At 39.1% G+C, this 113559-nt stretch overlaps 2 protein-coding genes across 4 annotated transcripts in view; one reads left to right on the forward strand and one right to left on the reverse strand.

Annotated features, from left to right (window-relative positions):
• The first annotated feature begins 21157 nt into the window (after positions 1-21157).
• Positions 21158-90656, forward strand: PTPRO (protein tyrosine phosphatase, receptor type O). Of its 3 annotated transcripts, XR_003249021.1 has the most exons (28): positions 21158-21176; positions 29387-29660; positions 38127-38285; positions 39819-39971; positions 41660-42106; positions 43108-43269; positions 45072-45271; positions 47219-47339; positions 49718-49911; positions 53244-53355; positions 58383-58534; positions 61098-61218; positions 65204-65343; positions 68081-68213; positions 69253-69373; positions 70841-70909; positions 72949-73032; positions 76431-76466; positions 77525-77606; positions 78610-78700; positions 79137-79213; positions 80764-80898; positions 81761-81883; positions 83703-83857; positions 85952-86087; positions 88420-88537; positions 89130-89201; positions 89283-90656. XR_003249021.1 is itself a non-coding variant. In XM_026037127.1 (27 exons), exons 1-26 carry the CDS (start codon positions 21171-21173, stop codon positions 88522-88524), a joined length of 3588 nt encoding a protein of 1195 aa, XP_025892912.1. In that variant the 5' UTR covers positions 21158-21170; the 3' UTR covers positions 88525-88537; positions 89283-90656. The 3 variants fall into 3 exon arrangements, 2 of the variants coding, with proteins under 2 accessions (XP_025892912.1, XP_025892911.1); XM_026037127.1 differs by lacking the exon at positions 89130-89201; XM_026037126.1 differs by lacking the exon at positions 89130-89201 and having other exon boundaries at positions 88420-88542; positions 89283-90655.
• Positions 90657-95470: 4814 nt separating this feature from the next.
• EPS8 (epidermal growth factor receptor pathway substrate 8) overlaps positions 95471-113559 on the reverse strand; it is a 96595-nt gene continuing 78506 nt past the window's right edge. The window contains exons 18-22 of the mRNA XM_026037113.1: positions 111793-111936; positions 103660-103897; positions 100233-100413; positions 99770-99899; positions 95471-96455 (exon numbers count right to left, since the gene is read on the reverse strand). Coding sequence (XP_025892898.1) covers positions 96342-96455; positions 99770-99899; positions 100233-100413; positions 103660-103897; positions 111793-111936 — 807 coding nt within the window. The 3' untranslated portion in view covers positions 95471-96341. The remainder of the gene's footprint in view (positions 96456-99769; positions 99900-100232; positions 100414-103659; positions 103898-111792; positions 111937-113559) is intronic.

Consider the following 113559-nt stretch of genomic DNA (forward strand, 5'->3'; position numbering starts at 1 on the left):
TTTTTTTTTTTTTTTTTTTTTTTTTTTTTTAAGTAGTATAAGCCCCCACAGTCTTAGTCATGTAGGTTGTGTTTAAAGCTGGACAGTTCAATGGTGAAAATTCCATCCAGAATCCTCTCGTGGCCATAAATATACAGATTGTCATTTGTCGCTGGAAAGGGCTAAATCTGCAGGGACTACATGTCACATTTAGACAACATTAACTACTTTTCAGTGGCAACTACAGCCAGAGATTTAAATTCAAGTGGCTTCTTTTCAGTTTAGGAAAAGAGTTTCCATAGTCCTGAAATTTAGAAAGCTAACTCCCCTCTATAGAGAATTCCAGGAGACAGACCTGGGAAATTCTGAGAGGGCCTTTACTTGTCTCAGGAAGGGATTTCCAGAGGAGCTGGGGAGATGTAGCTCAGCAAACCTGGGGAGCTGTAGCCACCTGAGACCCATAGACCTCAGGCCTCCTTGACATGTTGGATCTCACTTCATGGTCCGGAGTAGAGAGGTTGGCAACACTCTTCAGATTTAAAACAGTGGGTCAAGGTCAGAGCTGAGATAAGTCTCCTCTGAAGTTGTGAGAAGTTCGAATTTGGCGCACCTATGTTAACTATTCATAGTAGTTACATTACGGGCCTTTTTGTCACGGCACTTTATCCATCTGGGGAATGAACGTGCGTTCTGGCATTGTGCTGCTGGCTCTTGGCTGCTGCCCATTGCTTAACTGTCTAAAATACTGTAATAGAGCTAATTTCATATGTAATTTTTGTTTTCTGGACACCTTCCAAAGGAAGGCTAGCTTTTTTCAGTCTCAGTGGAACCAAGATTGATGCTGCAGCTCACAGTAAAGGTCACTCCTGTTCCTATGGAGCATGTGAAATCTAGAAATGTTGAAATTCATCCTTCTTCTGTTATTGGGCAAATCAGATAATCTGACTACTTTCCTTTTATTTGGATGTAGATTTTTAGGGCCTCCAGCTCCAGAGTCTTCTCTACTTTTTTTTATTGGGGGTGTGTGTATATATATATGTGTATATATATATTTTTTTTTCATTTATGAGTTCTATTCCTGGATCTATCATTAGCCCTCCTGGTCACATGTCCCTTTTGCACCTTAATTTGTGGAACAAGATAATGCTACTTTCTTCCTTTGTAAAACCCTTGGGGAGTTGTAGATAAAAAGAAAGCTCAGCATTGTTGCATTTTTTTTTTTTTTTTTTTTACTTTTCCTGAAGAAAACATCTTTCCTGTATTGAAAGTGACAGAAGTAATAACATTCACTCTTCATTAATTTAAATTACAGATTGAAAATCAGTAGCTGCTCCTCTGCAGAGCCAGTGACAGCACCACAGCCCCGAAGGGCAGCACGCCAAGTCAGACCCTTGGCCGACACAGCTCAGCGTGTCCCACTGAAAGTAATGAAGCTGTGATTTACAGCAGATAAGCATCTACGATATTTCTAAAAGCCCTCTCTGCAATCTGTCACTTCCATTGTAGGCTCAGCAAGCAGGATGAGATAATAGTCAAGATAAGGAGTTACGGAAGGGCTTCCTTTCTGCTAGCACACAGCAACTCTAACCGCAGGGAGAGGGTAGCTCCAGCTTATGTTTTCCACCCGTGGTGTCCAAATCCTTCCCCTCCCAGCTCCAGGATTGGAGCGAGACCCGCTTTGCCATGCCCCTGGGTCCTGCTCCATCCAGGCATGCTGGCAGCTGCAGCCAGGGCAGAAGCGGCTCTGCCTTGGCCGGGAGCATCCTGCAACTCCCTTTGCTCTTTGCCCAGTTGGAGCGATACAAGCTGAGCAGATGGCGTTAAATAACTTGGCCCGTGCTATTTTCATTATTCATTCCATTGTGCAGCTTTTGCACAAAATCTGCTCCCTTTGGCATTTGCTGTGGGTTTTAAAAGGAATAATATGTGTGTACTTAAAAAAAAAATCCAAAATATTATAAAATTGACTTTTCTGTATTTCTTGTTCCTCTTGGAGTTGAGGTGTACTTTTAACTGGAGTTTTCAAATTTTTTTTTGTTTATATTTAAATTTACCCTGTATGTTTTACGACTGAGATCAACAATTGGTAGCTTTTCGGGAGTTTTTTTGTTTTGTTTTCTTTTCTTTTCTCTTTGAATCAAAGAAAGTCTCACAAACAAATAACATATTTTAATGCCAAGTCTTTTTTTTTTTTTCTTCCAAGGTCACTCACCTTGCACAGTGACTATGGAAAGCTGGTGGATATTTGCCTATATTGTCTGATATGTATTAGATAAAGCTGATAAGAAGGTGGCATTCCCTTTTCAGTGGGCTTCAAATAGACACTTTGTGATTCTAATCTAACACCTTGTCTAGCTAAATTTTGTTGAGACACATATTGCTTTAATTCAAACTATAAAAATACCACAGTTTTTTTGTGTGTCTGTTCCTTTGAATATCCTGTGCAGGTGACAGATCTCAATTTTATATAATTAGTGAGGAAATAAAAATCTGTGGATTTCAGATCTTTTTCTTTAGGGAACTATCTCCTGGGCTATGAAGAAAGAACTGAAAATGATGTATTGCCTGCAAAGGCTAATTAGACTAATTTAGAGAAATTCTATAATGAAATAGAATTTTGAGTTAGTGTACAAAAAAAACAGCCATTTCCTTGGACATGCTTTATGTCCTTTAATGCATGGAGACATCTTCACAGCATGTTCTGAATTACTATTATGTGGAAACTACAGTCGTGTCATTATCTTCTTTCTAAGGTCCCATAGCTAGGGCTGAGCCAAGAAGTCTGCAGGAAAAAAACCATCCTCTTCAATCCTCCAAATAAACCTTTTTCCAATTAAAAAAAAAAAAAATCCTCTTCAATCCCCCAAATAAACCTTTTTCCAATTAAAAACATGATTTTTTTTTCAATTTTTTTTAATGAATACCTTGTTTTCCATGTCTGGTGTCCATTCAGGACAAGAAGGGGAAAAGATATAACAGGAAATCTGGATAAGGATTCATAATTGTAGAAAAAATATCTCAGAATAGCAGCTGAAGATTCATATTTAACCACCTTAAATTCAAGACGGCATAAATTCAAACATGGATTTTGATTTCAAGCCTACTTCAGATGTGCAGAAACATGGCTTAATAGAAACTGTAAGGGACTGTGGACTGTGCTATATATGAGTGACATCATCATATATGAAAATTTATGCTTTTCTTTTCCTGAATTGCAAGTGAGATTGACCATAAGTCCTTTTTTTTCTGATCTTGACACAAAAGAAGAAGTTCATTTTCTATTACATCATCTTGAGCTATGTATTGAAGAAAATCATATTCTATGGACGTTAAAACTGTTAACAAGATGCACAGAATCACAGGATGGTTAAGGTTGGAAGGAAGCTCTGGAGATTCATTTAGCCAACTCTTTTGCTCAAGCAGAGTCACCTAGTGCATGTAGTACAGGACCTTGTCCTGTGCATATCTCCAAGGATGGAAAGGCTACAACCTTTATGGGCAGCCTGCTTAGTCACTCTCATATTCGAGAAGTTTCCCCTCATGTTCAGACAGAATTTTCTGTACTTCAGTTTGTGCCCATTGCCTCTCATTCTACCACTGGGCACCACTGAGAAGACTTTGGCCCCATCCTCTTTACACCCTGTCTTCCTTCAGGTACATATATATAGTGATAAAATCCCCCCCCCCCCCTCTGTCTTCTATTCTGCAGGATGAACAGGCCCAGCGCTCTCAGCCTTTCCTCATGAGAGGAGGTCCAGTCTCCTAATCATCTTCGTAGCTCTATCCTGGACTCTCTCCAGTAGCTCCATGCCCCTCTTCCATTGGTGAGCCCAGGACTGGACACAGTGCTGCAGATGTGGCCTTACCAGGGCTGAGTAGAGGAGAAGAGTCAGTTCCCTTGACCTGCTAGCAATGCTCTTCTTCCTCATGCAGCCCAAGATCCCATTGGCCGTCTTGGCAACGAGGTCACATGGTTGCCTCATGGTCAGTCTGCTGTCCAGCAGGACTCCTGGGCCCTTTTCTGAAGACTTGCTTTCCAACATGTCAACCCCAGCCTGTTCTGGTAATATAGGCTTATTCCTCCCTAGGTTAAGGTCTTTGCACTTCTTATATTGAATTTCATGGGCTCTTTTCTGCCCGTCTCTCCAGCCCATTGAAGTCACGCTGAATGGCAGCAAAGCCCTCTGTGGTATCAGTTACTCTTCCCAGTTCTGCATCATCCCCAAACTTGCTGAGGAAGCACTCTGTCCTTCAGTTTAAGTTATTGATGAATAAATTGACCAGGATTGGACCCAGTATTGACCCCTAGGGCACACCACTAGCTACAGGCCTCCAACTAGACTCTGTGCTATTGAACACAGCCCCCTGAGCTCTGCCATTCAGCCAGTTCTCCATCCACCTCACTGTGCACTCATCTAGCCCATGCTTCCTGAGCTTGCCAGGAGGTTGTTACGGGAGACAGTGTTAAAAGCCTGTGTTAAGGTGGACAACATCCACTGCTCTCTCTGCATCTATCCAGCAGTCGTTCCATCACAGAATAATCTTTCCATCACTACCAGGGCAATTAAGCATGATTTCCCCTAGCAAATTCTGAATATGATAACCCCATTTCTGAGTTTAGCTTAACTCAAAGAACGGACCTGCTTTCAGTGTGTCTCCTAGGAAAGCAGCAGGACATTTAAGTATCAATCTTGATGCTTGCTGGTGCATTGGTGTTTGCTCTGAGACCCATAGAGCCATGTGTGCCAAAACTGAATGGAAAATTCTGCGTAGTTTGCATTCAGGGTCAGATATTCCCACCAAAATGAACTTAGTCTGTTGAAGTCATGTATGCAGTATAGACACATGGAACATAGTTTGAAGTAGCAGGTTTTATAATCATTTAGGGAAAATTCATTCCAAGTTTCCTATCTTTGATGCATAAAACTCCAGTTCTGTTTTCATGTTGTAAACTTCTTTTTGCTGTTTATTGACTCAGTGTCTTGAGAGGAAGCTGATTCAGTGAGGGAAAATGTCCTTCAGTTGTATACAATGGAAAAACATATAAAATGAAAACCCATATCCCTCCCTTCTCCTGCTGAAGGACTAGTAAACAGCCAGAGGGGTCTGTTGTTTAATTTTTAGTGATTTATTGATTTCTTCTTATTAACTTTACACCTTTGATACTTTCTGTTGTAATTTGTTGGCTCCCTGTGAGAGTGGAACGAGATCTTGAGGAGTCAGTTAATGTTGATCTCTAAACAATGAGTGGGGGCACTGCGGACACTTGTCTGTGTCACTTTATTTGGCACTGAGTGCTTGGCTTTCTTATCAAGTCAGTTCAATTTAAATTGCTGCATTTCTCTTCTCCGATAAAAAAGAAAAATATTGAACTCCATTCACTGCAACCTGTCCTCTGTAATGGTTTCAGAAGCAGTGTGTCTATCCAAGAGAAAGTGAAATTGGTAGTGAAGTGCTCTTTTTAATCCCCTGAGGAGTATGAGGAAACCTGGAAGAAACTATTTATGCTAATCTTAATACAATTGCTTTGTTTAGATCTCCCTGTTTAGTCTTTGCCCAGAGAATAAAATGCTGTACGCCCTGCAATCACATTCATTTCACTTATAGCTTTAACCTGTAGAATACACTGTGTTCAAGTCACTTCATACTGTCTACTTTCTATGAACAACCTCATGATCTTATAGATCCGGGCTAGGCTGAGTCTGTACTCTGAAGATTTAGGTTCCCTTCTGAATATAGATTTCACTGCAAATATTAGAAGTCATTTTCAGAGGAAAATGTACTAATCAGAGGTAAGTACTTAATCTAAATCAATAAATCCCAGCATGGTAAAGCTCCTTATTTAGCTAAACAAAAGGTCTGGGTTCCAGCATCACGTTGCCTTTTTTTAAATTTAATGATCGGTCAGGAAAATAAAAGTTCAGAAAGGGTTAAGTGCAAGCATGAATGGTTAATAAAACCTGGCCTAGATCATCATTTCTCAGTGTTTTGAGGTCAGAACTTACATGTTTAGCTAGAAGTATCCTCTTCTGTTAGCTTTTGGGGTGTTCTGGACTTGCATTTATTTTGAACTGGTGAATTTAATACTCTTTTTTTTTTTTTTTTTAGGATGCACACACATATTTATATATGATGACCTTGACAGATTTGCTAGGTCACATTATATACTCTGTTTTATGCTTTTTGTTTTCTTTTGTGGTACATGTTGTTTTGTGCTGTGCCACATAGGGTAATTTGGAGACGACAGTAAACAGCATGCCTGATGTAGTAGCTTGTCTCTGATCCAAGGACCATCTAGACGGCACCCTTCAAGAGGTTCCCTCAGGATCTGCGCCTCAGCCTCAGAAGTGGCAGTGGCAGAAAATGCTGCCTGTCAGGATTCAGTCCCTTTGTGCAATAAAACTTGACAGTACAGAAAAATGCACTTGCAGTGAACTCTGTTAGGGATGAAAGTCCATTCTCAGTAAAAGCACAATGAATTTGATCAGTTAAGTGCAAAACGGAACCTATGCCAATTACAGAAGTGTATCCTCCTGTGCCTTCTGCAAAACGACTGTCAGCCCTTGCAGCAAGGGTTTTTTGCTGTTCCTCTTGACCACCACCTTCCAGCCTGTGTAATGATTGTGTGTGTTTGCCAAAGGCACATGACTGTGGCTTCTCTGTTGAAGCAATATTCACCTGTTTCTCACTCATTCTGCCCAAGTTCTCTTGGGAGGTTAAGCTTGGCACCATGTGACACCCAGGAGAAGGGAAGGTCTTGGAAGAGAGTTGCGACTTCAAGGGCTCCTGCTCTAGCCTCAGGTCCTCAGGTCTAATCACCTGTTTTATTACAGGGTAGTCACCTTACTTTGAGTTGAGCTCAGTTACAATTCAGCCTTCTATAGGCAGTAACACGAATGGATGAATATTAACCAAGACTGAAGCAAAATGATTATGTAAGGCTGACAGATAATTTTCCATCAAGGAGCAGGACTCCATGCAATTAACTTGCTGAAGGAATTGCATGAACAATTATCTCACATTTTGGCTAGTGAAGAAATGCCAACTCACTAAAGGGATGTCTTTTGAGTAAACAGTTATGTTCAGTTCAAACCTAATTGGTATAATGAATGATGTTCAGACTGCACTTGGACTATAATAGATGTAGCCTAGGTCACTAGCTAATTTAAAATATATATAAATAATACAACTCCCTTGCAGATTACTAGGATGGAATTTGATGCCTCTGGTCCTGAAAATGTGAGCATTCAGTAGAGAAACTGTAGCAGACCCGTTCAGAAAACCACTGTTCAACTTGGTTGCTTGCAAGGCCGAAGGAATAAATTGCTGTTTTCATCACATGGGGTTTCTCCAGCCACCTTTCCCAAACTCCTTAACCCAGTACTCTCCTTTACTTTCCTCCTCTGAAGTACAATAGGGTCCTAAAGTAATTTCTTTCCCCTAGAAAGTCAGTAACTCCTGAGAAGAGGGGCCATTTCAATTTTGATTCCATCAAGTGTATCACAAGAACACTGCATTTTCCAAATTGTACCCTGCTACAAATAGAGATAAATCTTTCCAGGAACCCTTTTAGCCTAGCACTGTGGACATCTCCTGACAGTCTGTGACTGACTGACTTCCCGTATATAGCAGTAGGTCTTGGGTGATAGCAAATGCTCTGCTGTGGCTTTGCTTCTTGGCTTTTCATTGAGTCACATTTCTTAGCAAGTGAATGATGAATAGGAGGAGGGCAGTACTGTTTTGCTGCAAGATGTAAACAGAAGCACTTGCATTTCCCGATGTTTTTGCCAGAAGCTCTGCATCATCTGTAATTTTTAGGGTTGTCAGAACATTATTGTATTGCAAAAGAAACAGAATGCACCCATGCAGAGCATTTACAGTACAGTTATGACAGAAAAAAAATTAAAAGGCCTAGTGTTTAATTCAGTCTTTGTTTTGAAGTACAGCAAAGGTTTAAATACACTAAGGCACTACTCCATTTGGTTTCAGCTTCAGTGTATTTTTTGGATTGTTAAAGGTTAAAGGTTTTTCCACTTAAGTCAGAATGTGCAGACTTAACTTGATAGGAATCCTAGAAAGTTACAGAAAAAGAAATGGATTATGGATTATTTAGAGTTGAGAATTAGATTCTAGCCACAGAATCTGCTCTTGACTTTGTTCATCCAGAAGTTTGACGTTGTTTAGAATCGGGATTTAAGTATCTCATATCAAAAGAGGAGCTGTTCACAGCTAGAGAGAATTATGGGTTTCAGCCTTGTACTGGAAGTGATATTCTTGCCCATCTTTATTAAACACTAATTTTCAGGTTAGAAAGCTTTAATTAGTATGAACTGCATTGAGCTGCCAAGATGTGATATGGTGTGTGATATTTTTAGTCTCACATCATTAGCTAAGGGAGGAACAGTCACATCAAAAGCTCATTCAGGCAATTCTTTCAGGTTCAGGAATCAGTTTTGCTATAAATGAAAATCTTCAGCAAGCTCCCAAAATAAAGTAGCTCTTCCTGCCCCTTAACTGCAAGTGTTACAGTCAGAATTGTCCTGCTCCTGAGAGGGCTCCTTGCTGTGTTGTCACCTGCCAAGAAATTCCTTGGCTCAAGTACCCAGCCTCTTTCATACCACCTTTTTGAGGCAGTTACCCACAGTTTCTCTTTTCCTTTAACCTTCTTTCAGTGCTGTCACCTGTGGCCAAAGTTGCTCTCCCTGTTTTGATGATGTGGAACCATGTCAGTCATTTGGGAATTGCAGCAAGAAAAAGATGAACACAAAAGGCATGGCTTCATCTAGCATTTTTGCTTCCACTGAAAGCACTGAAATGGCAAAAGGCATTCAGTGACTCTGGATCTAGCTTTATTATTCATCTTTTATGGGGTCTTTAAGTGGGTTTTATGCTTCTTTTGCTTATGGTATTTTACAGGCAGACATGAACTCACCTACTGGTGCTCTCACCTACTAGGAAGCTATGCTAGCATGTGCTAGTATATTTGGACTCTCTTCAGTATGTATAACCTCAGCATGTTATTTGTCTTGTCTACATAGCATCTGCCTGGCTTGTATTTCCTCTAAAAATGCCATGTAAGCAAGCACTTGGTCTATCTTGATGAATTCTCTGCTTGTAGAACCTCTTAACAAGGAGTATAGTGAACACTAAGGGATTTTCAGGAACCCACTGCTAGTAGTTAATTAAGCTGAGTAAAAATTCCTTCCAGTTAAGGATATAAGTAAGATGAAGAGATTATATATGGCTTCATAATTAAGATCCAGTCCCCCAGAGGATCTGTACTTTTAGGATCACCCAGTAAAGTTCCTTCTCTTCCTTACATACTGCTAGAGACTGTAGATCTAGTCAGGAAAATCTTGCAAGATATTATACATTGTTTTAGAGGTAGTTTTCTTACTAGATGGACACTGTATGTTTTGACAAGGGAATTGTATTGTTTTCACTTTGTGCGGTAGTCACACAGTCGGAGAGTTGTGGTAGGCAGAAAAGGTCTCTCTCTACCTGAATCTCTTTAAATTAGCATCAACTCTTGAGGAAGATTGACTCCTGAAGAAACAGGTTTTGCTGTTTTGGCTAAGTTCTGTACAGAGGAATTTGCCTGCCTGCTGCTCTATCACTCCCGTTCAAATTATGGTGTAGGTGATATAAATTTAATAATCTCCTTGAGTCATGTGCACATGATATTGTATTTATAGCTTTCTTGTGAGGTCTCATTAACATGTATTAGAAAAGTGCTTTGAAATTCTCCAGTGAAAGATACCATATCGTATAAATACAGAGCATTTTCCAATCTAGATGCAGGCTTTAATCAGCTCTTCAATTTAAACTGTCTAGATCTGAACTTCAGTTTTGTATCCCTTCCCTGAAAGCGGCAAAAAAGAGCACAAGCCTAAAGTGCTCCCAAACTTCTGGAAATTTTAATGAAAGATTTAAGAACTCTGTGGCTCGAACACTTCCCACATTACATTTGTACCATAAACTCTGCATAAATTAAACTTTTTTTTCCCCTGGTCTTCTCCATTCAGCTGCAACATCAACAGTAGAGCCACACAATTAACGAAGAAATTGTCTTTCACTACTGCTCATCAGTATAATAGCTGGGAATTTAGACTCACATAGCCAAACAAAACACATTCTTTTGCTACTAAATTTGCAGTGGGAGGAAGCATAGTGGAAGAGAAATCATGAGTACAAATTGCCTTTTCTCCTCAGCTCTCAGTACTGGACAGGCTTGCTGCCTCCTGAAAGGGAGGGAGACCGGAGAAGGGAGTTAAGGGCAGCAAATTGGGATTAGTTACTGTGGCACTCATGCATAGAAAAAGATGTGATTATTTCAGGCTGACTTTCCCTTGTCTCTTGTCAAAAGCACAGGGCTTCTCTGCATGGAGGAAACCTTGACAGAGCGGAGGGATTTTCTGTGTTGCCATTGTTGCCATTAGAAAACACTCAGTTTCACAAACTTAAGGCTTTTCAAACAAAACTGCTTGTGAGTTTGTAGTGTTACTTCAGGACAGAGTTTGCAGTGTTACTTCAGGTTAGAGTTCTGCATGCTGAGGTTGACATCCTTCTGCACGGAACAGACCAGACACAAAACTCTTATCTTCCAGGGAGGCAAGGAACGAGGATTTACATAGGTTCATTATCCCAAATTCCTACTTCTGCCCAGCCCACTGTTAAAGGACTTGTGGAAGATTCAGGGTGGCCCCATATACCATCTGCTAACAAAGTCCATCCATGTGATGCACATTATATTACAGTGAGCAATGCTGGACATGTGGCAGAGTTTGGGCTTTTTTGCACCGCAAGTGAAGAGTCCCAAGAGCTCACTGTGTGCATGTGGGAATTCTCCCAGGTTTGCCACTTCCCTAGGAGGTGTAGGTCCCAACTTGCTGCAGTGACTCCATATAGCATTAACCCAGACCAAAAGGACTTGCTTTCTCATGTCAATGCTACTTGAAAATCAGTGCCTGTGGCTCAGACCGAGGAGCAGCAACAGCTCCCACGAGGACTGTGGTCCCATTGCACTGTCTGCTCTGGTACTGGCTCTCACCTTGGGGCTCATCAGCTTGGTCTCCAAAGGAGCAGGAGCAATCCCCATCAGGTGTGGCTAAGAAAGAAATGGCACAGAGAAAGAGAGAAACAGCAAAATGCAACACACACAAATCAGTCAGATGCACAAAACACTTTTGCTTATGATCTACTTTTTTTTTTTTTTTAAATAAACTTGAAGAAGGTGGGAACAAATCACATGCAGGTTAAGATGAATTGATGCATATTTATATAATTTCTAAATATATACATAAAGCAAAAGAACAGAAGTTGCTGAGATTTCATTAAAACCTCTACAAAAGAAAAAGAGACATTCTGGCATATTTAGGGCAAGACAATGTTATGTACAGGGAGCAATAAGGAGAGAAGCATAAGTAGGTCCTTATGTCTTCTGTTGCTAACAGAGGGCATGTAACAATATGAAAAGTCTAGAATCAAATAATGGTTGCAAATGTCTTTGGGAAAAAGAAGGACAAAAGAAAAGTCTATGTGGGATAAACAGTGAGGGGTTTCAGTAAGTATGCTGGCATCATCAAAACACACAGGAAATATATTTTAAATATTAAATGCTTAAGTCAACTCTCAGTTGTCAAGGATAACAGGAGCTGAGACAAACCAAAGACATGAGTAATAAAATATTTATAAATGAGACTGTAAGAATATGAGCAAGACATTTACCTTGAAAACTTATAAACAAATTTCTGTCATGAAAGAAATAGTTTGAAAGTAGAGACAGCAGAGTGGGAAAGAGGTTGAGTGACTGGAGCTATACATCTGCCTATCTGTCCCACTGCAGATAGGCCAACGGGCAAAGCTAAACTGAGATTAGCAGAGCTTCCTCTTTGCACCCCTCGAGAGTTATGTGGATGGAGCCCGAGAATTTGGTCATCTCACGGGTTATAACTGTTCTGACTGGTATCAGGTCTGAATGGTCTGGAGGGTTGTTATCCAAAGTGTTACCCAAAAATAATGGAGTGTCACACCCCTGACGTTCCTCTAGTTTCTGACGTGACACACAGCTGCTCAAAGACTCTCTGCCCTTATGAACCATGTGTAGCTCCCACAGCAGAGCAACCCCTCGTTCTGTTAATTGAGACACTCATAGGGAAACTGTCATTAACTTCTCGAGTTACTGAGGCAATGTCTTCCTCCCTCCCCTTCCTGCTTCTGCTAGAGATTACTGTAGCAGGAAAGAAGTCAAACAGCACATTTACTGCAGATATTTATCTCCTGGATGATATAATTTTTCTTCGGGATTTGCTGCCTGACAGTTAAAATCTCAAAGAAAAAAATATAAAAAGATGTATTTAATTAAATCTGTCTTAAAAAGTCTGTCTTACCAGGGCTAATTCTTTTTAATCTTTTTTTTTTTTTTCTTTTGGGGTGTGTGTGTGTGTGTAGAATCAATTAGTTATCACAGCTGTAACCTCTTCTGCCCTTTGAGAAGTTTTGTTTGAATTATAATCATTATTCTATCTACAGTCATGGTCTTCCTCTCCAGATCCTCCTTCTGAGCTGCTTTGGCAAAAGCATGCTGTATTTTTTTTGGAATAACTCAGCTAAAATGACTTACAATGGAACAAAACAAAACAACCTGCTCCCCGCTCAAATTCCTATGTAAGATGTGTATATCAAATAAATGGTTAATGATTTTTTTAAGCATAAGTTTTAATGAAATAGTGTATGATTTTTTCAACTTCAGGTAAAATATTTGAGTTCTTTTAGTACTGAGTTCTCTTAAGAGATATAAATGACCTGCTAGCTTCAGTGAGTTAGCTCCAGAGTTAAGTATGAACTGGTTGCCAGTACTAAAGTCATACAGGCCATATTTTTAGGTGTTTGAAGACAGTGCTGTGCACCAGTGGGATTTTCCAAAGCAAAAGCTTACCTCCTTCTCTGGGTCTGTAAATACTTAAAAGTCTCATGCAAATTCTTTTCACTCAGTACAATAAATTCTCCCTAGTGTGAGGGTCAGCCGTAGTGAGGAAAGGCACATTTCCAAGAGTACATGTCAAGATCACAGTTTCCCTGGAGTCAAACAAGGAAGGATGATCTTGCTGTTATGATCCCAAGAGAAATAGCGTAGATTCATATTTGACATTGCCTTCCTCAGTTTCATGTCTGTGTTATTAAAATAAGGTAAAAAATAATATTTTCTACATGTAGGAGATGCTGTTGGGGATGAAAGGGCAATAAAAAACCTTGCAAGCCCTTAATAAGGAGCAGCATAGTAAAGTCTTGCACCAAATCGAATTGCTTGAAGGGGAAGGATTAGATTTACCTGCTACCATAACAAACTAATTGCAGAAACAAATCTGGAAATCTTCAGGCAGCATGGACCCGCCTTTGCTTTACGTGGTTGCTTATATTTGGATGGAACAAAGCCTAGCAGATTTAGGAGCTCCTTTCCAGACTTCATACAAGCAGGAGAAAACTTGGCCTATCATAGATTAAAAATAAAAAAAGAAAGATGACTAGAATAAGAGAAGAATAAAATGTGGGCTGAACTGTATTAACAGTCTGATTGCAACATAGTTCCATTTATCCATGCAGCTTTTTCAATAACAGAAACTGAAAATGTTCCTTTCCCCTCCCCTACCTTCCTGCAGGCAAAGGGGTTTCCATTAAAAAGAGAACAAGCTAATTCAGCTTCCATCATCCTCCCCTGGTTACTCCTCCTGGATGAACTTCCTTTGTCTTTTTAGGAAGCCTGGTGGGGACTAGAGCCTTTCAGAGAAGGACCTGGATATAGTGAAAAAAGAGGTTTGCATTTATTCCTACAGGCAGTGCAAGGGAGCCCGCACAGAGCCTGTTTTAGCATTTCAGATCCCTTTGTTATGTGGATTGCAGAAGATCACTTTCCTTCCCCATTCCTGCTCGAGCACCATCTCATTGTTAGACATCATGTGAATGCAGAAGGAGATTTAACTGCTCTATGAAAACAGTCCTGGGCTTTTCTTCCCCCAGCGGTTGTTTCCAACCCTTCTTGTCCTAAGATTCTGATTTTTGAAAGTGCTGCCTCCAAGTAGTTGAGTTAGTACTGGCTTTCTCTGAGAAGATTAATGATGTATAGCTACGGAGGCTATCACTGTTAAAAGTGACTTGGGAGTATTTGGTTGAAAAAATCTTTACAGGTATTCATTGAGTAGAAATGATGCTTTGTGTTAACTACAGATCATATATAAAAGGTAATATAGGCAACCCTTAATTATTTTGCTTTATAACATTCAAATCTGGATTTAGGTGAAAACTGTAAAAAAAGTTGGCTTTCTTTCCCTGTGTGCAATCCTGAAGTTAGCTAACTGTGCTGGAGTTGTGTGCGTCTGGTTTCAGGCTACATTCATGTCAGATTGGATAACCTTTTTCCTGACCTGCAGCTGAATGATAGCTACTGGCTTTTCTAGGACAGGTTGCTATGTAAGGCACGGCCTTTACTTTCCAGGTTCAGTCTTCGCCTGCATACATTCAGGCTGCTTTTTGTTGGCAGAGACATGTGTTTTGTTACTAGGAGTTATTTAGAATGTGATTTTAGCAGGAGGTTTCAGCAAAGAAAGAGGCCTTATTTTTCTAGGAACTATATACATATGTTTTAAGTATTATTTAATTTTATACAGAAGAAAGAATTGTGCTATTAGCACTTAAAGGCAGCCCAGTGGCTCAGCTGAGTGGGCTCCATTGCGCTCTGTGCATCAGGCTCAACCCTGAACCTGTTTTTATTTCTCAGTTTAAGTGAAAGAAAAATGACCTAGAATCTTATTTTAGATATCAAAATCTCCTCCTGCATAGGCTAGGAAACAAACAATGGGCAGAGAGTTTAGGCCCTGTATCTCACTGGCATAAGGCCAATTGCATTGAAAACTATAGGGACCTCCCATCTGCCAGTGTGAATGATGGAGACGTCATTTTAGAGGATAAAATTATGTTGTTTGTCCATAAAAATCTTTCTGAATGACAAAGCTGTCCAGGGCTATAACGCTGCAGCTCTTTCATTCAATTTATTTATTTATTTTGCCTCCGCGTGCCTAGGCAAGCACAGGCATGGAATGATTTTTGATTTCATGCTCGTTAATTGCTCCGTGTTTCGGGAGCACGTGTCAGTCGTGTCTCACAGCGGGAGCCCTAATCATGACTGACTCCCTGTCACCGCTGTGCACTTTCAAATCTATTCTAGGTTCGTCGAAAAAGTCACACATGATGACAGTAGGAAGCACTCAGGAAGAAGCCTGTCTTTATGCAAGAGGTGAAGAAGATTCGCACCAAGGCTGTGTGTATCGAGGGGATAATAGACCACACCAATCTATATTCATCTGCACATGTTACTTCCTACATAATGGGACTTTTATCCGGCGCAAGGAATATAGGACAAATCACTTCACAAGGGTGATATGTCCTTGCACTGTTTCTCTAATGAATTCAGTACAAATAGGTCACCCGTTAACGTCAGTCATGCATGTCCGTTTCCCCCCATTTCTGATAAGAGGCAAACAGGAAAAACTATCCAGTGTTTCTCCAGCCTCTGTTTTTTCAGCGACCAGTTCCTGCTCTTCAGGAGTGTTAGGATCTAGTGTTTCCTATTTTCCTTTCCTAGTCTTTTTCTGCACTTTTGTGCACCTTTATAAGGACTCTCAAAAATGTTTTTCTCTTGGTGTCTTCTCTGTATACAAAGTTTGAGAACTGAATCAAGTGCTTACAGAGTTACCAAGAGGAGAAAGAATTGCTTCAAACAGTTGATATTTTATTCATATACATGCGACATTTAAGGCAACGATTAGTGTTCACTCTCTTGCACACATATGGGATGTATTTACAACTGCAGGAAAAACAGAGCACAGGCAGTTCAGTTACTATAAACTAATAAATTATTGCCTATCAGCTCAGGTGAAATATGGTATCTGATTGTGTTTATGGCCCAGACTTTAGTGGTGAATTAAGCCAGCCAGTTTCACCTGGTATTTGAAATAAATCATGAGCATGCACCCAGTAGGTTATTGCTGATGATGCTCTGAAATATGGAGAAGCTACTGCTTGCAGATGTGTTTCTGTGCTGTGAGATGGAAGGAATTCAGGCAACTGTTGGGGTAATCGGAGCCTCTCTGAAGTTGGAGAGTCTGACAGAAAACACAAGGAGACTCCTGTGCCGTAAGTTTCTTCCATGAGCTCTCAGCACTCTTAGTGTAACTTCAGAAATCATCCCCAAAACGTGCCTGCTGCTGCAATACTTAATATAATGTATTGCCATTAAGCGAGAAAACAAAACCACCTACTCAGTTCTCTGCTATATGAAATTTCTATAGGATGACAGGAGACAGCTTGGTCAGAAGTCCTTGACTGTCCTGGGACCCAATGTAGTCTGCTAAAATTGCAGCAGGATTAAACCTGAGTTGAGTGACAAGAAACAAAAATGGAAGCTAATTTTAAAAGGAAACATTTCGTTGCTGCATAGGGATAGTGGAGCAAAAGTGTGGAAGAACTGAGAGAAAGATTTCAGTAAGGTTCTGGTGGGGGAAAAACAGTCAAGAATGTTTTTGAAAAAAATCGAGTCATTAAATAAATAAGAAAACCCATTCATTTGGCTTGGTTATCAAACAGCTACCACTGGGAGTGAGCACTGCCAACATCTTTCTGGTGGGTAGGAGATATATGTGTGTATGTATTTACAAAGGACTACACTTTGCAAGTGGAGAGACCCAAAAGAGCGCACTTGGCTATTTTTCCAAGACTATCTTGGTGGCTAAGTTTGATTTTTTTAAAGATCTTCTGTGTCACAAGGTACCTAGATACTTTTACAGAACTGATATTAGTGACTTTTCATTGAGAAATGACCATACTAAGACTGAAAAAGGCAACCAACCATGAGACTAATACATTTTTTGCCCAGATTGATGTAATTCCAGAATGACCAGTGATTATGTATAGAAGCGCCACCTACTGTGAACTAAGGAAATGCCAGAAAATTCCATATAGTCATCTCTATCTGTGCCTTTCTCCATAGATGAGTAAATGTCACACAGATAACTCATAAAATACAAGAAACAAACAGCAACAGATCAGGACAAAGTGAGCTGGCATCCAATAGATAACTAGAAAAGAAAATCATTATTGCTTTTAAAATCTGAACACTTTTTTATGTTACTAGAATATTTTATATTGTGTTGTCTAGTCGTCTGAAAGCCTTTTACATTGTCAATGAACTATGAGCCTGTGAAACAAAGATAAGTAGATATTTACTATGAGGGACTTCTGGGAAAGGCTATGTGATTCATTTCAGGTCCTGCTGTTTATAAAATCATCTTAGTCAAGAGAGTCATATATAAATAAACATATATTTTTATATCTAATATATAAAGGTGCACTGGCACCATGAGTTAAAATTAGCCAGAAGTTGTTAAAAAATATTATTGTTTCATTCTACGATAGTGAACAAGCTTCCTATTGAATATTTTCACATGCCCTTTCTCAGCTGCCTTTCATCTGTCATTGTATTGAGCTTTATCTTGTCTGGCTAGCCACTGTCGTGTCTGGAGAAAAGCTCAGTCAGGTATTAAAAGAAAAATAGGGAATAATGATTTGCATTAAGAGAATACAGAACCTGCAGAATATGTATCTCTGCATCTCTAATGAGACAGCTCTTATAATACCCAGTGGATGATTTCTTAGCAACCTCACTTTATAAACAAAGCAAAATTATTAGAAGAAAGTTTGAGGATTTATCGCTCTTTGACAACTCAGGAAGAGAGACCTTGATCCTCTGGCTGATTCTTGAACAAAGCCCTCTGTTGTTGCACAGGCAAAGGATTTATGTAGGTGCTTGCATCTTTTGCTGAATAACAAGTTTTGTACACTCAAAGATATATGCTTTGCTCAGTTAGGGCCATCATGTTTTTTCTACCGTTGAAAAAGAAAACATGTAAACAAAATTAAAACCTTTTAGCATCACTTCAGACATAAAAGATTATCAGATATAATACATAAAAATGGCAGTACAAATCTAAATTGTAGCAGCAATTACACAGTACACAGGATGCATCTGGTCTCGTCTGGCTTTTCATATTGAGAAGGAGGGTTTCCAGAAAGAGAAAAGCATCTACAGAAAGCAATTTGTTTAATCTTAAATGGATAAATCAACTTCTAGAGATCTATCTATCCCTACAGAGGGAGCCTAGAGCACTAGATTAAACTGCATGCCCAATTTTTAGGTTGATAAAATTGAGCCAGATAAATGCTGCAATACATATTGAAGTCTCAGCATAAAAATTCCAACCAACATATTATTAAGGACCCTGTGTTGAGAAGGTGACAGGAAATTTAGTGCTGGAATTATACAGACAGGCATGTGGAATATTCAGAAAAGCCCTTGTGATAGAATGTAACTGTATCTCAATAAAGGATACAGTTTGCGGTTTTATATTAGAAATAGAGTGAGTGGTTATTTTCCTGCTCTAGTACACAATTGCAGATTTTCTCTTTGCAAGTTGAAACCCTTTATGTCAATTGCATTTGCTATTAACTTGTTAGGGAAGGACATGTGCTTGTGCAGCATGAGCAGGTTTGCTGTTTTCCTGGCTGCTGAGCAGGGTGCTGCCTGCAGTGGTGGGATGCAGAGCGTTTCAGTGGCTAAGAATTTATCAGATGAGTACAAATGGCTGAGCTGAGCCTAAAGCTGCACTAGAAATGATTTCAAAATCAGGGTGTAGCAGCAGCCGGAATGCATCGTGTGGATCCGCAACTGACCCTGTGCGGTACAGAGAATTTTGGAGCTCATCTCGTTAATAATCAGGGAAATGGCACTGAGCACCTGCCTTGTTTTGAGCACAGGGTGGGGAAAAGCAAAAGAAATCTGCACAACAAATGCTTTAGCAAAAAAAAAAAAAAAAAAAAAAAAAAAAAAAAAAAAAAAAAAAAAAAAAAAAAAAAAAAAAAAAAAAAAAAAAAAGACAATATTTAACCACAGGAACTATGTATAAATAATGTGAAAAATCTCAGCAGGTGCTCTCAGATCAACTCTTGCCAATTTAGAGATCATGTGGATACAGCAGTGCAGTCAAAGGCCAAACTATCAGGTTCCACTTGGATTTGAAAAGAAAATAGAATAGACCTGTATCTGAACATGAACAAGCCATCTTTCAAGGGAGAGAGGTCAGACCACAGTTACGGCTATGGGCAGAAGGATAATAAGTATTAGAGTGCAAAATAGGAAGACAGTTGATCTGGGTGTAGGTATTTCTTCCTGACTATACCATTTCTTTTGTCATCTTTGGAGACATTATCTTGATGATTTTTTTAGATGAGGACAAAATTAACCTTGTATCTGTTTCAGATTTCTTCTGTTCTGTGTTTTTTTTTTTTTTTTTTTTTTTTTTTTCCCCCTCTTTATGAGCACATGCTTCCCTCTGCAAATGGGGGAAAGTGGAATTCAGCTGCATAACTGCAGCTCAATAATTGACGTTGTTTAGTGTTTTTAGCCTAAATTAAGAACCTATACAGCAGTGTAAACAGTTTCGTAGATGTTTGATATTATCATGCTGTGTCAATGCTATACAAGGTCAATAAGAGTCTGCAGTGTCAGCAAAGTTAGCTCTCATACAGTAGAATAAATTGCAGTGCCCAAAGAATTCATTTGAAAGAGAAATTATTTTCTTTTTTTCTATAAATGTCTCCTTATTTCAAATTTTCAAACCTCTCTGGAAGTCTCAAAATATATGTGAAAATTTGAAATTAAAAAAGAAATAAGAGTATCTTACCTCCTAATTCCCATTAATATCATTTGGCGTTAAGGAATAAGGAATTAGGCCTGTGATTAGCTTACCAGTAAGTTTATTCATTGATTCTAGTATTTTATTTTATATTAACATCAGGTGGGTGTGGGGAGTGAGCGGGAAGTCTTTTTCTTTTCCACTGTTTCCCACTGAGCTGCTTTGTGATTTTGAATGAATTAGGTAGCCACTTTGATCTCCAATTTTTCAGATGAAAGGAGGCTATAACTTCCTCCCAGCTGTGCTCTTTGTAGGTATTGCAAATAACAAAGCATTGCATTCTTTCTTCAAGTAGTAGTTCACTTGTGCACACAAAGGACATATACGCCCCGTCAGTTCAGAATGAAAACATTTCACTTTTATATATCCATAAGAGTGCACTTGCCCTCTACCCGTCATGGTCAGTCTTCAAATTCTGTTGAACCTCAGGAACTTTCTGTTTCACTTCCTAATCTTATATTTCAATATCAGTAATTGATTCAAAGTTTTTATTCCAGATTGTGGCTATTTGAATGGGTGAATCCACTGTATTTTTGGAAGTGAAGGCCTGAACAGCAGAGATGTTGTCCTTCATCACCTAAAAAGCTTGTCTCCTTCAACATTCATTTAATCTCCTGTAGAGCACTTTGCAATGGAAGACACCCTTGAATTACCATTTGATGATATGGGAAGAACAATTTTTTTTTCAAGTAATACAAGCTTTTCAGAATTTGCCTATAAATTGTTTTCTCACTCACTCTATCTTCTTCTATATTTATTTTTCCCAAGGTGAAGTTACTAACTTCCCTAGGAAGTTAGGAACTTGTTCCTTGAATTTTGTGACTCAGAGGCAACTGTAGTAGTTGGGTAGGTGTTGGCTCATACAGAGTGTACTTTTAAAAGATTTCATCTCAAATGATAGGGAATATGTACATTCTTAGGGTAAAATATATGTGGATGATGCCTCTCAATGACCTCCATCTCCTAGGAACTGAGATTATTTCTCTCTTTTCCTTTCCCTGTTGAGGTAAATATTCCTTCTATTTGGAGATTAACAGAAAAATCACCTAATGTGGCTTCTTCACCTTCCATCTGGCCTAAGCACAACTCTAAACATTTTACAGTTCTGCGCATGGAAATTTCCTTTAATTCCTTCCCAAAAAGACTGAGGAAAAGGTGTTAACTGGAGAACGACATGACAGAGGTCAATTGGACAGAGTCAAGGAACTGATGAGGCGATATGTTTTCTGTGCCCTTTCTTATTTCTGTTTTTTACATACAGGCTCAAGAGGGAAGAGGCACTTTAAATAAAACCCATGGTTCATATGGTTCATCCGGCATGTGTGTATGTTTGGAGCTGTTCACAAGGGATGCTAAAATTTAATCGCAGAGACTCCATTGAATGTCTGAATGGAGGTATGAGAGTGTTTGTGGTTGAGGAAGGGAATCAAATTCATTTCTTCTGTCAAGATAATTGCCCCTCTTGACAAAACTTTAGTTCTAGAGAGAGACCATGTTTTCCTGAATGTGAATGTTTTAATGTTTTCCTGAATGTGAATTCCTGTCAATTTTCAAGCCTCTATGCGTAGACTAGAGAGAGATACCATCTATGAAATTCTAACCCTGTTTTAAACTTTGTCGATATCAGGAGTCCCTGGATCACTAGGTTCAGGCTTTTCCCTCTCCCAGTTTGCAGTAGAAGGATGAGCTAAAAATAAATATTTAACTGCAGCTTATTAAATATTTGATATTTTTTCAAAGTGTTACATGAAAAGTACTAGCGTTAATGAATGCAAACATTACTTTTTCACATGCTTAGCATTTTGGCATTTACTTAATGCTATCGCAAGAGCAGTCGATAGTGTCAAGGAAGATTTCCTTGCATTAGTTCTACGGTAGATTATTAACTAAAGAACAGGATGGACTGTACATATAATATTGACATTTGCTTTAAAAGAAGCCCACATATTCTGCATTGGAGGGGAAAAGCCTACTTCCCCTTTAAAGCTGTTTCCTAGAACAAAGCAATATTGAAACTTATTTATAAAATATGACTAGGTTATTATTATTACTGGCTTTTTAAGTGTAAGGATAGAAGCAGTGCTGGGGATACTTTTTATAGAGCAGAATGCCAGAAATGCTTTGTTAACCTGAATCAGACATCATAAATTATTGAGAAGTGCTGCTTTTGCTGTCTTTTTACTCCTTAAAATATTCTTTTTTTTTCATGAAAAATCTTGAAGATAAAGGTTTCTGTTTTTCCCATGGAGCGTTTAGACTAAAGAGTGTGTATTAATGGAGGTTCTCTGCACAGCCTGCGGAGAACAGTAGATAAGAACAAAAGCCCCAGGATTAAATTGCCTTATTTTTACTAACTCTTATCCTAACATTTCCATATCCATTGCTTGAAGGCCATTTCAAGCAATCTTTCTCTTCTTACAGCTGGCATTCCTCCAATCTTTGTCTGCCCCAGAATTAACTAGACCTTTTGGAAAGCTTAACATTCTTATCCAAATTCTGCAAGGGTAATTTTGCTTTTAAAACTAAAGCATCTAGTTATGACAACTGAGAGTTGCAAAGAAGCCTCAATGTGGTATAATTTGCACGTTTCCTCTTTGTGCTCAGAGGGAATTTTTCCCAGGTCATGGCTGGAGGAAATGCTTGTGTCTTTGTATGAAATTGTATTGATGTCCATCATATGCATCATTCTTATTGATAGCCTTTAAAACTAGAATAAGAAGACTGGATGTGGAGCATGGATAGTGTAAGGGTTTTGCAGAAAGTATGTTTTTTTTTTCTGCTTTATTCTTTAAAAGAGAGATGTGAAAATGAAAAAGGTAGGGTATTGCACTGAGACAGTTGGATGGAGCACGTAGATGGTATTGTGACAGAAGTGATGTGGGAACCTGAAAGGTCATCTGAAGTAAAAGTAGTCACCTGAAAATCAGCTATTTCATGTTTCAAGTAAATTATTTGAAACCGAAGCCTGTTCTGGATGGCAACTCCACATTGCAACAGACCAGAGTTTCAGGGAGCCCCCCTTTTTTCCTAGCCGTAAAAGATCAGAACATGGCTGGCATCATTTCGGACCAGGGGATTCTCTAACATGCAGAAACAAAAAGCAAAACAAAACAAAACAACCCCCCCCAAATTTTACCTAGTAGAGCAATAGAGTACATATCTATGAAGTGCATGTTTATGAAGACATCAGATTTTAGCTTCTGACTCTTTCTTGGTTCACTTCACAGTAACTACAATGAACCAGTAACTTGTGTTAGTGGAAGTACATTTACCAATTCAGTTGTAATTGCTGCTCAGTATCATTTGTCATCGTCACAGGGAAATGACACACAGGCAGCTTACCTTAGGAAGCTGATGCAGAAATAATGTAACATGATTTATTTTATGAAACTTCCTATGTGTTGAGGAGGTGCCCCTGAAAGACTGTAGCAGAGGACAGAAATTATGAAATCTGATTCCAGTCCTTCCCTCATTATAAGCGTAGGACTTCAGATAACCGATTTTGCCAAGCTTGGAGCACTGACCCTCCTATTGCACTTTCACAAGTAATCCCGATCTGAGATGAATTCACAGGTAGCTCTGTCTGAAAAGGTCATCTTGGCTCTAAGTGTCATTTAAGGATCTAAATTTAGGTAAGATGAATCTAGGCTAGAATGAGTGATCGTGTGACTTGGAAGAAAGTCAGCCTTTTTTGGCCACTGGGACAAAATATATCTGGATGTAGTAGAGTCACTCACAAAAATAGCTGATAATATAGCCAGTAGGTCTGGGTATAGTGCAATGCAATTTTGTAATACTTTGATGTTAGTTTTGGTGAGTATTAGGCAGTGTGTGATCTTAACGGTGCCCTTATTCTAAGATCCTGATGCTTGGAGCTTCAAAATTGGCAACTTGAGTTGAGATTTCAGATGCCAACTTTAGAAACTCTGAGCAGACAGAAGTTTTAGATTTGTTCAGAGCCTTAGTTCTGGTTGTTTGGTGGAAGGTAACATGGTTTCCCTTACTGGTAGATCAGAATTTACCAGTACCCAAAGTACATTTTTTCAGAGCTGATGAGCATCCCCTGCGCCTCCTGAAGCCAGTGGAACATTTAGCTACTTGCACTTTTGTTACTCAGATCGAGATCCAATATGTTTCACAGTGATCTATTCAAAAGCTCAAGTACAGAAAAATAGTTCCTGTTTTGAAATCGATATCTTCCTTGGATATAAAACCCATACTGTTACAGGGAAATAAAATGAGGATGTAGACTTCTAAATAAAGAATTCTGAGCAAGGTGTGTCTTTCCCATTACTCTCTCTCTTTTTTTTTCTTTTTTTTTTTTACGTCACATATTTTCTTGCTTCCTTTCCTTTTTAATTTAATTGGAACCACATTATTGGCTGAAAATTCTGCTAGCATGACTCATCCCTGCACTGCAAATGAGTGAACAGGCATTACATTGTGGGATTTACCACCCCCCTCTGCTTTTTTCTAAGTGCTTTAGTGTGGCACGAGCTTGTAATAATAAACTAGGAAGGAAGTTGAAGCCAGTCATTTGGTTCTGAATGCACAAACCCTGCCAAATTTCCCCACAGGCATGAAACAGCCGCTCAAGCTGTGACACCAGCAAATTAAATCCTGGATCTAGCTGACCAGAAGTAATGAAATGTGTATTTACCATACTGATGCTGTCAGTCTTAAGACACACTGGCTTTACAATCTAGTTAAGTGGGGCATGTTTGTCACTTCCAGTGGTGCTTAGAAAAAACACTAGATTTGTCCTAGCCTCTTTTCCCAAAATCTCCAGCCCACTGTTGGTTGGTAAGCCTCATCTCATACAGCATGAAGGAGGGGATGCATGGAATGGTCTGTTCTTAAACAGTGCTTGCTAAAGTGAAATACATATCCCCAAGGGAGATAAATGATCTAGTCTTATGACATGCTGATTGCCAAGGCTTTTATTCATCCCTTTTCTCTCGCTTCATTTTACAAACCGAACCTTTGTGCTAAAATGGAAAGAGAAATTATTCCAAGAGACAATAGATGCCTCACAAAAACCATGTGTCCTATTCATGCAGCAGTTTAAAAGCCCAGGCATACAGGTGTGTGGGAGAAGACCATGTAATCATATCAGAATAGATATCATTCAAAGGAGATGTGCTTTATGCAGGTGGGTGCAGGTGTGGGAGGGATGAGCCACACATGATGATGAGATGCCACTCAAGAAAGGCACAGACATCACTCATGCAGTGGTTTAACAGCATCTGGGCACTGGCAGATGAAGGAGGGAGGCCACCATTTAACAGTGCCCTCATACTTAGGTTATAAAGTTATAACTTTCTTTGTGCATATATATATATATATATTTATAAAGTTGTACCTTTTCCTTGTCATGTCTCCTCCTAGGTAGCAACAGCAGATATATGTGAGGTTTTTATGTGTTTAGCTAGGACCAGCATATTATGCTAATTGTCTGAAAACTGTTTCAGCAGAGTAACAGATCATCTCCTGACTAGTACTTGCTATGAACACCAGAAAACATTGTGAGAGGGGGAGGTAAAGGTATACAGTCTTTGATGCACAGAATACAATACCCATGTCAGAATCAAAGAATAAAATCACACCCCATATGAGCAGTCTGAAAGCACCTAATTATATTCTAGGAATGCCTGTAACTGCAATTATATGCTTAATTTCCAGCTGTACTTAATTAACATCACAAATGATTTATAATAACACCAAACACAGGGAACTTGCTTTGAACTGTGTTCATTGGCACATACAGATTTGTTGGGCCCTTTGTGTGTTTCTTCATAGCAAGGTAGGCAAATTGGGTTAGTATCACACAGCTCAGCAGCAGAGCTGCAAGATGTGAATAGTTTTACAGATAACACAATAAACTTTGTTCTAATAAGGCATTTATATGCAAGTCTGTGGAAAGTCAAAACTCGATGTCTATGGGATTACACATGTACTTAAAGGTTATTATGTTGTAATAACGTTGCTGAATCAGGGCTGCCTTTCTTTGCTTTATCTTGAAAGAAAAGTCTGCTTTCAGTGACAGGATAGTACATCATCCTCTGAAAGAAAGTCTGCCCATATTGAGACAGCTGCAGGAATTGTTCCAAATTTTGTTAGTGAGAGGACAATGGAGATGAAGTATAAAAGGACTCCACTTTCCTGAACAGCTCTAAATATAATACTGTCTTAAAAGTTTGAGTCTTTTGGCCTGTCATATTGTCTAGTTCAAAATGCTGCATCAGGATTTAAGGCAAAATGTGCAATTCAAAATGTGCACTTCAAAAGTTTGAAATGTAGTGCTTTGATCTACCTAAAGGGTAAGCGTATTCCATTGTTAAGGTAAACATGTGTAACCTTTTGCAAAACTCTGCCCTTGGACTGTAAACCTTTTTGAGCAAGTGCTGTGTCATCTATGAACCAATGCCAAAACCTTCACAGTTCATCCACTGATAACTTTGGTTTGTACCATCTTAGCATTCTAAGTTTTTTTTTTTTTTTTTCTAGATGCTATTCAAAGCACACTTCGAATCAATAGTTGAAGTTGAATTCCCCCTATTTTTAATCTTAGGTTAGAGATACTTAAGTTTGAGGGGTCCTGTGAGGGCTGGACTTACCCTGCACTGGCAACCTTAGAATAATAGAATCGTAGAATCATAGAATGCTTAAGGTTGGAAGCGACCTCCAGAGACCATCTAGTCCAACCCCCCTGCACGCACAGGGACACACAGAGCACGTGGCACAGGGCTGCATCCAAGCGGGTTTTAAAGATCTCCAAAGAGGGAGACTCCACAACCTCTCTGGGCAGCCTGTTCCAGGGCTCTGTCACCCTCACTGTCAATAAATTTTCCCTTAAGTTCCTGTGGAATTTTGGTGCCTCATTTCGTGGCCGTTTCCTCTAGTCCTGTCACTGGCCACCACTGAAAAGAGGCCGCCCCCCTCCTCCTCACTGCCTCCCTTGAGGTATTTATAGACACTGATCAGCCTCCTCTTCTCCAGGCTGAACAGGCCCAGCTCCCTCAGCCTTTGCTCATAGGGCAGATGTTCCAGGTCCCTGATCATCCTCGTAGCCCTGCGCTGGACTCTCTCCAGCAGCTCCACATCCCTCTTGTACTGGGGAGCCCAGAACTGGACACAGTACTTCAGATGTGGCCTCACCAGGACTGTGTATATGGGGACGATCACCTCCCTCGAGCTGCTGGAGACGCTCTTTCTGGTGTCTGGGGTTATTCCTCCCCCGGTGCAGGACCATGCGCTTGTTGAACTTCATGAGATTTCTCACCACCCAGTTGTCCAGTCTGTCCAGGTCCCTCTGGATGGCAGCACAGCCCTCAGGGCTATCAGCTACTCCTCCCAGTTTCCTGTCATCAGCAAACTTGCTGAGGGAGCACTCCATCCCTTCATCCAGGTCACTGATGAATAAATTGAATAGGACTGGACCAAGGACTGACCCCTGGGGGACACCGCTAACCACAGGCCTCCAATTGGATTCAGTGCCAGTGATCGCCACCCTCCAAGCTCTGCCATCCATTCAGTTCTTAGTCCATCTCACACTGCAGTCATCTATCCCACACCTCCAAAGCTTGCCCAGGAGAGTGTTGTGAGGGACAGCGTCAAAAGCCTTGCTGAAGTCCAGATAGATGACATCCACTGCTCTCCCCTCATCTATCCAGTTAGTCATTCCGTCATAGAAGGCTATCAGGTTAGACAAGCATGATTTCCCCTTGGTGAATCCATGCTGATTATTCCTGAGCACCTTCTTGTCCTCCACATGCTTGGACAACAGCCAGGATGAGCTGTTCCATCACTTTCTCAGGGATGGAGGTGAATCTGACTAGCCTGTAGTTGCCCGGGTCCTCCTTCTTGCCCTTTTTGAAGACTGGTGTGACACTGGCTTTCTTCCAGTCCTCCAGTACCTCTCTTGATCTCCAGGACCTTTTGAAGATGATGGAGAGTGACTGAGCAATAACACCTGCCAGCTCACACAACACTGGGGTGCATCCCATCAGGACCCATGGATTTGTGGGTGTTGAGTTTTCCTAAATGCTCTCTGACCCACTCTTCCTCTACCCACGTCAACTCTTCCTCTCTTCAGGCTTCTTTTCTTGTCCCTAGGGTCTGGGATTCCAGAGGGATGCCCTTGGTGAACACTGAATGCAAAGGTGGCATTCAGTAACTCTGTTTTTTCTATGTTTTTCGTAAGGAGGGCACCTACCCCGTTCATCAGCAGACCCACCTTTTCCCTAATCTTCCTTTTACCATTGATGTATTTGAAGAAGCTCTTCTTTTTATTTTTAACATCCCTTGCCAGATTCTGTTCCAAACGTGCCTTAGCTTTCCTTGTCACATCCCTGCATTCCCTGACAATGTTCCTCTTCTCAAGGGGCCTGTCCTTTTTTCCATATTCCCTGTATACTCCTTTTTTCTGCTTGAGTTTTGCCAGGAGCTCCCTGTTCATCCACCCAGGCCTCCTGCTCCCATCATCGCCTGACTTCTTACTCACAGGGTTGCACAGTTGCTGAGTATGTAGGAAATACTCCTTGAAAACTAACCACCTAAATACCTTTTTCCTCTTGTCCCTTCTTCTCAAGCCTACTGTTTCAGTGTCTCTGGTGGGTGCAGTCTCACTGCATCAGTTAAACATAGAGAAATTTTCTCCTGAAGTGGGTTATAATGCTAAATATTAGGTGCCCTGAGTCCAGGAATCTTGCCTTACGGTGTCACTTATGAGTTTTGTACTCTGCGTTAACTTAGCCAGCTCTTGATACTTTACCATCGAAAGATTTACATATTTTTACCACAGAGCATCAGTTTCTGAGGTTATTTCACTTTAAGATTACCATGAGTCTGTTTTGAAAATTCCTATAGAGAACAAGCGCTTCTTTTAGACAGCTGGTTTGCAATTAATTAAAAGGAAAGTGTTTTCAGCTGGCAATGACTTATCATGCCCATGATATATGAAAACAAGATTAAATTGCTTCATTTTCTCTCTACTAATAATAAAAGAAATAATGAAAACGAAACAGTATAGCATAGGAAATGTAAAGTGCCAACCAAAACCACGGACATAATGCCTAATCCTGAGAGCTGTTGACCTGACTCATGCTGAAACAGGCATATTTGGAGAGGCTTAGCCAGTGCCAAAAATTATTTTTCAGTTGCAGCCTCTTGAAATATTTTGAGTTCAGGGTATTTGATCAGTGCCTGCAATGCAAGGGGATCATTTAGTTAGTTTTCTTTTTCTTTTTTTTTTTTTTATGATTTAATGGCTTACTATTACACTTCATGGTTTATTGGAAATCCTCTTGCTCCTGCTACTTGGAAGCTTTGTTCTTTGTAAAAAAGTGATGTGACCAAAGCATTAGAGAAAACATAGCAGAAACTAGGCAGAGGGAAAAGGCTAATAGTCAGATGGCCATGGGCCTCAGCTGACTGTGAATTTTATTCTAAAGAAATCGCTAGGACTTGGTATTAGCTTCCTTGTGGAATATGAAATGTAACTTTATCACAAAGATAACATGATCGTCCTACGAGTATTAGAAGAAAAGGGAGAAAAGTAAATAATGGATTTTGCTTCAATACAATCTTTTTACTTTTCTTTGCAGAATGCAGAACCTTTCCAAGTTGCTGTCCGAGAAGACAATTGTATCATTGTCTCCCTGGAAGCATCTGATGTGGTGAGCTCATCCTCTGTATATGTTGTGAAGATAGCTGGAGAATCCAAGAACTACTTTTTCCAGTTCGAAGAATTCAATAGCACTTTACCTGCCCCTGTGGTTTTTAATGCCAAATACCATGGCCTATATTACATAGTAACTCTGTTGGTAGTGAACTCAAATATGGTTTCCAAGTCAGCAAGATCAATCACTGTGTTAACCAGTAAGTAACACCTTCTTCTTTTTTTTTCCTTCTGTTTCTTCTCTTTGTGTGTGGATTTTTTTTCAAAAGTTCTCCTGGTGGAGAAGTTTTTGCTTTATGGGTCATCCTTGTGCATAGATGAATTTCTGTGTGAAAACAGTAGAGATGTGCTGAGTAGCCTTATGAGTGAAAATTTATAAAGTCTGGTCAAGAGGAAGGGGGCAAATTTAGATTTCCTGTGGGTGACTCTGTGGGTGAGATCCAGGGGCTCTCAAAATCTAGTAAATGGCTCAAAAAGTATTGATTGACATTTCAATGTAAGCAGTCTTGTTAAATGTTGAGGTACAGTCTGCTTCAGATGTCATAACAATGTTCTTGGTTTGGTAATACGCTGAAGTCATATGGAAAGCAGACAGCAGTCTCCGAGACCATGTGTTTCTGGCAATAGAGCTGAAGATTTCTGCAATGGAGTATTCTCTCTCCTACTGCCTCCAGGTGCTTTGATCCTGGGGGAGAGGTGTGATTTTGCTTACTCTGTCATCACAAGAAGCACCACAGATTCCTGTTGGGAATTCCAGCACTGCTTACATGTGCCAGACTGAAAACAATTTGTAGAGGATAAAATGATTTCTTCATCTGAAAGACAGATTCACAAGAAAGAAAAGACAAAAAATAATTGGAGAGGAGTAAAATCAATTCCTAAATCTTGTGTTATAAACCTAGGCTTAATTTAAATCATGTTTGGGTTTTTGTGATAGATCATTGCCATATACACATATGCAGACCATTTTCAACATGAGTGTAATCAATAATTCTTCTAGCCAATTGTAAAGGTCTGTGAGGGAACTTTTTGAAAATGACTATATATTTTTTGATCAAATGGCACCTTTGAATCTATGGAGAGTTGTACTTGGCTTGCAGATAAGAAACGGTTATGTTTTTGTGTACTTATTCTATGAACAAATACTATCCATTGTAATAAGAACCTGAAATAATATTACAGTACCCTTATTTGTTACCAAGTGTCTGCAGCTTATGAGATAGCAGATTTTTGCATCATCCTTGCAATCTTAATCTTCCCTTTTATGTTCAGTCTGTGCACCAACTAGAAGGACTGAGATAAGGACCAGGAAAAAATTATCATGTGAAAGGGGATAGTGACAATCTGCCATTAGACATATGTATAAGAATACTTAAGTGCAGTGGACAAATTAAGAATTCATAGGCAGCCTAAATTTCCCTTTCTTTGACTTTGAGGAAGGTGTGATCCAGAATGGCAGATGGACAACAGAGCTCCTATTTGAACTGCTGCCATTGAGGGAAGTCATTGGCAGTCATTGAGGGAAGAAAGGAACCAGTGTCACCTATCCCATCAAATCCAGCCCCAAACATCTCCTTTCAAGCTCGGGGGCGGGTGTCTCCTTAAGGTGTTCCTGAAAGATTGCAAGGCTTTTGACTCCAATGAACACAGCCCATCCAGCTCTCAACTCCTCCGAGAAAGACTTAGTATGGTCTAAAAGCAGGTTATGCATTTTATTTCTGATAGAAAATGAGCCTGCTTCTTTTCACCACCTGTTTCATGCAAGTTCTCTGGCAGCTTCTCAGGGTTTGCTGCTGTGGCCTCTGCTGCTTGCCCAGACCTTGGAAAGTCCTTAGCAGTCGGTCAGTGCTGCTCAAGGAACTGATATTAAAAGAAAGATAAATAGTGAATTTCATAGCTTGTGTATCAATAGATAGACACTCAAGTTTGTGGAAAAGAAAAAGAATGTCCATATTCATTTTTGACTAGAAGACTATAGGAATTAAAGTAAATTTGGAATAAAAAGACAGTGTAACAGGGTGGAATTTTTAATGGTGTTTCAGTATGGTATTTTTAAGAATCTTTCAAATTGATATACTGACCATAAGTTTCTATTACATTAGATGATATTTGGTTTCCTAGGTTTTTCTTTTCGCCTGTTATTGCTGTGGTCCACTTGCCTGTTCCACATGATTTTTCCTACTATTAAGTAACTTAAGTGTTGACAGTTAATACAGTAACTAGAGTGGATTCATATTTTTCTTCTTACCATATGCTCTTTATGCCTGTTAAGCATCATTAGTTTGTTTTGACCATGTGAAAACATAACTGTCTCATTTGTTCTGTCTATATCTTAATCACAGGAAAAAATGACACATTGCAGCTAACATCCAGGATTAAATTAATTCCTGTTATAATTTCATTGGTATCAGGAGAGCTTTACCAGTTGTAGATTGGCCCCACTCATTAGGCTGCTATAGGATAAATCAAGCAGGATAGCCAATGATGCCAATGTGTTTTTCCCAAAGCTGTGCTTTGCATTTTACAATAGTTTTCTGGGATCTTCTGACATCTGTAAGGGAGACAGAGCAAAGAGATGAAATCTTCCAGTTTGGTCCTGTTCTAGAGATCTCAGAATCAGAGAGAGCAGTATCTATCCAAATTATTCATGTCAAAATGAGAGCTAGATGATTCAGGAGGAATGTCTACTCAGAAATTTAATAAGAGTCATGGAAAAAAGACTCTTTTCCAATGGTATATCTTGCTGAGGTTCCTTTTTATATCTTGCTGAGGTTCCTTTTTTCCTTTTTCTGTGTTGTGCTGCTTCTCAGCATGTTGGCAAGAAAAAAAAAAACATGTCTCTTCACAGGCTGAAACTACATCACACTCAAGCTAGAGAGGAGACTTTTGTCTTCTCTCTCAAAGATTTCTGTCTAGGTAAAAAAAAAAAAAGAAAAAAAAAAGAAAAAAGGTTATTCAAGATAAAGCTGAGGTAAAGTTCTTGGAATGTGTACCTATAAGTATGTGTATTTCATATTTATATGTGTATATGTATTTACGAATACACGTGTACATGCAGATATTTATGCATGGTATAATTTGGGACACTAATTATAAACTTGGGCCTTCAAGACTGAACAGTTTATTTCAAAAAAAAAACAAAGGTAGTTTCAACCTAAGCTTGCGACATTGGGTTTTACTGCTATAACAAAAGTTAGAATAATTCCAGGGCATGTGAAGTTAAGAAAAAGACAATATTGTGCAGGTATCAGTTACTGTGAAAATGTCTTTTCTCTGTTTGGGGTTTTCTCACTATTAATCAAAACGGCATAGACTATAGAGTTCTCTTGTCTAGGTTCTGTAGGCCAGATCATTGTAATGCAAAGCCTGACCTATTTATTGCAGCATTTCTTCTCAGTGCCTAAGGTTTTTGTCTGCTTGAATACAGCCCACATTCTCATATCACTTCCTGAGATGGGATTTTATAAGCATGAGAAGAGAGCACATTCAACTCTAGGACGAGAAACCTGTAAAATATAATCTGATCACAAAAGAGCACTCTTTCGTCTGCTTCTGTAGCTTCAAACTGGGCTGGGTACTTCACTGAAGGAGAAAACGTTAAACCGAGACCTTGACCACCTGTCGTTAAAGATCCCTATTTTTCTTGTTTTGTTGTTTTCACAAGAAGGGGTGTGTTAATCTTCCTGTTCTGGCCAGACTCCTATGTGCACAGTCGTGTTTTGCATATCAAAATGACCTTCCTTCTGGATTTTAGTCTGGGCAAAGTTAGATGTAGCTCTAAAATGTAACACTGTGCTATTTCGAGACTGCTTTCTTCTGCTCTTAAAGTTTTCAATGGTAATGAGGTGACTCAAGAATTTATATCATGAATTCAATGTTTTGCAATATTTGAAAGCAATTTTCAACTTAGTTTTAATAGGCTTTGAAGGAGTTTATGAGAGCAATAAAGAGCATAGCTCTAAAACCAGTGACTGAAATTCTTGCCCTCGATCCTACTCTTTCCCACCTTGAAGGCTTGTTTTATTCATTTCCAGGGTGACTCATACCTACATTGCCTTCTTTATTTTTAATTCACTGACAATATTTCTTCTTGTTCGGGAGGAAAAGAATGTTTCTGCATCTGAAGAAGTGGAGAAAACAATATATTGCAAAGCTACTGTGTGCTGTAGGAAAAATATATTTCTGCTGGGAGTTGGAAAACTCAGCATATGTGAGGGGAAATAAGAAGGCTTATTTTTATTTTAGCTTCTGATTAGGAGTTCTGAATGGTAAATGACTCATTGTTTCAAAAGTCAGTGACTTCTTACCTAAATCTCCGTAAAATAGATTCCCCTTAGAGAGAATTCAACCTCTGTGTATCCTGCAGAAAATATTCTCCCTTAGAGACCAATGGGCTTGCCACCTGGGACCGTGATCTCCTCAGCTCTTAGAAAGTAATTGGCATTGGACTTACTTAATGCTTGGCAGCAGGAAGTGATTCAGCAGATTGAATCCATTCTTCCAAGTCCTTAATGGATCAGAGCTGCGGAATTAGACGCTTCAGCATTGTTCATCATTTCATTGATAAAATGTAAAACTCAAGCCTTTTTTTTTTTTTTTTTTTTTTTTTTTAAAAGTTAAATCTTTTTTTTTTTTTTTTTTTTTTTTTTTTTTTTTGCGGGGTGTTCTGGTGGCACTTTTAGATGGATGTGGTGGCATCTTTAGGAAGGCTGGCTGTTCGTGGTGCCCCAGTTTTGAAACATATCTCAGAAATAAATCTTAGATCCGTTGATACAATCTTCTACTCTCCTCAGCAAATAGATCATATAAACTTTTTCTTAAGGGGACTATCAAAATCAAACAAACAAAATCCACCCAGATGGGTATTTTCCAACCATTATTTCCACTAGCAGGGTCATCTAAAGTCTTGGCCTGTATCTGTTCAAAACCAATAGATACATCTTTGTTCTTTGTGCCAGTATTGTTTTTCAGTCCCTATGGTCTTGTCATCTTACATGGACATCCAGAAGCTACAGTCTACATTCCTGTGTTTTACCAAACCCTCTTATGTTTTCCCTTTGTAAGCATGTGGTATCCTCCATTACCAATCATAAACTTGAACATTTTGTGTTTACAATATTAAACAGCAGGTGTTTCACCTCAAAATTGCAGCTTTCTAGCAAGAGATAAAATGATCCTTGAAGTGTATAGCATAACGGAAGCTTCATCTTGGCTATGATTTACTCCTACTAACAGAATACAGATAAGTAAATAATTAAATCCTGGTGAAAAGGCTGTGTAGTTCATAACTTCTTCATGTGAGTAAAGGGATTACCCTTTGGAGTTAGATCCCTCCACTCACAAGACTTCTTTTTTATAAAAGTCAGAATATGAGGGTCATGGTTCACCTGGGTTTGGATGTGAGAAGCTACACAGCTCATCTCTGCCCTGTTTTTGCCAGCCATGTATAATACTACATCTGTCCTACCACAGTAATCAATAATTAAGTTTGTAGAATGATGAGATTTATGAATATTAAAAAGGAATTGATTTGGACTAGAATATAGTAGTTATTTTAAATATACTTTCTCTTTTCTTGGATTGCAACAGCCACCTAAAACATGAATGTGTCTGGCACAAATTGAATGCTTTTATAGAGGATTAAACCTCCAGAATTTGCCAGGGCATTTGAGGTGGAAGTTAGCAATATTCATTATGCTATCTTGAGGTTTGTATAATGCAAGTTATGTGCTAAATAGAACACCAAAGAATTCAGGAGAAGATAAATTTCCTGTAAACAGATATAATAAGAAAGCAGTTGCTAAAGGAGCCACAGACTGTGAGACGAAAAGACAAAAGTTCAGGATCTTTTTTTTTTGCAGGCTTGTCTGCATGAGTTTAGTGTTGTATGAGAGTCTAAAAATGAAAGCTGAAAAAGGGCCTTAAACAAGTTATTAGAGAGACATTGAAATCCTCTAAGTCCTTTTGTAACATGTCTTTTAACATCAATGTAGTGCAAAGAATGCAGCCTTAAGGGTTTTTTTGATGTCCTTTTATGTCTTTTTTGGGGCTATTTCTTGAGAATTAATGAAATCTGTAAAAACATGGATCCTAAATGCTGCAAATTGAAAAATGAAAATGATGAGATATCTATGGTCTAAAATTGTAAATACAGATGGTGAAGAGTGGCATGTTACATATTCTTTAAGCTTTGAAAACAGCAAGTGAAAAACAGAACATGATTTTTGTCTGCTGAGTGTCCTTTTAATTTCACGTTGTGCAAATAGCTTTGATGTGAAGATTTGGTGATAAAGAAAGTAAGATGATGGAAGAATCTTTAAATTGCATTATGTTACTCATGTTACTCTGCTAACATCAGCCATGAGCAAGGAGAGGATAGTAAGCAGAAGATAACAGCAAGAAAGAGTTTATGGCGATTACTGCTTAATTCAGTTATTGGTTATTAAATTAAAAATCATCAGGAGCAAAAATAATTTGGATTAAAAATGAATGTAACTTCCATCCCTTATTTGATTTGTTGTAGGAAGGAATAAATGCAGTAATTTAATCACTGACATAGGAAGATTTCAGTAATTCTTACAGTAATAAGGAAAGCTCAGATATCAGTGAGGCAGCAGAAGAAAGCCCAAGGCACACCCGCTAACATGAAAGATGACTACAGCTAAGAGTTTGGGTATTTAGAGAAAGCTATTGACATTTTAAGTACTAGCGTGTGCTGTGTGAGCTGTGATATTCACCCTCTGGTCATGTGGATAGCTAGATCCACATATTTATTTCAGAATAAGTGGTAGGGAATGACTCAGTAGAAAGAACAGCATAGGCTTTCTTTTCTTTGTGACCAATTTTATTGCTGACTTTATTCATTTCTAGACTATCACATCTTGTCAGCGAAATTTAAACAGATTGTGCCACTATGAAGCCTCTAGGTATTTGTGGGGCTCCTGGCTTCTATTTGTGAGTGGTTAACACACAAATACACAGATATTTACCTGCAGCTAAGCCAAATTTTGCCATGAGAAACGGAATAAGAATCCCTACAACATTAGACCATCTTGGAAGATTCCCCAGGTTGGCAAGTACTGACCAGGTTAGAAATGACACTTTGTAGGTTAGAAATGAGAGTAGATTCTTCTTCGGCAAAGTTCTTTTCATATTATTTTCTTTTGTCCTTAGCTGCTTTTTCTTGTCCACTTCTTATATATAGAAACATATTAGTGTTGGAAGTCCTGAGCTGATATTTGGTAACTAATTTCCGCTTCCCCTGCTGACTTGCTTTTCAATCTTTGCTTAGCCTATTGCGCCTTCTCTGAGATGATCCCATTTATGAAATCAATATTGCGCTGCCTTTCATCTACCCTTTCTCTTGCGTATTGTGACTGTGTGCTCTTTGAGGGGAAAAACATTTAACTAGTTTTTCTCCAGGGCCTATTTCAGCAGGACTTCAAACTCAAACAGATCCTCTAAGTGAGAGTCTAAGTAAGACCACACTGATGAACAGTCCGTATTTTTCAATCCATTTCCTATAGTGTGCAAGAACTAAATCAGCAAGATTATTCTAATGGGAATGCAAATATAAGTAGTCAGAGTGTTGTATTAACTAACTCGATTAATGTATACTAGTATGACAAATTCCAGATAAAACTATAATCCTGTTTCAAATATCTACTTGGCCATCTTACCCAATAAAAAGATGGAGTGGTATCACCTCTTCCTCAGGAAAGCATCAAGCAAAAGCCTTCTTCTTCTGATTGTGTTTTCATGGATAAAGAAGACTAATAAAGGAACATCCGTTAGTGTGAGCAATGGTCTACGTTCCTGAGTGCTGTGGATTACCATGTTTCTCTAGTCAACGGAGCTTTGTGAAAAGTGGGCTGGCTGCCACATCAAAGGATATGGAGTTACTATTCTTACTTACAATCTTTCTGGTTCTGGGCACTAGCTTGGAAGTCCAAAACTTACCACCCCTCTGTGCACAGGCCTCCCCATGTCCTTTACTGAAGCATTTTACCTCTGTGTGTCTCAGTTCTGCATCTCTAAGGTAATGATGATGGTGCTGTTGTATTCTGTAGAAGTTTGGTGTGAATAAGTGCTTTGAAGAAAGTGGTTTTCTGTAATATTATAGGAAGGGGAAAGTAATCACCCATGAAATACAGAAATGACTGTGTATACAAATGGAAAATCTTCATTCAAGTAGTTTTCTTTGGCATTATGCTGATGGGCTCCTGAGTGAACTTTAAAAGTTCTAATAAAGTATAAGAAATTTCAAGTGTTTTGTTATTTTTGTTTGGGGTAACTTTCACTTGATCAGCAAACTTTAAAGGTGAAAGGTTTGCTGGTGTGACTGCTGTGAATACTTAAATAATAACTGTTACTTCAACCTTGCTTTTTATGGCTATTCTGCTGTAGGTTAAGAGTTTTTTTTATGTTAAAGCATAAGATTTGATAAAATGAATTGTTTTGAAGAGGCATACATAAATCTTGTCTTCATCAAGACGCTAAGCAGCCTTGCCCCAGATCTCTGTGCAGCCCAAAATATCACCTAGTAGATTTAAGAGTGCAAAATAATTTGTTTTGTTCCTTCAGTGTTGTAAATGTGAGAACTGTGTCTAATAATCTGCTCCTTTCTCCCTTTTCCCCCCCCCCCCTTTTATTTGTATATCCTTTAGAACCCCTTCCTGTGAGCAGTGTTTCTATCTATGATTACAAACCATCTCCAGAAACAGGAGTGTTGTTTGAAATTCAGTATCCAGAGAAGTACAATGTTTTTACCAGGGTAAATATAAGCTATTGGGAAGGAAAAGACTACCGAACAATGCTGTACAAAGGTAGGAAGAAACTATTCCAACAATACTCAATGATAAGTCTACTGAAAACAATGGTTTAAGTTGTACTTTTGGTGTCTGTTGTTTATGATGATTTATTTTTCTGGTAGCATGCCTGTTTATTTGATAACATTTACATCATAGAATAAAAGATAGGTCTTCATAGTTGAGCTGAAGGTTTATACCTACTTCCTATCCCAGGCTTAGGAATATATCATTTTTGGGGGATTTTGAAAGACTGGAAGGCATGGAATGTTTTTCATCAGTCCTGAAGTCAGCCTGAGAAAGGATGCTCAATTTATATGGTTCTCAAGTAATCATGACTACTAAAACCATCAAAACTTTCCACATATTTTTTTGCTGCTGATGCTGCTCTGTAATCCAAAGAGCAGAAGAGGGGGAGGAAAAAAATGCCAAAACGCAGCAGGAAGGACATCAGTACATTTTGGCTTTATAGATACATTTGTTGGATTCCCTGGAAGACATTTTTCAACTGAAATTCTTAATAAAGTTTCCACTTCCCTCTGGTCAGGATTTCTTCTTATTAAAACTGCTCAGCAATTTCTCAGCTACAAAAGGCAGAAAAAAACTGGAATTCCCCAGATCTGGGAAACAACTTCAGTATGCCTGTTGCCTTGTGCAGGTGTTCGAAGCTGGTACTTCTTTGTCATCACATTGTGAAGGGCTGAACATCAGAATTCTCAGCTGAGCACCCGATTTGGAGGTCCAGGGCTTGTAAACTCTCGACAGAGTCAGCAGAGGGAGATAGACACCTCCAGAAGCAGGGCTTAAAATTTTGGTGTCCCTTTCCTTCAGTAGAAAGTGGGATGAGAATACTGTTTTCAACTCTGTGAAGTCCCTAACGATAGGAAAGCTGATTCTGGATCTTAGCACTAAACACAGGCTCATTACCGAGAACAAAAGTGATACTAGCAGCAATTTTTTTTGCCTGACAAAGCTGATACATGGTCTCAGGGTTTGTAACCCTGCTGCTGCTGCTGCTGAAAAATGAAAAAATCAGGCTGAAATAAGCAATTCGCTAATCAGCTAGCGAATTCTTCCCCATAGCCAAATAGCCCCAAGTAACTCCCCTTCAGCCCATGCGTGCACTGATGTTAGAGATGAGCTCAGAGCTCAGTCCTGGGCCCAGCTGTGTTGTGGATTGCCCTGCGAGCATCTATCCTGAATGTAGCGTGTCGGTCAGAGAACGACCAAGGAGGCTTTGCGTGCAGCAATTAAAGGTCAGCAGAACCTGTCAGATGCTCTTTGATTATGTTTAGTGTCACATGGCTGCCAGATGCCATTCTTTTCCTGTGAAAAATGGTTCACGTATAGTTCACATTTGCTGGGAGCAAATTTTTCTCAGAAGCTGAATTGTTAGAATTCCATTTTTCAGACAAAGCTGAGCAGTGGCTAAGCAGCAGAAACGCTGTCAGGTCAGCATGTGCAGTTTGCCTTATCAGAAAGTGGATGTCTGATGTCTTTTTTTTTTTTTTCCCCTTTCTTCTTTTCTTCCTCTTTTTAAACCTTCTGCAGACTTCTTTAAAGGTAAAACAGTTTTCAATCACTGGCTACCAGGTATATGCTACAGTAACATCACATTTCAGCTGGTATCAGAAGCAACCTTCAACAAAAGCACGCTGGTGGAATACAGTGGGGTCAGTCATGAACCCAAACAGCACAGAACAGGTGAAGAAAATGTTCAAGTACCCTTTGCTCTAAGTCTGTACATCTGTCTGCACTCCTTTCTGCCATGGGAGGGGATTGATCCTCTGTAGAGAGGAAGGTCTGCATGGGGGCAGCTCCTGCCCAGGAGCGCGGGAGGAGGATGCTTGGGCTGGTGCTGGGAAGGCAGGGCTTACATTTGTGTGTGCAGTCCTGTGCAAAGGGTAGCTTGCATGAGCATTTCTGTTGAAAAGCTTGCTTCTCAGAAAATAAATCCTACTTCACGTGAGACATCACTGGCCTTATGTGAGGCGCCCTCCCTTCACCCCTTCTGTGGGAATGGCCACTAAGCTACTATTGATCTGTTTGGTCTGCTTCCTCTCCTAGCTAAACTGCTAAAGTCTCTCTTCATTGTGCAATCCTTTATGATATAGGAGAGAAATGTGTTAGTGACCCCTCTTGGTGGTCAGTTTATGCTCTAAAGTGTGAGCTTTTAATTTTCAAGACAGCAATGCTGCAAAGACTGAAAATTGCATTTGTTCAGAGTCCAGAACTAATTTAATTTGGTGCTGGGATGGTGCCCAAAACTTTCCTGTCAATTTGTTGGACCACAGATAATTTCCAGGGTCCAACATGAAATGAACCAGGACTAAAATCAAAATGACAGATCTTAAGGCATGTGCACTGATGTTGGGTTGTTGCCTTGGAGGGAGCAAAGCCAGTTGAGGCCAGCTGGGTTCTATTGTGAAGATCCTAAATATACGTGTTGAGAGGGTGTACTGTAAGGATAGATCCAATAGAACCAAAAGGACTTCTTCCTTCTTTCTGCCCTCCTGCCCCTCACTCTTCCCATCAACAGCATAATGTTTTTGTCTCAATGGCTATGGCTGGGATAGGGGTATGAGGAATGAACATTTGAACAAATTAGTGTGATATAAGCTAAGGGGCCAGGCTAAAAAGTACCAGTCAAGACCAGTACTATCTGCACCAGTTCTGCGCATATATCAGGGATAAGAACATATAGTCAAGCAATTACAGTGGGACAGACAAAACGTGTAGGATATGTATTCATATCCTAGTATGTGTCAAAATACCATGCCCATCCTAGCATGATCATCTCGTATGTACCAGAATCTTACCTTTCTTTAGGAGACCCCAAATTTAAGATCAAGCTTTCACAAATACTAAAATTTAAATCAATTTCATGTGTTTGTGAAAAGGTGTCTACAAAATACATGTGAAAAGCCTTACTGAAATCTGGTGTGCATGCCTCTGTGCATCAGTTTTGCCACATGTTACTTTTGTATGGGTTTTTCGACTCACTTCTGCAGACATATTTTTGCATGATGAAAAGATTCTAGAGATTCCAGAAGGCAAAATAAAATAAATGAAGTTTCAGTCTTATAGATGCACACCTTGCTGCTCTGTGAGCAAAGAAATACAATTTTTTTCATACACTTCATATCTACATTACATCATGGTATTCTCCAGTCCTGACTCTACTGTCCATTTGCATTAATCTTGATCTCACTAGTATCACTTGTGCTATAAGTATATGGAAGACAAAGAAGAACCTTAATATGAAGAAATTATTTCAAAATAACCCTAGATACTTTGTTTTGCTACAAATATATGTTGTTTTTCTAGGGAATTGACATATCACAACGTTCATTGAACACACTGATGAAGACTAACTCTTGCTTCTCTTTTAGCTCCTTATCCACCTCGAAACATTTCTGTCCAGATTATACCAATCAATAGAAACAACTGGGAAGAGCACAGTGGAAATTTTCCAGAAGAATCATTCATAGGACCACAACATATAATAGAGAAAGAGAAAATCAGCCATTTTTCTACTGAAACACCTGAAACGCTAACAGCAAACACATCTTCTGGCTGGCCAGATTACCACTATAACAGCACCAAGGATGAAGCTACATCTCAGCCATACTGGTGGTCTAACGAAGCTGAATCATCAGAGGGCGAAGAGGAGTTTGTCAACGCTACTCCCAAAGATTATGAGACCAGTGAAGGGAATTTGTCGGCAATGCTAACGCCAGAGCCACCCTCTTTCCTTCCTGTACAAATGGTGCTCACTTGGTTACCACCAAAGCCTCCGACGGCGTTTGATGGTTTCCATATCAATATTGAAAGGGAAGGTAAACACTGTTTTCGTAACCCTTTTTAGAACTTCACTGTTGCATTTGTCCTCTTTGAATTATTAGTTACCTCATACCGTGCCTCAGAAGCACAGCAAGTCTCCCTTTGTTAGGTTTCCTGCATTTCTTAAGAGGTTTTGTGTAGTGGACAGTATTTCTTTCTGGATGGACTTCATAAAAATAAGGGGTGAGGAGTAAATCATTGAATGCAATTCTCCTTTGTTAAACAAGATTTATATTAGTATACATATTGCTGCACTGTTTTTACTGCAGTTATTGTAAATCCATTGCAGTATTGGAGAAAGGAGAAACAAGAGAATAGAAATTTGAGATGAAGAAGGTATTTTGCATCATGCAGCTTTGGCCCTGAAAAAAGATTCTCAGGGATACATAAGCAAGAAAGGAGCCTGTAGAAAAGAATTTCTTTATATGTATTAACAGTCGTCTCAGAGGGAAGCTACAGAAAATATTCCTTAGGCTACAAAATGTTTGTGATGGAGAATGCAGAGAATTTTCAAGGTACATAGCTACAAGAGAATAACTATGTCATTTACACATTTTCTGTTTCAGTATCTTTTCTCTCCAAGTTACTTTTACTTCAAAAAAAAAAAAAAGCAGTTTTGATAATCTTTCTCACACTTAGGGCAAATATGTTTTTGCAGAATAATAAAGCAATACATGGAAAACTAGAGGCTCCTTTTTCTCCATGCTGTGCTGTTTTTTATTTGCGCAGTCATGGCAATTCTATTTTATCATCCCTGTTACTAAATGAAATTTTGACCAGGCTTTATTGTTCCTTTACAACTATCCAGCAACCTTAGTCATTAATTACTCTCGTGCTGATGGCAAAAAATAAAACTATATGCATAAATCCAGTTCATTTAGATACCTTCTAATCCCAGAGCAGAAACAATATTAGCATTTCTGACATAAGTATTTTTTTCTCTCTCAATTTTATTTGAAATTTAAATAATCCACACTACTTCTTTCTCCTGATTTAGAGAACTCCACAGAATTTCTGACAGTGAGCGAGGACACTCACAAATTTGTTGCTGAACTGAAAGAACCAGGAAAATATAAGTTGTCTGTAACAACATTTAGTTCTTCTGGTTCCTGTGAAGTTCGGGAAAGTCAATCAGCAAAAACACTTAGTTTTTACATCAGTAAGTATCTCAGCAAGTCTGTTTCACCCAGAGCAATGTAACTTTAAAGTACTTACGTTTTGACGAGTAAAACCTTGTGGCCTCTGCTGCAGTATCAGCAGAGTTTGGTCTTTGGGAATTTTCCTATGCCAGAGAAGGAAATAAAATGGAAATATGTAAGTGAAGCTGCATGGATGGACCTGGACCATGAAGCTTCAAGGATGGACCTGGATCATGCTGTCTTGACAGAGCTAAGAACTGAAAGCTGGGGAGGATTCCCATAGAGCCATTGCCACAGTGAGCTCCAAAGTGGGTCACTGAAAAACAACCCCTTCTTGCATCTTTCAAGGAAAGAATCAGAAAATTAAAGTAGTGGTTGTAGGGGATCTTGAAAATAGCTAACATTCCTACTCCTAGAGACTGTGAGTGTTGGAGCAAGGGCAAGGTGTGAGGCAGTCCAATGGCATCTCAGGCTTATGTGTATTGCTAATAAAAAATATGTCTTTAGTAGCTCACAAATGGTACCTCTTTGGGATTAAATTCTTCATAGTGGTTAGCTACACTTAACTGACTTCCTATATCTCATCTTTATTTTTAATGACTTTACACCTGAAAGATACAGTCTTTGGAAAATAAAGAGAGAATAACATTTTCTGAAAGAAAAGTGTAAGATTTGGGGGTTGCTAGTTCAAGGATGAACTTGAATCTTATTCGTGCAAGGTATTAAGAAGTCATGGAATTAGAATTAATATTTTTATGTTACCTATAGTATATAAAGTAGGGGATTTATTTTTCAGTGAAGTCTGCACCGGTTTAGCAAGCTTTTAGAACAGCATGATAACTGCAGTTAGCCCTGCAGTTATATAGACATGCAGTTATGTTTATCCTAACAAATTCAAGATCCTGAGTATTTTAGATGGATTTTATTTGTATTTCTGATGTTATGTCAAAGGTGAGATGTGAAAGAATACAGTTAAATTTTTGTGAAATGACTTTTCTATTCCTGATAGCCTGATCAAGTAGTCCTTGTGTGGGAACCACAACTGAGTTATGATAACAAAGTTATCTTGATTGCCATCCTGTCAATTTACTGGCTTGTGTTACTCAACATTTTTGTTGTACCAAGTGGTGTCTGGATTGTTAAACATTATAGGCTAATCTTAAGATCAGTGAGAGAGCTATCAAAAAGCATTATTTAGAACTGTTAAGAAAAGTTGGTAATTTTCAAGAAATCTGAAATTTTGGCCAAGCTTAGCTGAAGTTATTTTCCAAATTGTTATTTTATCTATATTCAACCTTTTGTTCTCTGCAAGCACTTTAGAAAGTCTGAGGGAGAATGAAACTTCTCAGTGTGGCAACATCTATGAATCAGTTTTCACACTCCACTGCCATAGTACACATAGAGGGTACTTTTTGTGCATAAAGAGGGTGTTTTTGTGCATAAAGAAAGGAAATGTTTTGTGTGCTTATCCTCTAGTAATTGTCAAGAATCTATACATTAAGGGATGTCACAGATTTTAAAACATTTTTGTGGAGCAAACCATATATTTTTAGGTGGTTCCAGGTAAGCAGTAGGAAATGTTGCATTCTGAATTTTCAGAAAAGTAACATGTCTCTTGTCATCTCCTGCTGGGCTGCAAGTGCAATAGCACTGGTTATGGGCTGTATCCCTCAGGCTGCTCTTTGATGCCTGCAGGCTACACCAAGAGTCATCTCTCAGTCTCCTTCATTCATATTGAAAAATCTCATGAAAGATGAGTGGTTTTGCACAAGTATCCTAAATAAAGAGTAGAAGAACCATATGCTTTTGTGGTGTGTTGCAGGCCCCAAAGGGGAATGGATAGAAGAGCTGACGGAAAAGCCCCAGCACGTGACCGTGACGGTGCTGAGCTCCACAACTGCCCTGACATCCTGGACAGCCTCACAAGAGAGCAGTGGCAACGGTACCATCGTGTCCGTTGTCTCTCTGACCTGTCAGAAGCAAAAGGAAAGCCAAAGGCTTGAAAAACATTATTGCACTGAGGTAAAGGGCATAACTGAAGCTTCTTCAAATACTATGAAAAGAAAATATCATTGCTAGTCATCCTACTGCTTGTTATCTTAGAGCCCAAGGGCCCTGTCATGCTAAGGACTGGAAAAGTACAGTGGTTGACCGTGTCTTTTAAAATCTAAAGAGATAAGGCTGGAGAGAGCATGCAAGAATGGGCAGCGCACAGGAAACTGCGTTGGAGTTGCTTTTCTGCTGGGCTGAGGGTGGCCGATCCCTTGCTTAAGCTTTTAAATTCTGTTGTGCCCTCAAAGGCAGGAGGAAGTGTTACATCATGATATAACACTCAGACCTGTGCTCTAACCTGTTTTATTAAGGAAAGAGTACTTCTGCACGGTTATGACTGAACTTGCTTCAAATAATTCTTCTGTTTGCTACATGTGAATACAGAAACTGATTCTAAACTTGGAGAAAGCTAAGGGGTTTTCAGACTACCTGTGGCCTGAATGGACAGCAGTACTTGAGGACTGCCATGTGGGTCATGTATGTGATGATAAAGAATCCTGAACCCCAAAACACAGCACTTTTTGTTACTTGAAATCAGTAGTGGTTTCAGCCCCATGTCAAATCCTAGGGTTGCGGTGGCTTAGTGGGATGTACCTTCAGTTAGAAAAATCCACATATCCATTTCCTTGCTTGAATGCTTGCAGTTCTGTTTTCTGGGCAGTGCCACAGCTTCTGTCCTGCTCCCTAGATATGTGGGACTGACGAGTTTGAAATGCTGCCCTTAGTGCACTCGTGGGAATGGGAGAGGAGAGTTAGCAAGGCTTGTAAATCTTCATCTCCTTTAATTTGGGATTAGCCATTCAAGTTGAACTAGAAATGAATTATTAATAGGAGTTTGCATACTTTAAAGCCCTCCATTAAAATAAATCTTTGTTTTGGGTTATATTTCAAGAGTAGTCATGAACTTGCACATTTAGAGGTCTTGTAAAGAGTTAATTTAATCAAGAAGTAAAACGATACAGTAGATGATTATAAATTAGACATCACAGGTATAAAAATATTTGATTGAAGGATATAGTATGGGAGTCATCTATAAATTCAACTGTAATTACCTAAAACCTATACATGAATAATCAAGATATCTTTTGTTTATCTCAAGTAAGTAGAAAGGCCTAAATACCATTATTTGTTCCTTTTTGTCATTACAGATATTCTTACCGCCACTAATCAGATTTTATGTGATTATTATACTTGGAATTATTAATGGCTCCCTGACAAGCTGAAAAGAGAAAACTTCAGTGCAAAGTTCAATCTCTTTCAGCCATTGTTCATAAATCAAAAGAGACTTATCTTTCCAAAGCAGCTGTTAAATTCCATTCGTCACCTGGCCAGGCATCTGCCTCCAGCTTTAAGCAATATCTGGCACTTCAGAGCAAAAGTTTAATGCTGATGTTTCAAACTGAAAAGCTCCCTTAGTCAGGATTTGCCATGCTGGGCAGGAGAAATGAAAGAAAGCAATTCCTCAGCATGCAGTCATTTGACATTTGCATTCTGAAGACAGGACACCCATAACCCTGACTTCAGCTCACGCAGCTGCAGGTGAATCAGATGGCCAGTGAGAAAACTCAAGCATTTTTCAAAAAGAGACTGTCTAAACACTCCTGAATTTCCTAAACACTAAAATTCAACCTAAATAGTAATATCACCTGAATATAAATAAAGTAGCCTGAATATTTCAAAGGACTTTAAGAGTAAGAAAAAAAAATGATGCTCTGCTATCACTGAGATATAATGTAGGACATTTAAGTGGCTACTCACCACTTTCCCGCTTTAGTCATTTTGGGTCTGACGGATGGAGCTTTAGACGCTGAGTTCAGAATTATTACTTTTGTAACTGATATAGTACAAATATCATCTCAAACTCCTTTTAATGCACTAAGTAAATGCTTTATAACTGATGTGTTCCTTCCCTTCTAGGTGAATTCAAGCAACAGCCTCATTGAAAATCTTGTTCCTGGTGCCCAGTACCAGGTTGTGGTTTACTTACGGAAAGGACCGTTGGTTGGACCGCCGTCTGATCCTGTTAAATTTTCCATTGGTAACCCCCTACATTCCTTTTTTTTTTTTTTTTTTAAGGACATTCATATTATGACTTAGACGCCATTAAGGAGTGCATTCAGAGCTGTTGCACTGGTTATTTCAGATGTAATAAACCTTTACAGAGACTCTTTTCTTGGAATGCCTCGTTCTGAGGACTTCCTTCAGTGGAAGATGGGTATTTACTGTTTAGATGTTAAGTGTTTGAAATAACTAAGGAGGAATTATGGCCAGCATATAAGCACAAAGTGACCCTATGGAAGGGCCCGTCTACGTCTTTTTACACACCTAAATATATGTTAGTCTCTAGCTATGCTGATGATCCCTTTCACTTAGGGTCACTGCACTTAGCCTGACTGACTTGTAGGTAGTGTCTGGTCAATGGTACCTCCAATAGACCACTTGTTGCCCTTTCCTGTGAAATGTGTGGGACTGCATTAGGACATATATTGCAAATAAGCTTTTTTGAAGGATGTAATGTGGCCCAGCCTAAAGGCCACTGTGCTAAGGATTGGGAAAGCTGGCATACCTTTTATCGAGTTTAAAAATAGATCTTGATGTTTTATGTTTTGAGGTCTGAAGATGGAAAGAATGATGTAAGAATGAGACTGACTTTTGCCAGAATGTGGTTTTATGACCCAGAGGCAGAGCGTTTCCCTAACTGCCCATAATTCAAGATTCCATGAAGCTTCTAAATAAAGAGACACTTCGAATAGGATTTGGTATCTTTTGGTTTCAGTGTCATCTCTTTTATTAAAATTATCACTTTAACAAATTATAATAGGAAGAGAAAGGGCAAGGAGAGAGGGAGTCAGTGTACAGAATTACATTTTTAGAGAAATATTTAACCTGAGTAACCTAGTGTCTCTTTTTGACATACAGCCTGTATTGTCAGAGAGCAAGTGGCTGAAAGATAGAGGTCTCTGTTTCCTTTCTGTGATGTAGAGAAGAAAGTGAAACAGAAAAAGACCTAATTAACCTATTAAGAGTTGAATCCTGTAAATTACAGCAGATATGTGGACTAGTGAATATGATGAGAAACTTAATTCTAAACAATCTCCTTGTATGCTTTTCTAAGCTGCGCCCAAATAAGAATTTGAAAAGACAGTATCATATATTTTAGTAAAGGAAAAATGGTAAGTAAATAGACATACTATATATACTTTATTATTAAAATATATACCGCTGGATAAATTTTAAAAGTGCTTTTTTTCTTATTGTAGTTACTTCAGAAATTCTCTTTTTTTATTTCCATTTGAGAAAGTAAAATAATATATTCCCAAAGCAAATAAATTCTCATTTCCCTACTTTTATGTAGCCTCAAAGCCATAAAAATCAATTCTAAGCAAAATGTCTTATTTTTTTTTTAATATAAAAAGGATATTTTATGGAATAGAACAACAGCTGCATGAATATGAATATTCGTTTCATTACAAGATTTTATATGAGAATAGCAAACTGTACAACAAAGTGATCTGATAATTTATTGGCAGTGTTTAGTGATAAATGAAGCTGAAAAAAAAAGAAAAATTAAACTTTGAAAAGAACAGAGTTCTCCCTGTGTTTGCCCTAAGGCTCACTTTCACTGGGTAAGTATGAAAACTTAGAGAGAGGTCAGAAAAGATGTGGTTAAATGGGGATTGATTTATGAAGGGTAAGGCAATGATCTGTGCTAACACAGGCTGAAGTAATCTGGGTGCTGTTCTTGCCACACTAACCCAACGTGCAGTAGCTGGAGTTCTGCAATCCTTGCAAATGTTCACTGCTAAATACAAGTAGCCTCACTGAAATTGAGAAGAATAATTGCTTTCCAGACAAGTAGTAGTTGCAGAATTTGACCCAGGAGTGATATTTTTTCAAATGACCTGATTTCTCACTTTTCAGTTTCCTCATCTGTGAGGCAAATACAGCAATACATCACAGCACCCTCAGATTCCCTGGGAAAGGCTGGGTAGACGTTAAAAGTGTTTGCTCTTATGGCCTTTATCTTCCAAAGTGTTGTGACTTCTGTTCCTTTTGGTTTTGAGCATGAGATTAAAATAGCTCGTAAGCAGCCTAATTTTCAAAGTAGAATGTAACACTCCAGCTACGAAAAACCATTCCTTCCACTTTAGCTCAAGCAAAGCAGCCAGCACTAGTGATGTTGAGTAATTTTTAAAAAATTACACCTTATACTGGAGAACAAATGCTGAAAAATTGTTGTACATCTGATTGTGACAAGGTGGTAGGACAGGATTAACCAGTCAGGAGCAAAATAGATTGAAGTAGGTTAAATAAAGGTGTAATGCAACCATGTGATTTAAAAAAAAAGTAATTGATTAAAATAATAATAATAATAGTTATAGTAAAACATAACTAACTGCTGTTTCTGGTCTCTAGTGCCCACTGGAATAAAGGATTTGACACTTTACCCTTTGGGACCTACTGCTGTGGTTTTGAGCTGGAACAGACCTTTACTTGGGGTGTTCAGGAAATATGTTGTAGAAATGTTTTACTTCAACCCATCAACGATGACCTCTGAGTGGACAACCTACTATGAAATAGCAGCAACCATCTCCTTAACTGCCTCAGTGGTAACTGAATCTTGCTTTCCCATGTGTGTATAGCTCTTGCACTCCATGATGTTTCTTTGTCCAGCTTTTTCCTCATGTATATGTATATACACCTTTATACCCTGAACATTGTCCCAAGAAAAATAAAGAAAATGACCAGGATGCAAGAGGCATTTTCTCTTCTCAAGTAAAGGAATGGGAACTGAACCATCGTAAAGATTTCCATGTCTTCCTAGAGAAGATGAATAGATTTCAGTCAGAAACACACTGACTCACAGAATGACAGAATGGTTGAAGTTGGAAGGGTCCTCTAGAGATCATCTAGTCCAACCCCCTGCTCCAGCAAGGAAACCCAGAACCTGTGGCACAGGGCTGCATCCAGACAGGTTTGGAAGATCTCCAGAGAAGGAGACTCCACAGCCTCCCTGTGCAGCCTGTTCCAGGGCTCTGCCACCCTCACTGTGAAGAAGTTCTTCCTCACATGGAGATGGAATTTCCTGTGTTTCAACTTGTCCCCATTGCCCCTTGTCCTGTCAGTGCCCACCACTGAGAAGAGTTTGGCCTCTGCTCCCTACATTCACCCTTCAGGTACTTACACATATTAATCAGGTCCCCTCATAACTTTCTCTTCTCCAGGCTGAACAGGCCCAAATCAGTCTCTCCTCGTACGATAGATGCTCCAGTCCCTTAATCATCTTTGTCACTCTTATGCTGCACCCTCTCGAGAAGCTCCACGTCCCTCTTATACTGGGGAGCCCAGAACTGCACACACTAGTCCAGGTGCGGCCTCACCAGAGCTGAGTAGAGGGGCAGGATCCCCTCCCTTGACCTGCTGGCAACACTCCTCCTGATGCAGGCCAGGATCCCATTGGCCTTCTTGGCCACGAGGGCACACTGCTGACTCATGGTTAACTTGGTGTCAACCAGGACTCCCAGGTCCATCTCCGTGGAGCTGCTTTCCAGCAGGTCGATCCCTAATCTGTCCTGGTGCCTGGGGTTATTCCTCCCCAGGTGCAGGACCCTGCACTTGTCCTTGTTGAACCTCATAAGGTTCCTCTCTGCCCAACTCTCCAGCCCGTCCAAGTCCCTCTGGATTGCAGCACAGCCCTCCAGAGTGTCGGCCACTCCACCCAGCTTGATATCATCCACAAACTTGCTCAGGGTGCATTCTGACCAAATCATTGATGAACAAGTTGAACAGCAATGGGCCCAGTGCTGACCCTTGTAGGACATCACTGGCCACAGGCTTCCAACTGTACTCGTCCGCATTTATAACCACCCCCTGAGCTCTGAGTTCAGACTTTCCCCTTGCACAAAACCGTGAGCAGTTTTTGCTGAAATTAGTTATTCAGAAACTTATGAGTATGCAAAAAGGATAGCAATAACTTTTGGTGCTTGTGAAAGCTGTATTGATTTACAGTTTTTCATTTGCATAATGCCATTTGTGTAGTCATTTTACCAACAGAGGCTTAACTATAATTGGTACAAGACTATAAATTTGCCATATAAATCTCCAAGGAAATTAAAAGTAAAAATTGTTTACCAGATGAGTAATTAATATCTTGTAATCATGACTCAGCACAATTAGATTAATACTTGAGTGAGCCAAGTCATATTTAAAGGAATACTGTCTTCAGGAGTTAATGTGGTTCATTAGAAAATGAGATCATTATTGTCGCAAATCCTGTCCAGAGAAACCAAGGGAAGTTGAACTCCTTTGTCTGTCTGAACTCAGTCTCAATTACAATGGTGCTATATTGCAATGAAAGTGTGTGTTTCTTAAAAAAAAAAAAATTATACATTAAGTCTAAATTAGAAATGATTTTTGTTTCCTGTTTCTCTGTTATGGCGTTTAGCAAACAAGTATGTTATGGTGAGCTTTTCTTTGAGTTCCCTAGCAATAAGTCAAATAGTTTGTGTCAGAATGCTGTCAAGTCCCACAGATTTCCTTATACTCATTAAATCATTTAGCCTCTAAGTGATATATTCTGGAGCAATGATATGAAGCCCAAAGAGGAGGCCAGGGACTCGAAAATCAAATTACCTGACTTTGATCAGAAAATATTTCCTGAAGGGGTATCAGTTGGCCAGGAGTCTTAGATTACTTTGGATTGCCTCTCCACTGTGTTTACTTGCTTGGTACATTTTGTGCTTTGCAGTGTATTTTAAAATAGTCAAAGCAACATTGATATTATTAAAAAGCACCCTGGGGCAAGCCAGACAATTCTAGGCTGCTTGTTGCTTTCAGTGTTAATTAGATGACCCTGCTCTAAAAAACATAAAGGGAATATTCTGCAAACTCTGTTTTTGGGCTGCCTTGTAGCATCTGAAAAAAAAAAGGCCTCGCGATGAGCAAAGCTCTTTCAAAATGGCATTTTTTTTTAATTTCATACAAATTTTCATTATTTTCAATTTGCTTTAAAATGGAAATACAAAAATATAATGGGTTTTCCTTTAAATGTGAAATTAGATATTTGAAATGTTTTGTGCTATCATTGAAAGTATTTGATTTTTAATTTAAATATTAAAAATGACATTGCCATATAAAATACATTGTATTTTATACTTCATTTATATCTCATTTATATTTATACATATATAATTTAGATCTCATTTATAACTCATATTTCATTCATATATCATTCATAATAAATGATAATACAATATGAAATGCACTTTCAAAGTGGGAAAAAAAGGGTTTTGAAGTGATGATATCTGAGTGAGAAAAAATATGAAAATATGTTTCTAATTTATCCTTCAAACACATTTCACTGAGAAAGAAAAGTCCACATACTCCTGTTAAGTATGCTGTTTCCATCAAAACTATTTTTTTTGGTAGAATAATGTTCTGTAGGAATTGTTCTGACTGCCTTGGAAAGGTTCTAGTGTAGAGGGACCGGGAACACAGGTATATAAATGGGCAGCAGAGCTGTCACAACCATGTTTGGTCTCCATACACAGATTTTTTAATAGATTCAAGCCCCAAATTACACAGGTTCACTGGATTTGATAACAATTTTATGTGAACGATGCTTATAAAGGACCATAGGGTGACAATTTCCCAAAAATACAGCGTTCTTGGTTGTCTGGCTTGAATTGGGCAAGACAGGGGAGCAGGTTACTACCTCTTTACTAATGCATTTTCTTCGTTCCTGTTTGTCTCTCAGTCGTGTGAGAGACACAACAATTCCCTCAAATTCAAGATGGGGTTAGGGACCATCTGGAGAGAAGAAGGGGAGTTCAGCAAATCTGTGCCTGCCTATGCATATAGCTGTGTAACATAGGTGTTGTCTGTCTGTCCTTGCGCTGGTGGCTTCTCTCCTGAGCAGCTCATCCTCTTTGTCACTTTGCAGAGAATAGCCAACCTGTTGCCGGCCTGGTATTACAATTTCCGGGTTACCATGGTGACCTGGGGGGAGCCTGAGCTGAGCTGCTGTGACAGCTCCACCATCAGCTTCATCACAGGTAAGACCTCGTGCCACAGCCGCTCCGTGGAGATGCTCATGGGAGCAGAAGTGCTGGGAGGGCCTGGCTTCACTACTGCCAGATATTTGCCAGTTAGGATACTTAACAGATAAGCTGTTTTTTATTATTATTTGTTTGTTTTTTTTTAAGGAAAGCCTTAAGGACCACTTCAGTTCCTTCTGTAATATTTTCCTATGCAAAGTATAGTGTTTTTTTTTTTTTTCCTGTGCTCTTTAGTCAGCTGTACATCGGCTCCAATGAGGCTCTTCATTCCTTCTTGTCTTTTACAACATTGTACATTTACCCATTGAGGAAGAAATGAGTAAATTAATTGTATGAACTACTAAGTTTGCTAATATTAAAAAGAAAAATGTCAATGTCTCCAAATGCTTTTTCCTGTATATAATCTATAGGTCAGATGGTGACTTCTGTAGTGTTTTAGTTCATATGTGGTAGAATTAAATATTCTCATAGTATGTTGTGCAGCATGTTATTCTCATGCTCTAGCCTTGTATTATCTACCAGGTATTCCTGTTCATGCACAGTCAGGAAATAAGGCTGCTTCTTTGGTCAAAACATTGCTCCTGCACTGGTTAAAATGGACTTGGGAAACTGCATGGTGCTGGCAAGTCATTTGCCATCCAGATTCTTAGCTACGGTAAACTAATAGATCCACATTGATTATTGTCTTTTAGTGGGAAAAAACCTCTTTGTGTTTAATACACTCCACTGTCCCTCAACAGATACTTGGAGTTCAAATTTTCAATATGTCAAATTTTCAATATGTCAAATATATGTCAAATAGGTGTGGACTAGATGCAGACAAATACAGACTAGAATACAATAGATCCCGTTCAGCCCTTGCAGTGTATTCCTAGGATCCAGGCTATGTAATTCAAAATTCCCGATTGAATAGTTTTGCTTTTATGCTTTTATGCTTTTCGCTCACCTTGCTGAAGTATAGCTGACTGAAGGCAGTAAATAATTCATATGCACCGTAAGTGGAAATAGAGTGTGAAGCATTCTTATTTTCCAGCTGTAGAAATCACATTATGAGGAAAATCAGCCTGTCTAGCCCAGGCTACTCCCTCCAGAACAGATACTAGCCTAGCCTCAGATTTTCTGTTTGGCAAAAGCATAAGAGGATGTAATTGAGGGAGGAGGTGAAGAAGACTCATTTGCAGTGATGGTTAATGTAGTGCCTGGATCCATGAGAGATGAATTACCACTGAGTTAAATCTCCAGTAAAGTTGGTAGAAATCCAATCTATCTCCAGTAAAGTGGGAAGAAACCCTCCCATCCAGAGATGCCTGATCCCATACTGGACTGTTGAGGAATTCGGGCACTTGTTCAGTGCCCTAGAAATTCCTCTGTCCTTTCTCCTCCTCGAAGCCTCATGAAGATCTGCAGTGACATCTGTTATCCTTTGGCATCTGTAATTTTTTTCTCTTTCATGGTAATGAAGTCATTTTTGACTAGTTGGTTGCTGTATGAGGGGAGGAATGTGTCTCTTCACAGCTTGTCTGGGCACGAGCTTGAGCATTTCACAATGGAAACATTCCAGTGGGGCCTGTACACTTCAGAAAGCTGCAGCAGAACTCAGTGAGGTTAAGTTTATTATAAAATATAAATGTTCATTATAATCAATCTGCATGTCTGCACAGGGAAAGCGAAGACTGTTACAGCTATTAGATGAAAAAATGAGCAGCTCCTTATCTAGTACATGTAGATAAAGTCAGAAATGGATGAACATCTTAGATAAGGTCATCCATTTGTGATTGGCAAAACCTTCAGAAATGGTGTTGGGGTTTAGAATGAAAATATCCAGAAAAGGAGGTCTCACCTTCGCAGGTGAGATGTACCACTGCTTAGTTCCTCCTATTATTAGGAGTTTACCTTTTATTTCTGAACTTTTTCTTTTCTGGATTTATTATGAAGTCCATGATTCTTACTACACTTTTATTGACTGAAGAACCTCAAATGCATTTTTTTGTCTACACAGAATTTAATTTCAATCTTTGCCATTGATAAATTGCAGCCATTTAACTGTTCAAGTCTTCTCATAATCAGGCAGTTTTCTGTGTTATGGTTTTCCCTCCTCTCCCTCTCTAATTTTAACTGTCTTTTCCAAAGTATGTTAACATTGAAATTGTAGTACAATCTCCTGAATACTTGCTACAGAGGCAAAATTGGCATCCTATTCAATGCTCTACTGTTGCATATCTAGGTGATTACATTTGCTATGGCATCACATTATATGTCTATATTGAATTACTTCTAAGCCTTTCTTTGACGAGCTTTATTCTAGAATATGTTATTCAAAAAGGCTTGCCTGCAGCCTTTTTTTTTCCTTCCTAAATAATCAGCTTTACACCTGGAACTTGGAAATACATTGGGTTTGAGCAAGCACAGGATAGCAGCAAATCAAATCACAGTGCTGCCCAGATCCTCTCCTCCTCTGCCAGTTGCCATGCTGTTTGTATGGTTTATCAGCAGTGGTTTTCTTTTTAGTTTATTGATGAAAATGTGGGACAGCAATGAGCACAGTGCTTTTCTTGAACAGCCCTAACAAACAAATCCGATTTGATCAAATCACAAGTGCTTATCAATGGAATCATCACTGATTCTATTTAAATGTGTTAAATACCTTCCTGTCCTCTAATTGTCTTATTAATTGAATTAATTTCCATTTTGTCTTGGGACAAATGTCTTGTCTTCAGCTCACTGGCTGTGATTACTGAGGCCGTACCGTAACAGAAGCACTGGCGTATTTTTAATACTTCTGCCCTCTTCTGACCTCTTTGTGGTGACTAAAGGCTCTTAGAAGCTAGCCTCTGGAGCAAAGTCTTCACAATGTCTTTGCAGTGAGATCAGAGCGCACCAACCACTTCCCTAATTCAGAATCCCATCGCTTGTGTGAACTTAATGAGAGCACCTGGAATACAAAAGCTACCAGAAGAGACTAGGTGATAGATTGCTCTCTCCCACAACATGTGTTCAGATGTCTTGAGGTGGGTGGGAGGATCAGGGGGAACTGAAGCTTTCCCATAAGTAAATACTTCATGAGAAACAGCCAGGCTCCTGCAGCAACAGTTGCCTACTGCTGCAGTGACATATGGAGACTGCCAGGGTAGCTGTGGTGATTGATGAGGTTTTGATGGCACCTGCTGTAAACAGCTGGATTTAAAACAAGAGCTTTTAAGATGTCCTTTTTTGTTTGTTTTTTGTTTTTGTTTTTGTTTCCCTTGACAACGAGTGCTTTTAGTTTTGGAACAGCAAAAAATGTAGGAAAGGTAGACTATCAGTGCCGATGAGTACAATCACATCTGTTTTTACCCTGGAGCTGTTGTCTCCAACAGCAAGTGCTTTCAGCTGTCACTTCCAACCAGGTCAGCAAAGGGATTCAAGTTCATACAGTGTCTCTGTGCACGTGGGCTTCCAGTGGCTCAGGGAAGTCAGGCACAGAAATCACTTCCCAGGTCTGGTCTTGTCTCTTCTGCACATATCCTGCTTGTTCATTAGTTAAACTAACAACTGTGTAAACATGAACAGGGAAAGCATGCCGTCAATGTCTGAGTGTATGAGGAAATCAGTTAGATACATGTGACATTAGATTGTAATGAGTACAGGCAGCCTTAGAGATGGGCTGGGAACTCCAGAAACTGAGAGAAACAGTTATTTAAATATTTTGTGCTAAATAAGCATGCTTCCAACGGCCTGGAAAGACATCTTAAAGATGAATTTGAGAGATGAGTTTTGCAGATATTTCTGAATAGCTCTAGATGAACAGTCCGTGGCATCACGTTTGTTGCGTTCCTCGGTGAATGCTTCAGTACCCGTCCTCTGTAAGCTAAGTCCAAATGTGCGCTCCCTAAGCTAAGTCCAAATGTGCGCTCAGAGCCCCACGAGCCTTTCTGAAGGCAGCAGTGACACCTGGTGGCCCCCTCAGGTAGTCCCACATGCAGAAGTGGCTCTGCCTTTTCTTGCCTGCAGTGCAGACAGTTCAGGCAGTCCAAAGAAATGGTTCAACTGGTTAACCCAGACGAGGATTAATCCATACAGCTGTCCAAAACAAGCAGCCAAGCATGTAGGTTCATTTGTGCTTCTTCCTATTTTATTCAGGCTGTCCCGATGACTGATGCCTTGACTGATGTCTTAAGGGGCATCATCATCTTAAGTTAAAGCTTTGCCAATTGCTGAAAGTCATTTTGGGGGCTGCATTCAATCTTGATTTAAATCCAGACTGGGGACCTGCGCCTCTCCACTTTGATGTTTGCAGCAAGCTAGTTGGTTGTAGTCCTTGGGCAGTTAAAGGAAAGAGAGCAGGGACACCTCCACACCTCCAGGAGGTAGCACTCTTACTTATCTTAAGCATCAATTCATAAATAAATGAGTTGCTCTGGAGATTCGTTTCTCTTTTTTTCCGTGTGGGCATCTAAAGACTTGCCAGCCTGATGCTGCAGCAAGGCTAAAAAGTTTCCATGCAAAGAGAAGTTCTTTGGAAGACCAAAGGTCTGGCGCTTCTCTTCCTGAGAAGATGCCAGCTCAGTGAAGAGAAGGCATTTTTCATCTGAATGAACTATTTAAATTGTTCATTTTTATTTATTGTTTATTTTTATTTATTTGTTTATTTATTTCCCACTGAATGTCACTTTTTTTTCAGGGGTATTATGCAGTGAAGCAATATCTGAGGCTTCTAACTTGATTTTCTGTTCCATTTGTAAATGTCAACTCAAAAGATGGTTTGTGTCAGCCTATAACTTTATGCTTTTTTTTTTAATGAAAGATTGCAAACAAAATATATTTCTGTTCCAGATGTCTTCTAGGGAAAAATGCCTTTTTTAAAATCTATTTCAGCTAGCACTCAAGACCCAGTATAAATGCAGATGCTTTTCTTATTAATAACCTTTATAATATTTTTGGTAATGGTATATTTTCCAGTGGTATCCTTTGGCAGAAGTTTATAATTGTGCTTAGTAGCACATTGTGTTAAAACCTTCTGTAATGCATCTGTCTTATCCCCTCAGCACCAGTCGCACCTGAGATTACCTCTGTCGAGTACTACAACCACCTTCTGTACATCAGCTGGAACTATGGAGGAGATGGTACAGACCTTTCTCATTCCAGGATGCTTCATTGGATGGTCATTGCAGAAGGAAAGAAAAAAATTAAAAAGAGTGTAAGCATTACTGGGGAAGAGGTAGCTCTTTCCTCTGTATTTTTGTGTTCAGCAGAAAAATGGTGTGTTACAAGTTTTGGCAAACTGACTGAGATTGTAAGAAAGCTGATGACCAGAAATACGAACTTCTAATTACCCATGTCATCCAAATAGTGAGCAGAATGACGGTATTTGTGATTTGACATGAGTGGTGATAATTTAAGTGAAAATTTGAAAATAGCCTCATCATATTTTCTTGGAAACTGGATATTATCCTTTCAGTTCCTAGTTCATGTTAAGCTAGGCTAGACAGGTTGTCTGAGTTTCTTCACTGCAGGTATTATAGCTTCCCATTTTGTGACTTTATCAGTCAGATATTCTTAGATACCGTGTTCAGTTTTCGTTTTCTATTTGAATACACATTCCACTTACTGATGGGATGGGGATTTTGCCCAGAGTGCATGCTCTTGCTCAGGAAACGTGGCAGACATATAGAAGCGTTCTCAGCACATTCTCCCTGTAATGATTTAGAAATTGCTTATAAAGCAAAATCTGCGTTTTGGCCCATTACACATTAGCTATTGACTCTGCAAGGTACTGAGCTACCTCGGGGAAAAAGAGCACCCGTTGGACATAAGAGCAACTAGTGTTTAAAGCAGCAGAGGAGCAGGGCAGCGCAGGAACTCCTAATGCCTGCACTGTAGTTTCCTAAAGCCAGAGGCCATGGGATTTTTTTTTCTACGTGGTCACTGATATTTCAGTCACTGACGTGCTGAAAGAGTTTGGTGTATTTTCAAGGGTAGGATTTCCTTTCTGCAGCCAGAGGCTAAGCACAAGCTGAATTAGAATTGGATTTTCAGCGTAAGCTCAAATTCATCAGCAGTTTTTATTTGGATTTATGTGGAGCCCCTCAGCTTTTATAGGTTTCCTAGTGGCTGCAAGAGTGCACCCATCTGGAGCTTGCAGCAGTGTGAGAGCTTAATTATATGGTTAGCAAAACTGATAAAAAATGTGAGACTTTTGAACAGCAGGAGTTTCCAATATTTGGATCTTTGCTTCAAATGTGGAAGAAAACTCAATATTTTAATTATTTTTTGCACAAGTAAACTATTCTAAGAATTGAAATTTAAAAAATACTGTGATTTTGCTCCTTTCCTTTCTTTCCAGAAATGTTTTCTGCAAAAAATTATTGTATTTTGAGGAGGTAGCCTTATTTTTGTCAAAACTATAATTTTCAGTAAAACTTACCTTATTAATTTTTAAAACAAATAGAAGACTGAAGTTAGAGGATACTTAAAAAAAAATAAATCCAATACTTCAAAACCCTCTTCAGGAATATTTATCTTCTTATTTTAATGACAAACGAAGCAGCAAATATCATTTAGGAAACTCCTGTAGCAATTTATTTATAACTAAGTTCTGTACCATAACTCATATTTGTAAGCAGTAGTGCGTGTTTCCAGGCTAAAAGGGGTATACCTATTCTCCTAAGCTTTGGTTAGGCACTGTCAGAAAACTTCTCCCTTAAAAAACAGAGTGTGCTAATATGCCTTTATCTGATTTATTAGGTGGTGTTTCTTGTGGTATTATTTACAAGAATAGCTAACACATTCAAGTAATGATGACTTCTTATTCTTGCTCTTTGTATACTCTTTTATACTCTGAAAAAAATTGATCTGTTTTGTTTTAAACAGATGACCAAAATAATGTAGATAGTCTTGTTAATCTTAGGTTGGAGCTGCCACTCCCTGTCAGGACTTAAAAATTCAGTTTGCAAATCGAGTGATTATAAATAGTACCATGAGATTTCCTGCATGATCTCTTTATAGTTAGCCTAGAAGTGCTCTGAAACCAGTCTGTTAGGTTATCTGAGCTCTGGTTCCCTTTTTCTGTATAAGTGAGGATATTATTTGACCACAAAATAACAGGGAAAAGTTTTTGACAGTCTTTGGAGTTTCAGCAAATTTCAGATCATGTCTGGTTTCAGATTTTTAGATAACTCAAACCAGTGCTTTCTATGGATTGTTTTATAATCCAATCCCTGTCAATTGGCCCTGAAATCTATGTTAAGCCAATAGATCTGCAAGTAGACATTAGACTTGCCCAGACAGACCTAATTTGCAAGTTCTTAGGATATATATGTGTATTGTCTTACCTGTACACAACTTTTATATTCTTCGTAGGGATATCTGAGTGGATTTAAAGTCCCCTAAGATGTCAGTGGAGTCAAGTCAGTAGTTTAGTTCAACTCAGTTTGACGTTTTGTAGAGCTTGAAAAATCTGGGTGCAAGAGTGTTCTCGGTGATGTTGTGAGGGAATTTTTCTTTCCTCTTTATGTTTTCCCTAGTTGTAGAGGAAATGCAGTCTAAGAGTGTCTTCTTGTGGTGGTACTCTGTTGAGCATCATGATTTTCTTCTGTTGATGTCAGTGGGAACTGCTTCATTTAGCAAATTCAGAGTATGCAGAAAACATCTGCTGTGGTACATAGAATTTTGTCTTCAGTACATTAAGCGGTCCGATTAATTTTACAAGAAGGATGTCTGCTTTGGTAATATTTAATGCATATTGTCTACGATTACTGCAGGTAACACGCAGCGTGATGACTGCAGTGTTGAGCTTGCCTCCTGGGGACATTTACAACCTCTCAGTGACAGCTTGTACTGAAAGAGGCAGCAATACCTCCCTGCCCCAGCTTGTGAAACTGGGTAAGAACCTGTTTGCCTATTTGTTAAACTGTAAACTCACTTTGGGTTAGAAGTAGCTCTGTCAGCAAGTTCAGCATCATCCTCATTTCAGTCTCATGTACTTAGTGTACTTAGCACTACATTTTTTGAGGGGAGGAAAGTTGTATTTTTCACCTTGTTTTGTTGTGAAGATAATCTCACTCACATATGTGAAACTACCAAGAGCAGCAGAATCTGCCCATAAGTAGAAACAGGGAAGTGGAAGTCTCTTAATCCCTGAGAGGACAATCCTGCTCCATAATTATTTTCCTAAGAAGTTCCCAGGAACTGGGATTCAAACTTTGCGCCTGAACTTTTCAATACAAACCAGAACCTTTCTTGAGTTTGACAAGCCCGTTTCTAGGTCTCTGCTCTGTCTCTTGTTCTGATTCCTGCTTTCCTCTTCTCTCTGGGCAACTCCATGATCCTCCATCACTGAAAATGTATCCTTAAGTAAAAATCAGTGACAGTATTTTTAATAAAAAGCATCTGAATTCATGGCTCTGAAACTCAACATCATTCCTATGGAAATATGTATACTATATTCAAAGAACCAAAAAAGACTGAAGATTTTGGTTCTTTAGCTGAGAAGGACTTTTAGATACATCTTTCTCCCCAGCATCTCCCTTTAGCTTTAAAGAAGACCTCAGAGTATACCACTGTACTCCAAAATTTTTATGTCATTTTTGCGTTATTTTATGTAGAATTCTTGAGTTGTAGGTACCCAGAATGTTGAAATTATGAAGTGTGCTTAGCTGATTTTATAATCATTAATGATGCTGTGAAGACCAATAAGGAAGTTAGTAATTTCAAACTAGACTATATTCTCTACCCGCATAATAAACCTTTCCTGATGACAGTAAGAGGAGTAAACTCCACAATTTCTGATTGAATTAAATATCTTGAAGCAATTATCTATTCTTCTTTCTACGTAGTTTTCTTTCACTCAAATCTCTTGACCAGTGTTAGGGCAAGCAGTGGACAGGACTTGCACAGGGCAGAAACAAATGGGATTTTTCTACAGCCTTCAAATTTCTGTCGTATTCTCTGGTGGAAAGAAATCAAAGAACTTCAGATTCTTGTGACTGCATTACTTTTGCATATATGTGTGCATACAGTTAGGTGTGTGTTTATCCCCAGGATTGAGTGGGTGTATATGTGTGGGTAAATATATCCCCCAAACACCACTATGAAAAAGTTTTAAGGGAAGTATTTGGAAACATCAGCTAGGTCCGTGAGTGTCATGTTTTATTCATGCTGCACAGTGTGCAGCCTAGTTCTGTCTTCAAATTCCTTGCTTACAGACAGTGAAAACAGCAAGTGGTGAGTGTAGGCAGACTCTTACTGAATTGTTATGGTTATTTTGCTCTTGTTCTTCAATTGACAGGGAAAAAGGAAAATTGATTGAAATCAGTTTTGATAAATTGCTTCTAGAGTCTGTTTTTGCTTTTTCTTTTATTTCCTTTATGCTGTTTTCATTCTGAATAGATAAAAAGTAAAGATATTTTACCAGATTTCCTTCTCTGTGTTTCTGAGGAGCAATGAGAGTTGTAATTAGAAGTAGTGGGAACAGATTCTAAGTGATAGACGACTCAGCACTTGGCAATCACTTAAGGGCCCCTGCCAAATGTTCTTTCCTCCATGATGTTTGCTTCATCCTGGCAAATTTCCATTTGCAGACAAATCAAGCCATTTGCTGCAGGCAAAAGGAGGATTTGCTTGGAATGATGCCCAAATGTAAAACTCATATTTTAATTGAGACCATTTTTTATCTTGAGTAGAGAATGGAATGTGTTTCTGAATCTACAAGGAGATGTACTGGAAGAATTGAGGAAGAGAGAAGTCTTTCCATATAATTTTGAGTCAAAATGTATCCTGCAGTCCATGTGTCAAACAAAGTAGAAGCTATGTGACTATGCTTCAGTCTCTTCCCTGCTCTCTTTAACTTGCTCACTGTTGCCAATATAATCTTGGCAGCCTCCAACCCTAAAACACTAGTCTGATTGTCTGAGAATCAAATGCTTCTCAAAAATATCTATAACCTCTTGAGCAAGTCATTTATACATTTATGCCAGATTTTTTTGATTTTTTTTTTTTATGGCAAATCTTACACACACCACATCCAAGCTCTTCTGACAGTATCTCAAGAAATTATTTGTGAATGGGGGGAAAAAAAAAAAAAAGAAAAAGAAAAAAAAGATCAAAATTGTGCTGTACAAAACTTCCAGTCAGCAAAACACTTAACATGCATAGAGCCAGGGGTGAGATTCTGTGTTCCCCTGTACAGTGAAGATGGATGGCTAACTTCGTGCTGATCAGGGAAGTTCAGTGATCTGCTACTTTTCACCTTATCTGAAGCTTTTCCTAATGCCTCATTGTTTCAGAATGACAGATTTCGTTAAATATCAATAGGTTACTAAATGTGTAAGCTCTAGAGAATAGCTTGAGATGGAGACTGAGGGACTGAATATCCCTTGTGTGAAGCCATCGTAATCAAAACGAGGAGTAAACGTTAAATAGGAGAAAGCATTTCTCAACATGATGAAAAAAAAAATGCCCAAACTGTTCTCTTTCTTTGCTCCTTAGGTTTTCTTTTCCTGTTTCCCCTGCACTTTCCATATTCAAGACACTCTTTAATTTGAGGAGATATTGCAGTCATAAGTGAGTTCCACTAGAGGTCAGATGTTGCCTCGCAATGACAGTTGTCAAGGCCATTGCTATAAAGGAGGGTGAAGGATGGACTTGCAAGGAGAGACCTCATCCTGTTCTGTGCACTGTGCATTGCAGATGCAGATCCCTGTTTCATCGCTGAGTCCAAGTCCTCAGTGGAAATGAAGAGAGAGTGTCTCACCTGAGGGTATCTCTCACCATCGTTCCTAGGAAGGTCCCCAGAATAGGACTCTCGCAAACCTTTCCTGGTGACAGGTACAGAGCTGGATGGAAGAGACTAGAGGCAGCACTGTTTGATCATTAAAAGCCCACGTTAACAAATTTGAAGTGGGCCAGACTAGCAGATTCCTGCTTCCCCTTAGACTTTTTCAGGATTTAGGTTTTGAAGTAAAATTTTCCCCTTTGGTCCTTTTTTTTTTTTCTTCTTTCCTTACCCACCCATTTAAAATCAGCCTTTGTTGTTCAGTTACTTTATTCTTCTCCAGTGCCCACTCTGTACAGAGCTGCAAAATACGTGAAATAGTGCTGTGAGAATGGAAAAATGAGTGCTTGGAGGTAGGCCTTGAAGAATCAGTGTATTGCTGAGCAAACACCCACTTTCATCAAGCAGTGTTCACACCATACTCCATACAGTCCAGGAGGCTGCTGTTTTCAGTCTCTTGCCCAGGTGACAGCAATAACCTTCCTGTGAAAAGATTCATCTCCTTAGGATTCCGTGAGGATGAGACCCCCTTAGACCATTATCTAAAATGAGTGCAGATCCAATGGCCATAAAATGATAACCTGCAAAATACTAGACAGAAAGATTTTTTTTAGCTGCTAAGTGACTGAACATTTTCTCTGATAAAACCTAGAAAGTGTTCAATTGTGAGAAGCTGCTTCTTGGTTGACTTCTGTGGCAGGATTGCAAAGCAGAATTTTCTTATTCAGAAGGCATTGCTAACAGGTGGACTGTCTTCTCCTCCTGCAAGAGTTCTTGCAAATATCTCTCTATAAATAGAATATGCTGATCCTCCCGAAGCAAAGACTCTACTGAAAAGGGAAGTGAAGTAATTATCTGACTGTCCAAACAGAGAACAGTTTAAATAGAGAAGAAAAACACAGGATACTTCACTGTCTTCCTGTTTTACATTGATAACTTAGCAACATGCAAGCCAAAGTTTTATATTGGTAGACTTTATCTGAAGCAGAGGGAAGACTGAAGACACCATGCATTACCTTCATTTCTGTTTGATGCTTCCCCTTCTGGGTTGTCCAGAGACTTAAACTTATTCAAATGAGTTTTTCTTTTCAACAGAACCAGCCCCTCCAAAATCACTGTTTGCTGTCAACAAGACTCAGACTTCAGTAACTCTGCTGTGGGTGGAAGAAGGAGTGGCTGATTTCTTTGAAGTCCATTGCCAGCAGGCTGGATCTGGTCAAGTAACAAAAGTCCAGGTAGGTAGATGCCTCTTCTCTGGCTTCTGTTCTTCATTTCTCAAAAGCAGACTTGGACATTGCAACTTTCTCTTTTGTTCTCTGCTGCTTAGCATTTAGATACAAAGCCTTACTACATTAGCAGGTCAGTACACGTCCGGTCATTAAAGCAAAGATAGCCATGCAGTTAAGAATTAAATTTATAAGACCTAGGCTACTAGGTTATTTGAATTTCTGAAATATTGAATTGAATATTGACTGTTGCCAGCAGGTCAAGGGAGGTGATTCTGCCCCTCTACTCAGCTCTGGTGAGGCCGCACCTGGAGTACTGTGTGCAGTTCTGGGCTCCCCAATATAAGAGGGACGTGGAGCTTCTCGAGAGGGTCCAGAGAAGRGCAACCAGGATGATTAAGGGAMTGGAACATCTCWCRTAYGAAGAGAGGCTGAGTGAGCTGGGCCTGTTTTCTCTGGAGAAGAGAAGGCTCAGAGGGGATATGATTAATATGTATAAGTTCAGGAAGGAAGAATGCAGGGAGGAAGGGGACAAGCTGTTTTCACTGGTGGCCAGGGGTAGGACGAGGGGTAATGGCCATAAGCTGAAGCACAGGAAGTTCCGTCTCCAGGTGAGGAGGAACTTCTTTACTGTGAGGGTGACAGAGCAGTGGAACAGGCTGCCCAGGGGGGTTGTGGAGTCTCCTTCTCTGGAGGTCTTCAAAACCCACCTGGATGCCACCCTGTGCCACATGCTCTAGGTGTGCCTGCTTGAGCAGGAAGGTTGGACTAGATGATCTCTAGAGGTCCCTTCCAACCTTGAATATTCTGTGCTTCTGTGATTCTGTGAATTCCTTATAAATATTTAGATTGACTTCTATCTTGTAGACTTAAAAAAAAAAAAAAGCAAACCCAAGCAAGAGATTGTAACCGGTTGGACCAAAGCTATGCTTGTTTAACACATTCGATAGTGTCAATTAATGGCTGTAATATACTCTAAAAAACATAAAAGGGCACAAAACTATGGGTATATCAATGAACAGGAAAGGAAAAGCAGCCAGTTTGCTTGGCAAGGAATGGGAAAAACAGAGCTATGGTATCTTTTATGAGAATCAAATTATCTGGCTTAATTTCCCTTTGTTCTTTGAGGGTTGTTAACAGTTAATTGGGTAGAATCTATACCGTTATTCAAGGAGTACCATTATGTTGCAAATATGACTACTCATCAGACATTTGGTGCCTCTTAGGGTTTTTCCTTCCACACTCGCTTAAAAAGGTTCTCTAATGAGCCTTCTTTTTTACTATGTGCATTTAGGTACCTGTGCTCTGAGGCCACATGAATATCTGAGTGTTCAGACTGATAATGCTAGCTGTGCAAAACAAAGGAGCTATAGTAATTTTGAATCCTTCAGACTCAATGCTGTGCAACATCTGAGGCTTATTTTGAAGTTTAGCTGATGGTCTAGTGATTACATGATTACATGCCATGAAACATCATTCTCTTAGAGGGTTACTCATACATAATAAGAAATCATTTCAGGAAGAAAGTAGAAAATAACCCACTGAGTTCGTTCCAGAGAAAACATAAATAGTCTTTAACCCTGTGTAAGACACCTTGTGAAATATTTATTTTCTTTTTAATTGACAAAGGCACTGACCAGAGAAAAATTCATTTTAATCTTTTAAATAGTTCAAATTCCACATATAGATTCCTACTTTTTTTCTCAGTGAACAACCAAAGACCACAAAGTTATTATCCACTTAGCAGAGAAACAGAATAAAAATGCAATTAAGCAAGGAAGGCACACAGGATTTGCAGCTGCACCATGTGGCAGATGAGTTTTAAGAACATCAGCAAAAGACTGCTCCATTTTAGCAGGAACTTCATGGGGTTTCCCATTTGCTGAAGTAAACATCTAGCACTGGGCAGTACAAAGAAATTACCAGCTTACTTCTCACTATATTCATCACACTCTCTCTGTCTTCATGAAGAAAGGGGAAAGGCTCGGTAATCCTTTTTGAGCCATTAGGGATGCTTTCCCTCTAGACTGGTGAAAATTCTTTTACAAGATTTTCCATGCTAATTTACATGAACATTTTCATCCTTTTCCTCCATTTTTTCAGTCAGCAAAATCAAAAACAGCAACAGCTTTTCAGGATTAAATGTCTTGGGTTTTGGATGAATAATTTAAATTCCCCAGAGGAGAACTTGGAAAAAGTCCAACCAACAAAGGGAATCAAATTCTCTTCCATTGTAGTCAAATACATGTGATTTTTGCAACAGGAAACCGTGTGAGTCTAGAAGTTATTCATGACTGAAAAGAAGCCATTGCAAAAATCTACACTCTGAGCTTGCTACAGGATCTCACACTCCAGAGCTATGTTGAGTTGCTTCGTAAAGCCTGTCCTTGATCCCCTTCTGAACCATTAGCTCAGTGTCCCTGCTCTCACACCTATGAATCTACTTCGATTTTGCTGTCAAATAGAGAAGAGCTTTTCTGACCTTATGGACTTCTGTCCTTAAGTAAATGCACTTTTTTTTTCTTATTGTTTTCTTTTCCCATATAAGTATTTATAAAATTTCTTTGTACCTGCCTGACTACCTGTCTCTTTTCAGGATGGAAGGTACCTTCTGTAGGTTTCCAAGAGTTTGCTTCTTTCAACGCATTTAACTTTGTCTGGAAAAATGCATGGGTGGAAAGAGAAGCACTGCTTTGTGCTACATGTATGGGACACCAACTCCAGTGTATTTCTCCCTTGTCTGTAGGAACCTATCACTGTCTCATCACACGTAGTGACAATCTCCAGCCTAACCCCTGCCACTTCCTACAACTGCAGCGTGACCACCTTCAGCCACAATAGTCCCAGTGTCCCCACTTTCATTGCTGTCTCCACCATGGGTAAGCAGTACTTCCCTATTTGCTGCTTCTTTCTCCAGTAGCAACATCTGTGTCTCCCTGATTTCTAAAATTGTTCTCAGTTGCACTGGCAGCAGAGGCTTTTGCGTCACTGAATGGATACCAGCTGTGGATGGGATGGGGAAGTAGCTTGAAAAGAGTTTTAGAAAAATCCCCATTGAAAGGGTTGACTTGGAAAAGAATTATCTAGGAGTTCATTGCTCTATTAGATTTTGCTCTGTCAGATTGCTAATTTGTGGTTTCAATGCTGAACATCAGGATACTGCCTGATGACATTTGTAGAGAAAAAATTCTTGGCAGCCAAGGTCAACCAAAATAAGGAGAAAGTCTCATTTAGAAGCTACTAAGGAGAAAACTTTTCCATGATTTTTAGTTTGAAAAATGCTTCTCTAAACTATTGTGGATATAAAGTTATTCCAATCAAGTTGAGCAGGAAGGTTTTCTTCTTATTAAATGAGCAGAAATAGGTTAGTAGGTATGATAATGTAAAACGAAAGTAAGTCACAGTTTTGTTAGTGAGAACTGATTTCAGCTTAAAACAGATTATGTATCAAAATTTATTTACCAATGCCATTTAATCATTTTCAACCTATATGTCAACAGAATCTCTGACACCATGTTTTCCTTTTGGGTTAGAGGAAGTATAGATTATTGCTGAGGAACAATTTTACTGGTGTTGAAGTATGTTTTGGAGACATAGATGATGATGAATATCTGTATTTTATATTTAATTCTCCCTATTGCTTCTTTTACAAATGTCATTTTGAAAGAAATAGATCAGAAAATGTCAAAGCTTAAAAAAAATGCCACAGTGAAGTCATTTCCCCAGTAAAAGTTTATAAGGAGAGTAACGGTATAACACTCCCTCCATCTCTAGTGGTGGGTTTTTCTCTCTGTAACACTCACTCCAAGGTTAGTCAGAACAGTTGAAAAATAACAGTATGAATATTCAGAAAAAAAAAAGAAATACCTGTCAGCTCTTCTGAATTGAATAACCAAGAGTCATTGTTTGTATGTACAGTCACTGAGATGAATCCCAACGTAGTGGTAATCTCTGTGCTAGCCATCCTAAGTATCCTTCTGATTGGACTGCTGCTGGTGACTCTTGTTGTACTGAGAAGAAAGCATCTGCAAATGGCCCGGTAAGTCCAAATTTATGCTCATTTCAAAATGTTCAGCCAACAATAATCAGGTTATAATGATGGTTGCAGTTGAAGATGCGTGATTCTATAAGTGATGCTCAAGATGTTTGTGAAAAGGATACCTTAAAAAAGCTGTCCTGCTGCTGTTTGGGAGTCCCTATGTCTACTTTAATTATTGGCTTGAGTTGCAACTTTGAACTTTGTCTCATTTTGAATTTTGATGGACGGGTCGATAAGAAGTCTACTCACATTACAAAGGGAACCTCAGGTCATGAGGCTGAAAGACAATTGGGGTGTTAAGCAGCTGGACATGAGCAGAATATCAAGATGCTTTTTCAAATCTGTCATATGGCTTGGAACAGATATTTCCTATCACCAGATAAAATCACCAGTTCATCAGGTCTGCATTTCAGAGCCTGTGGAAGGCCCTGAAACTTGCATATCCTCCAAACTCTCCATATGTGGTTCACCTACCAAGTAGAGTGTATTGAAGTCTTCATCCTTTTATAAACTATGACTATATTTTAACTTTTGCTACTATGTCAGGAAAAACAAATAATTGCATTTCAAAAGTTCATGTTCAGAATCTTCTACTTGGCTACCTAGCATACACTACACTTTATGGAATATCTCTTGGCTGTATATTCTGTGCAACAGGTTACCAGCTCTCAGATTTTTTCAGACCATGTATTGCTGTGAACATTATATTGTTTGTTCCGTTTACACGTAACTGGTTCTAGGAAAAAAAAAAAGTAAATCGGTTCTGTTTCCTATCTAATGACTGTTCGTGCAGCCCAAAGCTTTTTCTTTCTCGCTTCCTCGCTGCTTCTGCTACCGAAGATAAAGACCTCAGGAGGAAACTAAAAAAATAAATTCACCAAGGAGCTGCAAGCAGTTGTTTATTTAATCAATGAAGCAAAAACAGTCAAGGCAGTTTGTCATATGTGGCTGAAAATAATGGACTTCTCATAAACTAACTAAAATGAGACTCAGGAATTTCAGCTTTTACACAATTCTTTTGTGAAGTCAGAATTACCATGCTCCTGTTGTAAAATGGAGACAACTTTCTTTTCCTTAAAGGAGTTGGAACATTTATATTTAGTATAGAAAGGTATATACATTGAGACAGGCAACTAGTGCTATAAAGATCTCAATCTGGATAGAAAGTGAGAACTATTTAAGATCTTTAGTAGCACTTTTTCCTTGTCTCCTTTTTTTTAATATATGATAAGGAAATTTGATCTCAGGTGGTGTTGGATTCTTACTGGCTTTGGAAGGATTTCATCATAAGGATGAAATTATTCCAGTTACGTTTATCACACACTACTTCATAGACCTAGTCATGAAAGTGAGTGCTCAGCAGTTCTGAGAAAGGTCTCCAAGAGATCTCTGTTAAAATCAACATCGCTGCAAGTACTGTGAATACGAAAATGATAACTTTGTACCTCCATGGTCTTCCTGAAACAGGGAGTGCGGGGCTGGAACCTTTGTCAATTTTGCATCATTAGAGAGAGATGGGAAGCTTCCCTATAATTGGTAAGTGTTTTGAAACACGGTTTTTAATTTTTTCCCCATCTATACTTTTTAGCAAGTATAATCTTTAAATTTTAAGTGCTTAATTTCATGTCATACTGTCACTGTTTAAGATAAAGCTACATTACTGTTATTTTAGTACTTTATTTCTTTGGATGATGACTCAAGACTATGTATTCTGTCACTTGCCATTTATAGAAGGGAATGATTTATAATATATGCCAACCAAGTTTGTTTTTGGAAGATCTCATTTCCTTTTTATTAGACACATACTTCCTAAAATAACACAAGGATAGAAACCTCATCTATAAATTCATTAGCATCCAAGGAGAGGTATTTACATCTAGGAGTAAGCTTGACTATAGATGACCAATTAGCAGCTGTCTTCACGCTGCGCCATTAGCTCATTTTCCTTGTGTGGAAACTCAAACATGTACTGTAACTTTGTAATACTGCTGCTGAAATGACTGGAAGAGCAACCTATTTTTGCTAGTCTGGAAAACGACCTACAAGATTTGCAGGCACTAACTATGGACTTCAAGCCATCACTAACACCATCAGTTTAAGAGAAATATTTGAAAAAGAAGGATGGTAGGATTAGCTGTTACAGAAGTTAAGCACTCCTTGACTGGTGGCCAGTGTGGTCATTCTCATTCATGTTCTTATTGAATGAATGAGGGCTAATGACTGACCTGGTATTTAGTCTTCTGTGAGGCAGCTCTTAAAGGGAAAAAGAGGTTCTGAGGCAAAAGACCAACATCTTTCAAGACAAGTCTAAACACAGATATTTTAAAACACACTGTGGCCCTCTGAAACACTGCTCCAGTGTGTAGGAAGAAGGAAATAAGAGCCTTGCTTTCACGGCCATGGTCAGCTATGTTGACAGCCAAGAAGCTGATGCACTTGGAACTACTTCCATGACCTCGTGGGACACAGCCTGCCAACAAGGACAGGATTAAACGGATTGATACTGCACCAAAACAAGCCTTTTGCTAATAAGCGTGCAAACTGAACTAACAAGCCCCACAAATCCTGTCAATACCTCACAGTGCTGCTAATTAACTGGATATTAAACAAGCTTCACTTGCTTGGTCTAGTTTTAATAGCAGCCAGCTGTACGCATTAGAAACTAATCTCTTTTTCAGTTTCCCCTACTTGGACTATGTTAATAGCAATGAAGGCAGAAGATCAAACGCTCTTGTTAATTAAAGATCCAAGCTTGAATCAAATGATTAAACTAGTAACAGATGTTATTAGAACCAGAAAAGGGTTTTTTAATATGAGAAGGGGAATTAATGAATGGGTTTGGATGTGTAAGCAAAGGTTCTTTTTGTTTAATTTAGTGTATGTATATGTATGTGCATACATATATAAATATATATAAAATGTTACAAAAATCTATTTGAGAACTGTAAGCAATTATTCATGGAAAACAAGAAAGAAGCTCAAATACCACTTTGGTGAAAATCTAGGAAAGAATTTAAAGCACTTAAAGAAAAAGCTCTCTGCAAAACTCTGTGGCCTTTTTCAGAAATCTGACACAATAGAGATTGAGAGATATCAGCATGATACTAATTTGACTCTGATATATAGATGTTCCTGCTGACTTCCACAGGAACAAGCATGGTGGATTGTAATAGTTATATGTGATGAAAATAAATCTGTCCTGAAATAGCACAAAACATCAGCAAAATAGGTTTTGCACCACTTACGTAGTGAATGCAGGCATGTGGATGAAATTTTCAATAAATTTCAGTCTCTGAAAATTTGCATAAAGCATTGCTTTAAAATAGTAGTGCTGAATAAATACTGTAGAGCACTGATCATACAGAATTTTATTGTAGACAGCTTAAAATGCTGCACAGAGTCTCAGCTTGAGGAACAAAAATTCTGTGACTGATAATAATAGAGAAAGTATAAGGAAGCTTATATATGTGTACCTTGTTTTGAAACAGGATTTGCTGATCTCCTGACTTCTGTTTGTCTTACTAACTCTGCTCACTTTTTTCATCTTTATGTATGTTATTTATTAATGCTCACAGGCGTAGAAGTGTATTTGCTTTCCTAACTCTGCTACCCTCATGCCTTTGGACTGATTATCTTTTGGCATTTTATATTAATCCTTGGTAAGTGATATACTCGTTTTTTTTTTTCCATATGCAATGTCTCAGCAATGTTAATTTCTATTCCATGAAAGATGTGTTGTACCTTTCTTTTCAAATGGGTCGAAGCTCTTTAAGTTATAATTTTCTTGTTCTAGAACATAGCTTGGAGAGAATGTGGGTATCAAAGTATTTGCTACCCTGTTTCATCTATTGTGTGCCTGTTTAGCTCCAACCCATTTTGTTATTAAAAAGCTAATTTTATGATGGTCATTATTCATTTCATTGCGCTCTCTTGGCAAATTTTGCAACTTCATTGCAAACCTTCTTTTTCTGCCACAGTTATTCACCTGTTCATTGCTTGGTGCTGCTACTTTTCTCATACTAAAATTGTTTAATATTGCTCCAAATGTTTCATGTGTGGTGTCTTTAATGGTGCAGTTAGTCTCCCGATATCAAATTTTGCTTTGGGAAACATCAATTTCCTGAGAATCCATGTAGATTAGCATTTTCCAAGTGCAAAAATTGGGTCAGTATGTGTGTGTCTGTGTGTGTAATAGTTTCATCTATAAATAGTTTATAAAGGCTTAGTAAATGACTGATTGGTGCTTTGAAAATATGTAGCTGGAGAAGTCCCAGGGTCTGTTTAGAACCAGAACTGTTTCACAAGCCTTTTCAAATGCAATTGTTACAATGCTTAATTTGTATAGAAGAAACTTTTGTTCCTTATGATCTGAAGTCCAGTAGATAATGATGTACAAAAATGTGTTTGCAAAAGATTTACTTTTGACCAAACCCTCTCCCTGGTATCATACAGCTATGATATCTTGGTAGGTAGTCACAGAAATCTTGTGTGTAGGGGTTTCTGAGATGGGTTTCCTTGGGTCATACTGAATCTATAGAAGCACCCTCTAAATTTGGAGTGGGCCCAGGCACAAGCAATTAAAAAAAGAATAATAAAGGGTATATTTCTTTTCCCCTGAAAATCAAAGCATATTCTCTGCACAAGCACAAGTTAAGAGTAGGAAAAAGTCTTGCAAATCCCTCCAAGCTAATATTATATTGTCTTTTAACTTGCCTGAAATAAATGCAACTTAACTAGCCACCTATGCCACATAGTGATGGAGGATTAGGCAAACAATTTATTGTTGTGCAGATCAAACTCATGCCATGTAACTCCAACCATCAAGAATTCCAAGACAGTCATTTTCAATGGCACTGCTGCAGAAAGAGTCATCTCCGTCTTTTTACCCTGAATATGCATGAACTCACCTTCGGAGATATGCATCCACCTTTGAAGGCTGCCTCTACAATCAAGCTACCTAGTTTAGTCTAGGCAAGTTTCAAGTTGCTGATTGAAATGAGCTGAATCCTTCTTTTTGTATTTTAATCTGTAGGTTAAATAGAAGAAAAAGTGAAATACCAGCTAGTATCTTTTGTGCTACAAACAAGTTGTTTTAAAATATTTATGAGCATTGAGGAAACACAATGCTAAGAAATAAAGGCCTCTTGAGATCCTGAAAGCACAAGAAATTGCTTCTGAGAAATGGATGCCAGTCATTTGTTTTACTGCCTCTTGAAGTGTTCCTTGGAGAAGAGTTCTTAGAAACATTCCCATGATAAGCAGCACTTAATTTTTTTTTCTTTGAAATGAATTCCTATGTGCTCAGCATTAAAAGATTTACCATAGTTACAGAGATAAAAGAGAACTGCACTGAATAATCTAGATAGATAAATTAATTTTAAGATTTTCTTACATCTACAGGAAAAACTGTAGATGTAGAATAAATATTACCAGAATATATGTATAGCACACATGAATGAGTGACTGTATCTCTATAGATAGCATCATAGGCTAAAGAGGTGTATAATACTATAATTCTTTGAAAAGTAAATCTCTCCTTTAGTGCAAAGTTGATATTATCATAGCTTTTTTCAGTCTGCAGACAAATAGCAGGGAGGTTGGACTAGATGATCTCTAGAGGTCCCTTCCTAGAGGTCCCTTCCAACCTACAACCATTCTGTGATTCTGTGAAATACCCGGATCTAAACTGAAAGATACTTTGACCAGATAGCAAAATTACCCTAGGTTGTGACTGCGCTGATAATGTTGCAGCTGCTATGGTAGTGAACTTTTGTGATAACTGAACTGAATTTGGGAATTTTTCATTTTGGAAATAAATCAATTGTTTATCTTCTAAGCTTGAAGGAGTAAAAAAAATCTCTTGTTTTTTAAATATTTATTTCTTTAAATATTTATTTCTCTCTTTTCACTGTTTTGAAGTGAAAAGTGTTTAATTTGCAAACTGAACCTCCAACCCAAAGTATCTACAAATCAATCAACTATTATTATGAAATTAAAAATAGCGTCAGTATTGTGTGTTTAATGAATAGACATTATTTAATACTCATAAAAAAAGGAAGTATGACATAGCTAAGATTCCTTCAGGGGAAGCAAGAACCTATTTGTGCTCTGTCCTTGCTCCATCACTGTCTGTGCTCATTGGTGCTATCATCTCCTAAACAGGGAATGATCAGTATTTCAAACCTGTAACCAAAGTATTCCAGGGTGCCTTGTGCTTTTAATCTGAGTAATAAGTTAATGGTTTTGTGACGATGACTAAGTGAATACACACACACTTGTTCACTCACTCACACATACACCCCCACCAACAAAGTGCATGAAGGCGTTAGTGTAATGCTGTTCTTCATTTCTTAAGCTTAATATTGCTTTATTCATTCATAATCTTGTTCACAACTGTCTGTAGTGAATTATAGCACTTATAAATCAAGTGAAGACAGTGCGTTACATGACTGGCATAATTATCTTTTAGAAGACAATAAAATTTTTTAAGGTGTAAGTCTTAGTCCTGGTGATACTAGTAGGATATTCAACATTGTTTTCATTGATCATCCCATAATCTGGCTATAGAAGTGAGGAAAACTGATTGGGCCTTTTGTTTTTACCACTACTCTTAGTTGAATTTGCAGATGTTTACCCAACAGACACACACTTCTTCCCAGTAACGCTCCAGCACTGGTATCTACTTTTCCAGTGTGCAGCTGATGGAGAAGGGCTGCCTGCAGCCCAACAGGCTCTAGGGGGAGAACCCAGGCTCACATGCAGCTACTACTGTTGGTGGGTCAGAATTCGCAGAGGAGCCAGTGCTTCTGCCTACGGGTTTTCCCTTTTACAAGCAGGTGTTCATAGAGCCAGCAAATGGAAAACTCATCCCATTAACATCAATGGAAAGTAACAAATGGAAGATAACAGAATTAATCACTATTACCTTAAATATGTCCAAGATACTATCACCAACCTTATCCTGAGTAGTATGGTGGCCATGAAACATGTGTTTTTAAATCAGTGTCAACTTGAAACAAATAGCATACAACTTAAGTGATTTTTTTTTTTTTTACAGGAGTAAAAATGGGTTAAAGAAGAGAAAGCTGACCAAGTATGTGTCTTCTTGAATAATTGAAGAAAATTTTTAAAATTGTCACTTTAGACTGAATATGCATGATGAAATGCATTGGCATAGAGATACTGCAGTTAGTAAATACATCCTGAGAGAGATGTCTGCAAACCAAAAACAAACATAATCACACAAAAGTAATTCTTTTGAATAGATAAGTTCTGGTAAAAAAGCTCCTGATTGATACAAAATTAGTCATGAGGGGAAAGATCAATTTGCCAAGTTAGTGATTCCAGTGGAGCTTTCCCTTAGTTAAAAATGACAAATGGCAAAAAAAAAAAAAAATTGAAATGCATTTATTTCCCTCTTGACATGGGGCTCTCATTACGGTTGTTGCTAGAACATTAGATTATTAATGCTAACGGGTAAAGAGGGGTAATTAAGTGGTGATAAGACAAGGTCCTTTGGGCATATTGCCTCAAAGTAAATGAAGAGATTGCTGTGTACATGCTTCAGTAGCTTGTAAATTAGAACATGATAATTAGGTGAGGGAAGCTGTTTACCTGTGGGTCCTTATTCAGAGTTGGCCTAATTATTCCTCCTGTATGTTTGGAGGCTGTGCCTGTACTAAGAAATAGACTTTTACATGGCACCAAAGTGTGTAGGGCAATGCAGAGCAAAGCAAGCCTCTAAAGCAAGGCCAATTTCTATCTGCTGAAGGTCTATAACATGGCTTTGTACCGTTATACTGCACTGTATTTAGTGACCATTTCTCCAGGAGGACGATTCAGCCTCTAATGACAAATGCCTACAGTTCTCAGAGCCAGCAAAGAAAACAGTAACTGCAGCAACATCCTTTTCTCTTTTTTTTTTTTTTTCCTCTATAGACCTTCTCCAAAATCAGGCCCTCAATATGAAATCTATTAAAGATTGGAATGAGCAAAACTCAGATTAATTTAAAACACTCCTTTTGTTACCTTCTAGCATTAACAATTGCAAATACTTATTCGTAACTTGATAGCATTCTGTGGAACAACGGAAACCTATTAAAAAAGTTGTCTTTTTTCTTTCCTAAATGTCTGTGTGTTTGTCTTTTGAAGCCCTGTCCAGTTGGATGATTTTGATGGCTACATCAAGGATATGGCCAAAGATTCAGATTATAAATTTTCTCTGCAATTCGAGGTAAATCTGCAGGGACTCTTTCCTCGTTTAGCTGCCATGCCTAAATCAGCTTTTTCCAGATGTTAAGCTTGTGTGGTGTGTTCCTATCCACTGTTGTGTTTATTGTGTGCTGTTGCTAGGTGGATGTTGCTTGGATTTCTGCATAGCTTAAAATAGGTCCTTGCTTTTACTAAAGACCATATTTAGTAAGCTGTTTTCCATGGCTCATCACATTTAGATCCGTGTAATTGTCTTTTTTAGTTTAGGGTCTATTTGCAGCCTAAGTTGAATTGAAGATTTTTATAATTTCTTTTAATTTGAGAGGCAATAGTGAAATGAGAAGGCGACATCAAAAACCTCCTCAAAAGCAAGTGGGATGTATTTTATTGAGATGCACTGCCTGACTTATCCAGCATTTAAATTCAGTTTAATCATATAAAACTCAAAAGCTCCAGTCCTAGAGTTGCTGAAGTGAGACCAATGCTCCCAACACTTAAAAGTGGAAGAAGACTCTCAGGATGTTACTCACTGTAGTGTATGGCTGACATGCCCTTTCTGTCAGTGAAAAATTCTTTTTTGCATCATATATTAGATGTGACTACTTATGTTAATAACCAGAAACATCTTTTAAGCATTCCTCAGTATCAAGATTGAAAGCCACTTGAGGAATTAAGGAAATCTCTTAAAGTGGATGGCCACCACAGAAATAACTTACTAACCCCTGGTCTGGGCCTATTTTAGCTAATCAAGTGCCACAGAAGAGGAGCAGTCTTTAATCACAGTCTGGATTGTGAGCAGTGCATTGATAGCATCAGGAGAAGAGGCTCCATCATTGGTCTGAAGTTGTTTTGAGCCAAACTCACGGACCACAGATAAGGAAGCTCAGTGTATCCCTCTTGTCACTTTATAAACAGCTTTATGAATGTTTTCAGCTTGGCACATGGCACAGACACTCACTTCAAAAAGAATTATTTTTTGAGTTTTGGTGAATTTGACCTTGACGTTTTTCTTTCTGTTATGCCAGGAGCTAAAACTGATTGGGCTTGACATACCCCACTTTGCTGCGGACCTTCCCATGAATCGCTGTAAAAATCGCTACACAAATATCCTACCATGTGAGTACAGCTCCTGCCCAAGTGCCTCTGGAGGGAAATAAGGGTTTTAATAAGACAACTGTGGAATAGATTTTCTGACCAATAAAAGCCTGTCCTAAAACCTGCTCGTAAAGGGAATCAGGCAATACAGGTTCTCTGTTAGCCTAAGACTGATGATTGGAGTTGAGAAATGCAAGATCACTTCTACTACCGTGCAGTGCTATTTTTTTTTTACAATTTTAATGAAATCTAAGGGATTTCATTAAAGGGATGGCAGTTGTAAAGGGCATTTTGCACTTTAATTGTGTTTTGACCACAGAGTGCTTACTGAAGCAACCATTGCTGTCTCTTGGTGAATCTGCACATTCTTCCTTCTTAGTGGATTTTTCAGATTTTAGAGGATTATTTTTAATTTTGCTTAGTTTGAGACAATATGTGTATTTTTTTTCCCTTACAGATGATTTTAGCCGTGTCCGGTTAGTTTCAATGAATGAAGAAGAGGGTTCCGACTATATTAATGCCAACTATATTCCTGTGAGTAAAGAGGCTCCAAACAATGCAAAAAATAATGCCCTATGCTGCAGTTAGACCATGTCAGCAGCAACTGGTGCAAAATCTCCTAGTGCCTCCATCTGATTTTCCACAACCACTTTGCCACTGTGGAGTCTCCTATATGGGTGCTGCCAAACTTGTCGCCTGTGTTTGGTTCCTGGGTAGCAAGCAAATGGATAGAGACAGAGCTGAGCTCACATTGAATCAAGGAATAAAAATGTACAAATACCCAAAATCATCACTGGCAAATGAGAAAACTTCTGTGAAGTACTTATAGTATCCATATTTATATGTAATGGTCTCTTTTGGGATTGCTGGATTTAGATTTTATAGTTTACATCTATTCTGTTTTGTTTGTAGCATAATACCAGCCATAGGAATTGTTTTCTGAGGAGGGCCCTAAAGAGCATCCTAATGTTTGGCTTGTCTGATAATTGCTTCTTCACTAAATACCTTCTCCAGATGTTGTTATTAATGGTTTTAAATATCAAGTACTAAGAAGCTGTGATATTAGAAATTTGCCGCCTAGGTGGAACATAGGCCATGCAGACAAACATACAGCTTTGCATACAGGATAAACACTGAGATTCAACTGTATTTTAGAAATGGCTGGAGAAGTCATTTATGGAAGATGCTCCCAAACTGACAGTATTTCAACAATCTGTATACCATGGTGGCACAGAAATAGTGCAATTTACATAGGCTCATGCTGTGCCTTAACTGTACCATTTACTCTTACTAGGAACAGAAAACAGTTTTCCAAATGGAGTTTTGCTGATACAGTCTCAGCAAATACAATTATAATAGATGTTGACACTTCCCTTTTGTGGGTATTTTATTATTTACAGTGGTCTTCTGAGTGGGGAGGAAGAATTAAAAAAGGAATATTCATCTAAAAACACATTGATGGCGACAGGAGCAGGAATGTGTGCATATAAGGCATCCAAGTTTCAATGAAACATAGCAATGATAGTCTCTTAAAAATGTTGACTCAGCATATTATTTTAAGCACAATTCTAATAAGTTGTTTACGACAACTTTACGACAATAAATTGTTTAAGTCTGTATAAATACATGCAAATAAACCTGTGTATTGCCACCTTCTGTTTACATCAGTTCTTGAAAACCACCACAGGCACTGCTTGGGATGAGCAAGCTAAGGGTTCATGGTTGTTTTTATTTCTCTAAGAAAACAAACCTTTAAATTATAGAAGAAGTTTCAACTTTGATATAAGATTCTCATTATCTGTTTTTCTAATGTTGTGTTTCTGGCAATCACAGCAAAGAATTTGTGAAGTATCAGCTTCATTGTCTGTTTTTTTTTATTCTAAATGGATTGTAATTTTGAAGCATCGATATCTTGCAAAAGTTGTAATCTCTGAATAAATAAATAAATAAATAAATAAATGACAGTTTCCTTAAAATGCAAAAATTGAGCTTAAAGAACTAAAAAAAAATACATATACTAGAGACAAATACATATTCTGGAGCATTAGACCTGTTGGTAAATAACATCTTTCTCTGTTTTTTAGGGTTACAATTCACCCCAGGAATACATTGCAACACAAGGGCCATTGCCAGAAACTAGGAATGATTTTTGGAAGATGGTTCTTCAACAAAAATCTCAAATTATTGTTATGCTCACTCAGTGTAATGAGAAAAGAAGGGTATGTAGTAAAATCTTCTGCATAGTATAAAAGAAATTATTCTGAAAATTTATATATTTTCTGGTGGGTTTCTTTGCATGTTTTCTAATGATGAAGTAGCATCATTGTAAGATCTAGAATTCTACTTCTTTCATTTATGGAAGGAGCTTCAAAGTTGGATGACTTTTTTCTGGTGGACCTGTATGTATGGATTAAGGATAATTTATGAGCCTCCAAGGGTGTATTGCAAAGACTGGAAAGTGGACAGTACACATTAAAGCAAAAAGTTAAATCTTAATGTGATTTCCTTCACTTCTGGTTTGTTTAGGGCTGAAGTTAAAACTTGTCTGAAATGGTGAAAGCAGCAGATGCTTGTAATCATTATTATTTATTCAGAGTGGGTTGATGTATTTTTTCTTATCTCAGCAGTTATCTCCGAATGCCTAAAATATAGATTTTCTACATTCTTTCAAATTTAAAACAGTATCTTATACTTTACAGATTCCTTGGCATTAGAACAGGACCATTTAGAAATAATTTTTTTTCTGTCTGTTCTTTTACTCATATTTTCTTAAAATAATACTTTTAGACATACTCTATTAGGAGAATAACAGTCTAAAAAGAATGCATGTATTTCAATTCTTTGCTGAAATAGTGTTCCACCTTCAAAAAGACAATATATAGCCATGTTCCTACTTACACAAGCAAGAATAGTGAGACTGAAAAGGCATTGCAGTAAATATTACCCCCTAGAAAGTTGTCCAGTAAATAACACTGTAAGCATTTCTAAAATCATTGATTGTGATTTCTTGTTTTATATGTGTGTCCATGTGTATATGTATATATATATATATATATATATATAAATATATTTCCTTTTCAGGTAAAATGTGACCATTATTGGCCTTTTACGGAAGATCCTATTGCATATGGGGATATCACGGTGGAGATGTTGTCTGAAGAGGAACACACAGATTGGGTTTATAGGAATTTCCGAATTAGCTATGTAAGTGAAAGGTGTTGCTTTGCTCTACTAAAACAGGGGGACTAGTTTTGGTCCAGGCTTTTCTTTAAGTTTTATCCATCTCTGGCATTCAATGGAAAATAACTAAGGAAAAGGTTATGGCCCTTTTCCCATTCCACACAGACAAATATCAAAGTTGCCTGACACTCTTGCTCCCAAGAGTGTCATCACTGTGAGCTTCTCAATAACAGGCAAGGAGAGGTTAATGGCACCCTAGCTAAGCACATGGTAACGTGCACCTGCACTCCTGGGCTTCTCTACATTTCTGAATGATACAGATGACAAAGAACATGTCAACTTTTTCAACCTTTCTCTCTTTCTCTCTCTCTCTCTCTCTCTCTTATCTAGGCATTTGTGATTGTTCCAATATTATAAACCCTTCAAAACTTGAAAATACCAGTGCAGAAATTGAAAATACCAGTGCAGAAACTGAAAATATTTTCCAAAAGGGCAATTGTATAATATCCATAGCGTAGGCTCGGTGCATGTCTCAGGCAGGATCTTGAATAAAGCAGTTGTCCACAGAGATGGTTTTCCACACCCTAATGCTGCTTCTATAGGACATTTTCCTGCTTTCACATAGTACAGCAGAGGAGATGGGAGAGACATACAGTCTATCACACCCTCCTAAGTTTCCTGTGCAACTTCTTCAGTAAAGCATGTGAAAACACAGCTAGTAACCAGCAGACCAGTTTGGAGAACTTGCATATGGAACCAAATAAAATGTCACATCATCAGCAAGTTCATTCTAAAACATTACAAGCTTGACCAAACTTATGGGAATGCTAAAATTCACATAAGCGAAAGAGGTGTCCAAATGAAGACTGTTCGTGTTTTCAAGCATTTCTTTTTTCATCTTTGTTACTTCCATCAGCTATTTAATAGGCTTCAGCACTTGAAGCAAAGGAGAGAAATACAGAGAAAACATGAGAAAAGCAATGCCCTGACAGTTGGGCATTGGCCTAGGATCTCAGTCCTACTCACACATGCCAAAGTGTGCACAGGGAATATGAATGCAGAAAACAGGATAAAATCAACTCAGGGGTTGAGCTGCTGATCTCTGGGTGTTTTGGGGATCATTATTTTTCATGGTCCAAATGCAGTTTGTAGTTCAGATGAACTGCCCATTGCCGAAGTTAGGAGGCTACTTCATACCAGTCTCACTTGTTATACCCTAACTTAAAACTGGCTTAGCATCTGCTGCTGTCAAGAGACAGGTTGCTGGAACAGAGGGATTTAACCTCCTCCAGAACAGCAAAATTAAAAGTAGTAATTGCTTTGCCACAAGGTGTGGAGATGAGCCACCCCTGCCACACCTCAAGTTTGGAGTTTCTGTAAACTCAAAGCCAAAATGAGGCCCTTTTGTGTTGAGAATCCTATTTCACCTTATTTTAGAGTTCTTTTAGGATGGGAAATGCTTTTATTAATAACGAGTGTTTTCTGAGAAAGTTTCTTCTCCCTCTGAAAATGGTGGTATTAGGGGTGACTTTTTTCTTCTCTTTTTGTTTTCAACGAAACTTGAAAAGGAAAATTCTCATGAGACCAGTCTTGGCTTGTTTGCCAACAGTGTTGCCCTTTGCCAGTGGCAAATGGGAAAAGAGAAAGAGAAGGAATGGCATAGAAAGAGGGAGAAACCCCTAACCTGAAAATTACAGCGGTTTTAATTCAAATGTAATCACGTAAGGTCTGTGCCACTTTGAGAGCAGCTTTCCTTCCTTAGGCTGTATTTGGGAAAAGGTCTCAGTCAGGCTGCCCTGTCCGAATGCATGTGAACCTGCTGCCACTCTGCTTTGCCCTCTAGGCCGATGAGGTGCAAGACGTGATGCATTTTAACTACACTGCCTGGCCTGACCACGGGGTGCCTACAGCCAACGCCACCGAAAGCATCCTGCAGTTCGTGCAGATGGTCAGACAGAAGTCAACAAAGAGCAAAGGTCCCATGATTATACACTGCAGGTAAGTGCTTCCAGCAAAAGGAGGAGTAAGGGACGTAACTTGCCAAAGATCATGTAAATCCACTGGAAAGAGATGCGTGGATTTGGCTATTAGCTAGAGATTATCTTCTTTGCTTTTAAGGGGAGAGGACTAACACCTGTGACTATAGTGGGGCTGGGATTTGCAACCTGCATCCTTAGGGGCATCCATAGGCATTTCTTTATCTTTGGCTAGTGTAAGTCCAGCAGCAGGCTGGAGTGATTTATTCCTGCTTAAACTCTGCCCTTGCTTTCTCATTCATGCTAGTGGGGGTGAAACCTGGGCAGCTCCTGCTGCAGAGTGCTGTTTTCCTGCAGCAGCATATGTGGAGAGGTCCCTCTGCTCCCTTGGCACTCAGCACGCTGAGATGGGACATATTAACAGCACTACCTGTGCAAGCAGTTATCCCACTATCCCATAATAACAATTAAATGTGTGTTTTTTCGTTTCTTTTCTGGAAGCAAGCTCGTTTTATATACAGACAGATTTATGTCTTGTTCGTCATCTGGCCTTTACTAGCGCAGTCGCCTACCTGGCAGCTCTGGGGGCGGCTGCAGCGTTGATGGGTGATGATATCAATGATATCACACCAGCTTCTTCCCTGATGTGACTCTCCCAACTGATTTCAAATCTCTCCGTGGCTCTGACTGGTAGAGCTACTCAGAATAGAGTTTCCAGACACCTAAGTAGAAGGATTGCAATGGATGTATGTGTGCGTATTAGGATGACACAGTCCCATTGGAGGTCAAGTTTTGATGAGATCAGCATCAGCCTAGGCAGATATGTTGCTGCACAGCACATCAGCACCCTCCAGTGATTTCTTTCCTGTTGCTGATGTGATGACTGGCACTTCCCGTCTCTGGCAGCCACCTTGCACATTTTCAGGAGCTGTTTCTCAGAAAACAGTTCTTTTTACAGCAATCTGATTTCTGGTGCCAGATGTGACATTAAGTGCTCTACTAGGAAGCAAAGCAACAGCAGTGTTTGTAAAAGCAACAAGTCATGCAGCCATCCCCTATAACTTACTTGAGGAATTCATAGGGAATATAGATTTGGAACTGGGTCCTAATATCAACAATGGTGCTAGTAAACCAGGAAAGGGATTTATATATAGGGCTGTGGAATCAAATCCTCTGCATAATTCTGCTGGCCTTAATTACAGTTGGGAAGAACAGAGAGAAATGGGAAGTATGAGAGAGCTGGAAAACAAATGTAGTATCTTATTTTTAATTGAGATACCCCTTCCTGCAAAGAAACATGTTTTCAGATGGTTATGGTACCTGCAGAGCCTGCCAGTGTTGAGCTGGGCTGCTGCAACTTTGTCACAAATACTTCCATGGTTTTCCCGGAAGGTGCGACAAGGCAGCAGAAGCCACTGGCACTAGGACACACACTTCTATCCATAGCAGTTGGCACACTGGATGAGTGAAGATCTGAAATGAAATTGTACAACTGAGCATGATTGTGAAATCAAAAGGCAAGGAATTATTTGCATACTAGAAACTAAGCTTCTCTTTGCAAGGATAATGGTTTATCAGCCGAGTCCTTGCTGTTTATTTGTCTAGGACTCCCAAAGCACAAAGCTGGTGCAAAACCTTTTCTGCCCGCCAAACCCCAAGAGACCATCCACTGAGGATGAGCTCCACCAGTGCCATGTCCTTGCCAAGCCATTAGAGAGCAATGGAGCTAAATCCTTGCAGGTTCAGTCACAGATGCCTGGGTGCAGTAAAATGTTGCAGTTACAGCTGTATCTCCTGAAGTTTGCAATTTCTCCCGAATTTGAAGGGAAGAGAGAATGAAATGTGAGGGTACATGGGAGCTGTCAGGGAGCCTGGGATGAGCAGACTCCTAAAGGTGAGTGTGTGCATTCACACTCTGCACATGAATGCATGCATGAGGTGAGGAGGAATGTAGGAAGCTGAAATAACTGCAGAGCCATCCATTCGATTCGTTTTGTTTGAGCAAAATATGATGGCTTGCACATCATTATATCCTAGATTAAACATCCTTCTGTCTGCCCTTAAGTCAGACACATCAGTTTTTCTGAAATGACAGTCATGTTTGTGTGTGTTGCAGTGCTGGAGTTGGACGAACAGGCACCTTCATAGCCCTGGATCGGCTCTTACAGCACATTCGTGATCATGAGTTTGTAGATATTTTAGGTCTGGTGTCTGACATGCGGTCCTACAGGATGTCCATGGTACAGACAGAGGTAAGGTGCCCCCCTTCAGCTCTTTTCAACAGTAAGAGTATGTGATCGTATCTATCATCTCATTCATTTCTGTAACATGGTCACATCCAACAGCTCATTGTTCCGATTGAACACATGACAAAATAGCTATGAGTAAATACAATAAAATGTTCTTCTTCATTGTAGTGTTGTAGTCACATTATTGTAGTATTCTTCATTGTAGTATTGTAGTCACATTGTAGTCACATTATTAATCGTCTGCATAAATAATCATATGTCAGAGCCTGACAGCTTATCCACAAACTCAGTGATGTTTTCCAGTGGGGAAGAGTTGTGCTCACCTTATAGAAAACAAATGTGTAAAATATATGTTAGAAGAGATTAGCATCTGAATTAGAATTGTACTTACTGAAAAGATTACTGACTCATGGACCCATATATTAGGGTTGGGCAGCCATTCATGGCTTGGTCAAGACGACAATGGCCAAGCACAGGAACTAAGCTGTGCTTCAACCATGATCCATGAACACCAGCCCCAGACACTAGTCCAATATTTTTTCTGGACAAATATTCTGATGATATGAATAATCTCCTGATATTTTCCTTTAAAAAAAAAAAAAAAGAAAAAGAAATATGATATGTATGATATATGAAATACAGTGTTTGTGGTCTAAGGAGTGGGTGCTTGGGACGTGGGCATCCCCACGGCCGCAGCAAGGCTGACGTGGCTCTCCCATCCCCAGGCTCTCCCGTCCCTGCCCTTGGCCAGCATTGCATCACGCCAGCCGCTTTTCTCTGCCAAATGTGCAAATCCTCAACTGCAAACTTGTTCTTTTCCTCCCCTGCACAGCTGTGCCACCAAGGTCACTAGGTGGCAGTGGCACTTGGCACAGAAGCCACCAACAAATGCATTGTATTCATTATAGAATTTGAAACTGCAAACACACACAGTTTTCCTGGTTTCACATTTCCTCATAAACTGTAAACTTAGCTCTGACTCACTGAGCAGTTAGTTAAAAAGCATAGAACAAAACAAAAACCACACGACTAGGTAAAGCAGTGACCATCCTGAACTGAGGGCAGTCATTGCCAAAAATAAAAAAAAAAAGGAAGATTTGTGGCCCAAAACGTGCTTCAAATATAGATTGCTCTCTCCTCAGATCAGCAGCCCACTGGGGACAGGCGCTGAAAGTGACACTTGTATTTTAGAAATTGAAACTAGCTCTGTCTTGGGAGAGGCGTCTCTGATTGAGATTATTTGCTTCTTGCACGTGGTGCTCATAAAGCTTGGTGTAGGATTCATCAGGGTTTGCGTTCCCTCACTTGGGGAAAGATCTTTAAATTATGAGATTTAGATTTCAGATGTAAATGAAGTGTGTATTTGAATGCTGATAATGCTTGGAAAAGCTGCTCTGCGAACAAAAAGAACTACATTTTAGCTTTTTGTTGGTAAAAAGCCAGTAGTTACAGAAACACGAGGCTCATCAAAACATTTTAGGTAGTGGGATATGTGTGTGTGAGAGAGAGATGGGTAGATTTTGTTATCTTTCAGAGAATTAATGTATTTTCAGACCTTCCAAGATAGCCCCACTTCCTGAATCACACAGAATATCACACAGAGTCTCCAAGGTGAACAAGTGACAAACTATAGACCTGCAGGGAGTGTGGAGCATGCTGCTTAGCAGTGGTGTGTACCATGGGGGCCTCCATCGTGCACTGTGGCCACTCTCCATACAGCTGGTATTTGCTTTCAGAGCCATCTTCCAAATCCTTCATGATTCACAAGAGAAGACAAGTCAAAAGAGAAAATATGAAATTGTGATGGCTATTGTTTCTAAATGCAAACAAGGTTACTAGAAGGTCAGCTTATAATAATGGCTTCAGCACTTTTCTCATTGCATAGTTGAGACTCAAGATTCTATATTCTCTCATATGTATACGTTCTGAGTTTAAATTTGCTACTAACAGGAGAAGCTATGAATAGGTAGACTGTTTTTGTAAGTTAATCATAATTACTAGTAAAAGCTTTCATGCAACTCTCAAGTAGTCTAGCTTCAACTTCCAGTCATCTGGTATTGAAGCAACCTACACTTCAACGGCAGCGTTGATTCATCATAATTTGGGTTGCTAATAACTTACTTATTAAAGTACCAAGCTAGTTCAGGTGAACCTGATGGTTCCACAGCTGCTCTCAGTCATCAAGCACTGTTCCTGTGGGAGCAGACATTTCACTGTCTGTTGCAAGGGTTTTAGGAGAGAAAGTTGTTGTTCAACTAGCAAGATGTTTTTCTATTCATTTTTTGTCAAGCATTCTGAGGTATAAAAACCCCATTTGTGTGCTCATTTCTTGCAGGAACAATACATTTTTATTCACCAGTGTGTGCAATTGATGTGGCAAAAGAAGAAGCAGCAATTCTGTATCAGCGATGTCATATATGAGAACGTCAGCAAGTCCTAGTTCAGAATCACAGGTGTGGTGAGTCAAGCAAGCCTGTCCTTGCATAGTCCTTGTGGTTTATCACCTTGGCTGCATGGTAGCAAGTGATATTTGTTCTCTTGTGCTGCAGGAGCATATATATTTATATATATATATATATATATATATATGTATGTATGTATGTATTTATGAGTGTGTGTGTGTGTATATTATAAATTAGAAATATATAGAAAAAGAAATCATTTAACTCCTATCATGAAGTAGTCCATCATACATCCCATAGTAACTTTATTTTAGCACTAGTTGTTCCAGGGTAAGAAGAATACTGAAAAAGCCATCAGCAAGTCCCATCATCTAATGCACTTTGCAAAGTTTAAAGGGATCAGGGAGGGACCCTTACACAGCAGGGACACAAGCAGCCAGTTGCTCCTGCTTGAGCAATAACGTTTAGTTCATTAGGTGGCAGCAGCAAGCTGCAAGCCTGACGCTGGCTTTGGGGAGAAGCAAGAAACCAGCACAGATAGCTCGTAGATAGCCAGGCTCTGGATATTATCCATTGCTAGGCTCTGTGTTCTTCATTTCCCAGCCCAGAAATTCAGCCACGACTTCAGTTTTCTTAATTCTAGGTAGCTCACTCTGATCTGCATCCTAGAGCCTGGGTGTTTGCACTGGTGGCCTGTAGTCCCATCCTGTATGAGGTAAAATATAAATGCTAAGGGGTGTATTGTTTTCTTGTTTATCTCTTAATTCATTATTTGTCTCTGCTTGTTCTGTTCCAGGTGAGACCATGAAGCACACCCATCTTCCCTTGCTTCTGAATTATTTTTTCTTTGGATGGTTCTGCCACGAGAGACCACTGCTTTGCAGTACGCGGACAGTGAGAGAAAGAAAGGAAGGAAGAAACTTTACCTTTAGAAGCACTGGGGAGACAAAGCCTTAAAGAGCCTGCGGTGTCTTTTGAACTGTTTAATTTCTGGACATTTTTTTAACTACTGGACCAAATTCAACTAAATAACACAAAGGAAAAGACACTATACTATGTGCATAAAGTAGATTGCTCCAGAGTGTTGGGGTTTTTTTCATTTGGTACTTTTGCTTTAACTTTTTTTTTTTCCTCTCTCTCTGTGCAGGTTGGGCTTAAGGTTAAAGCAAGTGCAATATTTTTTTAGTGGTTGAATGAAGAACTTTCTTCATGTGTCACTGGTCTGTGCTAAAGTCCATAGGAGAGCAGGCATTGTTAGTATCTAATAATACCTCATTAGTGAATAGCGAGGCATGAATATACATGAAGAAATCTGGAGATTGTGATGAGGCAATTTGGGGAGGGAGGGTACTGGGTACACTGTTTTTAATTGTTTCCTGCAGCACTGATGTTCTGCACTTGGGGGAGCAGGGGAAAATGCAGGACCCTGTGAACCAATTAATGGTCAGAAATCCAAACCATGAAGCCTAAAGCTAGAGTAGGCAGCCTATGGTGAGAAATATGGTTATTTTGGTTCTGGACTGTGCTAATTAAGCAGCAGGATGGTTCTTTTCTCCAACCTTTTCAGTAATGCCACTGATCAGGTTCTTTCTTTTTTTAAGATAAAGCTAATCAAAGTGCAGATGAATCTGAAGCTGGAATATCTTTGACTCTGTTACTGTAACATTTAACTATCCAAGCAGTCTGTGGTGCCTCTACCCTCTTTTTTTTTTTTAATTATTATTATTATTGTTTTTAATATGTATTAACCCCATGTAAAACCATGAAGCTGATTCAGGTTGGGGAAAGAAGAGTATCAGTTGCAACTATTTTTCCAAGCCAGGAATTCTCGATGTTCTGTAGAACAGGTTTTGGGCATGCGAAGAGATGGTTGTCACCTTATTGCTACGAGGCTGCCAAAGCGTCGGTCTGGATTCCTGCAGGGACTTCGGGGTCAGGGTGGGGGGGCCTCTTTCCTTTTTTGGCTGTCGGTTTCTGTTCTAGTCAGAATAACTAGCTCTATATATATTTTATTTTTTGGTTTGGTCTTTGTATAATTCCGGTACATCATTGTGTATTGTGACCTGGATGCTGTCAGGATGGATGTCGATGGCATTTTTGTAACCTGTTGCTTTGTGTCACCTCATTGGAAGTTAGCGGCAATGGTACTCAATGTAAACAAAGCAAACTTGAACTGGAAGTAAAACGCACTGGATTGCTTGCCTGTGAAGCTGTCACTGTGGGCCAAGCAGCAATGCCCCCCGCGGACTCTGCATGTGCCCCCATGCAGAGCCCAGCTACTTCCAAGGAGCCTGATCTCCTTCTTCAGATAGGATCAGATTTCATTATTTTTCCACCATCAGGTGCAGTCACAGTAAAGGTTGCCATGAAAAGCCTCCTTTAAGCTGTTGCCTGTATGCTGTGCAAAACAGTGTAGGTGCAGCGTAATCTTTCCCCCTCACACTGCAGAAAAAAAGCCCAAAACATCCTTGTGAGGCTATTAAAAACACAAGTCTTTGTCTCATAAAGTGGGTATGATAGGATTTTGTGCCCCAGCTGCTGGGGTCGTAACACAGGTCAGGCTCCAGTCTCCTCTTCTCACCCACTCCTCACCCTTTCTATCAACTTAATATTTCTTCCCAAATCCTGCTTTTCCAGGACTTATAGCACAGCTACCATTTTTGTAAATAAGATCCATAGAGCTGTTATAAATGGTTGGATAGCCTTGTCTTTTGCAGGGAGATTACTAACAAGAAAGGCTTCAGCATTACAAGGTCTGCAGTATTTCCTGTCGTGCCTAGGCTGGAGGCCTTGCCATTGCACTAGGCATGAGGAAAGTGGGCCCAGTCTAATCTAAACAGCAGCCAGAAGTGCAAACGTGTACTCGACCACTCAGCCCTTGGATTTGCCCTTTTTCTGTTTGTATTTCAGAGCGTCACTATGTGCTTCCTCAGAAAACGTGGCACCTCCCTTAGAGAATGTCCAGAGCGGGAAACAAAATAATCCTATTTTCTCATCCACTGCTTCACCCAGCTGCTGTGCGTTGATAGCACAGAGCAACCAGGTTACTTGTAAAAACTCATACACACACAGAACATGGTGGTGGGAGCTGGCTGTGGCAAACCACAGCCTGGTCATGACATGCTGCTAGATTGCTGCTGCAAAGATACTGAAATGGCACAGATGCAAATCATCCTGCCTTGAGGGCTTGCATATACTAGGCAGCTTTTCAATACAGGACAAGGAATTATTCAACTACCCCATTCAACAGCAGGCTTTTTGCTTTAATAGTTCATCACAAAATTGGTTATAATGAAACTGCCTAATTCGGTGCTGAGGTGGCAATGGAAATCTCTCCTAGAGAGCTTTGAAGATGTAGTTAAAGCAGTAAAAGCATCAGGGAGACAGGGTGCTTCAGAAGTATCGTGCAGACCCTTTTATGGTATATGATAACCTCATTTTTACTTGATTACAGTTATTGAAAGCTGATCCAGAAAAAAGAAAACTACTTTGGATTCATGCTGCATGCTGACATGCTTTCTGGTATCCTCACAGCAGACCTCTCAAGCCACTGCAGATCTGTAAAGCTGCCTCAGCTCTCTGCTCCCATCATGAGCTGAGGGATGAGCTTCATTCCTGCAGCTGTGCTGACACCAGCAGCACACACTAGCGCTGTGCTTGCAGCACCTGCAACAACTCCAGTTGCGTGTAAAAGCAGCTCTGCACACAGACCAACCTGTTATCTAAACCACAGAAGTTTGTTTTTTTTTTTTTTTTTCCCCATTATTACTCCATTCAGTGCATGGTCACGAGGAGGGGAGGGAAGCAAACGTGTAAAGCAAAAGACATATCTTGGTTGAGTGAAGCTGTCAGAGCTGTAGGTGAAAATGTCTCTTCTAATGTGCCCTGAGCAATGCCTCCTGTTATTTCACACCTACTTTGCAACCTCCTGCAAGGATTAAGAACAATTCCGAAAGCTTTATTACATTTTTATAGGTTCTTTTCCAAGCCTGAAGAGGATAAAGTCACCCATTGTCAAATACTCAACACGCAGTCCCTTGCATCAGGATAGCCCTTCCCTTCCCATTAAGTTCATCATCCACATACTCACACTCCCCCAACCTGCATCTAACTGTATGAAGGCCTTGTATGAAAGCAAAAACTCCAGCCAGGCAAAACCTGTTGCTTTTGGCCACTTCTTGTGAGAAGATAACATTGTTAGCAGTGATGAAATGGATGGGATCAGCAAGTTTTGTGCTTTCACAGACATCAGGGCCAAGTGGAAAGCATCTAGGAAGCCCTTCTGTATTCCTTTTTGCTCTCCTCCTTTATCTTAATCTAAAAATGTTATCAAGAAGCAGGCGCACAAACATTACTATCCCGCTACCGGATTTGATCTGGATGCTAGTGTAGGAAAAGGTCAGAGCAGCAACTCTCCAGTGGTAACTAGAGAGAAGCTGAAGACGGGCACTGAAGAACCAAAGGTATGCAGGCCTGCATCAGCTGCACTGCAACGTAACAGCAGGAAAGACTCAACGTGCCTTCGCCTACTCACAACGAAGGGAAAAAGAAAGCTTAAACCACACTGTGTTGGCTTTTATTGGGTTTCAATCCGTTCTGTTAGCTAGTTAGCCAAGTTCTAAAGTTACTGTTCAGCACTTCCAAGAACAGTTTCACAAACAGCGATGAATACGAGTAGAGTCACTGGCAGATCAGCACACTTCAGAATAACACCTCTCTTCAGATGCTTCCTAATCAACCATTGATTTTTGCACGTATCAACACACTGAAAATCTGCACTTCGTTTCTGGGCCCAAAGTAACACCTAATGTGTTTCATGTAACACAATAAATCAATAATTATTTTGGAGCAATGAAAGCATATTAAAAAAAAAAAAAAAAAACCCTCTCAGTTTGTCCAAAAAGCACTGAGCACTAATGAGTGAACATATGCAGCTAAGACTCGCCCCCAGTCCCAGTTAAAAATGCAGATTCAATGACAAAAAAATATTATGTTACCAAACACCATCTCTTCTCCCACATTTGAAAAAGCACTTTTATTGACATTTCTATAACCATTTCACTTTTTTCAAAAAGACACTCATGCATTGAATTGTTCTAAAAAATTAATATTAAAAAAAATCTTCTTTACTCAAATCCTACAGAAAATATTTTGAGTGCAATTTTGCATTGCTGGTTTTGACCATCACTATTAAAAAAAAAAAAAAACATTTTATTTTCACTTGGTTAACCTCAAATTCAATTTCCTTCTGATTTCTCATTATTGTCAGCAAGCTGAAAACTCAAAAACTTTTCAGTTGGAGGCAAAAAACACATCTGTGTATCTTAAATCATCAACGTAGTTTTCGCCCCAAAAGAGAACATCTGCCTTAATGCCACTTCGATTGCATTATGCACTTCGATTAGTATGATGCAAAATCATACTAATGTAGCACAGTTAAAAGGTAAATTGCACCTTCTGGCTGCATTGTATTAGTAAGTCATTACTATTTAACTATAGAAACAAACAAAATAGGTTATCCTTCTTATCACTGCAGTACATGGATCAGATGGCCTATTTCCCTCCCATATTATCTCCAAAGATACCTCTGACCATGCTGTTCACATTCAAACTGGTCTGTTTTCCTCCACACACCAGTTAACAATAACACAGCAATGTAGCTTCAAAACAAGATATGAAGCTGCCTCTTGCCTCCCAGGGACCTAATACGGTGCTTCTGCCAAGAGCAACAAACACCAAAAGTCTTGGAGCCAACTCCTTCCTTTTGAGAAAAAGCAAATGTAGGTTGCATGCTGGGATAAACCTACAGAATATGAAAATGGGGTTCATATTTTGACTATTGTAAAGGTAGTAAGGGTTAAAGCAACCATCACAACACCTCTTCTGATTTCAACACATTTTTCACCTGGAAAGACAGCAAGTAGTTTTTAAATGTTGGTCTCACAGAACTTCTAAGAGGCTTATGCCTCCTATGTACAAGTAAAGTAGCATCCATGCAGAAGTAGCTTCAGACCTTGCTTTATTTTATCACTCATTACCCAGAATAGGGCACTCTTCTGTACAGCAAACACTTTTGGGACTAAGTATAGGCAATTAAGTAGGATGAAGAAGAGAAAGAAAAAATGAATCAGAATAGTTCAAGTCTTTGGAGGACTGGATATGACCTTTGTTGATAGGACATATGGGGAGGTTGACAATTATATCCCATAACTGTGTATATAGGTCGACTAGATGCACTTATAAAGATGTTTTGGTTCAAGTGTTTTGTGCAGAGACAGGGCAGTCAAGAGTAATTATTTCTTCAACTGGGTAAGACAAGAATCCATTTATTGACCAGTGCAAACTTCAGCTTGGGGTTCTTCACTTCCTGATCCAATTCTGGAAAGACCTCATTTAAATAACAGGTGTAGCACTTGGTACTTTCAACAAGCATAAAGAATAGATTAAAATGTAAAAATATACATGTATATATATAAATATATATATATGAAAACACATAACCAACACACAGGAGTATTTTAAGGGCATTTACAATGAGTGGCACTGAACATCTTTATTAAGATTGGAATATTTCTTTTATGAAAAATTAATATGATTTTTTTCTTTTTTACTGTTAGGCAGAGAAAGAGCAAACTAATAGCAAAAATCAATAACACTTTCTTATTTCAATATCATCTTTGTAGTCACAAAGATACAACAATTTAACAGACATGAAATACTGTTTATTGCAGACTAAGCTGATTCACATGAAAAAGGCACTATGAAACTTAATCAAATGAGATGATTAAATGTCTAAATTAAGTGATATTATATATTATATATAATACATATATTATATATAAAATCACAAGACCATATGAAACAACAAACATTTGGGGGAGAAAAAAAAAAATCACTGCATCTTCAAAAATAGTATCTGCTGGAAGGGATGTTCCTTTTCTCCCCTTATGCTTCCAGGAATCCACTTTTTCACAGGATTCAGTCTACAAAGGAGCAACTTTTTTAAATACAGAAAAACAGACATGTGGAATCAACAGAGAAAGAAGTCTAGATTATACATTGTTCTTTTGACAGGTTAAGTTACAAAATGAAAAATGGAAGTTATTTAAAAAAAAAGAGAGTACTGCAAATTCCTTAAATTCTTTTATGGCTACTTATAGCAGGTCTGATCACCTCTTTCAGCTGGCTTGTATTACTATTTTCTACTTATTCCTTACTGTGTAATATTATGGTTCATCATGAGTGAAGCACTGATAAAAAATATTAACGTATAGAGTATTATTTTGCCATACACAGCATCATTAGTAATAAAACATCCAGAGTGGTGCAAGAAAGATTCAGTCTATGTTGGGGCTGCTGTTCTTTAACTAAACTTTTCTTCTTCAACTACTGACACTAGCAACTTAAACGTTCTGTAGATGAATGCACTAGAAAGCCTGAGCAAAAAGGCAAAACTGCAAATTGCAGCAGAAGATGAAATTCTAAATCTTATTATTATTGAATGGTTTGAATGCCTTATTTTCATTGCTGGCTCAGCTTCACTAAGATGAATCCAAAACAAAGACACATTTCATGTTTCTCTCTCATGGAATGATCACCTCCATAAAGCCTTTTTTTGGGGTGTGATTCAAGTGAGAAATATTTTCACTTGCCAGGTTCCTTCCTTGCATTTCTCATCTATTCATTCTGAATCGTGAGAGGCCAATAGCAGGTATTTCTGTGAAAACTAAATGTAATTCTCTTTATGGTGATCAGTCATGTTTACAAGATAGTAAGACTCCTTCACTGCTTCCTAAAGCAAAGCATGAGGTTATAATGTTAGGAACAACGGACTTAAAGAAAGGAGGAAAGATGTTTAGTGACTGCTTGCTTCATCAAAGGACTCCACTCCTGAATCGGTGGCAGCAGCACTGATTTTTTCTTGTCGCCTTCTCATTATTTCTTGCAGTTCTGAACTACCACTGTTAGCCTGTAAATGAATGAAACAGAACAGGAGTTATTTTGTGGTTGTGACATGGAATGAAGATTCTCTAACAACATTTTATTAAAAGAGATGCTTGAACAAGTTAAATCCACCTTGAGGCATCACAGCCGAAAATGCACTAAAATATTAAATTACATTTGGAATAGGAAATGTTTACACAGTTCTTGACTGTTGACCAAAAGAGTCTACAGGAGATTAAAAATGTCATCCTGCCTTTTAACACCACTGAAGATCTTTACTTCTCACACAAGTCCCTAGAGATGTTGGTTATCTATGGGGTGAAATGCCATCTCAGTAAATACAGGGTTAAAATCCACCAAGGTTGTTAGGATTCTGTCGTTGAATACTTTAAAATCGGGCGATTGTAGTTAGAAATTGTAGCACATAGACTTGGAGGGTTCATATTTACAGAGACACAAATTTAAGGCATTCTTGAGGGTCTGCAGAGCCACAGTCTTGTTAAGGCTTCAGAAACAGCCTTGGCATTCTGCATTACAGAGATGTTGTCATGCACTAGCTCCAGAGACAGGGATTTCAAACTTAGAACACAACAATATAAATTGAATCACATGAGCACCATCCCAATGGTCTCACCTGAGAAACAATACTGTAACAAGGTTGTATTTTTTATGCTAGGATGAAAAGCTACAGTAAAGGTCTGCTGACCTAGCTGCAAAACAGGGTACTCTGAAAGCCTAAATAACGCCCCAGTTATCTATTTGGTAGGGCAGGTCCAGAGGTCTGTAAACTCCAAACACCTTCCTGTATTTGCAGTCCGTTACTAGGTCATGTTTATAGCATGGCCACAAAATTCCTCTAGGAGTTTTGCTTCCTCTGATGTTTTATATCCTGGTTTGATACAAGGTTGAAGGACTTGCCATTAAAATAAAGCAAAACAACTCAAAAAGGTAAGATTTCTGAATTTCATCTGTCTGAGGTAGGAAAATAAAGCAGGTGAAGATCTGGTTTGTCAATATTTGGGTATTCAGAGCCAAATCTGAGACAGGTAGGCCATTCACTGGCTTGCAAAAATGAAATGAACCAAGAAATAGTTGTGGAAAATCCTGTATAGAAACAGAAAATAAAGACCAGGCAAGGAGTTCTGCATTATTAGAAAACTCAGGGGATTATTCCATCTCTGTCCACTATTGTTATTTGTGCTTAATGTCCAAGTCATTTACTGAAATGCAACACTATAATTACATAAAGGATGCCAGGACTACAGATCTTCATGCAACTTTGTCACTCACTCATCTTACACAACAACTACCATGGTCAAATCCCCAAGTTTTTTATAAAAGTATTCAATTACATTTGATTATACAACAGGCATGACACAATAGGCACGATACAACCAGTAGAGGTATGTGTAAAAGCTTCTGTTATCAGAAATGTTTCCAGTTTGCAGTAAAAATGTCTCCTTATTTGGAACAAGCAAGCTCTTATCTGCTTGGTAACATGTAGATAAATCACTGGTACGAGTGAACTGTACTTATTCTTTTAGATAACCTTCAATAAGGGACATTCATTCTTTAAGCCTGTGAGTTGAAATACTACACACACCAAAATGAAGGTGCTTCCAGTTCTAGGTAAGGCCGGGGGCTAACGCAACCGCATCTGTCAAAACTCAGGTAACTGAAGCAGAAAAATACTTCAGTTACGTACACGTATATAGCTATAAAAATATTTCACTAACAAGATCCAATGACCTTGTTAACTCTCAGCACCTGCTTATTAACACTTGCAGATGACTGAGTGCACAAGCTTTGATGGCTCAGTTTCCTGCAGAGTGGAGAGCTAATTGAGGCAGGCAGAAAAAGTGCAGGGAGGGCGGAAAAGGGACAGACTTCAACAAATTTGGTGCATTTCTGGTTTTCAAGTCAACTTCTACCATAAAGACAAAGAGAGATTTTTTAGGTATGTAAAGGAGGGACACACATATATCTGTAGAACAACCATGAAGTTAGTTTAACTCCCTATGAAGACACTGGGTCATTTCGCAGGACAGAGAACTCCTCAAAAGATAATGTTCTTTTCAGTGTAGCATTAAAGCTCTCATTTGCCCAATCTCCTTCAGCAAGTCAACATTCCATGTATAAAGATTACACAGCTCTTTTAATCACATCCTGAAACTTTTTTTTTTTTGATATATTTAAGAAAGGGAGAAAATGAAACATTTTCAAAGTTCTAAACCAGAGACCACATTACACTTAATAATGATATTCAAGCAAATGTGTGTTTAAAGCAATTTTAACACTTTTTGTTTCAATCTTGCATCTCAGTAGATAGAGGTCTTTTTTAATGGGATTTCAATGAAAGAATTGACATTTTAGGATGGTTGAATAATTTGCATTTATCTCTACTAGAAAGTGATTGATTGCACTGGACTCTTCTATGTGTCCATATAATGGCATATAATCCTAAAAATAAAGCATTTCTCCCCTCTTTTAATAGGGAAATGGGGCTTGAATAAATAAATAAATAAAAAGAAGTTTTAAGTAGGGACAGAAAGAAGCACTCTCTGGCCCACACTGATTGATAAATTGTAGACCTGTCATCCAATCTTCTCTTTAAAAGATGCCTGGCAGTAAAAACTTAAATATTTAATCAAGACAGTCTGAGCTTGGTGAAGGGAGACAGACAAAGACTTCCCCCCCCCCCCCAAAGCAGGATCTGAGGACTATTGTTTCCTTCTTGGGCTAATCCCATCTGCAGACTGTACTCTGAACCACTTCTGCACTTGCTGTGGCAAGTATCAAATACAAGAACTACGTAACTGCAATCTTCCTTGTTTAAAAGCCCAAAATGTCACAACATTCAACAGTTTGCTTGCTTGCTCACTCCACCATTTTCAGAGATCTTCTTCTACAGGAATAGAAGAAAAATTCTGGAATTGCATTGCTACCAAGAGCACCAGAGCTACTTTTCTGTCCAAACACCATGCAGAGCATAAAAGAAGAGAAAGAGCATTTCACTCTCTCCTGCAGTTTCCTTCCAAAGGGCCTTTTTTGGCTCACTTGTCTCCTTGCAACCTCAAGATCTTGCTTATGGGACACGATGTTGTAAGCTTCAAGACTTCAATACAAAACTCTTCCACCAAAGCTTTATTGAACTCAGAAGTAGGAGTGAACTGCACTGTTTTTAGGACTGCTGCTTTAATAACTTAATACCAAAATCACAGAAACTAAGGAACAACAAAACAAAAACTTTTCCCACAGAAAGGGCTCTTCATTTCCACCAAATTCAACCAAGTAAAACTTATTTCACGACTATCAGCAACCAAGAAGGGTTGTACCCACCTCTAGGGCCGATTTCTGTACCGTAATTTGGCTGTAGACCCGAGACCCTTCGGGGCAGACAGTCCTCAGTTCCTCCTTGTTGAGGGAGAAGAGCTGTGCTCCCGTCAGCACGCCGAGGCTGTTAACAGTCCTGGGAGCCACAACAATGACAGAACAGACCGTGAATAAGTAAAAAATGCATTGGCAAGGTGAAAGGACAACACTGGTATCCACATTTTACTCAGACAGGGTCACCAAATAAAGACCAAACTTCACGCAATGGGACACACAAGGGCAATTCAGCATGTGTCACAGCCAGTAGGTATTCATGGAGACTTTTACATAAAATTTAAAGATAATATATATACATATACACACACATATATATAAAAAATACCTTTATATATATACAGCTATATATGTTTCATATTTATTTAAGTTTTATATATCAAGAAGTTTTCTTACGCCTTTCCTCAAAACTTACACAGGGTTGAATCCTTTGGACTGCAACCATGCTTTGACATCCTCGGGTGACGAGTCATAAGTAATATTGACTACAGGGATGTTGGGTCGTGGCACATGGAACTTCCTCTGGGCAGCGCTCCGGCCAATGGTGAGCCGGTGGATGAGTTCATCCTGCACCTCCTCCATCTGGGATTTCCTTCCTGCAGAGAGAGGAGGGACACGGGCACCACAGTAATTACTTTCAAAGAGATGTCAAAATAATAATAATTAAAAAAAAAAGTGATATTTCTTCTTTTACCCTGCTTCTTTTACTCATTTTATTTTCCTTTTTCCTTTTATTTTAAAACTCATTCCTTCAGCCTGATTGAATTTTTGTGTTATTTTTATCCTCTTTTCCTCCCCCTTCTCCCTTTGCAAAACTACAATTAATTTCATAAAAGTAGGCAGAAGCCAAAGGGTGTAACTTTCATTTCAGGCAGAGAAGAGATTTAGCACAGTTAAAGTTTGTCCACAGGAACTCTGGCATTACTGTAAAGTGCTCTGATATAGAACTTTAAGTGACCTCAAAAAGTCTCAGGATTTCCTTAGGATGGTATTTTCAGCCAGCTTTAAGTAAAATTCTCACTTTGATACAGGAGTACATCAATTTCTCTAATGGATTCTGATCTTAAAAGTCATTCTCTTTCTCCAGTTGCACTGAGAACAAGGAAAGATGACCACTTCCCCCCAAAAAACCCCACAGGATTGCAAAAATGCTTCCTTCTTTGGTTTCCTTTTGGACTGTCCCCAAATCTTTCCAACGACCAAACTCTGCACAGGCTTCTTCTTTGTGAATCACCACCACACACTGACAGAAGGAAAAAAAAAAAAAAAAGCCTTTTGATATTATCTCTATTACAAAATAGCCCCAGGTTGTAAGGGAACAAATAATGAAAGTCTTTGAGGCATTCAGACTATTGGTATATATATATATATATTTCAAGTCAGGAGCTTGAATCAGATGCCAAAATGACATGTGCTCAGTGATATGTGAAGGTTTGAGGATGAGATACATGAGTAAAGCCTTTAGGCAACGTTACCGAAGCATGAACCAGTTATTTCCCCAAACAGGAAGACAGCAAGAAAATTGCTATCTCCCTTCTATTTACACAGATCTGAAAGGACTTGCACTTGAGCTTGTCCATGGCTTTATCAAGAGATAAATATTTAGCTGCTAGACATGAGATTGTCGGTGGGTTTAGACACGCTATTATAAATACATAAAATGCAGTCTCAGCTTGAAGCAGCGTCTCCACTTGTTGCTTCTCGGCAGGGTTCAGGAGGGTCCCTGGGCAGAAGCCACACAAGCACTGACACCCCTGTCCTCTGCACGAGCAGTTATGAAGAAATAACTGAGGTACCTAAAGACCATCAATGCTTCAGTGGTGGCTCATCATAAAGGCATAAGCAGCAGTTTTCCATCCCTACTAAACTGGAAAGAAGGCAATCTAGGCTTTGGGTAAGCACATCTGCTGTAGCATGTGCTGTCCTCTTTAAATGGAACTTAAGGCAATCATTTATATGGCTGAAAAAAGTTCATTCTCGCTTTCCCCAACTTCTAAAAACACTCACTTTTCTGCTTTTATTTAAGTAATACACCATCTAAAATAGGACAAAGCTAGAAGCTTTCTTAGAGAAAACAGCAAGGGCGCACGTCCATGATTCTCTAAGATGTTGTTCTCCATTTATAATTTCCCAATAATTTGGGAAATAATTTGTTGATGAAACAAAAACAGTCTTGATACAAAAGGGTCTTAGCCTACTTCAGTTTAGAGCTTAAGGAAGAGCTTGTCCAACACAAGGCAAGGTGAAAACAGGCTTCCCTGGCTGCATTTTGCACCTCTAAGGATGCTTATTCCAGAAGGCATGCAGGAGGAAGAAAGTCCTTCTGCAAAAAGGAATATGCTCGGATCCATTTCTCACTTCCAGGGGAACTAGGGGTTTTGATAGTATGGTGGTGATGGGGATGGGAAAAGCTGCCAACTCTTTAACTGCAAAAGCTCATCCTAGTTGGAGGTCTGTAGGGGTCAGCCCTCAGTTTGGTCCTGTTCAATTTATTCATCAATGACCTGGATGAAGGGATGGAGTGGCGCCTCAGCAAGTTACTTATGATACCAAACTGGAATGAGTAGCTGATACCCTAGAGAGCTGCCATCCACAGGGACCTAGACAGATTGGACAACTGGGCATTGAGAAACCTCATGAAGTTCAGCAAGGGTAAGGGCAGGGTCCTGCACTTACAGAGGAATAACCCCAGACACCAGTACAGGCTGTGGACTGACCTTCTGGAGAGCTGCCCCGCAGAGAGGGACCTGGGCGTCATGGTGAATGACAAGATGACCATGAGGCAGCAGTGTGCCCTGGTGGCCAAGAAGGCCAACGGGATCCTGAGGTACATTAAGAAGAGTGTCTCCAGCAGGTCGAGGGAGGTGATGCTCCCCCTATACACAGCCCTGGTGAGGCCACATCTGGAGACTGTGTCCAGTTCTGGGCTCCCCAGTACAAGAGGGATGTGGAGCTACTGGAGGGAGTCCAGCGCAGAGCTACAAGGATGATCAGGGGCCTGGAACATCTGCCCTATGAGCAAAGGCTGAGGGAGCTGGGCCTGTTCAGCCTGGAGAAGAGAAGGCTGAGGGGGGACCTGATCAGTGTCTATAAATACCTCAAGGGAGGCAGTGAGGAAGAGGGGGCAGCCTCTTTTCAGTGGTGGATAGCGACAGGACTAGAGAAAATGGTCACAAACTGAAGCACCAGAAGTTCCACAGGATCAAGGAAAAAATTCTTAACAGGGTGACAGAGCCCTGGAACAGGCTGCCCAGAGAGTGTGAAATCTCCCTCTCTGGAGATCTTCAAAATCTGCTTGGACACCGCCCTGTGCTACATGCTCTGGCTGACCCTGTTTGTGCAGGGAGGGATTGGACTAGATGGTCTCTCAGGGTCCCTTCCAACCTCAGATTCTATGATTATTTTGACAGAGTTTGCTTTAATAGCTATAGTAAACACTTGCCCGTGAGTTTTAGGTGGTTGTAAGCTAAGCAACTGCACTGCTTAATGAGTTTTTAGAGAAAAAAAATACTGATTTGCAGAGTAAGTTACTTCAAGCCAAATTTTGCCTTTAAATTGATATTGTGTAAGCGCATCAAAGTTTGGAAGCTCTGATTATGATTCTCTTTATACAGCATGGTTCTTATGCATCAGCTAGACCTGCAAGTCTGTGGCCTTGAATACATGCTCCAAAATGGCTAAAGCATAGTTAAACACTGATGAAACTGTAAACAAAAATTACTTTAAAAGCGATTTAGATACACAGGAGGAAAGTGTATGTTGGGCTATCAGCATTTGCCACAGTAGAGTCTTTGATTAGTGGCATCCCAACAGACATACATAAAAGGAGAGGATGAACTTACGGTCCACGGGAAGCTGCTTGTGCCTCTGGCTGTCGCGTGCCACGCTGCCCCCGCCGCTGTCACTCGACGTGCTGCTCTGGCGGCTGATGGTTGGAGCTTTGGGCACCGGGACGGGGATGGGCGCTGGGGTGCTGGGAGGGAGCGGGACGGCCACGGGGACTGGAGCGGGCGTTGGGGGCGGTGAAGGAGTGACGGGAACCGGGTCGGGTTGTTTTGCAACATGGTCCATCCTTTGTTTCTGAAAGGGTTCAGACAGACTTGGTTCAGTGACAGAGCTTGGGCAAGAAGTCGGAGGGATTCCAGTCTTTGCAGAAAAACGCTCAGACGTTTGTCACCAACTGATCTCTTTTATTCCAGAAAGACATCTTTCTTGCTAGGTAAGAGTTCTAAAATTCACCAAAACTTGGTTTCTCAGAATTCACAAGAATCATCTTACCTGCAACTCATTTCTTTCTTAAAGACAATGATTTCTAAAAGTGAAAGCACTAAGTTCAAAACTTCTGTTTGCTGGCCCTTTTGACCAGCTTCCAGAAATTTCTGAATTGTTGAGTTTATCAGTATAAAAACATATGTTTTAGAGATATTAAATGAAAAGTAGTGAAAACCAAACATACCCAGCCACACCTAAGCCTGACTAATACTTTAATTTGTGAGGATTACTGAGATTGGGGTTACTTATTATTCTTTGAGCTGTAGACATTGTGTAAGAAATTCCTGCTCCTCCTACCAATTCAGTTCTGACACTTCAACCATTGTGTGACCATTATAAGCCACAGCTTTAAATTATCCAATTTAAAAAACTCACAGAAGTCCACAATGCTTGGAATGTTTTCCTCCCTCCTCTTTATGAAACATCTTTTGAATATATACAGTTCCATAACTGTGGAAATTATTTTGCTATTAATAAGTAACTGTGGCAGAAGTCCCATACCAGGTGTCTCAAGAGTAATTTTGAGGAATGCTTTCTTCTCCCTGTATTTGCCTTTAGAGTAGTGCCAATTACAGCAAAAGGCATACCCTTTCCCCAAAGGGATCCCGGTGATGGACCAGCCCAAAAGTTCATAAGCTATGTGCACCACTCTTTCCTTTCAAAGGGTCTGAAGTACACATCTCACTCTTTCAACAGTGCTCCCTCCCTGCAGTTTTTGACCAACATAGCCCAAAAGCTTAATATTCAGGTTTGTTTGCTCAGGAGTAATATCTCGTTTCTGGGTTATAAGAAGTCTGCTTGCTTTGGGTGAGAAATTAGATGAGCACATTCCCCAGACTCATTCCTCCTTCCTGAAATACCCTTCCCTGTTTCCTTGGGTGTACAGGGTTTATGACAGATTAAGTAGAAAAATATTTGTAGGAGCCATACATTGAGTTTGATCAACACATCACTGCCCTGGCAACAATCAAGCTTTCATTAAACCTCAGCCACTGCCTTCTGCAGAAATCTCCAAACTGCTAACTGGTAGGAGGTGAAGGAACGCAAGGCATTTCATGGTTAATATAAACTGGGACCATGGCAGCCAAGCTGCACTGAGCTACACCACTGAAAAGAACATATTTGATGAGCTTCTATAGCCAACAATCAAGCTTAAACACAAATATTCTTTTTTTTTTTCCACGCTCTCTTAAATTGTAGTGATCAGATACTTAAGGATATATTATAGTCTTATAATAATCTCCCCCATTAAACCTATTTCTTTTCCTAGAGTTGTTTAAACATATTAGTCTCAATTATTTTGTGTTTGACTTCTACAGTACATTGTAGAGATTTAAGTCATAGGATTTACTACTTCTATGATGACAAGACAATAATTGCTTTTAAAAATGTCAAATGACAAGAAAAGTGATGTGCAGAATATAAAAGAGAACAGATAGAATAATGAATATTAAAGAAATCTGTCCTTTGGTAGAAACCTGACTGCTGTAGTAGGCATATAATAATTATACCATAATTTATAATGTATAGATATAGTATACTATATCAAAAATAAGGTTACTGAATTCAAGTCCTTTACAGGTATTAAAATGTCATACTGGTATTCAGAAATAACATTATCTTGTTCTCAAATTCAAAATTTCTGGAGCATTATCCCCACAATGTACTGTTACATATCTCCCTGCCACTGACTTTCTTGAACAACATGCAAAAAGGAAACGGACAAAAAAAGACTTGCTCTTTTTATGGCAGAAATCATCCATTACAAAGCAAGGCATCCACTGCATATCACTGCAATCACAATTCAGAAAGGGACAGCTAAACACTACATGTAGCTCTAAATTGATGCTACTAAAGCAGCTGCCGAACTGTTATACTGCAACTGCAAGCCTCACCAAAACAACCTGCTGCAAGTTGCAGTGAAAATAAAAAAGGAAGAATATTCAGTCATATTCTACATTTACATAACACCAAATTGAAATATGCTTCAAATTTTGTATTTTTGCTCAAAAGACAATTATATTCTAGCATCAATTTAACTTTTTTTTTTTTTTTTGCCTTCGCAATTCTAGATTTTTTGAGGATGCTCAGACCTTCTTCTAGGTGTGTTTGCTACTTTCTACAAACAAAGCAAACATGCACTTGAGCATTTTGTAACTGCGTAGTCCAAAAGACTCATTTTTGATATTCAATATCAGAAGAGCAATTTTGTTACCTCTGAAAGCTCTCCCAACAATTGCTGTGAGGAAAAGGGAATGGACACAACAACAGTATTGTTAAAAAATTAAAAATAACTGCCTCATGTATCACTCATGAAATACTATACATACTAGAAATTTAAAAACAAAAGAATATCAGTGCTAATAATCACCTCTTCTTATTCTCAAAGCAACTAACATAATGAGTTATTTCCATTTTTTTCTTTTCAGTAATGAGTGAAACACTGGTTACCCTAACATATATAAGTGGTATCACACAAGCAATGAGCTCTTTTCAAAGCACCTATCCAAACTGACTGAAAACTCAGAAATAGGTGTAAAAAAAAAAGATAAATGTGGAGAATACTATCATATCATTTTTTTAAAGAAGCACTTAAACTAAAGAATGTAGGCTGATTTACAAAATGATGTAAACGTAATTTACTGCTGACAGACACGTACCCACTATTTTGATGACTGCTACCAGAGTGATGAATATTCCTTGTTTATTTCCTCTCCTTTATTTTTTTGAATAACAGATCAAATTGTAACTCATGGAAATTGGAACAAATCCAACAAATTATGCAGAATAATTCTGATATACACTTACTAAAAATCTGGATATATGAGAGAAGCTTTCTAGTATTTTTTAAAAAACAAACATCTTTGTATTCCACACAACAAATGCAGGTTTTGATGATCTTTTTAAACATCTTGTAAAAAAATCAACATATTACATGATTTGAGCTATTTTTCTGTAAGATCATGACTCTCAATAAAAGTGATGAATATCAACTCTAACTCTTGATTATTGGAGGAAAATTGAGAACAATATATTTGAAAATATATACCACAAACAAGGCATATATGCTTTCAAACTATGGAAAATACAGACTTAATATTAAGAGTCATCAGATGCTAACCATAATCAGCATAATTGCTGGGAAGTGCTCTCATTAAGTTAACACAGACACAAAGGTTCCTATTTATTCTCTTTCTCAGCATCTTATGTCACATCCTTGTCTGCACAGCCACAGAGCTTCACCAAGAGGATGGCAGAGCATTTAGCCTTGTTTTTTTCAACAGCATTTTGCTCTGGGTGTTTTCTTGACACTCCTTTTAGGCTCTCCCACTTGGGACAGGTGCCTCCATCCTTAGACTAGTTTTTAAAACGTAACAGTGCACCAATTGTTAGTCTATAACCAAAAGGGACAATTGTACCCAAGACTGGGAGAGAAAATTTCAAGGGAGGCAGAAAATTTCAAAAGGAGCCCCTTTGATGGGCTTGGTTATTTCCCACAGCCAGTCAGCTGCCTGTGAAAATCCCATTGCAAGGCACCTAACTCATATTTTCTAGGGTATAAAAATATATCTTTTAATTTGATTTATGAATCCCAACCCCACACTGGCAGGCAAAAAGAAGTTGTGTGTAATAATAATGAGTGTCATCAAATCTAAGCCTTTTGACACATATGTGCCTATCTACCGCACAGGCAGCCAATTACCTCTGAAATGAAAACACTGATACCAGAACAGCAGGCTAGAAAACAAGATGTACCTTAGAAGAGAAGGAATGGACAAGAAAATTTAACAGAATTTAAAAACTGAAATTGGTATTAGATGGCATGACTCCTATTTCTTACAAAATATATTCAGTGGGTGAACTGGGAACATTAAATTCCTATTAATCAACTCATTTTTACAGATATTCAGTGGCCATTCCACATAATAAATGCCATCCCACAAATTGGGACTGGATCAATGTTCAATTGGACAGAAAAATCATTATCTTTTAGATCAAAAAGTTTCAGTTCAATGGAAACTTTTAAAAGTATTTGCTATGAAAGGAGGTTAAATAGATACTGGCTCACAGTCAGGAATTCTGACATCTCTTTGGCCACACAATCTGAGCATCTGGCAACTATGTTTGTCCACTTTGTGATCAGCAGGAAAGATACCACTTGGCAAAAGATAAGTATGACACTAAGAACCAAGTCTGGGCACAAATGTTCTGCTTGAGGGGAAACCACTACCCACAGAGAGATATTTTAGGAGAATTGCTCAATAAAGAGACTTGAGAGAAAAGCTGTGATGGTCGATTGCCAAAGAAGGCAAAGGACACTTGCCCAAAACGAGGTGGAGAAATTGTCTTGGTGCTCAAATATCATAACAACAAAAGACTTCATAGAAAAGGTGTTCTATTGCAACAAATCTGGAACTAACAAGAATTTGAAATGCAATAATGAAGGAAGAAAGATTAAAAAAAAACCCAACAGATTAAGCAATTAGATTAAGATAGGCCTATGACTGAATACTAGTGACTTCCACACAAACCTCCCCAGTTAAGCTTTTGCTGACTGACAGCTGGTCAGCACTGCACCATGCCGTGCTGAATCCCCACAGTCATCGTGGGGAACACGAGTCTTGGATTTCGTGAGAGAACACAGTCATTGTCATGGACCGCATGCCCTGACAAGAAAGGTAGCACAGCCAGGCTTGTTGTTATTTTTTGTTTTGTTTTCAAATACGACTTCATACTCTGCGCTTCAGTATTTCATACATATCAGGGACAAAATACTTACTTCATTTAGAAAGGTTATGAGATAAATATCATTCCCACAAAGAAACATGCCTCTAGCCTAATTATGTTTTTCAGTTTTCCTTTTAAAATAGTAGAAAATGTTAATAAAATCACCAGTAAAGTGAAAAAAAATGCATTTATTACTTGGTCTTTAAATCTACCAGGCCACTAAGGTGCTTGGGAAACTTTAATATCCCTATACAATGGGTGGTGAATTTCCACCATTGTTTCATGATAAAAGGCAGACCAAAATGGCCAATGCCAAAGGAAACTTTGATAACCAGTGATTAATGCCAGTTGAAGAAATAAAGCACAAAAATGCTTGCTAAATGTAGAGAAGTACTAAATGTTTAAGAATATTGTTTCAGAGGAACTATTCAAGAGTCTTTCCTGACCAGGATAAAGGTCATGTTACAGACTTGGACTCACAAAAATGATGAAATAACTATCATGTTGCTTGTAATCACAGAGTGGTTGAGGTTGGAAGGGTCCTCTAGAGATCATGAAGGGTCCTCTAGAGCACATCTAGAGGACCCTAGAGCAACCTCCCTGCTCAAGCAAGGTCACCTAGAGCACGTGATACTTCTGCAAGTATAGTAACAAACTACTCAATACTCTGAAGTAACTATTTGGACTTGAATTCTACACTGGTTTGAGTGAAAAACAGAAACTTAATCCAGTCTACCAATTCAGAGGCCCCTAGCAGGATGCACAGAGTTTTCAGTCAGTAGAGTAATCGCATGCAAAAATGATGTTTTAATGTGACTCTTTGCCTTCCATAACATGCAAACATTTTTTTTGTCACCTATACTTTGAAGGTCAGTAGTCTCCAAACAAATACATTAACCTTTTGCACAAATACAATTCCTCATCATAAATAGGACGAGGGTGCTCCCCATAGCTAGCACTCCACTTTGAAAGACCTCAAATGCTTCACAGCTGTAAAAAAAGCTAACTGAAGAGACTGGTAGAAACCTGTGCAGCACTGCACGTGGAAAACCCACTCATGCTCAGCGTTTCTCCAAAGGCACTGATGGGAATGAGCTTCTCTTTCCTGCCTTACCCACAAGTTTTCCCGTTTGACTTTGAGCAGTGTTTCATACCTCACTGAAACAACGGTACTGTGATCAAAATAAAGACTGTTAGGCAAATGGGGCCCAAACAAACCATGTGTCTATCACACAGGAGGCTCATGAGCACACCCAGGAGCCCTAAATTTACAGTAAGTCACCACACAGTTAAGAACAACTTTACTGACACTATGTCTTGATAAAGACTACCTTTATCTTGCATAACTCATTATCTTCTCGAATAGTTTTGTATTATTTCAAGCTCAATATAAATAAGTTAAAGTACAAAAAAAAAAAAAAAAAAAAAAAAAAAAGACTGTAGGGAACAACCTCCAGAGGCGAAAGAACCAGATCATCTTAAATGCCATTCTCTGCTCCCAATTTTCCTAGGTGTGTGGAGAACACTTTGTGAAAATGGGGATTTCATTATTTCTCATAACATGTAAATATTTCATATGGAAGACTTCAAAACCTGCAGTGTGTTACAGAAAAAAATCTCTACCCAAAACTACACTCTGTCTGTTCAATATTTCTTAGCAAATGTCAAACACAGTTACATGCGCTTAAAGATGAAATTAGATCTTTAAATGAGGGTTTGAAAAGCACTCTAGATACATGCTTCATTGCACACACACACACACATAAAAACCAATCAGTTTAGAAAGAACGCAAAAGGTGTTTGGCAAACATTTAGGGACAGGAAAAAAAAACCTCACAAATAGTCTGCTTTAAAGATCACCAAGCTCAAGAGAGGTCTACCGAAGCACAGGGCCAGAAATATCCTGAGACATGTTTCTCAGGAGACTTTGCATATCTCTGCAAAGCTGGGAAATACTGCAAAGGCTGTATAAGGCTGTATCTTTCATGTTAGCTATGCATACAGCATCTGTCACAGCGACACTGTCAACTGTGACTTTTACACCATTTTGCAACAGAAAAAGTTAACAGCAGCATCATGGTATTTCTAGCTTTTCAGGCTTCAGCTGGAGTGCTTAGACACAAGGCATAAATATTAGGTTAAATTATATTAAATTTCAAGTTTCAACAGAAGTTTGGCCTGCATTTGGGCTGAAAGTGTGATTCAGAGGCAGGCCTGGAGCTTCTGCTTAATCCAAACACATTTGCCTTGCTTGATTATGAGCCTGCAGCCCACTCAAACCTAGTGCAAGAATGCGTAATACAACTGTATCACACAAATCCTTACTCAAGTGGATAGTCACACTGGGATAAGATTATTTTTTCCTGCCCGTTCTTGCTTGCTTTTATTATTTTATCCTATAAATCTATGTATACAAGAAATAACAAAAAATACTTAATTCTATACCACAACATGAAAATTAGGCCAGAAGTCTAGATGTTTTGTGAATTCAAGCATCTATTTTCTTACAACTCCAAAATTACAGTAATTAAATAAATTCAAGACTAAGAGACACACACAAAGGCAGAAAAGAAAAGTTCATGTTCACTCTCCTCAAGAAAACAAAGATGACCCTACCTTAAATAATTCAAACTCCTTCTTTGGCATCAACAGCTATCAATCCACAAAGGATATTTGCAATTGAAATAAATGCATAAGCTTCCATTAGGATGGAAATTACCACCTCTCAGTAAACAAGTAGAAAAAAAAAAAGAAGAAAAAAAAGAAACACTTAAAGGAAAAGACTTTGCTATATTTCTGTCTTTATTCTCATGTTAGACACTACACAATAGGAATCAACTTCACCCTTTAAAAAAAAAAGTCTTCTGCTACATCAGTGGAGCATGCAGGACTAAATTTTGCTATTGACATCTGTCCTTCAAAACACATGCACGTTTACTTCAAAAGAAAGTACCACTCCTAAGGAATGGGCTTACCTGGATGGTGCGGGTATATGCAGGTTCTGACCATCCTGGACCACCTTCTTGACTTCTCAGTGGGTCCAAAATGTTGTTTGGCACAAAGCCTGCACTGCCGCTTTTATTCTGAACCTTCCACCACTGTTTCCTGTCATCTAGAATCTGAAATAATTTGGCAAGTTAATTATGTATTTTTTCCTACTTTTCTCCTGCCAGCATTTAGACTTTACGCAATACAAAAACAAAACTACAATTTTGCCATTTTCATTTTTTCTGAAAGATCTTACAAAGATGTCTCTAAAGAAGCACTGATTATCCTTGATTATCACCATAATTAATTGTACACTGTAGTGCTGCACTTTTCAAAACACAGCTCTGAAGAAATGACTTGAAAGAAAAGTATTTAATGAACTCATGTGAACTCAGGTAAGCTCACATGTGAAGGACAGCAGTGGAAACACTTGTGCAAAGATGATGACATCTCAACAATCCATCTACTGCTGATAGTGACAATTAGAAGAAGTAACTCCAGGTATGGAGAAAATGCATCATTCTGGAAGGCACAAATTTGGAGACTGAGTATTTCTGAGTAAAGGGGAAGCTGGTACAGGTTGACTAGCAGAAAAGTGATTTCTGACTACCTACAATGTCATCTTACATAAAACATTTTCTCCTTACTGCTCCTTCCCTTCTGCACTTCTCCCGCTTTCAAGTTACCTGCCATTCCTGGAATGGACAGCCTTTCATTATGCCTTGTGCAAACACTGATGGTACATAGAGCTGGTTATTGAAATACTGTCAAAGGATGCTTTGAAAAGCAACACTGGAGAGGCCAGGAGAATATACAAATATATTTATGATGTGAACTTCTACAGCAACAATTGTAAGTCTGCACAAAGTCTCTTTAGTGTTACAGTACAGGCAAGATAATTAGTTGAGTTTTCCATATTAATAGAGATAAATCTAAAATGTTGAAAGCATTACTTGAGACAGTCACACTGACCACAGGGAAGATAGTGCCTTCAGAAACACTAGAAATCATCAATTGCAGGGCCATGATCTCTTTGCAATTACTGAGACATGGTGGGGCTGCTCTCATGACTGGAACATGGCCACGGATGGTCTTGTGCTTTTCAGAAAGGACAAGCCATGAAGGTGAGGTGGCAGAGTTGTGCTATACGTGAGAGAGCAAGTGGAATATATGGAGCTCAGCATAGGGTAGGATGAGTCAAGAATCTGTGGGTGAGGATTAAAGGGTAGGCCAACAGGGGTGATGCTGTCTTGGGTGTTTACTACAGGTCCCCTGACCACAAAGTGGTGGATGAGGCTTCTACAGTCAGCTTAAGAAGCCTCCCGATCGCAGGCCCTAGTCCTTATGGAAGGCTTCAACCCCCAACAAGGGGACAGGAGCTGCTAGACCTGACACTAACAAACAGAGATGGTCTAGTTGGAAATGTGAGGGTTGGAGGCAATCTTGGCTGCAGTGACCATGAGATGTTGGAATTCATAACCCTGGGTGGAGGAAGATGGGCAAGAAGTAGGGCAGTAAGTAGACTTGCTGCGCTGGACTTCAGGAGGGCCAACTTTAGCCTCTTCAGAGACCTGCTGGGAAAGATCCCATGGGCTAGGGCTCTAGAAGGAAGAGGGGCCCAGGAGAGCTGGTTAGTTTTCAAGCGGCATTTCCTCCATGCCCAGCAACAGTGCATCCCTGTGCGTAAGAAGTCAGGCAGAGGGGGCAGGAGACCTGCGTGGATGAGCAGAGAACTCCTGACAAAACTCCAGCAG

The sequence above is a fragment of the Nothoprocta perdicaria genome, unplaced genomic scaffold, assembly GCF_003342845.1.
Source record: "Nothoprocta perdicaria isolate Ctin4 unplaced genomic scaffold, notPer1 scaffold_190, whole genome shotgun sequence".
NCBI lineage: Eukaryota > Metazoa > Chordata > Aves > Tinamiformes > Tinamidae > Nothoprocta > Nothoprocta perdicaria.

Bases quoted from the DNA above. Each gene is read 5' to 3' on its own strand.
- PTPRO (XM_026037127.1), top strand. The intron at 49,912-53,243 runs GTAACTGAATCT...GTCACTTTGCAG, and splicing joins TCTCCTTAACTGCCTCAGTG to AGAATAGCCAACCTGTTGCC. The intron at 61,219-65,203 runs GTAAGAACCTGT...TCTTTTCAACAG, and splicing joins GCCCCAGCTTGTGAAACTGG to AACCAGCCCCTCCAAAATCA.